Here is a 128,886-nt window from a genome sequence, read left to right as displayed (position 1 = left end):
AGGTTCCTGTCAGTGCCCATCCCGAGGGTTCAAAATAATTAGTGTGTAAAAGTTGTTTTCCAGCTGGTTTGATGGGTTTTCACAGCAGCTGCTCTTTGATAACTGATTTCACAGTTTGGCATTTGGTTAAAAGTTTCTTCCCTTTTCTCTGCTGACTAATTTAAGATGTGTCATAACTAAGTCGTGATGTCTTGTTAATCTTTCAAACTAGCTCTCAGTGGCCTGAGTGTGCTCGGTCCCCATCCATTATATCAACCACACATAATCTAATTTACACACACTCTCACAGTGCAGAGAAGGGACTAACAACAGACAGCAAGTAAATTTTACGCTCGAATTGGATCTGTCTGTGTCAAGAGTGTGCCTGCCGCAGAGAAGCGCATTTTCAGAGGCAGTGAAACAAGTTTTATGGCGGGAACGGATCAATCTGTCTTAAGTTACAGGGATCTATCTCATGTCCTTCATTTAAAAATGCCTGGCAGAAAAAAAAATGTGTAGAGCTGGCAAATGTCAACAAGCGTTCAGTGTGTGCTGGTGCGGGTGTTAGTGGGTGTACTTCTACTGTAGTGAGGACCGACTGTGTGACTGAGTGTGCGTCTTTCCCTGTGTGTATGTGCATGCAAGTGTGGGTGTGTGTGAGAAATATGAATTTGTTGGTAAATGTCAAGAAGTTGGCAGTCTAATGGCTCGGCTGACAGATGATCCATAAAGCTACAAAGTGATTGGTTTGGAGATTCTCATTCATTCTAATGCAACTGCCACAGTGTGTGTTTGTGCGTGTGTGTGACATCGAGTGTAAAGTGAAGCACTACAGAAGTTTTAGTTGCGGTTTAATTACATCCATCCTGTTGCATTCACCTTGTTTTTTCCAGCTCTTCACAGTAGTTTCTATTCAGGTGCCTCAAGAAAATAATGCTATGTGCCTCCAAATCGACCCTTTCAAACTTCCCTACAGCACAGCCTTGTTTCAGAAAGAATGAATTGATTTCTACAGTGCACATGGATATGTGTAATGTCAAACCACATGGGGTATACTGAGCCCTTTATCGGATTCATGCCAGTGTTAAGATGACATTGTGTTGTGAACGAACATCCGATTTTCCACTGTTATTTTTTTGAAAGTACTGCCTACTGCAATGTACCTCCTGAGGCACAATAAACACTGCATCCAAATCATTATGTTAGTTTCTACCTCTCAGCTGTAAAAGGCTGATGAGATATTGTTGTCACCCCGCCAGGTGGGCGGGCAGTCAGGCGGCACAGAAACCCAAGTTTGAGAATATGATAACTCGAGAACAAGGTGACGTAGGATTTTTAAATTCATAACATGGGTGCATCTACTAAAAATCTTGGGTGAATATGAATCCCAGCGACCCCAACCTCAAGGTCAGAGGTCAAGTTTTTTGAAGATCTTTTGAACACTATAATTCATGAGCAAGGCGACACAGGATTTTCAAATTCATGCCATAAATGCAGCGAGTAAAATTCTCAGACAAGTTTGAATCTCAGTGATCTTGACCACAAGGTCAAGTTCAGAGGCCAAATTTATTATAGCTATGAATAAACCAAGGTGAAGTTTTTAAAGACCAAGCGCCACCATGAAATTTGAACTCATTGGGCATTTTATTACATATGCCTCTTTCAAATGCACGATTATCCATTCTGCCAGTCACATGTAAAATCTGTGCAATTTGGCATGTTGATGTGGTCAAGATGCCGTGATGAACGGTGCAAAACAGAGAAAATATCCAGTGATTTGCAGTTTTCTTGGTGGAAAGGCCTTGTTGATGCCAGATGTCAGAGGAGAATGGCCAGACTGCTTTGAGCTGATAGGAAAGTAGCAGGAACTCAGATAACCACTTGTTCCAACAAGGCATACAGAAAAGCATCTCTGAATCCACAACAGGTTGAATCGTTAGACAGATGTCCTACAGCAGCAGAAAACATCAGGTGCTACTCTAATTTGTTAAGAATTTCACCAACAGTTGTACAACAGAAGACTGGAAAGACATCGCCTGGTCTTAAGAGCCTCAATTTCTGCTGCCACGTTTGAAATGTCGGGTTGGAATTTGGCATGAACAATATGAAAGCACGACTCCATTCCATCTGGTATCAATAATTCAAGGCCTCTGATGTATATTTTTATTGGACCTGACTTTTAACTGATTTAAACTCCACAGCCTATATGAGTATTGTTGTTGACCATCCCCATCCCTTTATAACCACAGTGTACCCATCTTCTGCTGGCTACTTCATGCAGAAAAATGTATCATATCGCAAGGCTAAATCTTCTCAAACTTGTTTGTCGAACATTACAGTAAATTCACTCTATTCGAATGGCCTCCACAGTCACCAGATCTCAATCCAATTGAGCACCTTTGGGATGTGGTGGAATGGGAAATTTCTATCCTGGATGTGGAGCTGATAAATCTGCTACAACTGTGTGATGCTATCACGTTATGGTAATATGGACAATAATGTTTCAGCATGTTGCTGAATCCATTCATTCATTTCTTCTCTTCTGCTTATCTTTCTTAAGGTCACGGGGGGCTTGAGCCTATCCCAGCTGTTGTAGGGCGAGAGGCAGGGTACACCCTGGACAGGTCATCAGTCTGCCGCAGGGCTAACACATAGAGACAGACAACCATTCAAACAGTCACTCACACCTATGGGCAATTTAGAGTTACCAGTTAACCTAACCCCACTAACTGTTGTTGAATCTATGTCATGAATAATTAAGACAGTTCCGCTGGCAAAAGGTGGGGCAAGATGTATCTAATAAAGTGGCTGGTAAAAAGACAAATCAACAGGAAGCAAGAATATTCACTGCATGGTCACCAAGCAGAAGGTTGTAGTCTGTTACAGGTGGCCCAGAAAAGCCTTTGGATGCTTCAGTGCTTCCAGTTTCACCACTTTACTGGAAGCAGTACTTTATAAACTACATTCAGCTCGACCAGGAGTAAATAATGTGTTTTCCGAGACAGCAGCGATGCCTGGTCCTAAATCTAATCTCTTGGTTCAGTAACTGTCCTACACTAGCCATGTAGCTGCATGACACCAGGGTTCTTTGAACCTCGTCCTCTTTTCTTAACTACAACAGGGCAAGCCAAATAAACACTGCTGCAAGGGCAGATTTGAAGCTCCAGTTTTTGGTGTCAGTTCTGTCAACAAAACAGACAGAAGATGGCGGATGATAAAAGGACATTACACCACCTCGAGACAGGAAGGTGGCTGAGATAAGATCTATCAAAGACTGGTGTTTTTACAAGCAGCAGGCTGGTCACCGAGAGGAAAGATACTAAATATTCCTCCTGTGGGAAAAAAAAGTTGCTGTTCTCATTGTAGGGTTATGTGTGTATGTGTGTGAGCGAGAGCGAATGATCCAAAGCCTTAAGCTCATATCCATGACCACAGATTATGTTATAAATAAGTGTCCGAGCATGTGCACATCTATGTTTGATTGCGCTGTCACAACTTTGGACGTGACGTTACTTAAAATCCCGTTTTAGTCTCATCCCACTGCAGATCCTCTCAGAGTTGGAATTGACTATCAGCTTAAGTTTTCTCCATATGCTTCTGTTTAACAGCTACTTCAGAATCAAAACTGACAAAATGTCCTTGTGTTACACACACAGACAGTTAATTCCCCATTTCATTCCTCCCACTACAGAGGGGGTTGGATCTACAGTATAAGACCATTTATAAACATATCTCCTCCTACAGGGCTTCTATATGTCTTATATTTACTGTCAAAATAAACACAAACATATTTAAACAATAGTTGTGTAATATGTAAGTGTTTTGTAATGAGACCAAAGCAGCCCTGCATTTATGTAACACAAGAGGCTGTGTAGGTGAGGGCATGTTGTTTCAATGAAATACAATCCAGGAAATCCAGTTTATATACAAGTTTATATACATATCCATTAATGTGAAGGCTGGTTAGACACTCAAACTTTGGGTATATTATGTAAAAATCTTATGATGAAAATAATTTTATAATGATGGAATTTTTTAAAATCTTTTGTCAATGTGATAACAAAATTAAAATCCAACAAAAAACACTGATGCTGCAGCCAATCTGCTTCGAGATGGTGTGTGTTCAGAGATGCTCTTCTGGATACTTGGTTTGTAAGAAGTGGTTATCTGAGTTCCTGCTGCCTTCCAAACAGCTCAAAGCAGTCTGGCCATTCGTCTCCAACCTCTGACATCAGCAAGGCATTTCCACCCAAAGAACTGCCGCTCACTGGATATTTTCCTTTTTTCAGACCATTCTCTGTAAACCCCAGAGATGGTTGTTTAGGAAAATTCTCGTAGATCAGCAATTTTTGAAATAATCAGACAAGCACATCTGGCACCAAAAACCATGCAACGTTCAAAGTCACTTAAATCGCGTTTCTTCCCATTCTGATGCACAGTCTGAAATTCAACAGGTTGTCTTGATGATGTCTACACACTCAAATGTATTGGATTGCTGCCATGTGATTGGCTGATTAGAGATTTGCATCAATGAGCTGACCAGGTGTACCCAACAAAGTGGCCAATGAGTGTATTCTAAAGACGAGATATTTACACTTTTGCATAGTGAACTTTAAGGGTTTGTTGAATTGGAATAAACAATGGAAACACAAATTGAGGGACCCAGATAAATAAAACATTAAAGGCAATATTTGTGTGCAAAAGCTACAATCTGTACTTATAAAAGGATTTGTATTTTTTTCAAATGCCATGGTAGGATTTCCTGTGATATCATTTTTATTCACTCATGTTCCCACATGCTCACCTCCTCTGTTTCATTCCTTTTCACCTCTATATCAGCTTGTCCCCTCTGACCCATTTTCATCCATGCATTACTAAATTATAACATGAAATAAGCCAGCATTCATTTAGCATTGTCTGTTATTTGATTCCAACATGCTTGTTTACTAGGAAAACAATAAAGATATCAGTAAGCTGATGTGGACTCCTGAAAGGAAGCAGGTCCGATTACATGTGACCTCCACTCCGCTCAGGCTTCCCCTGCCGGCTGCCTCACATTTGACATTCATTCACCTGATACAGAGGGCCCGGGATTCATTTGGTTTTAGTTTAGTCTGAGGAATCAGCAAACAGTGCGGAGAGATCAATTCACTCTGAGTGTAATGACTATTGATTCTGTAGGAGCAGAGACACAGAGAGGGCGCTGAATGTATTTAGATAAAATAATGCTTTGCTCTCTGATGCTACAATGTTTGGTGAACTGGCAGAGGGCTGGATGTGCATCTCAAGTACAGACACACAGCCACAGCTGCTTCTGAGCAAAACCTGCAGGTGTGCAAACATAAGAGCACAGGGACATACACCACTACATTACAATATGCAACTGGTGTCGGCTGTACAGGTAGATGCCCACAAAGGTTGTCACACTGAGGTAAATGTATGTGTTTTATGCACATTTGTAATGTGTTCATAAACCTGGAAACACTATAAACAAACTGGCATACTTGCATGAATTTGCAGGACGATCAGGTCAACTGGCAAAAGGCCTCAGATGGAGATTCCTAGTTCAGCGAGCTGTGGTGCCAGGTTGCAACTTCTCTTCCTGTAAAAATCATCATCATTTTTTAAAGCAGCAAGACCTGACACATTTTGACTCTATTTATTCAGGTTTCCTGAATCCACTGTGGAGTTGGGAGCGCACAGTTAGCATGACTTGTGGGCCTTCATTAGAAGCTTAAATAAAAAACATCAGGTCGAAATGAAACAGAATTATGCTTTATTGCCTCAGTAGAGTGTATTTGTATCAGCTTGTATTAATTTGCAATGTGAAATTACCTCAACGGTTAAACTGAAAGGTTTTTTGCCAGGGAATTTCTTCAGTTTTCTTTGCTACCACCGCTGGACAAATGCTACAGATCTCAGTGGAGTCATAATCAATCAGTATTAGGCCTGCTTCCAGAGACAACAGCCAACTGTGGTCACAAGATGGCAGTAATTTAAAGGAGAGCTGGAAACAAGCAAGACTTTTGAAAGAACACAGTTTGAAATGCAAGGAGAGAGATTTAAATTAGTTTTTAGGCTTTTATTGATGTTGCCTTTTAGACTTGTAGCCCACCATGCTTGTCCTGAGGGAATGCCATGACCTACTTCTCAGACTCTACAGGGCTCAGTTAGCATGTTAAATGTTAAAATTCATGGCAGTAGAATTAGAAAAAGACAAGTATAATTTAAATGAATTTATAGAAAGTCTCTTTTTTCTAAAAAGAACATGGCAGCACCGCTTAGGTTTCCAAAGCTGCATCTAAACAAACTGCAAGACTTATGGAGCAATGCCCTTTGAACAGATGAGATTAAAATGGGGATGTCTGGCCATGGTGCACAGCACCATGCTTGGAGAAAACTAAACATAGGATATCAGCGCAAACACCTCAAACCAACTGTCAAGCACAGTGGTGGAGTGGTGACGATTTTGTCTTTTTTTGTGCATGTACAGGACCTGGAGACTCATCTGTATACCAAAGTATTCTAGAGTCAAATGTGAGGCCATCTGTCTGACAGCTAAAGCCAAATTTGTTCACACAATAGGACAATGATCCCAAGCACAGCAGCAAAAAAAGATAAAAAGATAAGAATCAAGCAGTTTCAACAGCCCAGTCGAAATCCAGACCTTCAGGCCTAACTCCCTGTTGTATTTGTGCTAGAATTAAAATTTGGTTTTGGAAAGAAAAGAAGATGAGTTTTACGGGGATATTTGGTGTATCAAGGTAGGACAAAGCATTCACAAGGTACTGCTGTCTGAACACACACAGAATAATCAGCTCCGCCCAGATTTCACTTTTACCACAACTCCCCAAACATTTTAGGCTAGAGAGAAAATTCAAATGGTTCCTAAAAGATCAACATTATTTTATAATTTTACAGTCAAAATTAAGAAATTACACCTGGTGTCCTGTATGATACTTGGTTAAAAGAGCTGTGCATAAATGAATCCCTTTATTAGTCTTTGTGCTGAAGATAAGATGAAGAAAACGCAACATGGTTTTAAAGGTTCTTTGGTACATGCCAACCCCAAGTTTGCATGATGCTGTTGATTTTATTTATCATCCTCTGGGAAACTGCAGGAAAATTAACGTGGGATTTCCCATATGTGACCTGATGAAAGTGCACCACGGAGTCGTGATTTGAAAGGTGAGTCAGTCTTTTTCTGCTGCTGTGCTTCCTCCACCTCTCCTCTCCTTTCCTCTCCTCTGTTTATTCCTTCTGATGTGTCATCACAGCCAAGAAATCCCTCATGTATTAAATGGCTCAAAGACCTTTCTGCTTCACGAACCAGTTCCTTTTCCTCTGTGTCTCTTCCTTCTTATCTTCCTCCTACTTTTTTTCTTTACACAGGTTGGTCTCTCCACCTCTTTTTCTTTCACTCTCAACATTTGCTCCTTCTTACATTTTCTTTAAAACCTTTCCCTCCATTTGTCTCTCCCTAAGAGCAAAATCTGCAGACTCACCTAGTCTCAAAATTTAAAGTGAGTGTTTATGTGTATGTATGTGAGTGTGTGTGGCCCTGACAGGCTTTGTTGGGTCATGAATCTTTTACCCTCACCAGTCAGCACAAATCCCCCCTCTGACAGGCACACACACATACAACTGGCAAGAAAAACAGCTCCCGGTGGTGTATTTCACTTTGGTGATTCCCTATATGTTAACTCGTAAAAAAGACAAATAGAGAATGAGGAAACTAGAAAAATAAAATATCAGAAAAGGGGAGGGAAAAGAAAGAGATTGGACAAGAGAGTGAAAAATTAAACATAAAATGCTGAGGAAAGAGAGAGAGAGGGCAACAAATCTATAGGCTAGGGAAAAGAGGAGGAAGTATGAACGAGGGAAGGTGGAGGAGAACGGGAGAGCTGGACGGGAGAGAGAGGTGGGAGCTTATCTCACTGGCCAGGCTTCAGTGAGATCACTCTGCAGCCTGACTGAGGATGGAGGGTGTACAGAGGAAGGAGGTAAAGTCACTCCAGAGTGACGCAGAGGAGAGAGTTATTTGCAGAGTTTAAAAAACACACACTCATCCCTTTACCTGAAGGGGTAAATGATGTAAACATCTCATGATAGACCTTCACACTTTGCACTACAAAGCTGCGACGTGTTAGGTTGAATGCTAATTGGCAGCCTGAAAACTTTTTGAAATTTTAAACCGACCTGAGAAATCAAACTCCTCCCAAGTTTACTAAAGTTCCTCTTGCAGAACAATCTCATATACCTGCAACTCTGCAAGTAATTATGTGTATTCAACATTTGGTCACAATTGCAATGCTGTGACATTACCAGCAACTATTTCTTCCATCAACTTTGTATTATTTTACTTGCTGAACATCCCATTTTCAGACTAGAGCACAGAATACGGATGTTCACAAGAGTTCCTTCGGTGTCAAAGTCACCATAAAGACGTAGGAACTTCAGTCATAAACATATACTTTTTAGCAACCTTTTATTGCTTTGGTTTAATTTGCACCAAAATTGGTTAGATTAAGGAAAAAATGATGGTGCTTGGTTAGAATAGGCCCCTTCACAACATTGACCCTGCAAGTCAATGTTGAAAAACACTTAAGGACACCCAGTTTATTAAAAGTTGCTGACTGACCAAGCACCAATACTGTATTTGAAGATTTTGCAGGGAGGCCAGTTTGTAGCACTGACACCTAAGGACACCTTGCGTGTATCATTGAGATGCCAGCTCACTTGACAAAATACTGGCACTGAAAGCTCTCAAAGCTCTGAGAATGTTATTCTTCAGGAGAAGAATAGTTCACTTAAGTCACATGCTCACCTCTACTAGCTAAGGTAAGGTAGGTAAGGGTGCTAACAAGGTAGAGCATCACATGATGCAGACTCTCAAACTCTCCCATGGATGCCATTTATGCACAGTCTCTTTCTTATTGTTGAATCATGAACTCTGACTTTGACTGAGACATATAAAGCCTGCGGTTCTTTAATGTGGTTTTGGGGTCTTTTGTGACCTCCTGGATGAGTCATCCATGTGCTGTTGGAGTATTTTTGGTTGGCCAGTCACTCCTAGGAAGCTTCACCGCTGTTTGTGTATAATGGCTTTCACTCTGATTCAATGGAGTCCCAAAGCCTTAGAAATGGCTATGTAACCCTTTCCAGACTGATAAGTCAGTGACTTTGTTTCTCACGTGTTTCTTTAGATCGTGGCATGATCTGTTGCTTTTTGTATTGTTTTAGCCTGCTTCACTTTGTCAGACAAGTTCTATTTAAGCGATTTCTTGATTCAACAGGTCTGCCAGTATTTGGGCCTGAGTGTGTTTAGTGAAACTGAACTCAGCTTTCCCAAAAAATGTGGTTAATCACAGTTAATCCGTGATTTAACAAGAGGGGCAATTGCTTTTCCACACAGGATCAGGTAGGTTTGGATAATTTTTCTTGCTTGATCAGTGAAAACATCATTGAAAAACTGCATTTTGTATTTACTCAGCTTATCTTTATCTAATGTTAAAAACTGTTTGATGATTGAAAAAAATTCAAGTGTGACAAATATGCAAAAGACTAGGAAATCAGGAAGGGGGAACACACTTTTTCACACACTGTAAATCAGACTGAGATGCTTTACGTGACCTTAAACAAGCTGTTCATGCTGTAAAACCCTCTAATGTGGCTGAATTAAAACAATTCCACAAAGAAGAGTGGGCCAAAATTCCTCCACAGAGATGTGAAAGATGTATTGCCAGCTACCACAAATGCTTGATTGCAGTTCTTGCTGCCAAGGGTGGCACCACCAGTTAATAGGTTTAAGGGGCAATTACTTCTTCACACAGGACCAGGTTGGCATGGTCCATGCAAGTGTCTCGTATTTTTCCACTGTTGCTTTGCCATCCTGGTCTTGCCCTCATGGTGGAGTTTCTGTTCATCATCTGCTGTGGCAAGTCATCAAGCAGCAATCCGCTGACCGGTATTTGAGAGCAACGCTGACTTCCACTCTCTGCCAGAACATCTTCTACCCCATGGTGGTAACTTGGCTCACATGTTCTTGTTTCTTTGAGTTTTTCTTTGGGCTAATCCTGTGTCTCCCTGTCCTATCTGCTGCCTTAACTTAGGACACTTACTCACCTTACTGGCAGTAGCCTAATGAATGCTGGACTTTTTGCACAATTCATCTGAAAAGACTCTGCTGGCTCTCTCCTCTCGAAATGCTCACGGAACTTCTCACCTCCCTGTCCTTCCTGTCCACCACTCACCTACAGATCACGGCTGAATTATCTTCCTCTCTCTTTCCTGGATACTCTGTTGTCTATTTCTCTTAAAAACATTCACCTCTGTTGGTAGCTCCTGCTGCTATTGTCTTTCACTCTCCTTTTGACCCTCCATGCAAGCTCATGCAAATGGGGGGATCCCGACTCACTCCTGAGGACTAGGAGAGACATTTTTGGGCTCATGAGTGTTTTCATTGTGGGAGCATCGGCCATTTTCTAGCTGCGTGTCTGATACGGTCACAAGAGTCCATACGCTGGTAATGTTGGGGATATGAGTGGGTGGCTCCTCAACCATGTCCAAGCTCTGTTTGTTATTGCCAGTCACCCTTTGTTTGAAACCCGCTTCTCATTCAGTCCATGCACTTATAGATTCAGAAGCAGAACAAAATCTAATCAATATAAAATTAGCCAAACATCTAACTCTCCCTTTGATTCTGTATCTCCCCATTCCTGCCACTGTGCTAAACTGTGAAGTTTTTGTTCATATTAATCACTAAACCACATCTGTCAGTTTAATGACTTCTGAAAATCATTGGGAGTCTATTTCTTTCTTCACCGTTGTCTCACCAGACATCCCGTTAATCCTCGGCTAAGCTTGGTTGGAGAAACACAATATGCATATTGACTGGGCTACCAATAAAGCTGGAGGTAGGAGGTATAACGAAGAAAGTTAAGGGGCTGGTCAGTTCCGCAAGACTGGGCACGAACCGGTGGTAGTAACTAGCCAGCCCCAAGATCCGCCTCAACTCTTTTTTGGCTTTGGGACTCAGAGTACGAGAATACGAAGGCTGTCGTTTTATCCATCTGCGGGCACACCTGCCCACTTCCCAAGTGGTACCCCAGATACTGTACCTCCCTCTGTCCAACCGCAAACTTCTTGGGGTTGGCTGTGAGCCCTGCCTGCCTCAGGGACTCCAGGACTGTGGCCACTGCGCATGCTCCGCTCAGGTATCACTGTGAATGATAACATCCAAGTGGGGCGTGTGGACACAGCACCCTGCCCATAAGGCAATGGATGGTGGCTGAGGGCTCTGAACAAGCTGAGCAAAAGTGTGACAAATAGGTACAAATCGAGTGAAGAAGGCTGTTTTTCCTTAGAATCTGTAGTCAAGGGAATCTGCCAGTGGCCGTCGGTTAAATCCACTGTAGTAAAAAAGCGATCAGTGCCTAACTGGTCCAGGAGCTTATCGACCTAGTGCATGGCATAGGTATCAAACTGTGACACCTCATTCACCTTGCAGTAGTCGAAACAGAACCATAGAGACATAATTCTTCACCACAAGAACTATGGGGGTACACCAAGTCCTGTGTGACTCTGCATATCAGCTAATTCCCTCTGAACAACTTATGTTCACCAACCAGTCTGGGGTGGGTAGATGCTGGGATGAACAGATTTAATTCCCAGTAATTCGTAAATTCTTTTAATGTGCACAACATGAATGGTGTATCTCAATCAGTCAGTGTCTGTTTCATCATGCCAACTCAGGAGATGACCTATAACAGTGCCTGCGCCACACTTTTTGCAGAAATTGTGCATAGCAGCACTGCTTCGGGATATTGCGTTGCATATTCCACCAGAACTAATACAAAGCAATATCCACGTGCACGCGTGCATGCCATTGCGCTCCATTAATAGGATTGGGTGCAAAGGTGTTTTTGGAACGGCCAGCTGGTTCAGCCTTCAATCGCCACTGTTCTCGGCAATTGAAACAGACCTTGACATGTCCTCCATCCAACCCCACCTTCAGCAGAGCAAGCGGGTCTGGACTCAAACTCGAGCAGCATTACTGTGAACAGCTGCCCATAATCACCATTATGCAAACCATCATTGGACACCTGCCCCCAGTTATGAACCTGGGCAAAAGTTATGGTTGGCAGCTAAAGATATTCCTTTAAAGTCCATGGCATGAAAACTGGCTCCCCGCTTCACTGGGACCTATGAGGTTGAGACAGTCATCAGCCCTTCAGCTGTTAGACTTAAGTTGCCATCATCTATGCGAATCCACCCTACTTTTCATGTTTCCTAGGTTAAGCCTGTCTGCTCCAGTCCATTGGTTGGATTATCTTCCTCTCTTTTTCATGGACACTCACTTGGCCACCCTCCCCAGACCTGTGGTTCCCTCAATCCGACAAGTAAGCATTCCCTCAATCATTACTCGTCACCCGGCAGTTATTCTCTGTTCCTCCACTAACCTCCGTCTCCCTGTGTTCCAGTGGCTGCGATGCCTGAGGCTCTCTCCCCAGTCCACTTCCCCAGTTCCATCCCCAAAACAAATAAAGCTCTTGTTGATGTTGCAACCTGTTTGTATATTGAGTCTGTTTCTGGGTTGCATCCATGCTTATTTTCTTGATAAATGAAATCATTGTAAAAACATGCATTTTGTTTTATCTTGTCTAATATTAAGTTTTTTGATGTGTGACAAATGCATAAAAGTAATAAATAAGGAAGAGGGCAAAAACCTTTTCACTCCAGTGCCGAAAAAAGGTTTAAATGCTAACACTTGAATGCCTACTTATCCAAAAAACACATGTAAAAACAGAATCATCTTTTCTGTTCTATTAGAAATTCCTCTTCTGGTGAGCCTGCTCTCTCTGTTAAACAGCCTCGTCCACCTCTAACTCAGTCAGTAATTTCCTGGATTTCCCCAAAGACACTGAATAAAAGCCACAGAACTCTGTGTGTGTGTTAGTGGAGGGAATAACGAACAAGCAAGAGTGATGAAATAGTGATGCCATGTGCTGCCCCTGTTGCCCAAATTACCTTCCAAAAATGTCAACCCTTAGTGTTGTTTTTCACATGTTACAGAAATGACAGATCTATAAAGAGACAGGTTGTTGATGTGCTGTAGTCTTGTCTGTTTAGGCAAAATGTTGGTGGAGAAAGTGTTGTTTCTGCTGGTTCTGCAACAGATTTCTCCCGGTAATTGGTGAATGCTGGTAAAAGTCTTGAATCCAGAAAGAGGTCTTTGTTCTTTTATTTAGAGGAACTGACACAAATCTGATGTTTACTGATGAATCAGGAGAAAGGGAAAATGTTTTGACCATTAAAACCATTGTAACGGTGCTGCAGTGTGTCAGTATTATGTCACATCATCACTTTTCAGCTGAAAAACACACCTCTAGGAAACAAAATGGACTATGAAATGCAAAACTAATTACTAGGAGCTGCCTGTTTTCTTTTGTGAAATACTTGAAGATTGATGCAACGCGACTATCAGTCTTGTGCCACTTAATAATCTCTTTTTTTCCAAACTGTTCTTATGTCAGAGGTTTTCAGGGTATGAAGGTGTGTTAAAGTCTATATGCAATATTTTCAAACATGAAATGATGAGTTATTCTATATACCAGTGTACAGTTGTCAACTCCACTTTTAAGTACAGATAAGATATATTATCAGAAATTTGCTGTTGGGACACAGAGCACCCAGACTACTATTACCAGACACACACATATAGTTTCTCTGACTCCAGAGAGCTTTTTTTGCCTCTTTAAGCTTGTTTTTTGAGTTTACATGCAATTATTCTCTTTTGCCTTATTCTCACTGCTCTCATCTGTGTTGTTTTTGGCTGCAGATAGAAAAATCCACACAATTCAATGATAAATAACTCAATTTACCAGACTGGTATTTCCCTTTCTGCAAAAATAGGCATCTAACAACATTTCTCTGAACAAATGCTAATGCTTCTGTGTTGGATGTATAAATTTGAAACTATATATGAAATAGGAATGTTCAGTTCAACTTTATTTATACACTGCTAAATCACAACAACCTCAAGCTGCTTTATACTGCAAGATACAAATCCTACAATATTAAAGAGAAAGCTCCACTATCAGATGATCGCCTACGAGAATGCACTTTGCAGCAGAGGAATGGAAAAACTTTTAACAAGAAGAAACCTTTGTCAGAACTAGAATCAGGGACGGGCAGCCATCTGTTGTGAACGTTTGGTGGTGAGGGGACAGAGAAAATAAAAAAGAGTGCAGGGGGAGACAGAACCCAATATTTAAACACCTGAGGAATGAAAACAGGTGAAGAAACAGTGCATCATGGGAAGTCCTCCAGCAATCTGAGCTCATACCAGCATAACTAAGTGGCGGTTTATTGTGACTTTATCCAACCCTAACTATATGCTTTATCAGAAAGGAAATGTTTAGGTCTAATCTTAAATGTATACAGGGTGTCTGTCTCCTGAATCCAAACTGGGAGCAAAATTAAGGCTCTGCCTCCCATTCTCCTTTTAAATCCTTTAATAACCACAAGTAAGCCAGCGGTTTGAGAGTGCTCTGTTAGGATACTATGAGGTCTTTAAGAGATGGTGCGATCTGCTCATTCAAGACTCTTATATGAGGAGAAGGATTTTAAATTTGATTTTGGGAGCTAACAGGGAGCTAGTGAAGAGAAGCCAAAATGGGAGAAATATGCTCTCTCTTTCTAGTCCCAGTCAAAAGTTCACACTGCAGCATTTTGGATCAGCTGAAGGCTTTTCACAGATCTTTTAGAACAACAATTTATAATTAATTGAACTGCCTTTTTTATGCATTCCTCTGATATAGGATGCACACTGAAGGACATAGCCTCATCAAAAATCATCCCAAGATTCCTCACTGTACTGCTGGAGACCAAGGTAATACCATCTAGTTTATCTGGTTAGACACCATGTTTTTGAGGTTTTTCTTCTCCTAAATTTGATTTTGTCTGAATTTGTTTTCTATATTATCTAAGAGACGCATGTATAATGTAAAAACCATTGGTCCCAGCACAGAACTCTGTGGAATTTCATAACTAATTCTTCAATTCATGGACATTTTTGAAGACTTAAGATTAACAATTCTGAGTTGTATTAAGCTGTTTGTACCACACAGATGGGCATATTATTTGTCACATAATCACATTAAAAAATCCTTACTCTCACTAAAACTCAAACAAAAAGTGCAGTTCAGTTAGTTCTGTTAAAAGAGATCAAGCTGAGCAGACAGCTAGCACCTATAGCTACAACACACCTACAATTTTCAAGCCTTATTACATTTTTCTGTAACTTATATAAGAGTTCATCCTCCACAACTGTGTCATAAACTAAAGAATCAGCTACACACAACTGAGAACAGGAAGGCAGCACAGAGGGTAATTAACACCGCCTAAAAAATCATTGGCTCCACTCTGCCAGCCCTGGAGGCCATTGCCAGCTCCTTCTGTCTCAGGAGAACCAGGGCAATCACAGGTGACCCCTTGCTTCCCACCCACCACCTGTTTGACCCGCTGCCCTCTGGCAAGCACCTCGGGAAAGTCAGGTCCCACACCTCCAGACTCACAAACAGCTTCTTCCCCGCTCCCACCCACCCACCAACCATGGTCTGAGTAACCCTCATCATTCAGGCCACTCACACCTGGAGTCTATCCTCAGACCAAGTCCATTGCACTACTTTCAAGCACTCTGCAACTCTGTCCTCTAATATGTGCCTTTGTATTGTGTGTTTTCCTCCTGTTTTGCATTTATTCCTCCTCTTTGTATATACTGCTCTTTTCTGTTATTTATTCTTGTTGTCCTACTATTTATATTTTATTCCTCCACATTTCTGCACCCACATTGTCGTTGTACATTTACAATAACAATAAAAGGCTATTCTATTGTATTCTATTCTATTTTCAGGCACTCCTAAAGAATTATATGACAATTCTGTTGAGTAAACATGGAATTAGCAGCTTAGTTAAAAAAATAGCAAAACATAAGGACAGGGAGGTGTGGCAGCAGATGGTATGTCAATAACATGCTTACCACAGTAGCAGAAAAAAATTGTCATGTTATTAATAACTGTGTTGTGAGTCTGAATGGATGTTACCAACTATGTATGATCCATTCATCCTGCAAACAGCTGGTCCCAATCAGCCAATGTTCCGCCTGAACAAACAATGCTTCATCTCACGGTTTCATTAATTAAATCATCTAACTAATTTACTAATTTGCAAATCTTATCTGGGACTTCCAGTTTAGGCATGTTTTTACCACATGTTTGATGAAGTTCAGGCGTCTCAGTTGAGCTTGCTTGATTTAATTCACATTCTTCATCTGTTGTGGATTGCTGTAACGATTTCTGTATGCCATCTCCAGCCTTTTACTCATCTTCCCTGTGCCTGCTCCCTGTCAAACACCAAGGAAATACTGCAAACACTAACAACTCCTCTTCCGCTCTTCCTAAATAAAGCAGAAAAAGATTACAACCCTCCAAATCATCCTAATGCTTAATGGTTTTTCCCTCAGAATAAAAACATGGCAAAAAAAACCCTCTGACAGCTTCACATGGGGGAGTCCTGAGTAAACAAACACGGATCCAAAAAGCGCTGATCCAGCCTTTCCTGGGCTCCCTGGATGCAATCGCTCCCCTCCTCTCTTCATCTGTTCATTAAGGTCAACCTGATTTTTTTGGCGAGAGTAGGGGGAGACAGTGAGGAAGAGGAGGAAGATGAACTGAGCGAAAGATGTAAGAGGATTTGGAGCTAATTAGGGAAGTAGGAGGTGAGAGAAGAAACAGATGATAGAGGGAGAAAGAAAGGAAGAGAGGAAGGCAGATGAAGAAGGAAAAGGAGGGAGATCGGCTGAATAAAAAAAGAGTGGGCAGGTGAATTTGCTCAGTTAGCTCCCTGGTGTTTAATATCACTCTCCCACTCTTTCGCTCCCCACTCTCTCGCCCTTTCTTTCCCCTCATTGTGCATTTATACCCCTCTTCAACTCTCTTTAATATCCCCTCTTTCTTCCCACTGCTTCTTCCCCTTCATACCTCTGCTCCTTTCTTACCGTCCCTCATTCCCTCACTCGACTGATTTTTCTCTGTTTCACACCTCTGCTAACAGAGGGGACTGGCCAGATGGATGCAGGTGTGTGTGTGTATATGTGTGTGTGTGTGAGGCAGGAAGTAGGCACTGCTGCAGAGGCAGAAGACCATGACTAATCCTCAGGACACACACGCACAGATTAACACACACACGCTAAAGTTGGCAATCGCATGAACACCATTTTCCCGGCCTTGTGCTGACCTGCCAGTGTACTTACCTCCTGCCCAGGTAATTTTTCATTCAAATTGACCAGGTGCATGAAGATGGCAGCCTCTTGAAAAGGCAGTTTCAGTCCATCTCCGTGATGCAATTCCAGCATTTTGCCTAAATGTGCAAAGCAGATGTGAATGCTGGCACATTGCGATATTCCAGTTTCTGGTTGTCAGGAAAAACTAAAGATGAGCTGCCAGTTTACTAATAACCAGCCTGTCATGCTTTTCTTTTTGTTGACTCATTCTTTCTCTTCCACCTAGTTCATTTAAAATTAAATCCATCTCAGAGGAAATATCTGTCCAAAATCAGGAATAACTTCTCTCTGTCAGTTTCTGTATCCTGAGTGGAGTCAGTCCATACAAGTGGGAGAGACAGGAACTTGCATAGACACAAGCTAGCAACACAGCGTCTCATACAAGGCTGCCAAATATCCCAGTTTTCTGTACCATTTCTCTGTGTTATCCTTCAGCAAGCTAATGTAAAAAAACAACTACAAAGGAGCAGATGTCTGCTGATGCTACACAAAAACTAAATATCGAGCAGTTATCCATCACAGCTGTCAGTCTTTATGACATAGGCTCTTTTTACACCATCACACAACAGTAAAACATGAACAAAATGCAAATGTACTGACTTTTAACTGATTAAAATGAAATTAAACAATTGTGAAAAAAACTTTTAACCTCCTGGGCTGAAAAATAAAGCCAAAGTGGAAGTGCCAAAAACCTGGGATGGCTCCATGTTAAAATGTGAATTTGAATTGATTTCAATTATGCTCTTAATTTGATTGTTTTCTTATAGGAACACTGGGTCAATAGGAAGCGTTGCTAAGAAAAGTTGTACTACTAAATTTTGAATGATACCCATCCCTACTGGAGCTCTTGATGAAGATTGTTTGACCAATAATATGACTTGCTTTGCAGTTAATTGCACAAACAGACCATCCATGAAGTCGGTTCTCCAATTTTGATCATTTAAATTCTGGCATTTTGCTTGTGAATTACTTCACACTTATTAGTGTCTATACCATACACCCATACAGTGTATAGATGCAGCTTGGTAACCAAGCTTGTTGGCTTTTCTACAATACAACCCAGTATTGTGGCAAAATGTGTAATAGGCACGCCGGTCCACTGTGCCCATTTCACATTTTGCCTCTGCAAAACGTGAAATGCACACGCATGCAGAAATTGCATTAACAGCAGGGGGAGATAATATATTTAAAGCCACGAAGTTGTAAGCAAAAATCTAGGCCGCATATATGTGTATACTTATAAATGTATTAAAAATATCTGTTTAAAAGCTTTCCTGAAATTACTTTCATGTTGGCTTGTAATAAAATATCTCCCTCTGCTGTTACTGCAACTTAATGCAACTTCTGCATGCATGTATATTTCAGGTTTTGGAGAGGCAAACCATCAAGTGGACCTGGGTGTCTATTACACGCTTTGTTGTGATATTGGGTCGGCAGATAACTCAGCACAGCCTGATCTTGTTTATATAAGATCACTTTTGGCTTCATAAAAATTAAAGGCTAAAATCAAAGCTTCAAAACTCCACACACCAATGATGTCACAGTGGCTACCTCCATCTTTTGTATACAGTCTATAGTCTGTAGCACCAGCCACCAGCAGATGATCAAGATGTCCTAGTTCTGGGGAGCTGTCATGTCGCTTGCAGTCTATGAATATGACATAGAACAAGTGCAGCCATGTTAGAATAATGAACTTCCCCCGGGCAAGTCAGCAGAATCAGCTCTCTCAAAGGCAACAATGTAATGTGGATAATGCCACAGGACGGCAGGCAACAAAAATGAATATATTAAAATGAGGGACAAAATCTGCACTTAAGGCAGTCTCTGAATTTTCACTGTGACTCTTTGGACACTGTGACAGTAGCAATAGGGGGAAGGACCAGGACCCTGAGCTGAATGACAGGTTAAGAACGTGGATGGAGGTAAACAAATACAAAAAGGCAACATAATCTAATCATTTATGGTAGTTTAGTTTATTTCTGCCACTTAGCTGACTCAGTACAGCTTGGTTCAGTTCAGTTCAGTTTGGCTCAGTGTCGTTCTGTCCGTGAGTGTGTGAATCAGTGTTGTTGATGTTGCTAAACTCATCTAGTTGTGAAGTGTAGCAGAATCAATTACACGGCTAGATGCTCCCAATTAGACTAGGCTGATCAATGTCAGCCAAGATCACTGCATAATCTCTCTCTTTCACACTAATAAACACACACACCCACATCACACACACACACACGCACAGGCTGCATAGATGATTTGATAATTAAATCAATCTGAACAACTAGAGCTTCACTAATGAAGCAATGATCTCAGATGAAATTCATCTGAGATCATTGAGGGAAAGAAAGCCAGGGTGTGTGTGTGTGTGTGTGTGTGTGTGTGATACACAGATTGTTGTTTTGATTTTAATCAGCAGTTTTGATATTATGGCACTTTTTTTCATCCATTCCCACCTTTCGCGGAGCATCGTGGGAGACAGTTACACTGGTTCAGAGCGAGTGAGACAGAGTAAGATGGAAAGAAAGGACAGATAAAATGTGGGAGAGATGAAATACTGCATGGCTTGTACATTTTTTTTTTCATAGTGAACTGGACAGAATGCACTCATTGGTTCATTTTTCTCACATTGTTTGACTCTGTCCGAGGATTGAGATGTTAAAGCTTTCTCACTTGCTCACATTATCAAGTCACTAATGAAAATATCATCCCAGGTAAAGTCCAGTGCGGTTCCTCTAATGGCCACTGGAGGGTCGACGAGTCAGTTTCTATAGACGTTTTTTTTAACTTGTCCTCTGGATGAGTAGAGCTTAAAGTTAGTAGCATTCTTACTTTGATTTACTGCTGACACAGGCAGCTGTATATAGCTGATTACTCTGCTTGGCTTCATTTCTGCTAATTGTTGTCACTGAACTGCATCTCTTGACTGTGTTTGTGTTGTGTTTTCCTTTTGCACCACTTTTAATCGAGTTATTTGACAAATAATGTCCAGTAGAACAGGCAGACCAAGAATACTGTGCTCCTCTTTTGGTAAGTGTAACTGTAGTATTTTATTAATATATTATTACTAATTGATAGTATCTGTGACAGTTCATGGATGCAGCTTGCTAACCAAGGTGGGAGCTTTAGCCTCCAACCATCTCTTCCTATGATTACTTCTGACTCCAGAAAGCCCGCATGCCCAAAGAGTTATGGCACGGTAGCTACATCCATCTTTTACACACAGTGTATGTGGTCTCTGGTTAAAGCATGTTTTTACACTTTGGTAACATGTCTAGTTAACTAATAGAAAATCTTAACAATATTTAAATGTGATTTTTTGTTATTTTTAAATTGATAGAGTGGTAATTTCCCAGAGAAGTGTATGTCTCAGGTAAGATCCTGCTTGTTGAGAGAATATACTTCATAATGTTTCACATTAGTGTAATGCAGGGTTGCGATGTCTGTATAGCAGAGAATTTGAACACAAATTTTGCCATGCTGTAATTTCCAGCATGTGACTTCCATCTACTGTTTGAGCTTCCTGTCACATGGACTGCAGTTAGCAAGTTCAGCCAGCGATGCTTTCTTGAGTCATTTGTTTTTGGGCCACATATCGCCAGCTGCTTCTATTTTCTCCCCTGTAGACTGGTTGTCCTTGTCCTTGAACTTTTGCCACAAGTGATGAGACATGTTTGTTGATGTTGTTTATGTTTATTGTTTATCATCATTGTAGACTGACACATGGCTCTGGCTCTCAGACATGCCTGGACTTGTCTCATAGTTGGACACAACCAGGGAATGTAAACACACAGCGTTGTTATAACAATCATATTGTGATGTTAAACACACACAAACAAATGCACACACACACACGCACACACACACACACACACACACATGCGTGGCTATATATAGATACTTTTAATTCTGTCTGTATGTTGGATAATTTGTCTTATCTTTGTCTAATATTTTATTTTATTTAATGATCGGAAACATATGACAGTCAATGAAAAACATTAAGAAATTAGGAAGGGGGAAAACAAGTCAAGATAATCTTAAGTTGATCAGTTATTAGGATAAAGACCCCAGAGCCCCATCTTCTGTAATATAAGGAAGATATTCTATAACTCTTGACTTATTTTACTTAGTAGGTATATCAACATCCTCTGCCAGTATCAGATGTCTGTAAAGGAAAGCAAAAGCAAGTTGTTGCCTCAGGATTTATTCATTTGCACTGTGGTCCAGAAAATACATTTTTCTTACAGCGCACCTCAGTTACTGTTTCTACTTCTTAATCCAGACCTATAAATCGACCTCTAGACAGCTTGATTAGAATGGGTTTTAGAGGTCTGAAACACTAAAGCATGGTGTTTAACAAGAGCAAATGTCCACAAATAAATCTCACCTCAGTAATTATCTTGTGGCCTCTTTAATTTCTCTGTGGACCTCTTTCCAGGGTCCTGGCCACAAAGTTGGAGATTAATGCCACAATGAAATCTTTTAACAAACACTGCACTCAAAGTAAAACCCTGAAAGACTGAGAGTCAAACAGTCTGATTTTGTAATAAAATGGTTCTTCCTTTAATTACTGCTGTTTATTCCTAGTTATTCCTGGGGTTGCTTTTTCAGTTATGCCATCAGTGTGTCTTTCTGTGGTGTGTATGTGTCTAGTACTGATGTCTGTGGATGTGTGTGTCAGCTGAGATCCCCGCCGTTCGATTAATCCGACAGCGATGAAGTCACTCTGCCGCCTGGCTACGCTCCAGCTCTGCAGGGTGCCTCCAGCATATGTGTGTGTGTGTGTGTGTGATTGTGAAATTGTGTTAATTGCTAATCATCAACGTGTGGGTTTGCTTTAGCCCAAAGAAAAAAAAAATCCTGATTAATGACACGATCCATCACCCCAGCGATATGATGATTAACGACATGATTCATCTCCATGGCGATTTGATGGAAATAAAGCCATTAATTCTACTGATCAGATGACAGAGGGGTGGTGATGGGGGTGAAAGAGACAGACGGGGTCTCACAAAGGGAAATGTAAAAAGAGAGGAGGTGGGACACAGGTCGAAACAAAATCAAGGGGAAATAAAAACAGAATGAAATGATGATTGCAGAATCTGTGATAGAAGGAAGAATGAAATTGAAACAATGGAACACAAAGAAGTAGGGGACTAGAGACTTCTAATTGGGACTGTCAGTCTCTACCCAGACTGAGGGTAGGATGTCACGTTGCCATCTTTGGCATGAAGGGAGAAAGAATGAAGCACAGAACCAGGAGCAGTGGAAATGTCACCAACCTTCTCTCTCAGACAGGAAATCCTCTCACAAAAGCCAATTTAAGTCTGCGCTGGGAGCTCAATTGGCCAATAACTCAGATTTTAAAGGGATAAAGAAATACAAAAGTAATTGTCGCCATGTTTGGAGTGAACACTATCACGGTGATAGCTATATATCCAGTAGGATTTACCACAGAATAAAAGCAAGTGTTTGGTTATTTTCTTACTTTTAAGGGTTACTTATGTGACTCTAAAACACCTCAAATCAATCTAAATATGTAGGGAGCCTCAGTGACAACAATTCTTTTAAAACAAGTTTATTCTGCACTTGTTCGACCATTCAGACCAATCAGCATTCAGTAAAGAATTAGATGTGTTTGATTTCTTCCTTTTGGTTGGCAGATTGCACTCTGAGCTTTATTACAGGAACTTGTAGAAGATCCTACTACACAGGTCATAAGCAGGCAGCATGTGGGTAGTAGTATTAAAAAGGAAAAACCATTATGGCATCTCGGCAGGCTCTAATAATGTTTGCAAGCAAACAGGCTGCAAGCGTTTTCTCTTTATTCCCACATACTGTATAAAAAAAGATTGTCATTGAAAACTGTGACATAAACCACTGAACTGTGAAGTCGTGTTTATGGCTCAGGCACATTAGAATACACAGAGGATGGCAACTTCCCTGCAACCGAGGAGAAACTGGTACTTGCTCAGTGATTGCATTGAATCTTTGGGTTGTCGGAGACCTGTTGTAAGTACATCAGTCAGCCAGCTGGTTGATTAAAAGTGGTTAACGGGGATTAAGAGTGGAGTTTCACAGGTCACCTGGCAGGAGGGAGCCTGTCTCCAAATATTGGCGATGTTACTCGGGCTGACTGCAATCACTCTCAGGCAGATTTTCAAATAATTGCAGTCTAAATCTGGTCTTTAGACGCGGACAGATTCCAAACATTGCAGTCAATTTAAGTCACTCTGCACTGATCAGAGCATCTCTTCTGTGCACATTATCTCTTTGCAGTAGGAGACTCGACTCAGCTAGTTGCCAAGTTGCAATCGGGTTATATTATCTTGTATAAAAACAAGGTTGCTTAGCATCTTTTTCATTTTGTAGTTAAACTGCCATCCTGCAGCTCCTATGTTGCTATTAGTTGAGGAATTTCTCTCTCAGACATGTGACGTTGTGCCTGGACTCTGAATGTAAGTGCATCAAATGTTTGTATATGTAGACAGCAACAGGTTGGCGAAGAATAGCAACAGAATTGCAATTTCTGCCCACTGATCACAGTTAATGTCTGTTTTATCCAAATCAGTTTGCATGTAAGTTGAGCCCGCTGAGTCACAAATTAATAACAGACAAATACAGTAGTAAACTGATAACTAATTATTTCTGTTTTATCAACCTGTTGATGTCCCTTTAAAGATGACAACTGACTGTGACTGGTTGCAGACCTGTTCCCCGTCTTTAAAACAAACATTTCCGAGGCAACAAGATTGCAAATTAATTGCACAAAGTCACAAAACCTTTGGTTTTGCCATGGCTTCCAGCCACTGGTTTCCAAAGTGTTAATGTAGCATTAGGAGCCTCGACCCAATTTTGGCCGTCAATTTCTTGTTGAGATACCAGAAATCTCAACCAAAGGGAGGGATCTGATAAAATGTGGTTATTGTATGGTAGTATTGTATGTGTTTATGGAAATATTAAATCAGAGTTCTATTTATTGCAACCAGAGGAAAGAATGCAGAACTTCACATTGATCTATGATTGGTCTTCAAGAGCGTCATCAGAAGTGCAGTTTTTGTGTTTGCTCCACAGTAAATGATGAGCTCAATGATGTTTATGGCAAAATTTCACAAGATGACTTTAAAATATTTAAAAAAAAAATGTGGGATGGTGACAAAAATTAACTATTTTTACATTCAGAGACACAAAGGTTTACATGGAAAAGCATTTTTGTATTTGATGGAACTTTTCCTGCAAGACCAAAAAGCAAATCGGCTACATTATTTAGATGGACGTGCATAACCTGCATTTAAAAAATTCTGACACTGACACCATAATAAATAAATGTATTGGGCTGTAGCGTCTGTGGCTTACTGCGTGCGGCTGTTCAGCTTCCCTCCTGCCTGAGGATTTTTTCATTATTGGAATCAATGCGTAGATGTTTTATGACACTCACTAAATACATGCATTATAAAACATGGACGAGTTTCAAGGAGTTTCATCAGTGCTGTTTTCAATTGAAACTTTCTCTCCATCTAAATGGGGAATCACAGCTTTTCATTACTGAAGGTTTTAGTGGGATTTTATGACCTAAATGATTCCACGAAATGGTTATTGGGTAAAATTGTGTGTAGGTCCGCTGCGGGAAGGAAACACCAGTGTGGGTTCACTTGGTGGCTGATATGAAACCAGATTGTTTTTGTGTCTGTTGACAGGTGGCTCAGGAAGGACAAGGGACTTGACTTTCATGCTGCTTTGTGTCTGTGTGTGTAGGATAAAATGTGTTCATCTCTGGTGTCTCGTGTGTATTTACAAGCGCCTTTTTGCGGGTGTATGACACCATGTGTGCACGGTGTGCGTGTGGTGTCATCACACCTGCCTCCACGTCGCCTAATTATGTCTTTCACAATGGGTTCTGGCGTATTATGTTGTCTCCTCCTGGACCTCAGGGACTTACAGTGACTTTTTCAGGAACACACACTTTTTGATCGCCATACAATTGTGTGTGTGTTTTTAGTTCTTTTAAGATGACGCAACACTAGTTTTTATGGTCCAATAAACACTCTTAGGGTGCTAAAGCTTTAGTAGGCATCTTTGTGATCTAATTAAGAGCTGGACACACAGCACTGAAACTGCCATCAGCCTTTTTTGTTACACAATGGTAAGTTAATCAAGACCCTCATTTGGCAAAAAGAAAAAAATATATCTGTGTTTGCCTTTGAATGCACTTTTGCATTCTTATCAACTTTTGTGTGTAGTTCATCTTCTCTTGTTCTCTTGCTTTTCTCTTCTCTCCTCTCCTTTCCTGCCCTACTTTGTTTTCTTTAACATCCCCTATAGAATCTGGTTTCACTCCCTTGTTTTATATATGTGCTCATTTTTCAACATGCAGGGCTAAAGTTGTAAACGAGTGTATTTAACCCTTTCCTTTCCTTTCCTTTCCTTTCCTTTCCTTTCCTTTCCTTTCCTTTCCTTTCCTTTCCTTTCCTTTCACTCTCACACCTTAATTTTTACTTCCCTCTTTGTATCTTTCTCCCTTACTGCCTCTTTTTTGCTTCTTTCCTTTCCTTTCCTTTCCTTTCCTTTCCTTTCCTTTCCTTTCCTTTCCTCTTTAGTGCTGCTGTCGTTTCTTTGCAGTATTATGTAGAAGTCTGCTGCTTGCATACTTTTCATCATCAGGCCTTAAGTGCTGGAACAGCTGGAGCACAGCAAATATTGCCAGACGCAGAAGAAACGCTCTCATTGGGGCATTGCTCAGTGTTCACACATACATGTGTGCTCATAAGCGAGTGAAAGAAAGAGAGGGGGACTTATTAAGAGATAACATATGAGTGCAAGAGTGTGAATGTCCCCAGATCCCTCTGTGTGTTTGCATTAGTTTGTGTGTGTGTGTGTGTGTGTGTCGGTGTTTGTGCATGCACCTGCTCGTGTGTGTGTGTGTGTGTGTGCTGACCCACTTTGTCTGCCATGCAGCAGTGGCAGCAGCTTGTGCAACAGAGCAGGATGTGCATTTTTTAACAGCAACAGTCTCCTGTGCTCTGCACCGAACACACACCACAGAGAGAAAGTGTGTGTATGTGTATGTCTATGTGTGTGTATGTGTGTGTATGCGTGTGTATGGATGATCAAGACCTCCAACACTACAGCAGCACACAGCTCCGCTCAGAGAAAACCTAAAATGCTGAGAGAAATAAACCTGCATTTTTCAATAAAGGACTGCTTATTCCTCATCATGTTTGTCAAGGATATCACAGACATATTTCGAGTTTGCTTTTTCTGCCCTCACCATAAATATAGGCGAGCAGCTACAGTATGCAGCAAGTTAAACACTTTCAATAAAGGTTGAAGGCAGCAGCTGGCCTTTAAAGCTTTATTAAAGGGAACTGCGAAAGTCTGAGAACAGTATCGGGCAGCAAATTCAATTACAGAGATTACAAATCAGGAAACAGCAGAGCGCTATAAACAAGAATTACACTGAGTATATTGTAAAGATAAATTATTGAAGTAACAACTGGATCCTTAATACTGACAAGCTGATAAATAAGTCAGTTTTTTTCCCCTCGTGCCTGCAGGAAGCACAGTCACCAAGAAAGAAAATGAAGCCACAAAAAGTACAACACAGTAATTAATCTAATATCTAGACATTAATTAATCACGTCTGGACATTATGTGTACATACCCCTGACATAATGAGCGACACAAATATCTTGGATTTAATGTACAGTGTACATGAACATTTTACTGTTTATCCATAAAACATCACTGACATTTTATTTACATGCACAAATTTCTGATATTGCACGGTTAAGAACTCGAGCACACTTTATTGTTGGAGCAACAGCTTTTTGATTTGTCCTCTTCATCAGTAACACTAGAGAAAACAATAGGCAATGAACTTATGATCATGTTGCCTTTGAAATGGTTGCTTTAAACATGGAGACTGGGACTGCACCCACTTGCAATCAGCTGCCATCAAAGCAACTTTGGTGCATCCAAAGTTTGTGATAAAACAAATAAATAGTGATGAAGTTGCTGCAGGACACCAACTTAACTAAAAAGAACTTGGTGCTCAGCAACCTTAGTGTTATATAGGAATATATACCAGAATGCAACCAGTTGAGTTTAATTTCCTATAATGCAAAGTGAGGTGTCATTGCACTCATTGGTGCAGCGTGACTCAGACTGATTATAAACTTTTAAAAATTTAGCTGCATTTATAAATTAAAGGGCAATTATTTGCAAACCTTCGCCAGTGTGTCTGCGAGTGATTACAGCCAGCAGACATGTCGTCTCGCCCCAGTTGTCTTTAGACAAATGTAATCGCTGCGACTACTTGCAAGTAGTTTCCAAATGTAAAAAAAATCCAATGCAATCACTGAGCAACCTTCAACTTTCCTTGTCACAAAGAAGTTGTCGTCTTGTTTTTACTCTAGTATAATTATAATCCTAATTTTTCTTCGACACACCACCTCAACATCTCTTCAAACTGAAAAGTGTTATTTTATCTTTTCCAACAACATATTTATTTAATTATCACCTTTAACACAGTCACATTAAGAGATGCGTGTTGCTAAATCTCCACAGACAGCTGTTTAAATCACAAATATAGAACTTGATATGGTTAATCATGCTCTGATATTCCTGTGAGCTCTTTGGTTTCACTTAGGACAGAAGACTCAATAAAACCAACGAATTCATGCATTAAATCACTGATAATAACTTCACGTTGAAATTAGATGAAACTGCTTTCAGCTTTTCAGCTCCTTTGTGCTGCTGACAAACAGCCTCTAACAGAGAATGTGGATATAATAAAACTCATGGAGTGAAAGCTTAAATCAAGCGATTGGTTGTTGGATGCGGCACACTTTTGCAGATTGACGATGAGGAAAGCATGATCGCTCATTAATGCTGAAGGCACAGCGTCAGCTTGTAAACAGCAGTCACAAAAAAGGTATGTTTGTTTTCCTTGTCAGAGAGGTGAGAGGTAAACAAAAGAATAACAGGTTGAAGTGGCAGGTGTTAACCTCATTGCTGTTTTTGAAAAAAAAAAAGTGTTTTTGAGGGGAGAAATAAGTGCCATGCCTCTTGGATGGCTGTGAGTTAGTTCTCGGAGAATAAAACCACCTTGTGGCTTGTTTACTTGTTTTGGACAGAGCTAAAATAGTAGCTAAATTAGATTCTTGTAATAAATCTGTTTTTAATTTCATTCTTCATCCATAATTTTTGACCAGACGACCAGTTTTTCTGATGTCAGCGCCTGTTGTGACAGAGGTGAGATGAGCAGATTTGCCTAAAAGTGTTTACGGTAAAAAGCTTACAGTGTCTTTATGCTACAGGAGGAAATAGGATAAAATGCAAGGGCAGACTTGGATATGTTTTTGCTGTCTGTGAACTAATTCTTTCTGCAAAGAAGTATTGGAAAAATGCTGTGCATTAAACTAAAAGCTCACTAAGTGCAGAAGTTTCCAGCCTGGTGTTGTTCTCATGTCGTGTTGCAGATCAACTTGTTACAGAGCTGGTGAGGTTGGCTTTTGTAGCAGGCAAAAGGTGTGACACATCAGTGTTTTTAATTGAAAAACTGGATGACTTTTCTTTTTTTCTTTTTAAAAAAATCACTGTTACAGTGTGAAAATAAGTGCTTCAACACTCAGAGTGCCATCTTGTAGAGATGTGATCACACATCTCTCTAGCCTCCAGTTGGGCCCAGTTTTCTCAGTTCACTGGGTGTTTTATTGGCATGGCAAGTGTGATGGTGAAGTGCTTAACAATTAACATCATGGACTGTGGAATAATAACATTTGAGAGAAAATTATGGGATGCAAACTTATTCCCCAAAAAGTTTTGCTTCTTTGTTAAATGTAAATAGATACTGTGTAACCATTTGTAAATCATTTAAATCGCATAACTTAAAGATCACATCATTGTCACAATCACAGGGATCCAGAGAGAACCTAAATGGAGAACTCACAGTCTTTAGTCTACAAAGTAGGTTTTACCACCATTTAGGAACTTAGAAGAATAGTTACAGCAGTTTTTAATTGTGTGACGCTTGCTCATTGTAGACTTTGAGTTTAGCCACTCAACAATTCGGAGTCTCTTTTGTGTAAATGGAGGACAGGTGTGGACTGCAGACAGGCCAGTTCAGCATCCAGATTCCCTCATTACGAAGCTACACTGTTGAAATATGTGCAAAATAAGGTCCTTCCTTACACGGCGGCACATATTACTCCAAAGCCTGTATATACACTTCACTGTTAAGGAGCCTTCATAAATCTGCAGTTAGCTATGTTGTACGCTCTAATGCACACATACACTACACCATCATGAATGCTTTAAATAAGATGGTTTGTCCCTTTCCTCTTTAGCTCAGAGGATGTAGCAGCCACTATTTCAGTTCAATGGAAAAAAGAATAGAGCACATGCAGGTATGCATATGTAAGTGAATGGATGTGTGCATCGTTATGCTCTGTAAATAGACATGCATACAGATGCTTACATGGTGTTTTAAACCCTGTAGCTGTTCCTCTTTCTCAAACACACACATATACACTCTCTTGGAAATGAGCTAATCACACACTGAGTCATCAAATGAGGACTTTTCTCTTCTCTTCTCTTTTCTTCTCTTCTCTTCTCTTCTCTTCTCTTCTCTTCTCTTCTCTTCTCTTCTCTTCTCTAAATGGTACCATCATGTATATTCGATGAGTTATAAAAGCAGAGGGGAGTAACAATAGGCCAGTTGGAACTGCATCGTGTGTGTGTGTGTGTGTGTGTGTGTGTGTGTGTGAAAGAGAGAGAGAGAGAGAGAGAAACATAGAGGGAGTGAATGCATGGAGTCAAGCAGACGGCTAATGGTTTTCCTTTAATAAACCACCATACCACTCTCGGATGACTCGCCTTCACACGCACACAGGCAGCCCTGACTAAGATTAGCCTATTTAACACAACAATAAACAGAGGCCAGGAGATGAGAAGAAGAAAGAAAGGAAAGGAAAGGAAAGGAAAGGAAAGGAAAGGAAAGGAAAAGGAAAGGAAAACCATCAGATACCAGGATCTTTCATTTCAAATCCTTGCATCATTCATCTGTCCTGTCCAGGGAACGGCCTGTGTGCGGATTCCTTTATGAGTTACTCACATGTAAGAGTATTTAAATGCATGACTCTCCGTGCATACATGTGTGAGTGTGCGTTTATATCCTTTATGGCTGACAGTGTGTGCACACCTGTTTCTCCTGAATCCAGGCCACCATCTCGATCATTCTCTCTCAAACCCCATCATTATTTTCTACTTGGTTTCTATCTCATCCCGCCAAGCATCACTCCTCCTAAAAAATGTAAAACAGAGGTTTGTGTTTTCTGTTGTGAGCAAAGACTACAATATGAGCTGCAGGTGTTGCACACGTGGTCTGTCTCCATGAGAAGCCTCAGACAGGCTCTTGTAAATACTTTCATCATATGCAGAACAAAGTTCTTGAATCAGGAGAAAATTGTGCAGATTTCTTGCTAAAACTTTTTACGCACAAAGGCAGACGTTTGCATCAGCATTCTTTGTGTTAGATTTACATACAAAACTAATTTTTATGCATCTCAATCAGTGTGAGAGTTCCACTCCCATCTTTATCTTCATTTAACCATTTGTAAATAGTGTAGAAGTGGAGAAACGAACATGTGTTTTCGATAGTTTCACTTCTGGAATCACAGATATCAAGAACTATCAAAGGAGTAAAGAAACAGAGGGTTCCTGCTCTGTAAGTTCAGACCAAAGGATCCTGTGAGAGGAGGGGAAAACACTTAGGACTATTGGGTGGGGTATTACAGGCCTTCTTCCTGTGCTTGTTGGGTAAATTACTGATTCCAAATTGGCCATAGGTGTATTTGTTTTTGTCTGGTCTGTTAGCTATGACACGTACTGGTGGTCAATTTAATAGATAAACCTACACTTTTTTCCTTTTGCGTTACACAAAAGATTAACAGACTCACAATGACTGTATGTTTTTCTCTCCCATTCATTCCTTGTCTTAACTTCCAGAGCCATGATGTCTACAGGCTAACACTTACTAGGTTAATAATTATCAATGAAGAGGAGTGATAACTGTGCATGATAAAAGAAAGGGTGCATTTGATTAGAGGCTGTAGGCAAAACAGCTGTCCAGAAACATTAAATTAAATGGGAAACAATTAGCTGGATTCAGTATTTGGAACATCCATGTGTGGTCTCTCCCTGACTTCTGTTGTCATGCTGGTAAAGTTGTTTGAGAACTTAACTTTACAAAGAAGCTCTTGAACCTAAATAAACAAGTGTGTAACTCAGCTCAGTCTGCAGTAAGATCACAAGCACAACAGGATACCTGACCTCTGATCACCTGTTATAAAAATGACCTAAAAGATTTTTAACTGTTGTTGTGAATCATCTGCAAGATCGACTAAAACTGTCCTCTCATCTTTTATGATAGTTTTGCACTTATTAGCATTATTGTACATCTCTAATTATCTCTGTAGTTAGAGGTGGAGGTATGCACTGGAGAGAAGAGCAATCAAAAAGAGTAGAAGGAAGACAGAATACATTTGTGTGAATGAGAGAGGGGTGCAAAGAGCAGACGCAGTGGAGGCAGATGAGTTTTAAATAGATTAGATAGACCATCCAAAGCGATGGTCGGTGAAGAAGAGAGTGTAGGCAGGGTGGAGCGGGTGAAGACAAGAATCAGAGATGATTTATGACAGAAGGATAAGCTAAGATAAGACCTGCTATGATGCATCGTTTGAAGATAGTGGCGCTAATAAAACAAAAATAAAATTAAGGCCGAGCTGGTGGTGGCAAAGCTAAATCTGCTCATATTTGATCAGAATGGACAGGATTAGAAAACAGAACATCAGAGGTACAGCTCAGGTTGAGGAGCAATAAAAGTAGAGGAGCAATGCTCAGATAGTTTGAACATGTGTATAGTGGAAATGCTGGACAAAGGATCTAGAAAAGAAGAAACCACAGAGAAGGTTTTTGGATGTAGGGAAGAAGGATATGCTCGCAGATTATTTATTATAATCCCTGAAGGGAGCAACCAAAAGACAAACAAGAAGAAGAGTAGATGATGAAGACATCTCATATGAACCCCAAGTTTTTCTTTTGCTAGGCTAGTGATCCATTAATGCATGCTTTCGGGTTACTCCCTTCTTGGTAGTCTGCAGCTCTTCTGTGAAATTATTTTGATTGAGGTACATCACTGGATTAGTTCTTGTTTGCATTGTTTCTAAATCATCAGTGGTGGTTTATACTGGTAATTGTCATTTTTGTACTGGTTTTCAACAATTAGTGTGGTGGCATTTCTTGACATTGCATATAGTGTAGCAGTCAAAGTCAGCAATCCATACTTGTGTCCAAACTTTTGACTGATGCTGTGGATGTCGGTGTCAGTGCTGGATGGTTCAGTCTGCTATGATGGCGAGAACAATATGACAGAATGAACTGTGGATGCTTTATCCGCACACCTGTCACACCCGCAGGCCACACAAAATGTTTCCCACACTGAGATACCTGGATTTATTGCAATTCTTAAGCCAGAGGTTTGAACTCTTAAAGTTTTTATAAAGGTACTTTATTAGAAGGTAAGACATAGTTGTTGTTTTTTTCTTTTTTCTTTTTTTTATTGAGGGGATCCTGGAAACAATCACACCACACAAAATCTAAAAAGAGAGGATGAAGATGAACCTAAAACAGGCATTTTACTCACTGCTGAGACGATGGTGTGTTTTTTGTAGTTTTCAGATTAAACATAATCTAAATTTTTACTGTCATTATCTCAATAACCTGGACTTTTTTGTAATCACAACTTAATGAGGAAAAGATTTTGAATTGCAACTTTGTGATTAGTTTTCTATTCATTATCCCATTAGCCTAGAATAACAATGTGCTGTCTCATACTTTGTCTCACTCAGTGTGTGTGTGTGTGTGTGTGTGTGTGTGTGTGTGTGCGCGCGTGCGCTCAGGAAATGATCCACTTCTGAATTTTGCTGTAGAGGTAAATTACACAACACTTTCTCATATCTGTTCTCCTGAGAGAGCTGCAATATTGTCACAACAGCCTTGCTAGCTTATTACAGGTATAGCTTTATTGATCCACACACACAGACAGACACACATTCATACACACATGACATGCACCTGTACTCTTACATATGCTCTTACATACGTTCATGTAAAGCAGTTACAGAGGAACAAACAGAAACACAGGAAAACTGTGTGCAGGTAAAATGCAGATATAAAAAACAGTTCACACACACATACACACACATACACACACATACACACCTTGGGTCATTAAGGACTCCAGTGTGTCCTGTAAGCAGTTTAGTTCCCTGGTGGAACAGTAATATGCTGCTGTGTTTGTGTGTTTCTGTGTATGTGTGTGTTGACGTGTCAGCTGTTTTGCGCCTGTTAAGCCAGAGTTACAGTTTTTTAGTTGGCTTGGGAACAGTTTGTTAGTTAGCTTAGGGATGAAGATGTGCTGAAAAGTCATTACACAGAAAATTGGTTAAAGGGACGGCTCAGGCTCACTTTAGGCTCTGTCCTACCTTGATCGTATTCTGTGACAGTAACCACTAATTCAGTTCAGTACAGTTTTATTTATACAGCTCCAAATCACAACAACAGTTGTTATAAAGTTACTTTACATTGTAAGGTAAAGACCCTACAATAATACAAAGAAAAGAGAGAAAATCCCAACAATGACCCCTATGAGTAAGTGCTTTGGCAAGAGTGGGAAGGAAAAACTCTCTTTTAACAGGAAAAAACCTCCAGCAGGACCAGGCTCAGGGAGGGGCGTCCAGGTGGTAAGAAAGGAAAACAGGCATGAGACATATGGAAAAGAGCCAGTGATTAATAATAAGTAATGATTAAATGCAGAGAAGTGTATAGACACATAGTGAGTAAGAACGGTGACTGAAGAAGAAACAGTGCATCATGGGAATCCCCCAGCAGCCTACACCTATTGCAACGTAAGGATTCAGGGTCACCTAATCCAGCTCTAATTATATGCTTTAGCAAAAAGGAAAGTTTTAAGACTAATCTTAAACGTAGAGATAGCGTCTGCATTCTGAAAATTGGAATCTGATTCCACAGAAGAGGGGCCTGAAAGTTGAAGGCTCTCACTCCCATTCTACTTTTTCAATACTTTAGGAACCACAAGTAAGATCACAGTCTGAGGGCGCTCAGACTGCGGGATGGAAGAAAGCGGTCCCACGTATTTCTTTAATATGTGCATAGAAGGACATATCCTGGTCAAAAATGACTCCAAGATTTCTCACAGTGTTACTGGAGGCCAAAGTATTGCCATCCAGAGTAAGTATTTGGTTAGATAACATATTTTTAAAAAGTTTTAGAGCCGAGTACAATAACCTCAGAAGCAAAAGATTAGAGGTCATCTAGGTCTTTAAATCTTTAAGAAATTCCTGCAGTTTAACTAATTGATGTGTGTGTTAGCTGGCTTCATGGATAGATAAAGTTGGGTGTCATCGGCATAGCAGTGAGAATGTATGCTATGCCTAAACCATCTCTGGATCAGTTTGAAAGAAAAAAAACCAAACTATTTTGCCACAGTGGTTTTGTTCAAATGTTTCTGCAAGTGAAAGGTCACATATTCGATTTTTAAACTGAAATCAATTGAATCAGTGAATTCATAAAGTGCCCAGCTCTAAGAAACATTTTTATTGTGTTGGCCAGTCTGGCCAAGATGTAAAATTCACACTTTCACCCAATCATGTCTTGCAAATCGCAAAATATGAAAGTTGTGCCCTGGGCAGTCTGAATTGGTGCAATATGTAACACTAATCCAGTTTTTCCTGCTGTGTTTGCTAGTTAATGAAGAAATCGGAAGGAAATATGCAGTGCTCTGCAAACACACATGGAAATGCTTTGTGTGAAACAAAAACAGATACTTGGTATGGCCGCCTTTGTCTTTCAACACAGCCTGAACTGACAGGATTTCAAAATACCTTTGGCAGGCTAACTCAAGGTATGAACACGACACTTATTCATCCCTTGAGTTCGGTGCTTTTTGTATACTTTAATAATTTTTAGGTGAGTGTAAAATGGGTTAACAAAAAACAAATAGATAAAACAATTTTTTTCTGACACAAGGACTGAAACGCAGTGAAAAAGCAGCCAATGTCCAAAGGAACACTTTTTAACCTAAAGCCAAGTGCATCATATTTGAGTTTTTGTGACTTTTTGAGACTTCTGCATCACCAGTGTGATCTTTCCCCCCCAAAAAACATAAACAACATATTAAACCAAATAAATTACACAATACATTTTTAAGGAATAAATTGTAAAAAAAACAAAAAACAAAAACGACATGCCTAAGGCAGTAAATATGATACAAATTACAGCTCATAGATCCAAATTAATATTTGATTAACTTCTTAAAACATTTTGTTTGAAGGGTAAATAATGCTTTTAAAAAAGAAAAAAATTCTGGCAATTATTTATGTTTCAGCCTTTAAACAGTTAAAGACCTTCAGAAAGTCTGGAGAACTTTTATGCTCTTATGAAGCTTGTTGGAAGCCAGCGCACTGTTAGCAAGAAGCCTTGGAAGACATTTCCAAGCCTTCTTTTGTGTGTCTTCCTTATGGATTGGAAACACTGGGCCTAAATGTAGTTTTCCTGAGGCCTGGATGTGACTGGCGCCTTGTTCAATACACATGATCACAATAAACCGGCTTCCTGATGTGTTGTTGCTTTCCAGATCAATGGCTAAACACCACCTGAGGAATTGGATAAAATGTTCTATATGAAGTAGTATATTGTTTTACTCTTATTGCTGCTTCTTTCAAATGAAGAAGAAAGATGAAGAGAGATAAAGAAGATGGGAGGGAGAAATAAACTGTAAGAGGATGGAAGAGAGGAGGAGAGAGAAGCTCTGCAGCATCTGGAATTGATTTCTCAGGGAGCGACCGAGAGAAGCAGGAAACTGCTGCTACATCCCCTCGAGCCTCTTCTGACACACACACACACACACACACACACCTGTGAGAACACACCTGCACATACGCTGCTGATTCTGCGCATCACACCCACACACATTCCCATGCACACACACACACACACACACACACACACACACACACACACACACACACACACACACACACACACAGAAACACACCTCTGCCTCTCCAACTCGTTCCTTTTAACCTTGCTGAAGCTCAGGCTCAAATCAGTAGCGATCTCCCTCTAAAATGTTCTTTGTCGGGTTTTTCTTCCCATCAGTGTGGCTAAATTAGCCCTCAACTAGACTCTGTTACACTTCAAAGAGCAACACAGAGCAGAAATAATGAAAAATACCTGTGTGTGTGTTTGAGTACAATTCATTACAGTGATATTGATCTGCTCTGAGGAAAAAGCTCTGAGGTTACTGCAGCCGCAGCTGTTACATTATGGAGGCTAGAGCAGCGTTTTGATTTATGATGACTCATCAGGATTTTTCAGGAAAATTTAAAGGCTTTCTGTGTTTAAGCTGCATCTCTGCGAACCTGAACATGTTTCTTCACACAAACTCTTAAAGAAGGGGTAAAAGAAAGATATTGTAAATCAGCTAACTCACTGGTGATCTGAATAATTGGCTTAATAACACGAAGGGTTAGAGCTCCTGATTTTGCTTGGGTGTTTAAAGTTTTATTTCTTTAAGTCACATAACTACTGTGGTCCTTCTGTAAACACCTAATTCCTTTACATGAAACCTCATGAACACAAATGTATACATAAACCGTAAAAAGTAAGGTTTTTCCAAAAATTGAGCTTTGCAACATGTGATTCTTACTGCAAGAGAGGGCAATTTTAAACCAAACAATTATATTCAGAGACTCAAAGAACTGTGAAAAAAACATAAACTAAACAGCAAGTCACCAGAAAAATTATAAGAAGGTTTATAACATGTAAATGTGTCAGTGAGCGAGAGGCCAGTGGAAGGATGGACCCAAAAGCAGACTCTGTACACGAGGAACTCAAACTTCAACTGATTTAATTAAACTAATTTAATTAATTTAATTATTCGATGGCAGAGAAGGGCATTGAGGAAACTTCATAGGGACAGGATCCACTGCAGCGGGAAGAGGGAGGTATTATTTCCAGTACTGATGGCTATAGGTGAGTTTTATGATTGAATAACAACAAACATGAGCATCCCACATATTTGGAACCTTTATTGTGAAAATAATCTGCTTTAGACTGTGTAAAGTAGACTAAGACTAAATATCTGTGAGGCTGGATTTTGTAGGAATGTGAAGCAGGGCCAGTTCAGTGGCAGGGGGCTACAATTGTTTCAAAGAAAACAATTAGTAATGCACTCAGCCGCCATGGCCTGTATGCACACTCACCAAGACTCCATTGCTCATGAAAAACCATGCTCATGTTCAGTTTACTAAACAACATTTAGACAGCCTGTGAAATACTGGGAGAATACAGTCTGGTCAGATGAAACCAAAACAACTCTTTGGATGCCACAATACACACTTCATTTGGAGGTCAAAAGGCACTGCACGTCACTCCAAAAACACCATATCAACAGTAAAATTTGGAAGTGGGAACATCGTGGTGTAGGGCTGTGTCATTCCTCATTATTACACATAATTTAATTTATGGGCTTGTATGGTTGATTTCTTTGTACTTGGTGATTTGATGGGTTGTTACCAACATCTGGTAAGAATTTAATGTCAAATGCACCTTTAGAAATATAATTACTTAGAAAATTAGTGATGTGTTATTTTACCCACTGTATATATTATCGATATTTGGATCAATTCACAGGGTTTACAGGCAGTTTATGTGAAATTCTGAGATGGCACAGAGAGTGACAGAGTGAAACAGTTGGTAAAGAAAAACCTTTCCCGAGTAAAAGTCCATTTCCTCCAGCACCTACTGTTTTGGACTGCAGTGCTGTGTTGATGCTACAGTTAATGTGAGCAATGACCGATATATCAGGCATAACCACAGCATTACTCCAGCACAGCCGTCTCCTCTTGCAATTAAGCGCATGCTCACAAACAGACAGTTATCGGGATAATCATGGTTCTAAGGTCCACAGGTCACTGCATGGGTCGGCCCTTTCAACGATGAGATATTCAAAGACAATACAAGAAATTAACCACCCATTCTACTCTCACATGCAGTAAGAGCCTGTTAAACAGTGGGAAACTGTATAGCAAATTTGCTGCCCTACACAATCAGAGACGATAAATACAGCTGTGCATCCACTGGGTCTTCCACTGCTGCCCACTTGTGTAACAATCAGTCACTGGGTGCAGTGTATTTATTGGCTCTGATTGCATAGAGCAGAAAATTTCCTGTGCTATTTTCCAAACAGCTCACACACACAGTCCAGATGTATTGATCTTCATTCATAGAACCAGGGTTACATTTTAGACTTTCCGGAGGAGAAATAAACTGTTGCATGTCTGGGTTGTTTTTTACTGGTAATGCATGTGAATAATCTCTGCTAAAAATGACTGCCCAAAGAGCACAAAGGCAAGAAGCGACCTCTCCAAAGCCAGCCTCAGTCATGCCTTTATCCATACCTCATCCCGTGTGGACAAGTGGCAATTAAGAGAAACAGAGAAAGACTCTTGGAGTGCCACTGCAAGGCGAGTAAGGGCTGCAGAGAGGTGCAACATGTAGTTTCAGATATGGAGCATGCATGTGATGCACAGTAGAAACATATACCTCACTCACAGACTCACGCAGCCACGGGAAAACCCTTTAACTACATATTTATGCAAAAGAGACTGGTGGGTGCTCCCTTTTAAAAATGAGAAAATGACTGATCCTTCAAAGTGCATCAGCAGTTGTAGAGAGGTCTCTGTAAAAACAAATGGAAATATGAATATGGATTGAAGTATACTGCCTGTTCTGCCCCATCAGCTTTTCTCTTTTTTAAGAAACATTGCAGCACTACAGACCTACTTTTCCTCTTTACACTGCTGCATAGTGCACCACTCTGTCTTTTAAACCCATGTAAAATTGCTCTGAGCAGAGAAAAAACAGATTATTGGAAAACGGATATTTGTGCCGCTGATCATTTCTCTTTTATGCGCACTACTCTAATAAATACACTGTCATTTTAATTAAAAAGGCAAAAAAAGAGAGAAAGAAGCAAAGACAGAAAATATGCAAGAAGAAATGCAAGAAAAAAACTCTGCTGTGTTATGATGTTCATAAAGCAGAGAAAATGGTTTTAAAATGACATTTATTTTCTAGATTAAGCTTTTTCTCACTTGGCTTCAGGGTTTGCAGTGTATCAGTCATGAAAAAGCTGCAGAAGCCATTCCTGGAAGAAACCATCAATGGTGTCCTGTCTCAACTAAGTCGGATGTTTTGTGACCCATCAATCCATCCGAACCTCCTCCTGTCTGCACATTTTCTGGCTATGCAATGTCACATCATTTCTGATTGAGGTCACTTCACTGTAAACTTGGTTTTCAGCACTTCCCGATTTTCTGGACAAGCCAACTCTGCTTAAGGCTCAACTTACAGGAAGTCTCCCTTTTTCAAAAATATGAATCGAAGTGTCACCGAATTTAGACTTGTCGTGCCTTAAACTTTTATTAACGCCTGACTTTAAGTGACTTTATTTTCTTTCAAATGTGGGTCTGCGTGTTTGACAATAATTCTGTTTCATTTTGACTTTGCTGCAGAGACACAAAGAGTCAAGGCTGCCCGCAGGCTGTTCTTCACACAAAGGTCAAGAGTCGCAAGAGCTTTCTTGTTCCCAGATTTTAGTGACAGGCAGCAAGGTTTGGACAAAAAAAGTGAGGAAAAAAACTGTGTGGAAACTGTGTATAGATAGCAATAACTGGTATGTCTCTTTTAACCGCATTTCGAAGCAACAGTAGCCCAGCAAGGTGATAAGGAAAACAGTAATCCGGCGATAATTTATGAATCAGCAGGATGTTGTAATGACACATAGATGCACAGACATGACACGGGTGATAGAGCAATGGAGGCTTTACCAACTGAATAAATTGTGACTGACAAATGTAATTTTTTTCCCACTCGCATTTATCAAGCTATTTCATAGGCACTTTAGAGCCCAATGAAGTCCGTTCTCCCGGAGTACACACACACACACACACACTCACACACACCCAGTGATCTGTATTGGCAGCATACATCTTCATTAGTGTCATATCTCTGTTCCTCTCACACTCTGTGGCTCCAGTTTCTTTTGTTTTTTCCTCATGAATGTTAAAATCTCTGAGCATTAACACTCTGTCACATTTAAGCGTAATGACTGAGAGAACCTCGGAGGATTGTTTAGTCAAAATTCCAGTTAATCGTGGATACGCTTGCTTAAACTCACGCGGGAAAACATTCTTAAGAGAGCGAAAAGGAGAGAGACACAAATGATGAATATGGCTCTATTTCCATTTTATTGCAATAACTAAAATTTATGGCAACAATTCTTTTTTGACCGATGTTGCGTTTGAAGGCAGATAGCTCAGGCACAAAACAGCAGATTACGTCTATAGATATGATCTTTCAAATGATTTGCTAAGAGGACAAAAAACTTTCTCTTTTTTTCGCCTTTGAAAGAAAGAGCTTCGAGTGGTTTCACGAGGGACAGGAGGCAACGGATAAGCCTCTTGACAGACTAACATTGTCCAGCTCCGTGTTTCATTAAAAACGGAATATTTCTGCAGCTTTCACAACCAAATAGCTTTCCACAGAAACTGCCAATTATCATGTCAGACATTAGAATAAGACTTCAAATAGACAGGACACACATCAGTGCTCACGCGGCACAAAATCAGACCAGAAAATATGGCACGAAATTGGCAGATAAAAAAAATAACTAATAGGTAAATGACCAGTATAGTGATTTTTTTTCTTGTTTTACACAGGACTCTGTGTTCGTATTGAAGTCAATCTGGAAGTCCATGCCATGAATAGCTCTGGCTTAACACTGTGTACAGTGTTACATCCGCTTGACTGATAAATGTACAATCTTTCCTTTTTCCACTGATAGCAAAAAACCAGTTGCTTTATATCTGAGTTTGCAGCATTTAGAAAATATGCTGTGCCATAATCGCTTTTTCTTTTTTTTTGTATTCTTGTAGGATTTTTTTTTCTTCAGGGTTAGATGTGGTAGTCATAAAAACACTACCAATATAATACTATCATGAGAATATATTACTGTATCACGATATAGAAATCCAGCCTGAGATAAATATAAATCTATGTTATTATACATAACCCTAAAAGGTAGACAGAAGGAATTTATTGACTGTTTATTTGCTGACTGTATGTTGATATTAGTGTTTATGTGTGTGTGTGTGTTATTATTATTATTCAGTTTTATGTGTGCTGAGCGCTAAATTAATATTAGAGGCTTCCAGGGGTTCACACAGGTGGTTCTACTCCTTTAGATAGAGGGCTCTGGGTCGGGTCGGGATGGGTCTTTTTGTACATGGTTTATGCACTGCCTGCCTCGTATTATTATTCTAAAATATCGTAGAGAGTAGAAGGTACTGCTGTAGACCTCTGGTGCTGAAACATGGACGAAACGCAAACCCTGAACAGTTAAAACTGTGGCCACTCTTCTGCCTTGGTATCATATTGGAATTGTTTAGGATGTGAAACAACAGCTGTGCTGCTGAACCGGCTTCTCTTTGATCCTCACTAGTCCTTGAACACAGCCAGAGTTTCTTCCTATAAGTTGGTCACAATTATTGTGCTCTCTTCTCAGTATGTCTTTTTTTTTTTATCCAATCAGAAGATCAGTTTTGCTCGAGGGCTTTACATGAAAACACAAAACTCCATTTGAAGACTCAAAGGCTCTTCCTGATATCAGGTTGTTTTCCTTTTCATCATCTCTGGCTGTTGTGAATTTAATGTGGCAGTTCTCGATGTGATTCAGACTTTTGTTGAGAATGAAGAGGAGACATTTGGTCAATATTTCAGCACCAGAGTGCATCGCCGATCACTTAGATTCTACTATGAACTACTGTAGCCTACTATAGCCACAAGCTAGTTTATCTATTCTTATATAAAAGCACTTCCTCTTATGAATTATAACCTAAAACCTTTTCTTTCAAAGATAGTAGCACAATGAAAGAGTTTAGATTCAGGTAGACGATGCCTTGTATGTAGAAATAACCTCTTCCTCATTTTTCTACTACGATGATTCAAAGAAACGACAAAACAACAAATAATGCTGATGTAACACAGGCTGCTGTCCTACACCACAAAATACTGTTAAAATGACACTTTCAGTGTGTGCTGTGTCATTTTTCTTAATATATTTGTGAACGCATCTACACCACACCTTTTTTAGAGTAAATAAAAACCTAAATTTACATAAGCACCGATGTGACTTTGGAGTCTCATTTCTACAAGTGATGATGATGATGATGGTGATTGGGGGTGCTCATTGTCTTTTTTTGCTTTTTGTTATCATCCTTATCATCCTCTCTCCTCTGGTTTATTCTCAAAGCTGATTATTTGCTGAAGGTTTTCTGCAAAACTTTAAACCCAGAGAAGCTGAAGCATGTGTAGCAGATTTCAAACGGTTGACTGCGTTGTGACGACAGACACAGACTGGCTGGAAACTGGATTTATTTCAGTGTGGAGTCCATGCAGCTCTAAAACACAAAGTGGAGCAGCAAAATCAGTGTCACACAGCAACAGCACACCTCTGCTCATCCCAGTGTGGAGTCCATGCAGCTCTGCTTACAATATATAAAAGAAAATACAATCTATCAAAACGGTGTGGTTTTTCTCAACAGCCACATTTAAATCAAACGTTATAGTGGGGTAAAACAGAGACAAATATGAAGCAAGGTGCAGTCAAAAACAAGCCACTTATAATAACTTATAATATTCAAATTCCCACTAAGATGGATCAATCACACAATATATATTCAAACAACTTTAACTTTTACCAACATGGCTGAAAATACTATTCAGTGTGCAGCCTCAGATCATGAACTCATTATACACAGAAAACAAAAAATATACATTTACACATACCTAAAACACAAAGTGGAGCAGCAAAATCAGTGTCACACAGCAACAGCACACCTCTGCTCATCCCTGTTTAGCACAAGTAAGGAACACATAAACGGATGGTGTAACGGATAAAAGGCAGTTCCAATTACTATTTTCCTCGTTCAAAGTAATCAAAAACACTTTGGGAGCTTTTAGCCAAAAGAACTAATACTTATTAAGGAAAAATACACCAAATTTAAGCGTATAATGTAATACAGGGAGAGGAGCTACAGAAAGTCTGCCTTACCAGTGTGGAGTCCATGCAGCTCTGGCTGGGAACCCCCACACATGCAGCATGTTTACAAGTGGTGTCACACTGATTAACGCCCCACTTCAACAGTGACATGTGGAACCTCAGTTTTACAAAAATTACATTTACACAATAAAAAAATAAACTATATACAATACAGTTTTGAGAATGTTCACACTCAGTATATTATATCTCAGCTACACATGGCAGACTGCAACTGGCATCTTGGTCCTTTTCTCCTCCAACCTGATCTCCATCAGCAGCTGCTTTATTTCTTCATTGCTGCTATAGCTTTGTTCATTGTTAGTACTTTTCTGAGTTTTGATTACTATTGGTTTGGTTTTTCAGGACTAGTTTAGATGAAAAACCTGAATCCGAAATCCCATTATGCAGCTGATTGGTGTTCGTCTTCCTCTTCTTTGTTTTAGCTAGGGCTTCTGTCTCTTTTGTTCTCTTTGTTCTGTTATTTGAGTAACTGTATTTCTATTGACAAAAGGTGGTTGAAGGGCAGCAGTGTTTTAGCATCTCATATGTTTCTGTGGAACCAGCTCCTGGTTTGGATTCAGGAGACAGACACCCTCTCTAATTTTTAGATTAGGGTTAAAAGCAGTTAGGGCTGAATCAGGTGAGCCTGAATCCTCCTTTTGTTATGCTGACATAGGCTTAGGCTGTTCGGGACTTCCCCAACAGATTGCGGCAGATTGCCATCCCTCCCTGAGCCTGGTTGTGCCTGAAGTTTCTCCCTTTTAAAAGGGAGTTTTTCCTACCCACCATCCCCTTTGAGTGCTTGCTTTTTTGGGACCTGAAATGGCCTGTTAGGAACAATATAATGAACAAAGATAACACTGGGCATTTTGTTTCACTTTCTAAGAGGGTTGGTCAAAACCTGGTGTAAACATTATGAAAGCACAGATCCGTCATGTTTGTACGTTATGTGTTTGGTCACTGTTCTCTACCCTTTTGCGTGCAAATGGTGCAGTGAGGAAATTCATCAGAAATCTTTCAGTCATGCGTATTGATGAGGCACCATATCAGCCGCATGCAGTTATTTATAGCCACATTTTTTGCTTTTGGGCCTGTAAAAAAAAAAGTATTCCCCCTTTAAATATTCGTCTCACGCTGTGTGTCTGAATGTTTTGACATCTCACTCTGAGTTGTTTTGCCTTCGAGACAGATTAGTGGGCCAGTGATTTGAAAACAAGCACAGTGACCCCAGTAAATAAGTTCAAGTAGTTTTGATGAAATCTGTTTGATTACAGTCATTCTTCTATGCTGTCTGTTTGTTTTTCTTTATGAATACCTCCTCAGACACTGTCGTATCAGACACAGCTTTGTTTGGCAGAAATTCATCAGGACAATGCCCTCTCCTACTGTTCACAGCCGCGAACGTTTCCTCTTTATCACAGCAAAATGTCACGAACTGAGATCTCAGATTTATTTCGGATGGGGTCTTTACTCAGTCAACCAAAGACTAACTAGCTAATTAGATCTCAGGCTACCTGCTGTGTTTGCCTTTGAGGAAGGCAGTAGTATAATAACATGGAGTGGGCACAGATTTTGGGGGTGATAAAGCTTGAGCAAGTGTGCAGCTGGATATCTGAATGCCTCCCTGTAATGATGCGTGTACATGTGAGGTTGGGAGAATGTATTAGACATTCTGTGTGTGAGCTTTAAAAAAAAAAAAAATAAATTAATGGATGTTTTTTAAATGAGTTTGTGTGTGAGAAATAAAACCAAAAGCAAAATGTGGTTTGTGTTGAATGTGTTTGCAATAAGATGCTTTATTACCTACTCAGGTGTTCAATCACAGCTGATAGGTTTAAGGGAAGAGAGACCCGTTCCCATTGTTTTCTGTCATACAGTGAAAGCTTGACGGAGCTACAATGGGCTAATTTTCTGCTTAACTATGTAAATTATAACAAGTTCCGCTTTAGTGCTATACCAGTCAGAAAAACAAACAAAAACAAAACAAGGCTTATGTTGCAAATGCAATAAATTTCCAGTCTTTCTTTTAAATACATTTCTTAGTACATCATTTTAATCTTGTAGAGAACCCAAACATATTCTGCGAGCAGTCTTTGGTTCAAGTTGATTGATTTTAGTCAGTGGTGGGATCGGGGTTTCTTTGCCAAGCCCAAATAAACTCACTTGTACAGCTCAGAATAGGTTCAAGTTAATGCATTCTAGTTCGTGCACACTCATATTCAGACTCCTCAGACTGCAGAAGCCAGTGATCAAGCCACTGACCTGCTAATTCGTTGACCACCAGATGTACCTCGTAAGCCACTGCCATCCTGCACACATGTGGCACAGTGGTGCAGTGATTAGCAAACAAATACACATATGAGGCTAAACTGGGAATTCTTAATTAGTCATAGGTGTGAGTGCGAATGTCTTTCTGTCTCCCTGTGACAGACTGGCAACCGGTCAGGATGCACAGACGGGTGCTGCATTCTCAAGGCACGAGTCTCAACATTAGAAGCAGGTGCATGCCTCATACTGCCATCACTGCCACCCTGCTGCAACTGACTGAAGCATCCTGATGTCAGGCTGAGCATGCATGAGGTGCTTTTTCTGATTCCTTGCATGACCATCTGACTGTTCTTGGTGGAAGTGACTTGACAGAGGTATCGAGATGAAGTGCTCTAACCTGTACAACAACCCGGCCTGTGGCAGTTTGACCGTCGCCTCCACATTGCCAGAGATCACCAGCATATCCAGACACTTCCTTGGCCAGCATTTAGTGCTGATATCTCTCCCACTGAATATGCCTGGGTAATTTTGGGCTGGCATGTTCATTAGAGGCAACCAGAACCCATTGCAGCTGGATGCTGCATTTATCTGGGAATGGAAAGCAATTGCTCAACAACAGATCTGGACATCCGTGCAGTCTGTGCTCAGATAGGTGACTGCTTGCACCTGTCTGAGGTAACACTGTCAAGCACCGTCATTATAACAGTCTTGTACTATACATGCAGTGTATATATTTTAGAGTTGGTCTGTAAAATCTGTTTAGAACACAAACCTGTGTTTGGTTTGTTTGTTTGTTTCTTACTACTATTGTACATCAGTAAAGTGCAGGACCCCATTTTTCCAACTAGATAAAAGTCTAATACAGAAAACAGCTTAGCCATGAATCATAATATCAGTGTTTGGCACTGTCATGTATTTTTAGACTCATATGTTTAATAACAAATATTTTGGCTTGTGTAGTAAGGAAAGTACAGGGGGTATAATGAAGTGTCCACAAAGAATTGTGCCAGTGACCTAGCATGCATGAAAGCAGGACCATCACTAATACACAATAGTTTGACTCTGTGCATGTTACAGTGTTTTGTATTAAAATGTTAGTAAAAACTGGTGGTTACAAATGTTTATTTGTGTGTTTGTAGTTAGCTGGGGATAAACTGGATTGCATCTTTGTTGTAAACTGGTATTGCAACATAACAGAGTCCAGTACAGCACGCCCCCAACAACTGGAACCTCAATAATAACTGAGCCAACACACGAAACAATAAAATGCATACTACTCAGAAAAATCAGAAAAAACTGCCTATTAAGGTTGAATATGAGCTAAATATGATATTGTAGTCCATTCGAAAGAGTGATTTGAAGTGCTTATGTTACAGGTTGACCTCTGTGAAGCAAACATACAAAATGCTAGGTGATATCTGTGAGGCTCATATGCAATACATTAAATCCAAATCAAATCAAAACAAAAGTTTTTATGCAATGAAAGGTTCATTAAAACAATGTAAATATACATTTCAAAACAATTCTATGGGGCAACTGTTGCCAAGTCATGATGATGTCATAGGCTCAATTCCCAAAATTCCACAGTTAGGTTTGACTTTGTGATCTGAACACTTCAAGACAAACTTCAGACAAAAAAACTAAGAAAAACAGTCACAAAACTCAAGATGAGTGGAGAAAGCCAGCCGCCATACAAGTCGAGCTCAGTGTATAATGAACTCCGTTTGGAGGGACAATTTTGTGATGCAATCATCAAAGTGGAGGATGTTGAATTTCCGGTCCACAAGATCATCCTGTGTAACTGCACCCCGTACTTCAGGTGAGTTGCTTACCTGATAATGTGAAGGAAGGTTGACTGATTTATACCTGTGAAAAATGTAATTCATGGTCTTAGTCTGTGAAACAGTGCCAACAAAAAGGAACATGTTGAATCATGGAGCTTTTCTGATAGAAAGACTTTGTCACGGTCAACTGACAGATAGACCCAAAACACAATGCAAACATTTGCAGATTTCATCTTTACCTTCACAGAGCTCCAGATTCCACTTCAGTAAATGTGCCATTTAAAAAGCACTGTGAATCACTTGGTGATTGTATGAACTAAATCCAGACTGTGTTGAGCCGAAGTCTAATTTACGTGTTTTAAGTTACATTAATATCTTCTCAACTGTTATTCACACAGTAAAACACACCAGACTTACTGATACTAAAAAGGTTGAAAGTTATACGCTGAGCAAAAGTTTATAGATGAGTTTTTGTTCATTTGTTTATTTGTTTGTTAAGCTATTTAACGCTGATAAATGAATCATTTAAGCATGAAAAGGACACCTACTATAACTTGAAGGATGAACCAGTATTGTTTCTACACATAACACACAACTTAGCGAAGAAACAATTTTAAAGACAAAACAAGGAGTGGCAGGCATAAAAGAAGTAATGATCTACAGCAGATGAACAGTATCTGAAAGTCATGTCCTTAAGAAAAACGAAAGAATCCAGCAAATTCCAGACACAAGACCATTTAGTCCATCTACTTTTCATGAAACCTCATCAGAAATGGTTATGGAAGGGAAACAGAGAGTGTAATTGAGCAAAATGCACTGGAACTTCCATAAGGAAAGGAAACAGACTGAGGTATGCCAAATTACATATAACTAGAGTGAAGATCAGTAGAAACTGGCCTTATGGAGTTGATTTTAATATTTGTCATAGAGGTACAACAGTGAGTGTCTAGAGTTAACTTTAAAACACGGTGGAGGCTCTGTCATGGTGTGGGACTGCATTTTGTTTTGCATGCTGCCAATGTAATAAAGGCATTGAAAACCCAACAATCAAGCACACTAAACATGTACAAACTCTGTTTTGGAGTTATATACTCTAATGGCAATATGGACTAGACATTACAAGACGATCACAGTAATCACATAGTAACACATGTGTGGTTTGAATGAGACATGACGGGTCCAGGGATCATAGTTTTTAGTAATTCTATTTAAATCACATCACACCACAACACACTCGGTGGGTGTGATTAAGGATGCCGTGCAGGTGCGTCTGCCCTCCCTGCACTGCACTGCAGACCACGGCCACCACAACATGTAATTAGGTGATCATGTCCATTCCAGTCAATTGGTTTTATATATTTATCCTACTTGTGCATGATGTAGTTTACAATCTTGTTGCCTCCACACCTTTTAATATTTTGTACTCTGTCTCCATCTCTACCCTCAGGGCTCTTTTCACCCGCTGGAGCAACCCAGACAAACAGGTCTTCAACATACCTGGCTTGTCTCCTGAGATGATGGCACTCATCATTGACTTTGCATACACTGGCTCTGTTTCCATAACAGAGGAAAATGCAGTGGAACTTCTCATGGCAGCTGATCAACTCAATGCAATGGACATTGTGAAACTCTGCTGTGACTTCCTCGGGGAGCAACTGTGCCCAGAGAACTGTGTTGGCATTTGGCAGTTCACAAAAGTATGCTTATTACCCGAACTACGCGCCAAGGCCTACCACTACATCATCAATAACTTTGAGCAGGTTGTTCTTGAGGAGGAGTTCCTGCAGCTAACTGTGGAAGAAGTTGCTGATATCCTTGATAGAGAGGACCTCAATGTGCAGTTGGAGACCACCGTGTATGAAGCGCTTATAAAGTGGATTAGCCATGTACCTGCAGAACGGGAACAACACCTCACCGCTCTGTTGTCCAAGGTGTATAAACTTTCATTACTACATTTAGTTTGGACTGAAATCTTCAGCATTTAAGTGATAGATTGAGTCGATCCATCTGGGTATAAGGATGCTTTAATCTCTTGAGATGTTGCTCTTTTCAGCTGTAGCCAAACCACATTTAAGAAATTCTCTTCAAGAGCATTAAAACTGTATCAGATCGCTACACACATATTATAGAATAAATTATTTTTATTAAGTATAGTTGCTAGGGCTATGACTAAAAACTGTCCCTAACAAGTACAACCATTCTCCCCTGTTTGTGTTCCCCAGCTTTATTTTATTTTATTTATTTTTGTATAAAGTTATACTTAAGACTTTAGATTTAAAATTGATCTTCATTACAACTGTACAAAAGACTTTTGTCCCTGTTGACAAAAAGGCTAATGGTGTCTGACTTTGGTCGCTCTCTTGCTAGCAGTAAGAAAATTAAACAACATTAGGAGCATTATCCTAAAGAAGCTTGAGTTTACTAAAACTGATGTAGTTGATATTCAGTGTTTTTTCTATTTTCTATTTTTAAGTCATATTCTGTCTGTCATCTCTCTGTAGGTCCGACTGGGACTGATGACTTTAGACTACCTAACGGACAATGTGCTGTCCAGTGAGCTGGTGGGGACCAATTCTGAGTGCCAGTCCATGATAACTAATGCCATCTTAGACATACATGATCTAGGAAACAGACCCTTCATGTCTGGCTTCTGTCACCCTCTTGCTCGTCCCCGCCTGCCTCATTCCATCCTGCTGGCCATTGGGGGGTGGAGTGGTGGTGATCCAACTAACGGCATAGAGGCCTACGATTACCGGGCTAACCGCTGGGTCAACGTAACGAACAACCTCGAGTGTCGTCGTGCTTATCATGGAGCCGCCTTCCTCAACGGGTACGTCTACTCCGTTGGTGGCTTCGACAGGGTGGAGCATTTCAACAGCGTCCGTAGGTTTGACCTGACCACTCGCACCTGGAATGAGGTGGCACCCATGCACTCCCGCCGCTGCTATGTGAGCGTGACTGTGTTGAACGGGTTCATCTATGCCCTGGGAGGCTACGACGGGCATGTACGACTCAGCAGTGCAGAGCGCTATCAACCTGAAATCAACCAGTGGAGTCTTATTGCACCGATGCACGAACAGAGGAGCGACGCCAGCTGCACAACACTTTACAGCCGGGTGGGTGAAGTAAAAGAGTAGCAGAGAAAGAGAGCACACAGGCCTAGAGACCTGTCAGCAACCTTTTGGTAACAACCAGTTGCTAGGGAAAAATGTGTATTCCTCAGCTGGTTAGGCAGTGGTTGTATGAAAGACTACAGATTTCTACAGCAAATAGTTTGTGAGTGTTTGCAGACAAGTCAGAGTACTCCATGCAAACCTCTGGTGTGCTCAACAGTCTGCTAACAACCAAAGCAAACACAAGGAGGCTTGTGGTGCAACACCTTCTTGGTTACAATTTCAGACTAGTGACAGCCATCAGCCTCCAGCAACCACTTGCCAACCAGTCAGGGAATACACATTTTTTACAGTGAAGCGAGGTGCAAGATAGGTCACAAACTGGTTTCTATGTTCATGTTTTCAAATTTAAAAAGTATATTTTAAAAAGTTGAAAAATATACTGATATATATCTATTTTGTTTCTAACTGATCACAAGTGCATCTTTGCATTTATGTACAGTACTTTAGTAGAATTGACCTGTCAACTCAAATATAACAGATATTTAAAAAATTGTAAAACACATCATTTTTTTTTATTAAGATCCCAAATTACAGTTATTTATTTGCATTCCTGAAGAGAAAAATTAGCCTTATTGATTGAATGTTATGTTTGATTCATTTCTGACTTTCTGACTCAAAGATGTCCCACGTACTCAGGTAAAATTTGGGTACATAAACATGTTTTTATGACAGGAAATTGTAACACACACACACATTTGTTAATTGCTGTATTTTTCAGTTGGACACTTGGGTACCGAGTATCGGTCTAACTTCACAAATGATGTGGAAACATTTCACTTACATGTAACATTGTTTCCATCTGAAACCTAAGAAAAGTAAAAATACTTCATGTCCCTTTTTTTGTCTTCAGATTTACATTTGTGGTGGATTCAATGGCAACGAGTGTCTGCAGACAGCTGAATATTTCAACCCAGAGACCAACCAGTGGACGATGATCAGCCCCATGAACAGCCGCCGCAGTGGGATAGGTGTCATTGCATATGCGGATCATGTCTTTGCAGTAAGACCACAAAGTAGTGCTGACACTCACGTAACATACAAATCAAATCTGTAATGTGCTTTGATCAGCAAGGTTTAACACAGATTTGGCTGACACAGAATTTTGCTAACTTTGTTTTGTATTTATCAATGAACAGATTCCTATCCTGACCACAGGTTCAGAGAAGGCATTCTTACTCATTCTATGTATTAATTTAACTGATTAGTGATGTTTCTGCCTCATTAGTCTTTTTCATTTCATGTGCCCCATTCCCAAAATGTTGTGTCTTTGATGATTTCACTCATGATTTCACATTTCACTCAGTACAACAGAAATACTTATTCAAAACCAACATTGTCATCCTCATCGTTCCACTAGGGGACATATGTTAGAGACAATTTCAAAGTTATCCTGCAACACCTTTAGAAAAATGAGGGAATAAGCCAAGTGATTAGAACTCATCCTCTGGGGACAGGAGGCATTTTAGCTGTAAATTTATCTTGCTATTTGCCTTAAAACCACTTATTTAGTTGATTTGCAGCTGCACCCTTTGGTAAAAAGCAAAGATTGTAGTCTCACTTTTTGAGACACACTTCTTTATTTAGCTAGCTACCGTTTAGTATTTATTTTCTATTCAGACTAAGTCTAGCAGGTGCATGTTCTTACAGGGGTGCTGTGAAGCTGGTTACACTTACATTCAATCATTTGACCCATGCATTAATTTTTAGGTTGGTGGCTTTGATGGAAACAACCGTCTGCGCACCGCTGAGGCTTACAGCCCACATTCCAATACGTGGAACCTCGTGTCCTCTATGCTGACCCCCCGCAGCAACTTTGGCATTGAGGTAATCGACGATCGCCTCTTTGCCGTCGGGGGTTTCAACGGCTTCACCACCACTTTCAACGTCGAGTACTACGACGCTTTAACCAACGAGTGGTATGAGGCGTGCGACATGGAGATTTTCCGCAGCGCCTTGAGCTGCTGTGTGGTGTCCGGACTTTCCAACCTGACTGAGTACACCTTACCTCGTGACATCCTGCCACTTGCAAATGTGCCAGAAGAAGAAATGGAGTCAGCGGAGTCCATGTAACATCTTTATAGTGCAGTACTGCCATGTGTCAACATCTGAGACTCCAACATGAAGGACTGAAATAAATCTTTAGAGCATTAAACAGCTGGTGAACTGGACATTTTTTTGTAGATATTTCAAAACTTTCAGTATGTGTGTGAGGAGACCCTGTACTGTAGATATTGGGTTTCATCAAGATTACGCCTTTGCAACAATAAGAAATTTAAAAGATTTTTTCATTCCCTGTAATGTATGGCTGCTGAGTAGCCATAACAGACATGCACACAGGGTGATCACATCACAATGAGCCGCATGTGGGACTTTTCCAACTCTTGCTAGGTAAACACAATAAGAATAAAGGGAAGCTTTCACTCTCCCTTGTTATTTCAGCTGCGCGTCTGTCTGGTAACAGTATATAGGTTTGAGTAAGGATGTATCCACAGGTCTTTTTGGAGCGATATGTGACAACCTATGAATCTTTAGCCAAATATCACACAAATATACTGTGTCGCTTCACACCATTTTTTCTGTTGTGTGAAACCAAAAAATAACTCTATCTATATCTATATCTTTCATCTGCTTTGTGGTATTTTTCACTATATTGCATAGAATGATATATTTGTTTATGATAAAAGTATGACCTTTATATGTACTAAGGGAAATCCAGTGTTTAAAAAGGTGGATCTCCTCCAGAGCCTGTAAAATGTGGGATATTGGATCAAGATGTGGGAGACGGGGGAACAGCATAAAAATGCTGTGTAGTCCCCCTTAAAGAGGGACATCTGATCCCCTACCTGCACAACATGAAGGTTGAAGCAACACCAGTAAAACAACACCTTATGGTGGCAAACCACCGTGTACACAGTGAACTGCAAAGCTGTTCATAGGAACATCCTCCATCCATGGTGGTGTTATCTTTATTCTGATACCGAATTGATTGATTTATGAATTTACTGCAAACATTTCTTACATTTTTCTTATTGCAAGCAGAACTGATGGTTAAAAATGTTTATTTGTGTGTTTGTTGTTTGCTGGGGAGATAAACTTTATTGCATTTTTGTTGTAAACTGTTATTTCAAGATAACGGAGTCCAGTACAGCACGTCCCCAACAACTGGAAACTCAGTAATAACAGAGCCAACACACAAAACAATAAAATCTATACTAGTCAGAAAAATCAGAAAAAACTGCGTATTAAGTTTGAATATGAACTAAATATGATATTGTAGTCCATATTTAAATAGGACTACAATTTAATCTAAGTTGTTTCAGAAGTGTTATGTTACCGGTTGACCTCTGTGAAGCAAACATACAAAATGCTAGGTGATATCTGTGAGGCTCATATGCAATACATTAAAACCAAATCAAATCAAAACAAAAGTTTTTATGTAATGAAAGGTTCATTAAAACAATGTAAATATACATTTCAAAACAATTCTATGGGGCAACTGTTGCCAGGTCATCATGATGTCATAGGCTCAATTCCCAAAATTCCACAGTTAGGTTTGACTTTGTGATCTGGACACTTCAAGACAAACTTCAGACAAAAAAACTAAGAAAAACAGTCACAAACTCAAGATGAGTGAAGAAAGCCAGCCGCCATACAAGTCGAGCTCAGTGTATAATGAACTCCGTTTGGAGGGACAATTTTGTGATGCAATCATCAAAGTGGAGGATGTTGAATTTCCGGTCCACAAGATCATCCTGTGTAACTGCACCCCGTACTTCAGGTGAGTTGCTTACCTGATAATGTGAAGGAAGGTTGACTGATTTATACTTGTGAAAAATGTAATTCATGGTCTTAGTCTGTGAAACAGTGCCAACAAAAAGGAACATGTTGAATCATGGAGCTTTTCTGATAGAAAGACTTTGTCACGGTCAACTGACAGATAGACCCAAAACACAATGCAAACATTTGCAGATTTCATCTTTACCTTCACAGAGCTCCAGATTCCACTTCAGTAAATGTGCCATTTAAAAAGCACTGTGAATCACTTGGTGATTGTATGAACTAAATTCAGACTGTGTTGAGCCGAAGTCTAATTTATGTGTTTTAAGTTACATTAATATCTTCTCAACTGTTATTCACACAGTAAAACACACCAGACTTACTGATACTAAAAGGTTGAAAGTTATACGCTGAGCAAAAGTTTATAGATGAGTTTTGTTCATTTGTTTATTTGTTTGTTAAGCTATTTAACGCTGATAAATGAATCATTTAAGCATGAAAAGGACACCTACTATAACTTGAAGGATGAACCAGTATTGTTTCTACACATAACACACAACTTAGCGAAGAAACAATTTTGAAGACAAAACAAGGAGTGGCAGGCATAAAAGAAGTAATGATCAACAGCACATGAACAGTATCTGAAAGTCATGTCCTTAAGAAAAACGAAAGAATCCAGCAAATTCCAGACACAAGACCATTTAGTCCATCTACTTTTCATGAAACCTCATCAGAAATGGTTATGGAAGGGAAACAGAGAGTGTAATTGAGCAAAATGCACTGGAACTTCCATAAGGAAAGGAAACAGACTGAGGTATGCCAAATTACATATAACTAGAGTGAAGATCAGTAGAAACTGGCCTTATGGAGTTGATTTCAGTATTTGTCATAGAGGTACAACAGTGAGTGTCTAGAGTTAACTTTAAAACATGGTGGAGGCTCTGTCATGGTGTGGGACTGCATTTTGTTTTGCATACTGCCAATGTAATAAAGGCATTGAAAACCCAACAATCAAGCACACTAAACATGTACAAACTCTGTTTTGGAGTTATATACTCTAATGGCAATATGGACTAGACATTACAAGACGATCACAATAATCACATAGTAACACATGTAATTAGGTGATCATATCCATTCCAGTCAATTGGTTTTATATATTTATCCTACTTGTGCATGATGTAGTTTACGATCTTGTTTCCTCCACACCTTTTAATATTTTGTACTCTGTCTCCATCTCTACCCTCAGGGCTCTTTTCACCCACTGCAGCGACCCAGACAAACAGGTCTTCAACATACCTGGCTTGTCTCCTCAGATGATGGCACTCATCATTGACTTTGCATACACTGGCTCTGTTTCCATAACAGAGAAAATGCAGTGGAACTTCTCATGGCAGCTGATCAACTCAATGCAATGGACATTGTGAAACTCTGCTGTGACTTCCTCGGGGAGCAACTGTGCCCAGAGAACTGTGTTGGCATTTGGCAGTTCACAAAAGTATGCTTATTACCCGAACTACGCGCCAAGGCCTACCACTACATCATCAATAACTTTGAGCAGGTTGTTCTTGAGGAGGAGTTCCTGCAGCTAACTGTGGAGGAAGTTGCTGATATCCTTGATAGAGAAGACCTCAATGTGCAGTTGGAGACCACCGTGTATGAAGCGCTTATAAAGTGGATTAGCCATGTACCTGCAGAACGGGAACAACACCTCACCGCTCTGTTGTCCAAGGTGTATAAACTTTCATTACTACATTTAGTTTGGGCTGAAATCTTCAGCATTTAAGTGATAGATTGAGTCGATCCATCTGGGTATAAGGATGCTTTAATATCTTGAGATGTTGCTCTTTTCAGCTGTAGCCAAACCACATTTAAGAAATTCTCTTCAAGAGCATTAAAACTGTATCAGATCGCTACACACATATTATAGAATAAATTATTTTTATTAAGTATAGTTGCTAGGGCTATGACTAAAAACTGTCCCTAACAAGTACAACCATTCTCCCCTGTTTGTGTTCCCCAGCTTTATTTTATTTTATTTATTTTTGTATAAAGTTATACTTAAGACTTTAGATTTAAAATTGATCTTCATTACAACTGTACAAAAGACTTTTGTCCCTGTTGACAAAAAGGCTAATGGTGTCTGACTTTGGTCGCTCTCTTGCTAGCAGTAAGAAAATTAAACAACATGAGGAGCATTATCCTAAAGAAGCTTGAGTTTACTAAAACTGATGTAGTTGATATTCAGTGTTTTTTCTATTTTCTAAGTCATATTCTGTCTGTCATCTCTCTGTAGGTCCGACTGGGACTGATGACTTTAGACTACCTAACGGACAATGTGCTGTCCAGTGAGCTGGTGGGGACCAATTCTGAGTGCCAGTCCATGATAACTAATGCCATCTTAGACATACATGGTCTAGGAAACAGACCCTTCATGTCTGGCTTCTGTCACCCTCTTGCTCGTCCCCGCCTGCCTCATTCCATCCTGCTGGCCATTGGGGGTGGAGTGGTGGTGATCCAACTAACGACATTGAGGCCTACGATTACCGGGCTAACTGCTGGGTCAACGTAACAGACAACTTCGAGCGTCCTCGTGCGTATCATGGAGTCGCCTTCCTCAACGGGTACGTCTACTCCGTTGGTGGCTTCGACAGGGTGGAGCATTTCAACAGCGTCCGTAGGTTTGACCTGACCACTCGCACCTGGAATGAGGTGGCACCCATGCACTCCCGCCGCTGCTATGTGAGCGTGACTGTGTTGAACGGGTTCATCTATGCCCTGGGAGGCTACGACGGGCATGTACAACTCAGCAGTGCAGAGCGCTATCAACCTGAAATCAACCAGTGGAGTCTTATTGCACCGATGCACGAACAGAGGAGCGACGCCAGCTGCACAACACTTTACAGCCGGGTGGGTGAAGTAAAAGAGTAGCAGAGAAAGAGAGCACACAGGCCTAGAGACCTGTCAGCAACCTTTTGGTAACAACCAGTTGCTAGGGAAAAATGTGTATTCCTCAGCTGGTTAGGCAGTGGTTGTATGAAAGACTACAGATTTCTACAGCAAATAGTTTGTGAGTGTTTGCAGACAAGTCAGAGTACTCCATGCAAACCTCTGGTGTGCTCAACAGTCTGCTAACAACCAAAGCAAACACAAGGAGGCTTGTGGTGCAACACCTTCTTGGTTACAATTTCAGACTAGTGACAGCCATCAGCCTCCAGCAACCACTTGCCAACCAGTCAGGGAATACACATTTTTTACAGTGAAGCGAGGTGCAAGATAGGTCACAAACTGGTTTCTATGTTCATGTTTTGTCAAATTTAAAAGTATATTTTAAAAAGTTGAAAAATATACTGATATATATCTATTTTGTTTCTAACTGATCACAAGTGCATCTTTGCATTTATGTACAGTACTTTAGTAGAATTGACTTGTCAACTAAAATATAAAACATATTAAAAAATTGTAAAACACATCATTATTTTATTTTATTAAGATCCCAAATTACAGTTATTTATTTGCATTGCTGAAGAGAAAAATTAGCCTTATTGATTGAATGTTATGTTTGATTCATTTCTGACTTCTCAAAGAAGTCCCACGTACTCCGGTCAAATTTGGGTACATAAACATGTTTTTATGACAGGAAATTGTAACACACACACACACATCTGTTAATTGCTGTATTTTTCAGTTGGACACTTGGGTACCGAGTATCGGTCTAACTTCACAAATGATGTGGAAACATTTCACTTACATGTAACATTGTTTCCATCTGAAACCTAAGAAAAGTAAAAATACTTCATGTCCCTTTTTTTGTCTTCAGATTTACATTTGTGGTGGATTCAATGGCAACGAGTGTCTGCAGACAGCTGAATATTTCAACCCAGAGACCAACCAGTGGACGATGATCAGCCCCATGAACAGCCGCCGCAGTGGGATAGGTGTCATTGCATATGCGGATCATGTCTTTGCAGTAAGACCACAAAGTAGTGCTGACACTCACGTAACATACAAATCAAATCTGTAATGTGCTTTGATCAGCAAGGTTTAACACAGATTTGGCTGACACAGAATTTTGCTAACTTTGTTTTGTATTTATCAATGAACAGATTCCTATCCTGACCACAGGTTCAGAGAAGGCATTCTTACTCATTCTATGTATTAATTTAACTGATTAGTGATGTTTCTGCCTCATTAGTCTTTTTCATTTCATGTGCCCCATTCCCAAAATGTTGTGTCTTTGATGATTTCACTCATGATTTCACATTTCACTCAGTACAACAGAAATACTTATTCAAAACCAACATTGTCATCCTCATCGTTCCACTAGGGGACATATGTTAGAGACAATTTCAAAGTTATCCTGCAACACCTTTAGAAAAATGAGGGAATAAGCCAAGTGATTAGAACTCATCCTCTGGGGACAGGAGGCATTTTAGCTGTAAATTTATCTTGCTATTTGCCTTAAAACCACTTATTTAGTTGATTTGCAGCTGCACCCTTTGGTAAAAAGCAAAGATTGTAGTCTCACTTTTTGAGACACACTTCTTTATTTAGCTAGCTACCGTTTAGTATTTATTTTCTATTCAGACTAAGTCTAGCAGGTGCATGTTCTTACAGGGGTGCTGTGAAGCTGGTTACACTTACATTCAATCATTTGACCCATGCATTAATTTTTAGGTTGGTGGCTTTGATGGAAACAACCGTCTGCGCACCGCTGAGGCTTACAGCCCACATTCCAATACGTGGAACCTCGTGTCCTCTATGCTGACCCCCCGCAGCAACTTTGGCATTGAGGTAATCGACGATCGCCTCTTTGCTGTCGGGGGTTTCAACGGCTTCACCACCACTTTCAACGTCGAGTACTACGACGCTTTAACCAACGAGTGGTATGAGGCGTGCGACATGGAGATTTTCCGCAGCGCCTTGAGCTGCTGTGTGGTGTCCGGACTTTCCAACCTGACTGAGTACACCTTACCTCGTGACATCCTGCCACTTGCAAATGTGCCAGAAGAAGAAATGGAGTCAGCGGAGTCCATGTAACATCTTTATAGTGCAGTACTGCCATGTGTCAACATCTGAGACTCCAACATGAAGGACTGAAATAAATCTTTAGAGCATTAAACAGCTGGTGAACTGGACATTTTTTTGTAGATATTTCAAAACTTTCAGTATGTGTGTGAGGAGACCCTGTACTGTAGATATTGGGTTTCATCAAGATTACGCCTTTGCAACAATAAGAAATTTAAAAGATTTCTTCATTCCCTGTAATGTATGGCTGCTGAGTAGCCATAACAGACATGCACACAGGGTGATCAGATCACAATGAGCCGCATGTGGGACTTTTCCAACTCTTGCTAGGTAAACACAATAAGAATAAAGGGAAGCTTTCACTCTCCCTTGTTATTTCAGCTGCGCGTCTGTCTGGTAACAGTATATAGGTTTGAGTAAGGATGTATCCACAGGTCTTTTTGGAGCGATATGTGACAATCTATGAATCTTTAGCCAAATATCACACAAATATACTGTGTCGCTTCACACCATTTTTTCTGTTGTGTGAAACCAAAAAATAACTCTATCTATATCTATATCTTTCATCTGCTTTGTGGTATTTTTCACTATATTGCATAGAATGATATATTTGTTTATGATAAAAAGTATGACCTTTATATGTACTAAGGGAAATCCAGTGTTTAAAAAGGTGGATCTCCTCCAGAGCCTGTAAAATGTGGGACATTGGATCAAGATGTGGGAGACGGGGGAACAGCATAAAAATGCTGTGCAGTCCCCCTTAAAGAGGGACATCTGGTCCCCCTACCTGCACAACATGAAGGTTGAAGCAACACCGGTAAAACAACACCTTATGGTGGCAAACCAACGTGTACACAGCGATCTGCAAAGCTGTTCATAGGAACATACTCCATCCATGGTGGTGTAATCTTTATTCTGATACTGAATTGATTGATTTATGAATTTACTGCAAACATTTCTTACATTTTTCTTATTGCAAGCAGAACTGATGGTTAAAAATGTTTATTTGTGTGTTTGTTGTTTGCTGGGGAGATAAACTGGATTGCATTTTTGTTGTAAACTGTTATTTCAAGATAACGGAGTCCAGTACAGCACGTCCCCAACAACTGGAAACTCAGTAATAAAAGAGCCAACACACAAAACAATAAAATTTATACTAGTCAGAAAAATCAGAAAAAACGGCCTATTAAGTTTGAATATGAACTAAATATGATATTGTGGTCCATATTTAAATAGGACTACAATTTAATCTAAGTTGTTTCAGAAGTGTTATGTTACAGGTTGACCTCTGTAAAGCAAACATGCAAAATGCTAGGTGATATCTGTTGTAATGTTTGCATGCCTCCAACATTAATGATGACACCTTCAGTATTTCTCAGTTCCGTTCTTTAATTATCGGGCTTGCAGCGGCAACACAATCTGCAGCGGTAACTTGTTTATTTCCTGTTTCCTCTCCCTTACATTCGACCTTTCAAAATAAAATCTCTGTAAACATCACAATCACCTCCTTTTTTTTTCTTTAACAAACTTAGGTACTCAGCGGGGTGAATTACTAATCTGAACCTATGACAACGGGACGTAATAAAATTACTGAACATCCTTATTACTCGAGTTTCTCCACACCGAAACATCAATTAAACAGCACTGCATTTTCGCAGATCTCTGACTAAACACTATCAACATTCAACAATAGAATACAGGTTACAGTGTTAGATTCAGGAACATCAAACATGTTACACACAGCGACCTTTAACTGGTTACTCAGATATTCAAGTCTTAGATCTGATGTAATCAGACAGATGCATAGGTACGCGTCTGTTTGATCTGACTGGGTATGTGGGCTTGTCTGTTAAGGCGGGGTCGACATGCCGTACAGGTGGGGCATCTTCAAGTCCATGTCTGATTTTCTTGAAGAATGATGCATTCCTGACAATCGAGTGTCCATCCCTTGTAGCTGTAATTTCAGAACCCTTAACCTTGGTCACGTTGTAGGGTTTTGCATTGTATGGTGTGGATAATTTGTTGTGCTTGGGTTGGCGATGCAGCACTGTGTCACCTAGACTTAGTGAGTGTGGTCTGGCGTGACGGGTTGCATCTGCGATCGCCTTCATCTTGATCTTTGCACTATCATCCCTCGCTCTCACTTCAGCATCTGAACACTTCTGTGGAGTGGTGTTAAAGAAAGGGAGCTTGGTGTATAGCTGGCGTTGAAACAATATTTCAGCTGGTGAGCTCGCCGTTGTGCTATGAGGTGTAGATCTGTACTCACGAAGAAAGATGTTTAGTTGCTGTTTCCATGGTGTGCCCTGTGTCTCGGCAACTCTCAGTGCTTTGCCTAGGGTTCTCATAAACCTCTCAGCAATAGCATTCGCCTGAGGCCAACAAGGTGTGATTTTGCGATGATGAAATCCCAGGTAGTCTGCAAACTGTGAGAACGCCTCACTGTTGAAAGGAGGACCATTGTCAGTTTTTACTGTCCTTGGGATTCCAAACATGGAGAACACTTTGTCAATGACTGGGATAACAGAAGATGCTGATGTTGAGCGTACACTTTCAACGACTGGATAGCGAGAATACTCGTCTGTGACAACGAGCAGGTATTCCCCCGTAGGGAGCGGTCCATAAAAATCTGCACTGACACTGTGCCAGGGCGTTTCGGGTAATGGTGACATCTGCAGAGGATCAGTGTGTGTGACAGGTGTGCTGGCTTGGCATGGCAGACAGTTTTGAACTGCAGATTCTGCTTTCCGATCGATCTCTGGGAACCATACTTTGGTACGTAGCAGCGCTTTGGTCTTGACGATACCCTGGTGCCCTTCGTGTGCCAGTTGTATTGCTCTTTCTTGCAGGACAGGTGGAATAACTATCCTTGTGCCTCTGAGTATGAAGTCAGATGAGTCCGCTACTGTTAGTTCACTTTGAACATGTTTGAATGATTTCAAAATGTCAGCATGCTGGGATTTATCTGTTAGATGCCACGTGTTGTTTCTGATGTGACCGATGACTTCCTGCAGAACCTGGTCTTTCAGAGTCTCTGTTTTTATCTCCTGAAGTGTCATGGCTTTTGGGGTGGAGTGATAAGAGAAGAAATTGACATACTCTTCTGCAACCTTACATGCACGAGCACTTTCATTCTCCTGTGTTGGCACTGGATGACGTGACATAAAGTCAGCTGGATTATCAGCACCTTTTCTGTATTCCACTCTGAAGTTATATGGCTGAAGTCTCAGTCCCCATCTTTCTATTCTGGCAGGTGGTTTTGATCTTGGGTTATTCCAGATGATTTCGAGTGCCTTGTGATCGGTCACCAGTGTGAATGGATGTCCATAAACATACAAGTGGAAATGTTCGCAACTCCACACAATGGCGAGCGCTTCTTTCTCAGTTTGCGAGTATCTCGTTTCCACATCACTCAGTGCTCTGCTTGCATATGCAATAATGTGCTTCATCCCCTTTTCATCTTGTTGACAGAGAATGGCACCCAGTCCTACTGGACTAGCATCAACAATCAGTTCAGTCAGTCTGCTGGGATAGAAGTAGGACATCGTCGTGTCGCTTGTGAGACTGACCTTGAGTGCCTGCAACGCAGTTTCTTGGTCCTGACCCCAGGTCCATGGGGTGTCCTTGTGTGTGAGCCTGCGCAGTGGCTCAGAGATCGATGAGAAGTCCCTGATGAACCTCGAGCAGTAATTGGCCATGCCAAGGAGACTTTTGATGTCAGCAGGTGTTTTCGGGCTGGGAGCGTGTTGAACTGCTGCAACCTTTTTAGGATCTGCTGAAACGCCACCTGCAGAGAAGATGAAACCAAAAAACTCAAGTTTTGTTTTATTAAATTCACACTTCTCTCGATTCAGAGTAAGACCTGACTCTGATAGTCGCTTAAAGAGAGCTGTAAGATTGTTGTCATGGTCAGCCTGGTCCCTGCCAAAAACTATAATGTCATCACTGAGATTTTTGACTCCGTTCAGTCCTTGCAGCGTCTGATGAATAGCATTTTGGAACACTTCAGCTGCAGAAGAGACTCCAAAGCTCAGTCTTTTATATCTCCGAAGTCCCAGATGAGTAGTGAATGTCGTAATGTAGCGGCTGTCAGGGTGTAGTTCAAGTTGGTGGTATCCTGCCCTGAGATCAAGTTTTGAGAACACCGTAGATCCATTCAGCTCATGGATTACATCATCAATCGTGGGTGTGACATGTCGTTCACGTTCGATTGCAGTGTTTGCTTGTCTCATGTCCACACATATCCGTACTTCGTCTGGATTCTTTGGTTCTGGCAGTGTTACAATGGGTGAAACCCATGGTGTTGGTCCCGTAACTTTTTCAATAATGTCATCAGCTTCCAATTTCTGAAGTTCGTCCTCCACTTTTTGACGTAAGTGAAAAGGAACACGTCTGTGTGGTTGACAGGTTGATTTTACATCTGTGTTTATGTGCAGTTTCACTTGAAAATCTTTGAGTTTTCCAATTCCCTGGAAAAGTTCTGGGTGTTGTTCCACTAGTTTGGCTGCAACAGAACGTTGAGACTGAGAAGTGACTGCAGTGACAATATGAAGGAGTCCCAAGTCTTTTGAGGTTTCAAAACTCAAAATATTGAAACCTCCTCCTTTAATGACAAAGAAGGAACACCTAACTGTTTTGTCTTGTTTTTCCACACTGCACCTGAACGCACCACACACAGGGAGAGACGTAGATGAGTGGTATGGGTAGATTTTGATGTCTGTAGAAGTTAACATAGGACGTGGTGTCAGTTTGTTGTAGGTGGCTTCAGTTAAGCAGTTAGCAGTGGCCCCAGAGTCGATTAGCACCGGTATCTGGGTGCCCATTACTCTGACTTCAGTGTGTGGGAGTTTAGGATGTTGAGCTGTGTTCACCACATATACATAAGCGTCATCACTGCTGGATGTGTGCCCTGTCTCCACATGTGCAGCGCTGTCTGTTACTTGATGAACAGTTTGCGGTGGCAGGTTTCTCTTATACTTCTTTCCATAATGTGTCTCTTTTCTCTTTGAGCGACATTGCTTTGCAAAATGATTGAATTTGCCACAAGCATTACAGATTTTGTCTTTGGCTGGGCAGCCTTGCTCATGAGGATATCTGCCTCCACAGTTTCGACAGCGGTTATTCGGCTGCCATGAGGGTGTCCATTTGTTTCTAGTCGTGGCGTCACGGCCTGTTTTGTGCTGTACTTTATTAACTGCAGCTGTCTTGTCAGCTTCCATCCCTGTAGCTTGCAATTCTGACAACTCACATGCACGGCCATGATTCAATAGATCATCCAACGTTAAATCAGGTTCTCTGAGTGCTTTTCTACGCAGCTGTGATGATGTACAGCTTTGGATAATTTGTGTTTTAATCTCTGCAGCCATGTCTGCAAACTCACAGTTTTTGGCTAGAATCCTCAGCCTGGTGTGATAGTTGTCCAACGTTTCACCTGATTCCTGCACCGCTTTCCTGAACAGATAAATCTGATACTGCACATGTTTCTTGGGCGCAAAGTATGCTGACAGTTTCTGTTTTGTATCTGCGTACTTGTCGCCATCCGTTGCTAACGTGTCGTAAACGTCATGCACTTTTTCGCCAGACACATGCAGCAGTAATGCTCTTAATCTCGCATCTCCAGTAATATTCATTGCCGTGGTATAGTTTTCAAACCTCTGAAGCCATTTCGTCCAGCGAGGTCCGACGGAACCGAGGTCGGTCTCCGTGTCGAAGGGTGGAAGTGGAGTAGCGTGTGCAGCCATGTTCTTGTCTCTTAAGCTCCGGGTAGGGAAACTTCCTTTGTCTTGCTTTGGTTGTAGCCTTTACTCTCGTCGCCAATGTAATGTTTGCATGCCTCCAACATTAATGATGACACCTTCAGTATTTCTCAGTTCCGTTCTTTAATTATCGGGCTTGCAGCGGCAACGCAATCTGCAGCGGTAACTTGTTTATTTCCTGTTTCCTCTCCCTTACATTCGACCTTTCAAAATAAAATCTCTGTAAACATCACATCTGTGAGGCTCATATGCAATACATTAAAACCAAATCATATCAAAACAAAAGTTTTTATCCAATGAAAGGTTCATTAAAACAATGTAAATATACATTTCAAAACAATTCTATGGGGCAACTGTTGCCAGGTTAGGTTTGACTTTGTGATCAAATTCAAACCTAAACGACAGTTAGGTTTGACTTTGTGATCTGAACACTTCAAGACAAACTTCAGACAAAAAAACTAAGAAAAACAGTCACAAAACTCAAGATGAGTGAAGAAAGCCAGCCGCCATACAAGTCGAGCTCAGTGTATAATGAACTCCGTTTGGAGGGACAATTTTGTGATGCAATCATCAAAGTGGAGGATGTTGAATTTCCGGTCCACAAGATCATCCTGTGTAACTGCACCCCGTACTTCAGGTGAGTTGCTTACCTGATAATGTGAAGGAAGGTTGACTGATTTATACTTGTGAAAAATGTAATTCATGGTCTTAGTCTGTGAAACAGTGCCAACAAAAAGGAACATGTTGAATCATGGAGCTTTTCTGATAGAAAGACTTTGTCACGGTCAACTGACAGATAGACCCAAAACACAATGCAAACATTTGCAGATTTCATCTTTACCTTCACAGAGCTCCAGATTCCACTTCAGTAAATGTGCCATTTAAAAAGCACTGTGAATCACTTGGTGATTGTATGAACTAAATTCAGACTGTGTTGAGCCGAAGTCTAATTTATGTGTTTTAAGTTACATTAATATCTTCTCAACTGTTATTCACACAGTAAAACACACCAGACTTACTGATACTTAAAAGGTTGAAAGTTATACGCTGAGCAAAAGTTTATAGATGAGTTTTTGTTCATTTGTTTATTTGTTTGTTAAGCTATTTAACGCTGATAAATGAATCATTTAAGCATGAAAAGGACACCTACTATAACTTGAAGGATGAACCAGTATTGTTTCTACACATAACACACAACTTAGCGAAGAAACAATTTTAAAGACAAAACAAGGAGTGGCAGGCATAAAAGAAGTAATGATCTACAGCAGATGAACAGTATCTGAAAGTCATGTCCTTAAGAAAAATGAAAGAATCCAGCAAATTCCAGACACAAGACCATTTAGTCCATCTACTTTTCATGAAACCTCATCAGAAATGGTTATGGAAGGGAAACAGAGAGTGTAATTGAGCAAAATGCACTGGAACTTCCATAAGGAAAGGAAACAGACTGAGGTATGCCAAATTACATATAACTAGAGTGAAGATCAGTAGAAACTGGCCTTATGGAGTTGATTTCAGTATTTGTCATAGAGGTACAACAGTGAGTGTCTAGAGTTAACTTTAAAACACGGTGGAGGCTCTGTCATGGTGTGGGACTGCATTTTGTTTTGCATACTGCCAATGTAATAAAGGCATTGAAAACCCAATAATCAAGCACACTAAACATGTACAAACTCTGTTTTGGAGTTATATACTCTAATGGCAATATGGACTAGACATTACAAGACGATCACAATAATCACATAGTAACACATGTAATTAGGTGATCATTTCCATTCCAGTCAATTGGTTTTATATATTTATCCTACTTGTGCATGATGTAGTTTACGATCTTGATGCCTCCACACCTTTTAATATTTTGTACTCTGTCTCCATCTCTACCCTCAGGGCTCTTTTCACCCAATGCAGCGACCCAGACAAACAGGTCTTCAACATACCTGGCTTGTCTCCTCAGATGATGCCACTCATCATTGACTTTGCATACACTGGCTCTGTTTCCATAACAGAGAAAAATGCAGTGGAACTTCTCATGGCAGCTCATCAACTCAATGCAATGGACATTGTGAAACTCTGCTGTGACTTCCTCGGGGAGCAACTGTGCCCAGAGAACTGTGTTGGCATTTGGCAGTTCACAAAAGTATGCTTATTACCCGAACTACGCGCCAAGGCCTACCACTACATCATCAATAACTTTGAGCAGGTTGTTCTTGAGGAGGAGTTCCTGCAGCTAACTGTGGAGGAAGTTGCTGATATCCTTGATAGAGAGGACCTCAATGTGCAGTTGGAGATCACCGTGTATGAAGCGCTTATAAAGTGGATTAGCCATGTACCTGCAGAACGGGAACAACACCTCACCGCTCTGTTGTCCAAGGTGTATAAACTTTCATTACTACATTTAGTTTGGACTGAAATCTTCAGCATTTAAGTGATAGATTGAGTCGATCCATCTCGGTATAAGGATGCTTTAATCTCTTGAGATGTTGCTCTTTTCAGCTATAGCCAAACCACATTTAAGAAATTCTCTTCAAGAGCATTAAAACTGTATCAGATCGCTACACACATATTATAGAATAAATTATTTTTATTAAGTATAGTTGCTAGGGCTATGACTAAAAACTGTCCCTAACAAGTACAACCATTCTCCCCTGTTTGTGTTCCCCAGCTTTATTTTATTTTATTTATTTTTGTATAAAGTTATACTTAAGACTTTAGATTTAAAATTGATCTTCATTACAACTGTACAAAAGACTTTTGTCCCTGCTGACAAAAAGGCTAATGGTGTCTGACTTTGGTCGCTCTCTTGCTAGCAGTAAGAAAATTAAACAACATTAGGAGCATTATCCTAAAGAAGCTTGAGTTTACTAAAACTGATGTAGTTGATATTCAGTGTTTTTTCCATTTTCTAAGTCATATTCTGTCTGTCATCTCTCTGTAGGTCCGACTGGGACTGATGACTTTAGACTACCTAACGGACAATGTGCTGTCCAGTGAGCTGGTGGGGACCAATTCTGAGTGCCAGTCCATGATACGTAATGCCATCGCAGACATACATGGTCTAGGAAACAGACCCTTCATGTCTGGCTTGTGTCACCCTCTTGCTCGTCCCCGCCTGCCTAATTCCATCCTGCTGGCCATTGGGGGGTGGAGTGGTGGTGATCCAACTAACGGCATCGAGGCCTACGATTACCGGGCTAACTGCTGGGTCAACGTAACGAACAACCTTGAGCGTCCTCGTGCTTATCATGGAGCCGCCTTCCTCAATGGGTACGTCTACTCCGTTGGTGGCTTCGACAGGGTGGAGCATTTCAACAGCGTCCGTAGGTTTGACCTGACCACTCGCACCTGGAATGAGGTGGCACCCATGCACTCCCGCCGCTGCTATGTGAGCGTGACTGTGTTGAACGGGTTCATCTATGCCCTGGGAGGCTACGACGGGCATGTACGACTCAGCAGTGCAGAGCGCTATCAACCTGAAATCAACCAGTGGAGTCTTATTGCACCGATGCACGAACAGAGGAGCGACGCCAGCTGCACAACACTTTACAGCCGGGTGGGTGAAGTAAAAGAGTAGCAGAGAAAGAGAGCACACAGGCCTACAGACCTGTCAGCAACCTTTTGGTAACAACCAGTTGCTAGGGAAAAATGTGTACTCCTCAGCTGGTTAGGCAGTGGTTGTATGAAAGACTACAGATTTCTACAGCAAATAGTTTGTGAGTGTTTGCAGACAAGTCAGAGTACTCCATGCAAACCTCTGGTGTGCTCAACAGTCTGCTAACAACCAAAGCAAACACAAGGAGGCTTGTGGTGCAACACCTTCTTGGTTACAATTTCAGACTAGCGACAGCCATCAGCCTCCAGCAACCACTTGCCAACCAGTCAGGGAATACACATTTTTTACAGTGAAGCGAGGTGCAAGATCGGTCACAAACTGGTTTCTATGTTCATGTTTTGTCAAATTTAAAAGTATATTTTAAAAAGTTGAAAAATATACTAATATATATCTATTTTGTTTCTAACTGATCACAAGTGCATCTTTGCATTTATGTACAGTACTTTAGTAGAATTGACCTGTCAACTCAAATATAACAGATATTTAAAAAATTGTAAAACACATCATTTTATTATATCAAGATCCCAAATTACAGTTATTTATTTGCATTCCTGAAGAGAAAAATTAGCCTTATTGATTGAATGTTATGTTTGATTCATTTCTGACTTTCTGACTCAAAGATGTCCCACGTACTCAGGTCAAATTTGGGTACATAAACATGTTTTTATGACAGGAAATTGTAAAACACACACACATTTGTTAATTGCTGTATTTTTCAGTTGGACACTTGGGTACTGAGTATCGGTCTAACTTCACAAATGATGTAGAAACATTTCACTTACAGGTAACATTGTTTCCATCTGAAACCTATTAAAAGTAAAAATACTTCATGTCCCTTTTTTGTTTTAAGATTTACATTTGTGGTGGATTCAATGGCAACGAGTGTCTGCAGACAGCTGAATATTTCAACCCAGAGACCAACCAGTGGACGATGATCAGCCCCATGAACAGCCGCCGCAGCGGGATAGGTGTCATTGCATATGCGGATCATGTCTTTGCAGTAAGACCACAAAGAAGTGCTGACACTCACGTAACATACAAATCAAATCTGTAATGTGCTTTGATCAGCAAGGTTTAACACAGATTTGGCTGACACAGAATTTTGCTAACTTTGTTTTGTATTTATCAATGAACAGATTCCTATCCTGACCACAGGTTCAGAGAAGGCATTCTTACTCATTCTATGTATTAATTTAACTGATTAGTGATGTTTCTGCCTCATTAATTTTTTTCATTTCATGTGCCCCATTCCCAAAATGTTGTGTCTTTGATGATTTCACTCATGATTTCACATTTCACTCAGTACAACAGAAATACTTATTCAAAACCAACATTGTCATCCTCATCGATCCACTAGGGGACATATGTTAGAGACAATTTCAAAGTTATCCTGCAACACCTTTAGAAAAATGAGGGAATAAGCCAAGTGATTAGAACTCATCCTCTGGGGACAGGAGGCATTTTAGCTGTAAATTTATCTTGCTATTTGCCTTAAAACCACTTATTTAGTTGATTTGCAGCTGCACCCTTTGGTAAAAAGCAAAGATTGTAGTCTCACCTTCTGAGACACACTTCTTTATTTAGCTAGCTACCGTTTAGTATTTATTTTCTATTCAGACTAAGTCTAGCAGGTGCATGTTCTTACAGGGGTGCTGTGAAGCTGGTTACACTTACATTCAATCATTTGACCCATGCATTAATTTTTAGGTTGGTGGCTTCGATGGAAACAACCGTCTGCGCACCGCTGAGGCTTACAACCCACATTCCAATACGTGGAACCTCGTGTCCTCTATGCTGACCCCCCGCAGTAACTTTGGCATTGAGGTAATCGACGATCGCCTCTTTGCCGTCGGGGGTTTCAACGGCTTCACCACCACTTTCAACGTCGAGTACTACGACGCTTTAACCAACGAGTGGTATGAGGCGTGCGACATGGAGATTTTCCGCAGCGCCTTGAGCTGCTGTGTGGTGTCCGGACTTTCCAACCTGACTGAGTACACCTTACCTCGTGACATCCTGCCACTTGCAAATGTGCCAGAAGAAGAAATGGAGTCAGCGGAGTCCATGTAACATCTTTATAGTGCAGTACTGCCATGTGTCAACATCTGAGACTCCAACATGAAGGACTGAAATAAATCTTTAGAGCATTAAACAGCTGGTGAACTGGACATTTTTTTGTAGATATTTCGAAACTTTCAGTATGTGTGTGAGGAGACCCTGTACTGTAGATATTGGGTTTCATCAAGATTACGCCTTTGCAACAATAAGAAATTTAAAAGATTTTTTCATTCCCTGTAATGTATGGCTGCTGAGTAGCCATAACAGACATGCACACAGGGTGATCACATCACAATGAGCCGCATGTGGGACTTTTCCAACTCTTGCTAGGTAAACACAACAAGAATAAAGGGAAGCTTTCACTCTCCCTTGTTATTTCAGCTGCGCGTCTGTCTGGTAACAGTATATAGGTTTGAGTAAGGATGTATCCACAGGTCTTTTTGGAGCGATATGTGACAACCTATGAATCTTTAGCCAAATATCACACAAATACACTGTGTCGCTTCACACCATTTTTTCTCTTGTGTGAAACCAAAAAATAACTCTATCTATATATATATCTTTCATCTGCTTTGTGGTATTTTTCACTATATTGCATAGAATGATATATTTGTTTATGATAAAAAGTATGACCTTTATATGTACTAAGGGAAATCCAGTGTTTAAAAAGGTGGATCTCCTCCAGAGCCTGTAAAATGTGGGATATTGGATCAAGATGTGGAGACGGGGGAACAGCATAAAAATGCTGTGCAGTCCCCCTTAAAGAGGGACATCTGATCCCCCTACCTGCACAACATGAAGGTTGAAGCAACACCAGTAAAACAACACCTTATGGTGGCAAACCACCGTGTACACAGTGAACTGCAAAGCTGTTCATAGGAACATCCTCCATCCATGGTGGTGTTATCTTTATTCTGATACCGAATTGATTGATTTATGAATTTACTGCAAACATTTCTTACATTTTTCTTATTGCAAGCAGAACTGATGGTTAAAAATGTTTATTTGTGTGTTTGTTGTTTGCTGGGGAGATAAACTGGATTGCATTTTTGTTGTAAACTGTTATTTCAAGATAACGGAGTCCAGTACAGCACGTCCCCAACAACTGGAAACTCAGTAATAACAGAGCCAACACACAAAACAATAAAATCTATACTAGTCAGAAAAATCAGAAAAAAACGGCCTATTAAGTTTGAATATGAACTAAATATGATATTGTAGTCCATATTTAAATAGGACTACAATTTAATCTAAGTTCTTTCAGAAGTGTTATGTTACAGGTTGACCTCTGTGAAGCAAACATACAAAATGCTAGGTGATATCTGTGAGGCTCATATACAATACATTAAAACCAAATCAAATCAAAACAAAAGTTTTTATGCAATGAAAGGTTCATTAAAACAATGTAAATATACATTTCAAAACAATTCTATGGGGCAACTGTTGCCAAGTCATCATGATGTCATAAGCCTCCATTCCACAATTCCACAGTTAGGTTTGACTTTGTGATCTGAACACTTCAAGACAAACTTCAGACAAAAAAACTAAGAAAAACAGTCACAAAACTCAAGATGAGTGGAGAAAGCCAGCCGCCATACAAGTCGAGCTCAGTGTATAATGAACTCCGTTTGGAGGGACAATTTTGTGATGCAATCATCAAAGTGGAGGATGTTGAATTTCCGGTCCACAAGATCATCCTGTGTAACTGCACCCCGTACTTCAGGTGAGTTGCTTACCTGATAATGTGAAGGAAGGTTGACTGATTTATACCTGTGAAAAATGTAATTCATGGTCTTAGTCTGTGAAACAGTGCCAACAAAAAGGAACATGTTGAATCATGGAGCTTTTCTGATAGAAAGACTTTGTCACGGTCAACTGACAGATAGACCCAAAACACAATGCAAACATTTGCAGATTTCATCTTTACCTTCACAGAGCTCCAGATTCCACTTCAGTAAATGTGCCATTTAAAAAGCACTGTGAATCACTTGGTGATTGTATGAACTAAATCCAGACTGTGTTGAGCCGAAGTCTAATTTATGTGTTTTAAGTTACATTAATATCTTCTCAACTGTTATTCACACAGTAAAACACACCAGACTTACTGATACTAAAAAGGTTGAAAGTTATACGCTGAGCAAAGGTTTATAGATGAGTTTTTGTTCATTTGTTTATTTGTTTGTTAAGCTATTTAACGCTGATAAATGAATCATTTAAGCATGAAAAGGACACCTACTATAACTTGAAGGATGAACCAGTATTGTTTCTACACATAACACACAACTTAGCGAAGAAACAATTTTAAAGACAAAACAAGGAGTGGCAGGCATAAAAGAAGTAATGATCTACAGCAGATGAACAGTATCTGAAAGTCATGTCCTTAAGAAAAACGAAAGAATCCAGCAAATTACAGACACAAGACCATTTAGTCCATCTACTTTTCATGAAACCTCATCAGAAATGGTTATGGAAGGGAAACAGAGAGTGTAATTGAGCAAAATGCACTGGAACTTCCATAAGGAAAGGAAACAGACTGAGGTATGCAAAATTACGCAATCACTAGACTAAAGATCAGGGCAAACTGGCCTTATGGAGTTGATTTCAGTATTTGTCATAGAGGTACAACAGTGAGTGTCTAGAGTTAACTTTAAAACACGGTGGAGGCTCTGTCATGGTGTGGGACTGCATTTTGTTTTGCATACTGCCAATGTAATAAAGGCATTGAAAACCCAATAATCAAGCACACTAAACATGTACAAACTCTGTTTTGGAGTTATATACTCTAATGGCAATATGTACTAGACATTACAAGACGATCACAATAATCACATAGTAACACATGTAATTAGGTGATCATTTCCATTCCAGTCAATTGGTTTTATATATTTATCCTACTTCTGCATGACATAGTTTACAATCTTGTTTCCTCCACACCTTTTAATATTTTGTACTCTGTCTCCATCTCTACCCTCAGGGCTCTTTTCACCCACTGCAGCGACCCAGACAAACAGGTCTTCAACATACCTGGCTTGTCTCCTCAGATGATGGCACTCATCATTGACTTTGCATACACTGGCTCTGTTTCCATAACAGAGAAAAATGCAGTGGAACTTCTCATGGCAGCTGATCAACTCAATGCAATGGACATTGTGAAACTCTGCTGTGACTTCCTCGGGGAGCAACTGTGCCCAGAGAACTGTGTTGGCATTTGGCAGTTCACAAAAGTATGCTTATTACCCGAACTACGCGCCAAGGCCTACCACTACATCATCAATAACTTTGAGCAGGTTGTTCTTGAGGAGGAGTTCCTGCAGCTAACTGTGGAAGAAGTTGCTGATATCCTTGATAGAGAGGACCTCAATGTGCAGTTGGAGACCACCGTGTATGAAGCGCTTATAAAGTGGATTAGCCATGTACCTGCAGAACGGGAACAACACCTCACCGCTCTGTTGTCCAAGGTGTATAAACTTTCATTACTACATTTAGTTTGGACTGAAATCTTCAGCATTTAAGTGATAGATTGAGTCGATCCATCTGGGTATAAGGACGCTTTAATATCTCGAGATGTTGCTCTTTTCAGCTGTAGCCAAACCACATTTAAGAAATTCTCTTCAAGAGCATTAAAACTGTATCAGATCGCTACACAAATATTATAGAATAAATTATTTTTATTAAGTATAGTTGCTAGGGCTATGACTAAAAACTGTCCCTAACAAGTACAACCATTCTCCCCTGTTTGTGTTCCCCAGCTTTATTTTATTTTATTTATTTTTGTATAAAGTTATACTTAAGACTTTAGATTTAAAATTGATCTTCATTACAACTGTACAAAAGAGTTTTGTCCCTGCTGACAAAAAGGCTAATGGTGTCTGACTTTGGTCGCTCTCTTGCTAGCAGTAAGAAAATTAAACAACATGAGGAGCATTATCCTAAAGAAGCTTGAGTTTACTAAAACTGATGTAGTTGATATTCAGTGTTTTTTCTATTTTCTAAGTCATATTCTGTCTGTCATCTCTCTGTAGGTCCGACTGGGACTGATGACTTTAGACTACCTAACGGACAATGTGCTGTCCAGTGAGCTGGTGGGGACCAATTCTGAGTGCCAGTCCATGATAACTAATGCCATCTTAGACATACATGGTCTAGGAAGCAGACCCTTCATGTCTGGCTTCTGTCACCCTCTTGCTCGTCCCCGCCTGCCTCATTCCATCCTGCTGGCCATTGGGGGGTGGAGTGGTGGTGATCCAACTAACGACATTGAGGCCTACGATTACCGGGCTAACTGCTGGGTCAACGTAACAGACAACTTCGAGCGTCCTCGTGCGTATCATGGAGTCGCCTTCCTCAACGGGTACGTCTACTCCGTTGGTGGCTTCGACAGGGTGGAGTATTTCAACAGCGTCTGTAGGTTTGACCTGACCACTCGCACCTGGAATGAGGTGGCACCCATGCACTCCCGCCGCTGCTATGTGAGCGTGACTGTGTTGAACGGGTTCATCTATGCCCTGGGAGGCTACGACGGGCATGTACAACTCAGCAGTGCAGAGCGCTATCAACCTGAAATCAACCAGTGGAGTCTTATTGCACCGATGCACGAACAGAGGAGCGACGCCAGCTGCACAACACTTTACAGCCGGGTGGGTGAAGTAAAAGAGTAGCAGAGAAAGAGAGCACACAGGCCTAGAGACCTGTCAGCAACCTTTTGGTAACAACCAGTTGCTAGGGAAAAATCTGTACTCCTCAGCTGGTTAGGCAGTGGTTGTATGAAAGACTACAGATTTCTACAGCAAATAGTTTGTGAGTGTTTGCAGACAAGTCAGAGTATTCCATGCAAACCTCTGGTGTGCTCAACAGTCTGCTAACAACCAAAGCAAACACAAGGAGGCTTGTGGTGCAACACCTTCTTGGTTACAATTTCAGACTAGTGACAGCCATCAGCCTCCAGCAACCACTTGCCAACCAGTCAGGGAATACACATTTTTTACAGTGAAGCGAGGTGCAAGATAGGTCACAAACTGGTTTCTATGTTCATGTTTTCAAATTTAAAAAGTATATTTTAAAAAGTTGAAAAATATACTAATATATATCTATTTTGTTTCTAACTGATCACAAGTGCATCTTTGCATTTATGTACAGTACTTTAGTAGAATTGACTTGTCAACTAAAATATAAAACATATTAAAAAATAGTAAAACACATCATTATTTTATTTTATTAAGATCCCAAATTACAGTTATTTATTTGCATTGCTGAACAGAAAAATTAGCCTTATTGATTGAATGTTATGTTTGATTCATTTCTGACTTCTCAAAGAAGTCCCACGTACTCAGGTCAAATTTGGGTACATAAACATGTTTTTATGACAGGTAACTGTAAAACACACACATTTGTTAATTGCTGTATTTTTCAGTTGGACACCTAGTTACTGAGTATCGGTCTAACTTCACAAATGATGTGGAAACATTTCACTTACAGGTAACTTTGTTTCCATCTGAAACCTAAGAAAAGTAAAAATACTTCATTGTTTTGTCTTCAGATTTACATTTGTGGTGGATTCAATGGCAACGAGTGTCTGCAGACAGCTGAATATTACAACCCAGAGACCAACCAGTGGACGATGATCAGCCCCATGAACAGCCGCCGCAGTGGGATAGGTGTCATTGCATATGCGGATCATGTCTTTGCAGTAAGACCACAAAATAGTGCTGACACTCACGTAACATACAAATCAAATCTGTAATGTGCTTTGATCAGCAAGGTTTAACACAGATTTGGCTGACACAGAATTTTGCTAACTTTGTTTTGTATTTATCAATGAACAGATTCCTATCCTGACCACAGGTTCAGAGAAGGCATTCTTACTCATTCTATGTATTAATTTAACTGATTAGTGATGTTTCTGCTGCATTAGTTTTTTTTTTCATTTCATGTGCCCCATTCCCAAAATGTTGTGTCTTTGATGATTTCACTCATGATTTCACATTTCACTCAGTACAACAGAAATACTTATTCAAAACCAACATTGTCATCGTCATCGTTCCACTAGGGGACATATGTTAGAGACAGTTTCAAAGTTATCCTGCAACACCTTTAGAAAAATGAGGGAATAAGCCAAGTGATTAGAACTCATCCTCTGGGGACAGGAGGCATTTTAGCTGTAAATTTATCTTGCTATTTGCCTTAAAACCACTTATTTAGTTGATTTACAGCTGCACCCTTTGGTAAAAAGCAAAGATTGTAGTCTCACCTTCTGAGACACACTTCTTTATTTAGCTAGCTACCGTTTAGTATTTATTTTCTATTCAGACTAAGTCTCTATTCAAAAAAAGGAAAAGTTATTATCAGCAGAATGCAGTGACCTTACCCTGGTGCTGACCTCGGGGTCTTTGATCAGGCTTTTAGGCCCCAAAGCCTGTCAGGGCTACTTTAATCTGTTATAGGAAGAAAGGACTGGAACTCAATGTTCCTTTTTGGACTAAAGGCAAAAGAGCTGTGAAGACATTTATACTGAAAACATAAATACTTTTTGTCGAGGGTTATTCATCTTTGGTCATAATTGCGTGACGTAATAGACAACAGTGCTTTAATAGCTGTAGTTGAGGCTATTGAGGCTCATAAAGACTTCTTCAACAGCTGGCTTCTACTTTATTTTACTTTTTCCTTTTAATTGGCCTGTGACAATGCAAATAATGGGACGTTAATGGGCCTTTTTTAAAACAACTTTTATGTGTAAACTCCATATAACAGCATGAGAATATGTCGGGTAACTGTTCGCTTTATCCAGGTTAAACCCTAAACCAATCAGAGTATTTCCAGTAGTCAGACCACACCTAAAGCAAACAATGTCCTTGTATCTGCAACATATTAAGGGCAACTGGACAATATTGCAACTTAATTCTTCAGTCACTTTCTGCAGTATCTGTGCAAAAACAGGTAAAGACGTATAGCAGGTGCATGTTCTTACAGGGGTGCTGTGAAGCTGGTTACACTCACATTCAATCATTTGACCCATGCATTTACTTTTAGGTTGGTGGCTTCGATGGAAACAACCATCTGTGCACCGCTGAGGCTTACAACCCACATTCCAATACGTGGAACCTCGTGTCCTCTATGCTGACCCCCCGCAGCAACTTTGGCATTGAGGTAATCGACGATTGCCTCTTTGCCGTCGGGGGTTTCAATGGCTTCACCACCACTTTCAACGTCGAGTACTACGACGCTTTAACCAACGAGTGGTATGAGGCGTGCAACATGGAGATTTTCCGCAGCGCCGTGAGCTGCTGTGTGGTGTCCGGACTTTCCAACCTGACTGAGTACACCTTACCTCGTGACATCCTGCCACTTGCAAATGTGCCAGAAGAAGAAATGGAGTCAGCGGAGTCCATGTAACATCTTTATAGTGCAGTACTGCCATGTGTCAACATCTGAGACTCCAACATGAAGGACTGAAATAAATCTTTAGAGCATTAAACAGCTGGTGAACTGGACATTTTTTTGTAGATATTTCAAAACTTTCAGTATGTGTGTGAGGAGACCCTGTACTGTAGATATTGGGTTTCATCAAGATTACGCCTTTGCAACAATAAGAAATTTAAAAGATTTTTTCATTCCCTGTAATGTATGGCTGCTGAGTAGCCATAACACCCATGCACACAAGGTGACCACATCACAATGAGCCGCATGTGAGACTTTTCCAACTCTTGCTAGGTAAACACAATAAGAATAAAGGGAAGCTTTCACTCTCCCTTGTTATTTCAGCTGCACGTCTGTCTGGTAACAGTATATAGGTTTGAGTAAGGATGTATCCACAGGTCTTTTTTGAGCGATATGTGACAATCTATGAATCTTTAGCCAAATATCACACAAATACACTGTGTCGCTTCACACCATTTTTTCTCTTGTGTGAAACCAAAAAATAACTCTATCTATATCTATATCTTTCATCTGCTTTGTGGTATTTTTCACTATATTGCATAGAATGATATATTTGTTTATGATAAAAAGTATGACCTTTATATGTACTAAGGGAAATCCAGTGTTTAAAAAGGTGGATCTCCTCCAGAGCCTGTAAAATGTGGGACATTGGATCAAGATGTGGGAGACGGGGGAACAGCATAAAAATGCTGTACAGTCCCCCTTAAAGAGGGACATCTGGTCCCCCTACCTGCACAACATGAAGGTTGAAGCAACACCAGTAAAACAACACCTTATGGTGGCAAACCAACGTGTACACAGTGAACTGCAAAGCTGTTCATAGGAACATCCTCCATCCATGGTGGTGTTATCTTTATTCTGATACCGAATTGATTGATTTATGAATTTACTGCAAACATTTCTTACATTTTTCTTATTACAAACAGAACTGACGGTTAAAAATGTTTATTTATGTGTTTGTTGTTTGCTGGGGAGATAAACTGGATTGCATTTTTGTTGTAAACTGTTATTTCAAGATAACGGAGTCCGGTACAGCACGTCCCCAACAACTGGAAACTCAGTAATAAAAGAGCCAACACACAAAACAATAAAAAGTATACTAGTCAGAAAAATCAGAAAAAAACGGCCTATTAAGGTTGAATATCAACTAAATATGATATTGTAGTCCATATTTAAAGAGGACTACAATTTAATCTAAGTTCTTTCAGAATTGTTATGTTACAGGTTGACCTCTGTGAAGCAAACATACAAAATGCTAGGTGATATCTGTGAGGCTCATATACAATACATTAAAACCAAATCAAATCAAAACAAAAGTTTTTATCCAATGAAAGGTTCATTAAAACAATGTAAATATACATTTCAAAACAATTCTATGGGGCAACTGTTGCCAGGTTAGGTTTGATTTTGATCACAAAGTCAAACCTAAACCACAGTTAGGTTTGACTTTGTGATCTGAACACTTCAAGACAAACTTCAGACAAAAAAACTAAGAAAAACAGTCACAAAACTCAAGATGAGTGGAGAAAGCCAGCCGCCATACAAGTCGAGCTCAGTGTATAATGAACTCCGTTTGGATGGACAATTTTGTGATGCAATCATCAAAGTGGAGGATGTTGAATTTCCGGTCCACAAGATCATCCTGTGTAACTGCACCCCGTACTTCAGGTGAGTTGCTTACCTGATAATGTGAAGGAAGGTTGACTGATTTATACTTGTGAAAAATGTAATTCATGGTCTTAGTCTGTGAAACAGTGCCAACAAAAAGGAACATGTTGAATCATGGAGCTTTTCTGATAGAAAGACTTTGTTATGGTCAACTGACAGATAGACCCAAAACACAATGCAAACATTTGCAGATTTCATCTTTACCTTCACAGAGCTCCAGATTCCACTTCAGTAAATGTGCCATTTAAAAAGCACTGTGAATCACTTGGTGATTGTATGAACTAAATCCAGACTGTGTTGAGCCGAAGTCTAATTTATGTGTTTTAAGTTACATTAATATCTTCTCCACTGTTATTCACACAGTAAAACACACCAGACTTACTGATACTAAAAAGGTTGAAAATTATACGCTGAGCAAAAGTTTATAGATGAGTTTTTGTTCATTTGTTTATTTGTTTGTTAAGCTATTTAACGCTGATAAATGAATCATTTAAGCATGAAAAGGACACCTACTATAACTTGAAGGATGAACCAGTATTGTTCTACACATAACACACAACTTAGCGAAGAAACAATTTTAAAGACAAAACAAGGAGTGGCAGGCATAAAAGAAGTAATGATCTACAGCACATGAACAGTATCTGAAAGTCATGTCCTTAAGAAAAACAAAAGAATCCAGCAAATTCCAGACACAAGACCATTTAGTCCATCTACTTTTCATGAAACCTCATCAGAAATGGTTATGGAAGGGAAACAGAGAGTGTAATTGAGCAAAATGCACTGGAACTTCCATAAGGAAAGGAAACAGACTGAGGTATGCCAAATTACGCAATCACTAGACTAAAGATCAGGGCAAACTTGCCTTATGGAGTTGATTTCAATATTTGTCATAGAGGTACAACAGTGAGTGTCTAGAGTTAACTTTAAAACACGGTGGAGGCTCTGTCATGGTGTGGGACTGCATTTTGTTTTGCATACTGCCAATGTAATAAAGGCATTGAAAACCCAATAATCAAGCACACTAAACATGTACAAACTCTGTTTTGGAGTTATATACTCTAATGGAAATATGGACTAGACATTACAAGACGATCACAATAATCACATAGTAACACATGTAATTAGGTGATCATATCCATTCCAGTCAATTGGTTTTATATATTTATCCTACTTGTGCATGATGTAGTTTATGATCTTGTTGCCTCCACACCTTTTAATATTTTCTACTCTGTCTCTATCTCTACCCTCAGGGCTCTTTTCACCCAATGCAGCGACCCAGACAAACAGGTCTTCAACATACCTGGCTTGTCTCCTCAGATGATGCCACTCATCATTGACTTTGCATACACTGGCTCTGTTTCCATAACAGAGAAAATGCAATGGAACTTCTCATGGCAGCTCATCAACTCAATGTAATGGACATTGTGAAACTCTGCTGTGACTTCCTCGGGGAGCAACTGTGCCCAGAGAACTGTGTTGGCATTTGGCAGTTCACAAAAGTATGCTTATTACCCGAACTACGCGCCAAGGCCTACCACTACATCATCAATAACTTTGAGCAGGTTGTTCTTGAGGAGGAGTTCCTGCAGCTAACTGTGGAAGAAGTTGCTGATATCCTTGATAGAGAGGACCTCAATGTGCAGTTGGAGACCACCGTGTATGAAGCGCTTATAAAGTGGATTAGCCATGTACCTGCAGAACGGGAACAACACCTAAACGCTCTGTTGTCCAAGGTGTATAAACTTTCATTACTACATTTAGTTTGGACTGAAATCTTCAGCATTTAAGTGATAGATTGAGTCGATCCATCTGGGTATAAGGATGCTTTAATATCTCGAGATGTTGCTCTTTTCAGCTGTAGCCAAACCACATTTAAGAAATTCTCTTCAAGAGCATTAAAACTGTATCAGATCGCTACACACATATTATAGAATAAATTATATTTATTAAGTATAGTTGCTAGAGCTATGACTAAAAACTGTCCCTAACAAGTACAACCATTCTCCCCTGTTTGTGTTCCCCAGCTTTATTTTATTTTATTTATTTTTGTATAAAGTTATACTTAAGACTTTAGATTTAAAATTGATCTTCAGTACAACTGTACAAAAGACTTTTGTCCCTGTTGACAAAAAGGCTAATGGTGTCTGACTTTGGTGCTCTCTTGCTAGCAGTAAGAAAATTAAACAACATTAGGAGCATTATCCTAAAGAAGCTTGAGTTTACTAAAACTGATGTAGTTGATATTCAGTGTTTTTTCCATTTTCTAAGTCATATTCTGTCTGTCATCTCTCTGTAGGTCCGACTGGGACTGATGACTTTAGACTACCTAACGGACAATGTGCTGTCCAGTGAGCTGGTGGCGACCAATTCTGAGTGCCAGTCCATGATAACTAATGCCATCTTAGACATACATGATCTAGGAAACAGACCCTTCATGTCTGGCTTCTGTCACCCTCTTGCTCGTCCCCGCCTGCCTCATTCCATCCTGCTGGCCATTGGGGGGTGGAGTGATGGTGATCCAACTAACGGCATCGAGGCCTACGATTACCGGGCTAACTGCTGGGTCAACGTAACGAACAACCTTGAGCGTCCTCGTGCTTATCATGGAGTCGCCTTCCTCAACGGGTACGTCTACTCCGTTGGTGGCTTCGACAGGGTGGAGCATTTCAACAGCGTCCGTAGGTTTGACCTGACCACTCGCACCTGGAATGAGGTGGCACCCATGCACTCCCACCGCTGCTATGTGAGCGTGACTGTGTTGAACGGGTTCATCTATGCCCTGGGAGGCTACGACGGGCATGTACGACTCAGCAGTGCAGAGCGCTATCAACCTGAAATCAACCAGTGGAGTCTTATTGCACCGATGCACGAACAGAGGAGCGACGCCAGCTGCACAACACTTTACAGCCGGGTGGGTGAAGTAAAAGAGTAGCAGAGAAAGAGAGCACACAGGCCTACAGACCTGTCAGCAACCTTTTGGTAACAACCAGTTGCTAGGTAAAAATGTGTACTCCTCACCTGATTAGGCAGTGGTTGTATGAAAGACTCCAGATTTCTACAGCAAATAGTTTGTGAGTGTTTGCAGACAAGTCAGAGTATTCCATGCAAACCTCTGGTGTGCTCAACAGTCTGCTAACAACCAAAGCAAACACAAGGAGGCTTGTGGTGCAACACCTTCTTGGTTACAATTTCAGACTAGTGACAGCCATCAGCCTCCAGCAACCACTTGCCAACCAGTCAGGGAATACACATTTTTTACAGTGAAGCGAGGTGCAAGATAGGTCACAAACTGGTTTCTATGTTCATGTTTTGTCAAATTTAAAAGTATATTTTAAAAAGTTGAAAAATATACTAATATATATCTATTTTGTTTCTAACTGATCACAAGTGCATCTTTGCATGTATGTAGAGTACTTTAGTTGAATTGACCTGTCAACTAAAATATAACAGATATTTAAAAAATTGTAAAACACATCATTTTATTATATAAGATCCCAAATTACAGTTATTTATTTGCATTCCTGAAGAGAAAATTAGCCTTATTGATTGAATGTTATGTTTGATTCATTTCTGACTTTCTGACTCAAAGAGTCCCACGTACTCAGGTCAAATTTGGGTACATAAACATGTTTTTATGACAGGAAATTGTAAAACACACATATTTGTTAATTGCTGTATTTTTCAGTTGGACGCTCTGGTACTGAGTATCGGTCTAACTTTACAAATGATGTGGAAACATTTCACTTACAGGTAACATTGTTTCCATCTGAAACCTAAGAAAAGTAAAAATACTTCATGTCCCTTTTTTGTTTTAAGATTTACATTTGTGGTGGATTCAATGGCAACGAGTGTCTGCAGACAGCTGAATATTCAACCCAGAGACCAACCAGTGGACGATGATCAGCCCATGAACAGCCGCCGCAGGGGATAGGTGTCATTGCATATGCGGATCATGTCTTTGCAGTAAGACCACAAAGTAGTGCTGACACTCACGTAACATACAAATCAAATCTGTAATGTGCTTTGATCAGCAAGGCTTAACACAGATTTGGCTGACACAGAATTTTGCTAACTTTGTTTTGTATTTATCAATGAACAGATTCCTATCCTGACCACAGGTTCAGAGAAGGCATTCTTACTCATTCTATGTATTAATTTAACTGATTAGTGATGTTTCTGCCTCATTAATTTTTTTCATTTCATGTGCCCCATTCCCAAAATGTTGTGTCTTTGATGATTTCACTCATGATTTCACATTTCACTCAGTACAACAGAAATACTTATTCAAAACCAACATTGTCATCCTCATCGTTCCACTAGGGGACATATGTTAGAGACATTTCAAAGTTATCCTGCAACACCTTTAGAAAAATGAGGGAATAAGCCAAGTGATTAGAACTCATCCTCTGGGGACAGGAGGCATTTTAGCTGTAAATTTATCTTGCTATTTGCCATAAAACCACTTATTTAGTTGATTTGCAGCTGCACCCTTTGGTAAAAAGCAAAGATTGTAGTCTCACCTTCTGAGACACACTTCTTTATTTAGCTAGCTACCGTTTAGTATTTATTTTCTATTCAGACTAAGTCTAGCAGGTGCATGTTCTTACAGGGGTGCTGTGAAGCTGGCTACACTTACATTCAATCATTTGACCCATGCATTAATTTTTAGGTTGGTGGCTTGATGGAACAACGTCTGCGCACCGCTGAGGCTTACAACCCGCATTCCAATACGTGGAACCTCGTGTCTCTATGCTGACCCCCCGCAGCAACTTTGGCATTGAGGTAATCGACGATGCCTCTTTGCCGTCGGGGGTTTCAAGGCTTCCACCACTTTCAACGTCGAGTACTACGACGCTTTAACCAACGAGTGGTATGAGGCGTGCGACATGGAGATTTTCCGCAGCGCTGTGAGCTGCTGTGTGGTGTCCGGACTTTCCAATCTGACTGAGTACACCTTACCTCGTGACATCCTGCCACTTGCAAATGTGCCAGAAGAAGAAATGGAGTCAGCGGAGTCCATGTAACATCTTTATAGTGCAGTACTGCCATGTGTCAACATCTGAGACTCCAACATGAAGGACTGAAATAAATCTTTAGAGCATTAAACAGCTGGTGAACTGGACATTTTTTTGTAGATATTTCAAAACTTTCAGTATGTGTGTGAGGAGACCCTGTACTGTAGATATTGGGTTTCATCAAGATTACGCCTTTGCAACAATAAGAAATTTAAAAGATTTTTTCATTCCCTGTAATGTATGGCTGCTGAGTAGCCATAACACCATGCACACAGGTGACAGATCACAATGAGCCGCATGTGGGACTTTCCAACTCTTGCTAGGTAAACACAATAAGAATAAAGGGAAGCTTTCACTCTCCCTTGTTATTTCAGCTGCGCGTCTGTCTGGTAACAGTATATAGGTTTGAGTAAGGATGTATCCATAGGTCTTTTTTGGGCGCTAGCTGACAATTTATGAATCTTTAGCCAAATATCACACAAATATACTGTGTCGCTTCACAACATTTTTTGTCTTGTGTGAAACTGAAAAATAACTGTATTTCTCAGTATATCTGCTTTGTGGTATTTTACACTATATTGCATAGAATGATATATTTGTTCATGATAATAAGCATGACCTTAATATCTACTAAGGAAAATCCATTGTTTAGAAAGGTGGATATCCTGCAGAGCCTGTAAAATGTGGGGTATTGGTTCAAGATGTGGAGACGGGGGAACAGCATAAAAATGCTGTGTAGTCCCCCTTAAAGGGGGACAACTGGTCCCCCTACCTGCATAACATGAAGGTTGAAGCAACACCAGTAACACAACCCGTTATGGTGGCAAACCAACGTGTAGACAGTTATGTGCAAAGCTGTTCATAGGAACATCCTCCATCCATGGTGGTGTAATCTTTATGCTGATGCTGAATGGATTGATTTATGAATTTACTGTAAACATTTCTTACATTTTTCTTTTTGCAAGCAGAAACCTGTCCTGGGATTGTTCCCGCTGCTCCCCTTTGTTTTATAAACATTCTAAATCAAACTCATGCCATTATAATTTTTTTAATTTTAGGACGATGTTTTCATACAATCCTCTACATCTGCATCAAACCAGGCTTGTCATATACAACCTGCTTTTAGTCGTATATATTATATCTTTAAGAAATTGCTCAGCAACAGATCTGGACATCCGTGCAGTCAGTGCTCAGACAGGTGACTGCTTGAACCTGTCTGAGGTAACACTATCAAGCACCGTCATTATAACAGTCTTGTACTATACATGCAGTGCGTATATCATATTGTTGGTCTATAAAATCTATTTAGATCACAAAACTGTGTTTTGTTTGTTTGTTTGTTTCTTACTACTATTGTACATCAGTAAAGTGCAGGACCCCATTTTTCCAACTAGATAAAAGTCTAATACAACCCAAGAAAACAGCTTAGCCATGAATCATAATATCAGTGTTTGGCACTGTCATGTATTTTTAGACTCATATGTTTAATAACAAATATTTTGGCTTGTGTAGTAAGGAAAGTACAGGGGGTATAATGAAGTGTCCACAAAGAATTGTGCCAGTGACTTAGCATGCATATAAGCAGGACCATCACTAATACACAATGGTTTGACTCTGTGCATGTTACAGTGTTTTTTTATTAAAATGTGGGTAAAAACTGGTGGTTACAAATGTTTATTTGTGTCTTTGTAGTTTGCTGGAGATAAACTGGATTGCATTTTTGTTGGGAACTGTTATTTTAACATAACGGAGTCCAGTACAGCACGCCCCCAACAACTGGAACCTCAATATTAACTGAGCCAACACACGAAACAATAAAATGCATACTACTCAGAAAAATCAGAAAAAACTGCCTATTAAGGTTGAATATGAGCTAAATATGATATTGTAGTCCATATTTAAATAGGACTACAATTTAATCTAAGTTGTTTCAGAAGTGTTATGTTACCGGTTGACCTCTGTGAAGCAAACATACAAAATGCTAGGTGATATCTGTGAGGCTCATATGCAATACATTAAAACCAAATCAAATCAAAACAAAGTTTTATGCACTGAAAGGTTCATTAAAACAATGTAAATATACATTTCAAAACAATTCTATGGGGCAACTGTTGCCAAGTCATCATGATGTCATAAGCCTCCATTCCACAATTCCACAGTTAGGTTTGACTTTGTGATCTGAACACTTCAAGACAAACTTCAGACAAAAAACTAAGAAAAACAGTCACAAAACTCAAGATGAGTGAAGAAAGCCAGCCGCCATACAAGTCGAGCTCAGTGTATAATGAACTCCGTTTGGAGGGACAATTTTGTGATGCAATCATCAAAGTGGAGGATGTTGAATTTCCGGTCCACAAGATCATCCTGTGTAACTGCACCCCGTACTTCAGGTGAGTTGCTTACCTGATAATGTGAAGGAAGGTTGACTGATTTATACTTGTGAAAAATGTAATTCATGGTCTTAGTCTGTGAAACAGTGCCAACAAAAAGGAACATGTTGAATCATGGAGCTTTTCTGATAGAAAGACTTTGTCACGGTCAACTGACAGATAGACCCAAAACACAATGCAAACATTTGCAGATTTCATCTTTACCTTCACAGAGCTCCAGATTCCACTTCAGTAAATGTGCCATTTAAAAAGCACTGTGAATCACTTGGTGATTGTATGAACTAAATCCAGACTGTGTTGAGCCGAAGTCTAATTTACGTGTTTTAAGTTACATTAATATCTTCTCAACTGTTATTCACACAGTAAAACACACCAGACTTACTGATACTAAAAAGGTTGAAAGTTATACGCTGAGCAAAAGTTTATAGATGAGTTTTTGTTCATTTGTTTATTTGTTTGTTAAGCTATTTAACGCTGATAAATGAATCATTTAAGCATGAAAAGGACACCTACTATAACTTGAAGGATGAACCAGTATTGTTTCTACACATAACACACAACTTAGCGAAGAAACAATTTTAAAGACAAAACAAGGAGTGGCAGGCATAAAAGAAGTAATGATCAACAGCACATGAACAGTATCTGAAAGTCATGTCCTTAAGAAAAACGAAAGAATCCAGCAAATTCCTGACACAAGACCATTTAGTCCATCTACTTAACATGAAACCTCATCAGAAATGGTTATGGAAGGGAAACAGAGAGTGTAATTGAGCAAAATGCACTGGAACTTCCATAAGGAAAGGAAACAGACTGAGGTATGCCAAATTACGCAATCACTAGACTAAACATCAGGGCAAACTGTCCTTATGGAGTTGATTTCAATATTTGTCATAGAGGTACAACAGTGAGTGTCTAGAGTTAACTTTAAAACACGGTGGAGGCTCTTTCATAGTGTGGGACTGCATTTTGTTTTGCATACTGCCAATGTAATAAAGACATTGAAAACCCAATAATCAAGCACACTAAACATGTACAAACTCTGTTTTGGAGTTATATACTCTAATGGCAATATGGACTAGACATTACAAGACGATCACAGTAATCACATAGTAACACATGTAATTAGGTGATCATTTCCATTCCAGTCAACTGATTTTATATATTTATCCTACTTGTGCATGATGTAGTTTACAATCTTGTTGCCTCCACACCTTTTAATATTTTCTACTCTGTCTCCATCTCTACCCTCAGGGCTCTTTTCATCCGCTGGAGCGACCCAGACAAACAGGTCTTCAACATACCTGGCTTGTCTCCTCAGATGATGGCACTCATCATTGACTTTGCATACACTGGCTCTGTTTCCATAACAGAGGAAAATGCAGTGGAACTTCTCATGGCAGCTGATCAACTCAATGCAATGGACATTGTGAAACTCTGCTGTGACTTCCTCGGGGAGCAACTGTGCCCAGAGAACTGTGTTGGCATTTGGCAGTTCACAAAAGTATGCTTATTACCCGAACTACGCGCCAAGGCCTACCACTACATCATCAATAACTTTGAGCAGGTTGTTCTTGAGGAGGAGTTCCTGCAGCTAACTGTGGAGGAAGTTGCTGATATCCTTGATAGAGAAGACCTCAATGTGCAGTTGGAGATCACCGTGTATGAAGCGCTTATAAAGTGGATTAGCCATGTACCTGCAGAACGGGAACAACACCTCACCGCTCTGTTGTCCAAGGTGTATAAACTTTCATTACTACATTTAGTTTGGGCTGAAATCTTCAGCATTTAAGTGATAGATTGAGTCGATCCATCTGGGTATAAGGATGCTTTAATCTCTTGAGATGTTGCTCTTTTCAGCTGTAGCCAAACCACATTTAAGAAATTCTCTTCAAGAGCATTAAAACTGTATCAGATCGCTACACACATATTATAGAATAAATTATTTTTATTAAGTATAGTTGCTAGGGCTATGACTAAAAACTGTCCCTAACAAGTACAACCATTCTCCCCTGTTTGTGTTCCCCAGCTTTATTTTATTTTATTTTATTTATTTTTGTATAAAGTTATACTTAAGACTTTAGATTTAAAATTGATCTTCATTACAACTGTACAAAAGACTTTTGTCCCTGCTGACAAAAAGGCTAATGGTGTCTGACTTTGGTCGCTCTCTTGCTAGCAGTAAGAAAATTAAACAACATTAGGAGCATTATCCTAAAGAAGCTTGAGTTTACTAAAACTGATGTAGTTGATATTCAGTGTTTTTTCTATTTTCTAAGTCATATTCTGTCTGTCATCTCTCTGTAGGTCCGACTGGGACTGATGACTTTAGACTACCTAACGGACAATGTGCTGTCCAGTGAGCTGGTGGGGACCAATTCTGAGTGCCAGTCCATGATAACTAATGCCATCTTAGACATACATGGTCTAGGAAACAGACCCTTCATGTCTGGCTTGTGTCACCCTCTTGCTCGTCCCCGCCTGCCTCATTCCATCCTGCTGGCCATTGGGGGGTGGAGTGGTGGTGATCCAACTAACGGCATCGAGGCCTACGATTACTGGGCTAACCGCTGGGTCAACGTAACGAACAACCTCGAGCGTCCTCGTGCTTATCATGGAGTCGCCTTCCTCAATGGGTACGTCTACTCCGTTGGTGGCTTCGACAGGGTGGAGCATTTCAACAGCGTCCGTAGGTTTGACCTGACCACTCGCACCTGGAATGAGGTGGCACCCATGCACTCCCGCCGCTGCTATGTGAGCGTGACTGTGTTGAACGGGTTCATCTATGCCCTGGGAGGCTACGACGGGCATGTACGACTCAGCAGTGCAGAGCGCTATCAACCTGAAATCAACCAGTGGAGTCTTATTGCACCGATGCACGAACAGAGGAGCGACGCCAGCTGCACAACACTTTACAGCCGGGTGGGTGAAGTAAAAGAGTAGCAGAGAAAGAGAGCACACAGGCCTAGAGACCTGTCAGCAACCTTTTGGTAACAACCAGTTGCTAGGGAAAAATGTGTATTCCTCAGCTGGTTAGGCAGTGGTTGTATGAAAGACTACAGATTTCTACAGCAAATAGTTTGTGAGTGTTTGCAGACAAGTCAGAGTACTCCATGCAAACCTCTGGTGTGCTCAACAGTCTGCTAACAACCAAAGCAAACACAAGGAGGCTTGTGGTGCAACACCTTCTTGGTTACAATTTCAGACTAGTGACAGCCATCAGCCTCCAGCAACCACTTGCCAACCAGTCAGGGAATACACATTTTTTACAGTGAAGCGAGGTGCAAGATCGGTCACAAACTGGTTTCTATGTTCATGTTTTGTCAAATTTAAAAAGTATATTTTAAAAAGTTGAAAAATATACTAATATATATCTATTTTGTTTCTAACTGATCACAAGTGCATCTTTGCATTTATGTACAGTACTTTAGTAGAATTGACCTGTCAACTCAAATATAACAGATATTTAAAAAATTGTAAAACACATCATTTCATTATATCAAGATCCCAAATTACAGTTATTTATTTGCATTCCTGAAGAGAAAAATTAGCCTTATTGATTGAATGTTATGTTTGATTCATTTCTGACTTTCTGACTCAAAGATGTCCCACGTACTCAGGTCAAATTTGGGTACATAAACATGTTTTTATGACAGGAAATTGTAACACACACACACATTTGTTAATTGCTGTATTTTTCAGTTGGACACTTGGGTACTGAGTATCGGTCTAACTTCACAAATGATGTAGAAACATTTCACTTACATGTAACATTGTTTCCATCTGAAACCTATTAAAAGTAAAAATACTTCATGTCCCTTTTTTGTTTTAAGATTTACATTTGTGGTGGATTCAATGGCAACGAGTGTCTGCAGACAGCTGAATATTTCAACCCAGAGACCAACCAGTGGACGATGATCAGCCCCATGAACAGCCGCCGCAGCGGGATAGGTGTCATTGCATATGCGGATCATGTCTTTGCAGTAAGACCACAAAGTAGTGCTGACACTCACGTAACATACAAATCAAATCTGTAATGTGCTTTGATCAGCAAGGCTTAACACAGATTTGGCTGACACAGAATTTTGCTAACTTTGTTTTGTATTTATCAATGAACAGATTCCTATCCTGACCACAGGTTCAGAGAAGGCATTCTTACTCATTCTATGTATTAATTTAACTGATTAGTGATGTTTCTGCCTCATTAATTTTTTTCATTTCATGTGCCCCATTCCCAAAATGTTGTGTCTTTGATGATTTCACTCATGATTTCACATTTCACTCAGTACAACAGAAATACTTATTCAAAACCAACATTGTCATCCTCATTGTTCCACTAGGGGACATATGTTAGAGACAATTTCAAAGTTATCCTGCAACACCTTTAGAAAAATGAGGGAATAAGCCAAGTGATTAGAACTCATCCTCTGGGGACAGGAGGCATTTTAGCTGTAAATTTATCTTGCTATTTGCCATAAAACCACTTATTTAGTTGATTTGCAGCTGCACCCTTTGGTAAAAAGCAAAGATTGTAGTCTCACTTTTTGAGACACACTTCTTTATTTAGCTAGCTACCGTTTAGTATTTATTTTCTATTCAGACTAAGTCTAGCAGGTGCATGTTCTTACAGGGGTGCTGTGAAGCTGGTTACACTTACATTCAATCATTTGACCCATGCATTAATTTTTAGGTTGGTGGCTTCGATGGAAACAATCGTCTGCGCACCGCTGAGGCTTACAACCCGCATTCCAATACGTGGAACCTCGTGTACTCTATGCTGACCCCCCGCAGCAACTTTGGCATTGAGGTAATCGACGATCGCATCTTTGCCGTCGGGGGTTTCAACGGCTTCACCACCACTTTCAACGTCGAGTACTACGACGCTTTAACCAACGAGTGGTATGAGGCGTGCAACATGGAGATTTTCCGCAGCGCCGTGAGCTGCTGTGTGGTGTCCGGACTTTCCAACCTGACTGAGTACACGTTACCTCGTGACATCCTGCCACTTGCAAATGTGCCAGAAGAAGCAATGGAGTCAGCGGAGTCCATGTAACATCTTTATAGTGCAGTACTGCCATGTGTCAACATCTGAGACTCCAACATGAAGGACTGAAATAAATCTTTAGAGCATTAAACAGCTGGTGAACTGGACATTTTTTTGTAGATATTTCAAAAACTTTCAGTATGTGTGTGAGGAGACCCTGTACTGTAGATATTGGGTTTCATCAAGATTACGCCTTTGCAACAATAACAAAATTAAAAGATTTTTTCATTCCCTGTAATGTATGGCTGCTGAGTAGCCATAACAGACATGCACACAGGGTGATCAGATCACAATGAGCCGCATGTGGGACTTTTCCAACTCTTGCTAGGTAAACACAATAAGAATAAAGGGAAGCTTTCACTCTCCCTTGTTATTTCAGCTGCGCGTCTGTCTGGTAACAGTATATAGGTTTGAGTAAGGATGTATCCACAGGTCTTTTTGGAGCGATATGTGACAATCTATGAATCTTTAGCCAAATATCACAGAAATATACTGTCGCTTCACAACATTTTTTTCTCTTGTGTGAAACTGAAAAATAACTGTATTTCTCAGTATATCTGCTTTGTGGTATTTTTCACTATATTGCATAGAATGATATATTTGTTTATGATAAAAAGCATCAACTTTATATGTACTAAGGAAAATCCAGTGTTTAGGAATTTGGATGTCCTGTAAAGCCTGTAAAATGTGGGACATTGGTTCAAGATGTGGGAGACGGGGGAACAGCATAAAAATGTTGTGCAGTCCCCTTGAAAGAGGGACATTTGATCCCCCTACCTGCACAACATGAAGGTTGCAGCAACACCTGTAACACAACCCCTTATGGAGGCAAACCAACGTGTAGACAGTGATGTGCAAAGCTGTTCATAGGAACATCCTCCATCCATGGTGGTGTAATCTTTATGCTGATGCTGAATGGATTGATTTGTGAATTTATTCTAAACATTTCTTACATTTTTCTTATTGCAAGCAGAAACCTGTCCCGGGATTGTTCCCGCTGCTCCATTTTATAAACACTCTAAATCAAAGTCATTCAATTATAATTTTTTTTAAATTTTATGATGATGTTTTCATTAAATATTCTACTTCTACATCAAACCAGGCTTGTCACATACAACCTGCTATTAGTCCTCTATATTATTTATTTTAGGACTTCCTGTGACCTCTGTGTTGGTCTATGATAACGTTACGTGTATTGATGCATATACTTGTGATGCTTAGAGGCATTGTAAACTTTAATAAATGGTGCATTAAAGTTTATACCGGAACTGCAGTACTTGCTCACACATTGCTCATTGCAATTCCTGTTTTCATAGCCATTGCTATGAAAAAGTAGAATGGGAGGCAGAGCCTTCAGTTTTCAGGCCCCTCTTCTGTGGAACAAGCTTCCAGTTTGGATTCGGGAGACAGACACTATTTCTACTTTTAAGATTAGGCTTAAAACTTTCCTTTTTGGTAAAGCATATAGTTAGGGCTGGATCAGGTGACCCTGAATTCTCCCTTAGTTATGCTGCAATAGGCATAGGCTGCTGGGGGACTCCCATGATGCATTGAATTTTTCCTTTTCAGTCACCTTTTTCACTCACTATGTGTTAATAGACCTCTCTGCATTGAATCATACTTGTTATTAATCTCTGTCTCTCTTCCACAGCATGTGTTCTATCCTGTCTTCCTTCTCTCACCCCAACCGGTCGCAGCAGATGGCCCCGCCCCTCCCTGAGCCTGGTTCTGCCAGAGGTTTCTTCCTGTTAAAAGGGAGTTTTTCCTTTGCACTGTCGCCAAAGTGCTTGCTCATAGGGGGTCATATGATTGTTGGGTTTTTCTCTGTATGTATTATTGTAGGGTCTACCTTACAATATAAAGCACCCTGAGGTGCCTGTTGTTGTGATTTGGCGCTATATAAATAAAATTGAATTGAATTGAATTGAATTGCTCATCTTCCTCCAGATCTACACACTTCAATTACAAGAACTTACTATTTTTGCCCTTATGGTTCTCCTTCTGCACTTAAAGCCCCGACAGAGCTGAGGAAAAGGGTGCTTAATTCCCTCTGACATTTCCATCCATCCATCTGTCCATTTCCTTTGGCAGTGAGACTTTTTGTGATTAAATAAATCTTGAGAGAATTGAAACTAGAGAGACTGAGAAAGAGAGAAAAATGCAAACATGCTCAAGAAAAAAAAATGTCAGGCAGCGATTCAGTCTCAGTAGAAGTTGATGCTTTTACATGACTTTCTGGCTGATGTCAAGGACTGGATGTTCCACAATCTCCTCCAACTAAATTTGGACAAAACTGGGATTATTCAGGGGGAAGAAAAGCTTGAATGACTTCAGTCCGTCCTCTGTTTTGCCGCATGCACTCCCCTCTCTCTGCCTCTCCCTTTCTCTCATTCACTCTCTCTTAATCTCTCTCTTCTTCTCTTTCCCTCCTCTGCACTTTCTCTCTTTTTGTCTTCTTCTTTATCTCACAGACAAAGCACTGGTTGCTCGTTTTTGGTCAGAGTCACCTTGAGGCAAACAGAGCTTTGTGTGCATTCGGGAGCATCTGCATAGGAATTTATATATATACACTGTGTGTACATATAGGTCACGTCCGATTACTCATAAATACTGATACATAGAGAAATACATTTTAGGCTGGGAGAGGGGTGTATCGTTGTTCCTTTAAATACACTTAGACCATGAAATCACTGAAATGAAGGTGTAGTGAGTTGTTTCAGTGCAGGACATTATTTGTTAAAGTTTTACATTTGGTTGCTGTTGTTTAGTGACTGATTTTCACACTCTGTGAGTTTATTCATGAGCGAAGCATTTGTACTGTACACTGAGCCCTACATCTGTTCCTTCATCTGCACGCTGCATTTATCACTGAAAACATCTCAACACTTAAGGCCGCAGCAAGGGAATGCAGTGGAGATGTCTTTGTGGTCTGACCATGACTTAGCAGTATCCACACCGATGGCAAAAACACAACCACAGATACTGGAAGAATACCTTAAGAGTTGGGTTATATTATGTGCTGTCATTTTCTATGTTAGTGCTGTGGTTATATTGGGAATAAATGAAGATTAGGGTATGTTAGGAGTAAAGCTACCACTACAGACTTTGGTTAATAACAGGCAAACATTAAAGCTAAACTCAAAAATCCTCAGTATGTTCCAGTCCATGTTGTCAGGTGTTAGAAACCTGTGAAGAGGAGCTTGCCTGTTTTTTCAGATCAGTATAGAGGGCAAAAATGTTCATGCAGGAAGTGCAATAGTGTGCAAAGCTTTTTCAGCCACATCTCATTTATTCATATTCTGCTTATAAAATGAGAAATAGGAGCAGATTTTTTTTATCTCTGCAAATGTACATGGCAAAACAGAGGCTTTACAATTCTAATGAGATTGAAAGTCAATATTTGTTATGACCACCAAACTAGTAGTCTATGGGAGGTCATGGACCGCCATCGTGGGTGATAAACTACCAGTCTGTGACCTATACTGGTGACCTGTGCAGGGTGCACCCTGCCTCTCGCCCTGTGAGAGCTTGCAACGGCTCCAGTCAAACCACAACCCTGAATTGGATAAACACGAGAAAATACATGGATGCATCTTTATTCTTCAACACAGCCTGAACTCATGATTAGTTCTCCAGGATTCTTAAAAGAAGCTTCAAAGCTTTTCTTTGGATGTTGGCTGTCTTTTGTTCTGTTCTCTGTGTGATTGCACTCTACTTCAGTAATGTTGATATGCGTTTACTACGCTGTCAGTGTTTTTGGGATCATTTTCATGCTGAAAAATGTGGTCATTGCCAATGAGATGTTTTCCTGATGATGTTACAATGTGAATAAAAATCTGACGACACTTTTCTGTGCTAGTATTTTGACAAGATCCAACACCACTGGCTGATATGCAGCTCCAAACTATGAAAGAGCCCCAACAGTGTTTTACAGATGACTGTAGGCACTCCCTGTTGTATCAATAACTCTTCCTTAAGAATGGCTTCTTTGCAGTCACCCTTCTACTGACATGATTTCTGATGAGACATCAGCAGAAATTATGTGTTCTTGCAACTGACTGTTGTGTGTCGTCACAAAACTGGTTCATCCCTTTAATTAGATGCCACAATGTTCAGCGGCTTAACAAACAAACAGCAAACAAACAAACATCCTCAACCGACTGAAAATGAAAAAGCAGACAAAAACTGGAAAAACTGTATTGTATAAAGAAATCAGACTTTTGCACAAGAATGGTGCAAGCAGGGGACTTTCATTTGGGAGAGCAAACTCTGACTGTGCTGATTTATCTTTAGCCTGTATGACGTAAATGCATATGCTTCTGCTCTCCTGTTAGCAGGGACTCAGAACAGAGAGGAAGGAGTGCTAAAATTCTGGAATTTTAATCTATTTTATTTTATTCATGTTTTTATTTGCTTGGCTGTCTTCTTTCAGGTATGGGACACAAGTTAAAGTCCAAGTTGTGTGAGCTTAAAGAAGCCTCTTCAATAATTTCCATCACTCTAGATTGATTTACTCAACTACTGCATGTAATAGTACTTAAAACTGATGTGGGCCAACACAGTGGTCAGCAACTTCTCCAATTAGTGTAACATATAGTGAAGTAACTTTAATGAGCTTCTTGGACTTAATGAGAACAACATTTCATAAAACACATTGCTTGGGAAATTAACTACTTCATCATGTACCACTGTAGTGACAACAGGGGAAAATAGCTGATTATGTAAATTAGGTTCTCAACATTATACTTGCCCATGTGCCTCAGGCTTCACAGAGAGGCCCTGCTACTTTGAGGCCACGGTGTTAGCTTCACTTTTAACCTCTCTCCATGAAGCTCTCGCTGCTTCCTCCATTAGCACCGGATTCCGGCACTGGATATAAATTGTGAAGCGTAAAATCACCCAGTATGAACACAGTTGCTGGGAACAGTGGGTTACTGAAGGTATGTGTTGTAAGTGAGCAAAGTGCCAAATTTTTTTTTACGGTATTCACATGTGGTCTAGCATTTACAGTTTGCAATAAATGTCTAAAATGGCTTGTATATATGCACATGCCCTTACACGATGTAACGAAAGACTCGTGCAAATACATACTGACGATCCAAACCACCCAAACACACACTAACAGGGATATACACACACACACACACACACACACACACACGTTGGGAAGCCCTGACATGCACAAAGCACAGAGGTTTTGAAAAAATTATTAGCTAAAGTTACTCGGCTGATGGCTGATGCTCTAAAAGCTCTGTGCAATACAACTTTAATAGCACTGGCAACAGGGTACACACACACATCCACGCACACACATATACACAGAGCCATTTTCTCTCCCCTTATTTGCAATGTCTGGTTTGTCTGTCTCCTCCACTTTCTGTCTCTGTTTCTCTTTTGTATGTCTGCCCACTCTGTAGCCGAGGGCTTACAGTAAAATACAGCTACTCGCTCATAAAACCAGTTAAAAAGACACAAACAGTGATTGTTCTGTGTGAGCAACTGTCAGCAAACTGACAAACGACACAGAATTAGTGCTTTACGGACACTTACATCATGGCATCAGCTGTGTAAAGACTACTTATGCACACAAGTAGGTGTATGTTTAAGACTGTGTGTGTGTGTGTGTGTGTGTGTGTGTGTGTGTCCTACATATTGTGTAATCTGTTACCATTAAGCCAAACGTACATTACTATGTGTCCCGTGCATTTATGTGTGTGTGTGAATGTCTACAGTGTGTGTGTGTGTGTGTGTGTGTGTGTGTGTGAGGTACAGAGAGGCGGCAGAGAGTGTGTATGTGCAGCGCCTGAGGGCTTTGTTCTGTACTGGTGCAATAAAAGACACATTAGAGAAAGAGAGAGATTACAGAAAAAAATATTATCAACCATAAAATGGTCTTTTTTTTTTTTTGCTCACACAGAAAAAAAAACAACCAAAAAAACACAATAAATCTGTGTGGGTGTGAGAAGCAACAGAGCAGGGTTCACATGATGCATCTGCCTGTGAGTCCTGTAAATGCAACCAGTCTGCAGCAACAGAGAGGAGTCTGACATTCATTGATATTTGGTGTAAGGTACTGAGGCAAACACACATTTTGGAGCCTTAAGTGTAACGACGAGTGCCCTTTAAGAGCTGTGACACCGCTAGAGGGAAGAAATATCAGAAGAAAAGTCTGCAAAGGAGAATCTGGAGGATGAAGAAAGGGACTAGAAGGGGAGCGAGAAGAGGGTGGTGGCTTAAAGATAAGGGAGGAAGGACAGAGTAGAGGAGGAGAAGGTTCGTGGTGTGTTTTGAGTAAAAGGGTGGAATCAATTTCCCTGTCGTGCTTAACACCTGTTTCAGCCTCGCAGCATGTGTGAGGCAGGTGTGTTTGTGTTTGTGTGTGTTTTAGAGGTGATGAGCAGACAATAGATTCTCAGTTAGAAAGGATTCGATTTATTCCCAATCCATCCTCTTTCTGTCCCTCTGTCTCTCTCTCACGCACAGACACGCTATAAAATAGCTCTTACACTCCCTCCTGAAGCAAAACTGGCAACGCCGATCGTCTCTGGCCCAGTTTATGTCGGAGGGTTAGGTCTTTTCCCCAGTGCATTGTGGAATATTGCACACCAAGCTGAGATGATTACTGAGGAGTTTCCCAATAAAGTAAAGCCACAGTGTGATGATGAACATCACAGGCAGCGAACAGAGATGGTCAAAGAAGTGTTAGGATGAGTGGTTTTGACATGCCCTCTTACTGGTAATAATATTGCTGAGATCTGGAAACTATTTAACTCCCCCAAAGCCAAAAGACCGAGACACTCGAACAGTAAGACAATCAGAAAGGTTTTAAATAAACCTGCAGGCTAGATAAATGGAGGAAATGACCAAAACATTTCCCAAACTGTCCATCATATTACTAAACTGTACCCTCCATACTCAGTCATTCCAATGTAAATGCTGTTTTGTGTCTGAGTAGCTTCTGTTGTTCAACTCACTGCACGTTTCCCTCTCTGAGCCAGCTAGATTAGTGACAGTCAGTGACACTGAAGAAATGATAAATTGCAGTATCTAGGTTTTAAAAATATTAAACATTTATGGTTTTAAAATCCATGATTGTAAGAGTAATGACTATTTTTTGTTTGCTCAAATTGTCCTTTTGACATTTGGACAGGTACATCTTTCCCCCCATCTTTTGGAAACATGGTTGGGTTGCTTGGAAAACAGGATGATCAGATTACAGACCTGCTCTCGAGGTTAACTTAGGCATGCATTCCTCTGCCACTTGATTAGTTACACCTTGCCACTTCCTTCTGCTTTCAGAACAGAAGAAACAAGGTGCTGGAAACGTTCCTCAGAGATTTCGGTCCATTCTTACATGACATCATCACATAGTTGGTGCAGATTTGTTGGCTGCAAATCTGTGATGCACATCCCAGAGTTGAGGAGGCCATTTGGGTGCAGTGAACAGACTGTCAAGCTCATCAAGCCGGTTTTAGATGATCCGAGCTTTAAGAAATGGCACATTTATCACAAAGTGTGCCAAGAATCCCCATCATTACATCAACAACCTCAACCGTTAATACAACGTAGAATGGATCCATGCTTTCATGCTCAGTTTGAAGTTCATCGGGTCGTCTTGACGATCTCTACATGACTAAATGCATTTAGTTGCAACCATATGATTGGCTAATTAGATATTTTCCCTGAAGAGCAGTTAAACAAGGGCATTTTCTTGCTGTATTTGTGCTGACATTTTGTTTCTGCACAGTCAGGGATTATTGCTAAAGGGGTTTAAATTTGTAATCTTTCTCTTTTAACTTAAACTGGACTTCCTCTCAGCATCTGACAGCTCATTTCTCCTTTTACCACTGCTGTTCTGTCTACTCTGTGCACTTGACTCTTTGCATGCTAGCCTGTTAGTTAAAAGAAAAAAAAGATTCAAGCTCAAATAATCAGTTTATCGCTCTTGGAGTTAGTAATTATGCAAGTGAAGCTACCCAGTGGCATTCATATTGCACTTTATGTGCCTGGTAGAATGGGTGGCTGCTGGACCTCCTATTCTTCCAGTTTTCAGCACACTTGTATCCAGGGAAAGATTCTTCTATTCAGGCCGTCTGTGCAACAGCCTCCCCTGACAACCCGTGAGGTCAAAGTGCTGTCACTCACATTGATATGGAGAGAAAGAAAGACAGAAGAAGCGAAAGAGAGAGAGAAAGAGAGAGAGAGAAAGGAAAGTGAATATACGGGCGGAGGTGCGTAGAGAAAGAGGAAGAGTGAAAAGAAAGGGCACACACAGAAGGGAAGAGGAAAGAGGAGAGATGAGAATCCAAATGAATCTTCCTCACCCAACGGACAGACTGTCAAGCCGTGTGTGCATGTGTGTGTGTGTTTGTGAGTATGTGTCTGTCTTACCTACTAATTGAAATGCGATGAGGTGTGAAACACCCCTTTAAAAGACCTATCACTGTGTGTGAAGCTAAATGTGTGTTTGGGGGGGTGGGTGTGCATTCATGTGTGTGCGTGTGCAGTGCATATCAACTCCTTTTGACCACAGATACAATGTGGAGTGTGTGTGTGTGTGTAAAGAGTGTGTTAATGCAAATGTGCGCATGGCATACTCAAGTCAGGATACACCATACATCCTAAAAATGTACATAAGGATATGTGTTTGCGTGCAACACGCTTGTAACGCATGTGAATGCACGACGGCAATATGAGCACATGTGTACTGCACAGCACAAACAAGTGAGTCTGCATGTTTGTCCACATGTACACAACAATAAAGTGGGGAAGCTTTTTATTTCCAGTGCATGTCTGTGTGTGTGATTGAATGTGCCTCTGTGTGTGCATGTGTGGGTATAATTTCATTTTGCTGTCTCAGCCTCTTGTTAAGGAGCCATTTAGAGCTCAGGTTGAGTTTCTTCAGCGTTTCCTGACACTTCTTTCCCCCTCACTGCCTCTCTGACTTTCACCATCTTTTCTCCATCTCTGTCTCATTATCTCTGTCTATTCCTCTGTCTTCTCTTCTCCTCTGTTCTTTCGGTCTCATCCTGCAAGGTTAGCGCACCACATAATCTTGTACCTGTTAATCAGCAAGTCATCCCAGCGGTAATTATTAGACTCCATTCGTTCCCTACAGCTGGAGAGCAATCCTGACATGTGTACTGTTTGCTATTTGACCTAAATTATACTGGCTGAGCATGTTAAATAAAACAGAAATTTCAGCAGTCGGAGCAGATTTTCATTATGCAGCATTAGGTTTTCACCACAGAGTGTATATAAAGCATGGATGTGGGTTCCAGGTGTGAAACGTGAAGGCAGTGCTTTCTAATGGCCAGGGTGGGTGTGGCGTCTCCTCTCTGTAAATAAGTTTAGATCTCTTATGTTGAATACAATGTGATGTTCATTTTGTAAATTATGGTTCCAGTTGGAGTAAAAAGGACAATAAAACAGGGTATGATTTATGGCGGACCTAGCTTGTGAGTGATAAGTCAATGCTCATCATATATCATGCAGGATTCCCTTTTTCTTCACCACATCCACACCTTGCTCATCATATCCTGTTTCAGACTACTAAGACAAAGATGGCCAAAGTACTGGTTGAGTCTTCAGGACGGCACTTCAAAAACCTGTTGGTATGCCTTCATCTATCTTTTATATACAGTCTGTCTTTTAGCTTCTCAATGCAAATATTTTGGGCTAATTTCTAGAACAGTGACGGATGGCATTCAGTCTAGGAGTATGTACTTCAAGTGTTCGCTGTGCTTGATGATGATGCTAAATAAATGTTTTTTTGCCGCATGTAAAGGTGACTGCACTGATTAAATGTTTGTGTTTGCAAGTGTAGGAGTGTATGTATGCATACAACCTTTATGATGCAGGTGTTTCCATATAGATGTGCATGCATGTATATGTGCATATAAAAAGACTAGTATATGTTCCCTATCAGACTAGTGAACCGTGAGATTACACAGTAAGCTTTTATACACACGGTAACACATAAACATGCAGACAGTGAACGTAACTTGCCCTCAGAACCACTATTAAAACCACACTTTGATATCATCAGAAATAAATATCCACATGTTAGAAGAAATGGCACTTGTGTCAGCACAAATTGCTATCGGCCCAGCTAAAAGAAAGTGCTGATCACGCTGACTGTGTTTAAAACTGTGCAATTATTTGAGGTTTAACATTAAGATGTTAAATTAGTATTTTAAAGTAGTTTAAATATTAAATCTGTACTGTGCTTTGATATCTTTGTTATTTCAAGTAGGCACCCTCTGTAGGAAGCTAAGCTCACAGATTCTATTATAAAATCACAAGACGAGGCTCTGCTTTGTAGCCAACGTAGAGTTTTATAATCCAAGTCCTGCATATTACACACTACGCGGTCCAGCCACAAGCAAAGCACTCAGTTTACTTGTGTATGACTTAAAATTAGTGCTGATGATGAAGTTCACACAGGTTTTGGTTGTTATCATTGAATATAAGTAGTAATATAATAGTTTAACTGATATATCAGTGCAAATACCATCCAAATAACAATGTTACACTTTAGCATTTCCTCTAATACCAGGTTTTAAATGCTGCATGTTTAACGCTTTCTCATATGTTGAAAAAAGGTAAATAAAACATAATAATGATGGTTCTACTTCTTTGCCAGACTGAAGTGTGACAAACAAGGGATTTTTACCCACTCTGCAGCCGTTTCTCAAACATTCACACAATATAGATTTTATATTGCAGTTTTCCTTATACCCAGAGTACCTTTTTATAACAATATTATTTAGAGCAGATATGTATGAGGAAAATTTGAGTAGAATAATTTTTCTTCATTTGATGTGAGAAGTTGTTGCTTTGCCTGAAAAACTGTGCAGTGTCCGTAACAGTATATACCTTAAGTGATGCATGTTTTGTGCACCATGTTGCAGGCTTTACTGTCTAACAGTAAATAATATACATCATAGGGCTTATATGGAATGCATTAGTATGTGAAAATGAGCAACATTTTGATATGCTTTACTCAATGATACCTCAGTAATGACAGTACTGATATTCCATAATCGTTCACTTATTAGTATGCACTTGTTTTCAAAGAAAAGTTATGCATTTGATGTGGAGCATGATCATCCTCTCCTTTATCCCAAGTCCAAACTGATGCTCTGTTAGTTAAGCAGCATTTATGGTTCCATAAATGTGTCCGTCTGTGTAAATGTTTACATTCTGACAAAGCAGGGAGAGGAGTTTTCACCCACCTCATATATGCTCCTGTGCAGTCCTCCACAGAAGTAGATGACATAAGCATCTGCTGACTGTGGAATGGTTGACAAGTGGGCTGGAAGAGAAAAGGAAGCAACAGCAGAGTTCACCAGGAATGGGAGAATGATGAAAAAACACTTCCAAAAATCATAAAATATAGTATGGAAACCACAGGGGGAGGCAGCGGTGGACAGTTTTCATTGTTTTTAACACATTGTTTCACTTGAGCTGTTTGTATGGTATAACTTCGCTCTTCTCCGGGGCTGGCTAATGGACCAACAATGGTACAAGCAAGAGTGACCCACGGACTGGTTGTACTACATAATTTGTACACTGCCTACATCCAACAACAAGCCTCTCTTCAGGCAGCGAATGCACCACTCATGCTGGAGCGTAAATCCCGCTTCACCATTTACTGGTGTATAAAAATAAAGAAATACGCCAAATTTCCATAAACAGTCCCCTTCAAAGTTGCAAATCTTTTTTCTTAATTATAAAGATATTGCAAAATTTCACACCCTATTTCACATTGATAAAGTTACAGAAATAATCATAGAAACTAGGGATGCAACGATACCAATTTTTTCAAACCGATCCGATACCGATACTTGGATCTGAGTACTTGCCGATACCGAGTACAAAAACCGATACTTCTACCACACACAAGTTAAACTTAACCGGTAGTAAAGAAACGACCCCAGACAACTCTTTAACACAAACGAAACGTTTACTGAACGTAAGGGCAGAGACAAATACTGTACAACACATCCCTTTTTTAAACTCAAATGATATTCCAATTCCTTAACCAAATGAAATACACTGTATAAATGAAATAATTCCCTTTCAAATTATATTAAACAACCCAACTTATGTTATCACCTTTTGGTAAGTGACTCACTAATATACACTCCAAAACACGTTATATAAATCCACTAAACATACAAAATTCACACATGGGCCCCACACACACTCACATTCACACTCACACTTGTTGCAGGCCTGTTTGCTGCTCACGCCGGACGATGGAGAAAAATCCTCTTCTCCCCAGTAAGAGCACAAAAGTCTGACTTACAGTTCCGTTGCTCGGTAGGTCGCCATTCACCAGTCCCACACTAAATCCACTCCCTGCGGACCCGATGCTGTCTCTGCTACAGCGCGTTAGCCAGTCACTGTCCAGCTCTCCGACAGTCGCCTCCGTGGCGCAGCCAAGCAGTCCGGGCTAGCCTTTAGCCTCGGTGGTCATGGCTGGAAACACAGTTTTCCACGGACGGTGGTGCGACCGTTGAAACAAAAAGTCACTTCACCCACACTCTGTTGCGAAGCTCTCACACAGTTAGCTTTCTAGTCACACACTCTTTTGTGCAAGTTAACCTCAGTAAAACTAGCCGAGTCTCTCACTTTGGTTCAGCTAACCTCGTGCATCTCTCCATGCCGTTCTCTTCTGTGAACTGTGAACACCTTATGTGGCGTTCAAGTCCATGGGAATTATGAGTATCTACTACCAAATTCCCATCTGGGCTACATTAGTATCGGTTCATGGTATCGGTTGACTTTTACGAGTACGAGTACGCACACATTTTACAGTATCGGCACCGATACCCGATACCAGTATCGGGATCGGTGCATCCCTAATAGAAACTAGTATATAACAAATCTATTTTTTTCCCATATTGCACAGCTTTTGGCTGTTTGATTGGGGCTGACCCAAAGAGCTTTTTCTTTTAGGATAACAAAACCTTTTTAGTGTCATCTTAAACTATTAGAAGTCATGACCCGTGAGACAGAACCAACTAATGCTGATTATTGGTACATTAAGAAACCAGACGTAAAGAGGGTCGTCCAGTGTCAAGCTCCCTCTGTGGTATTTGTGGCTCTGTAATAAGGACACTGTGACTTCCTCCCCCACGCTCAGTGGGAATTCTTACTGCCATTAGAGAGTTTTGTTATTTAAGCATCAATATTTGTCATTTGGGGCATGTGCTAAAACAACCTGCGCTGCTCTTTTTCTTGCAGCTGCACTCACAAAGTGTCTGGAGGCAAGATTTTAAAACTCATGCCAGTTAATAGGATGCTTTAGGCTTTTTCCAGAATTTTCTTTTTTTTTAGACTAAAGCCCTTTGGCTCCTACACTGTAAAATGTAATTCTAGATGTTTGTTATTTCAACATATTATTCTATATCAGTTTGACGATAGATGACTGAAGTTGTTGTTATAACATAGAATTACAAGTTAAAAACGTCCCAATTACACCAAAAAAAGCTAACTTGAAAACTCATGTCCAGCTAAATCAGAAACTTATGTGAACTTGACAATGTGGGTAAGTTGAGCACAGCAGGATTCAAAACTGCCTCACGTGACTCCTACCGAGGTGCATCATGGGGAATTGGCGGTTAACGACATGCTCACTTTACTTGGACGTTTTCTAATCGTCTTCTTTGGAATCTGCTTTCAAGGTGAGTAACATTGGTTATAACTATAAGGAAAGAGAGCTACAAAAGTTGGAACATGTTTTGAATTTATGGCATGATGTGTGTTTTTCTCTTTTACCGAAATGTTTGCTTTAGCTAATGTAGCTTTAGCCGACAAGGTCCAGCTTGTGTGTCATGACCAAACTTGACCTAATAAACTGACACATGGCCTTTTTTATGGGTTTAATGTGGCACTGACCAAATCACAAGTATTGTGCCGCTAGCTTTAAGGTTGTGCACTCAACCACTGTTGCGATATTAGCAAGCTAACTCAGCTAATTAATAAAGGTTATTTCATATTGTCTTTGTACTTGTAAATTTCTTTCAAGTTCACAGGCTGTTGTATTTTGGTGGAAGTTCATTTTGGCAATATTTCCAATAACTGACTGGGTTCAAAAAGAACTTTTTGGCAGGACTCGGATGCTTGTTGTCATCTGTTTACCCCTATGTAATCACTTAAGTTGTTATTAACTGCTGCATGCTAAGCTGCAAGAGTGCACTGAGGACTGAGACAAAATATGGTCTACAAACCAGCATTATATTAGTTTTTATCAGATAGTCCTCCAGTGTGTTTATTTTTTGCTTTAATTCTATTGTGCAGTTATTTGTTACCCTGAAATGCTTGATGCTTAACAACAGCTCACTATTTTAACTTATTTTTGAACTCTTGTGACTAGTATGACTAGATTGTGTGAGTTTCCATACTAAAAGAGCTGTAGTGATAAAATAATTGGCATCAGAGACACTGATTTTTGGCATGGTATACTGCAGAAGTTTTTGTTTTTTTGTTTTTTTGCATAATTTACCTTTTAATTAAACTGCATTCCCTGTATTGTAACAAAACTAATATTGTTTATATGTCAGAAAATTAGCAAACATGAATAAATGGCGAAAACAATATAATTATAACATATATTTTTATTTTACTTATTTTAGGTCTGTGAAGCCAAACTTGATGCTGGGGATTTATTTTTGTCAGTGGAGTCAAATGGTAAGTTGCAATTTGTGCATTTTGTCATACTGGAAACACCACAGATTATATTGTAACTTAATAGCTCTGTAGAACAAATGATATAAAGATTGTAGTGTCAGGGTACTTCTTAAGAAGTAATATGGCACTATTGATGATCACATGCAGGTGGCATAAACTAAATATTCAGACGTGCTACCAACAAATGATTCATTAACAAAAGCAATGGAGCAGACTGTTTAGGTTCTTGTGGCTGTAATAACATCCATAACTGCAAGTTTGTCATTAATTTATTTTCACAGGTCTAGATGATCACGTCTGACTTTGTCATTTAAATGAGGTGGACTTGCAAACTTTGCACTTTTTGGGGGTAAATTGCTGTCCACTACATATACACAGAATGTGCACAGTATTTCAGATCTAAAAAGGGAGTATGTAATGGACTTGCTGGCTTTAATGTAAAAAGCCTGTTGTGTAACTTTAATGAGACAGTTGGACTAAAACAGTATTGCTCACAAGGTAAACATCTGAGGAATAAGGAAATTGTTACTTGTCCTTTTACTCAGTGTTCTTTTAATCGCACGTTTACTAAAGTTTTACATCACATAAGTCATTTTCACAATCATTCTACTTTAAAAGATTTCGAGACAGAGCTTATTGTTCTCTGAACTTCCTTGTTTGCTGAACGGCAGGTAAAGTGCATCTTTTTGTTTGTTTGCTTTTGTGTGTTTGTGTTTTCTCTAATGGGCCTCAGATGACTGTTTGCTTAAATTTGGGTCTCAAAGAATCTCTTTTTTATTCTGCCTGTACTCTCCACCCCTCTTCTTCTATTGCTCAGGTTGAAGCAGAATTTGCCCGTCTTACATCTGTTGACCTGAAAGGGTTCCTTTTTGCTGTGCTTGACCATTATGGAGAGGTTCGTGGAGCTGTACAAAATCAAGAGCGGCATAGGAGGGCTAACTAGGCTCATAAGATGCTTCGGTGATGATGTAAGTGTTCAACTGCGAAATCTAATCCTTTGTTTAAGTTTTAGGTTATCCAGTTCAACTGATGAACTCATTGAAAGAAAGCTGATAAGTAAAGTCTGTGATCATATTTCACAACCGGACATTTAGTGTGGTAACTTTTACAGAATCTGTGTATATTGGTGGTAGGTTGGATATCATATTCTACTTGAATGTCCTGATAAGCCTGATTCAAAATCTCCAATGATAATCATATATTGATGGAATTATGTATCAAAAAGCTGTGAATTTGGAGCTGTCTACATGCTTCATAAACACTGTTTAAAAAGTGTTTTTGTTTTCTTTTTGACTTCTTTGACCAGAGCCCTACACAAAGGAAGAGGACAGAGGACCTCATTTTCTAAAGGAAGAGCCCTCACACACTTTCAAGACTGTGAAGGTTAGCATTGTTTCTTTTAGTAAATTTAATAATGACAGCACCACAGTGGATTTTAAATGAAACATATGGCATCTATGAAACAATAGATGCCACATGATAACATGTGTACTTTTTCCTCACCAAATGTATTATTACAAGATCTTTGACACTGGATTTGGTCTGGGTTTCAGAGTAACTAACTGGCAAGCTAGCATTGAGATTATTAGTGTCTTGTGTTTATTCATGTCTTCACCAGGGTCTTTGACATTTCGCTGCTGTACTGTTCACTTCAGCTTTACGTTTGATTTCTCACATTGTATATTGTAATGGCAGAGATATTAGGATATTTAAGGGGCTGCAGTGGCTGCTACAGCTGTGGGGGGCAATACTTTGGTGAAATGTCTTGGACCCTGGAAAAGAGACTGTGTAGACTGGGTAAGCAATTAAAGGTTACTGGCCGAGAGTCATTGGGCAGCTGGGTAAAGGTGGATGTTGATATTCAGTGCCAGTTATGCAACCTGTTCAGCCACGTCTATATGCTCTTTTTTCATGCTGTTAATATAGGGGGAAAAAATAAACTTTAATCAATAAACTGATTAAAGAAGCGTTGTCTATGGAGCCACAATCTGATCCTGTAGTGTAGCTGCAGTTTGCACATTTCATGTATTCTCAGCCAGATTTGGTTTAGAGCACAGCCAATATTTAGCATAAGTAGATTTAAATTCACACACTGGTGATGGCAAGCTACATTGTAGCCACAGCCGCCCTGGGGCGCACTGACAGAGGCGAGGCTGCCGGACACTGGCACTACCGGGCCCTCTGACCACCACCAGTAGGCAACAGGTGAAGTGTCTTGCCCAAGGACACAACGACTGAAACTGTCGGAGCCGGGGCTCGAACCGGCAACCTTCCAATTATAAGACGAACTGTCAACTCTTGAGTCACGATTCAGTCATCCACCCATGTGTGTGAATGACTGAATGTGTAAAGCACTTTGGAGTCCTTAGGGGACTAGTAAAGCGCTATACAAATACAGGCCATTTACCATTTAAATTGAAAATTTTGTTTGAATTCTGCAATTGAAGACATGCTCAGTTATTTATGAACATGGTCTTTGTTTAAAGCAAGAAATGGATTTGTAACATGGGGGTGCATATCTCATTCTGAAAAAACTTTAACAACTAATAAGTGTTACCCAAAGCCAATCACCATCATCCAAAGCATCAGTATGGCTCTTCTTTGGAAAGACATGAATTGTTAAGCACAAGGGATATTGTGTAATTGTAATTGTGTAATTTTTTTTTTTTTTTTTTGTCTTTGAACCCTTTTATAGCCGACAGGTATTGAAGACACGTTTTCTAAGAGGATGAAAGTTGGCATTGCGTTGGTGAAAGAAGAAGACATCATCGATGTGTTGGTTGTCCTTGAGGCGGCAGTAATCCTGTCTAATCTGAGGGATGTCTCAAGTGCCATTTCCATGCTGATGGGCCTTCTTTTTGCCCTCAACATAGACTATCCAAAGGAACTTAAGGACATCTTTGAAGTCATTCAGAACATCCTAATGAACATTGGTGGAAGGCAGTGCATCTCACTAGTGCATGGTCTAAGAAACAGACTCTTGCAGAAAGCCATGCAGAACTGTAATTGTATGATCCTTAGTGTTAAGGACAGTTTTTATTTTACTGTTTGTTTTTTTATTCTTGCAAGTTCTCATTCTCACTTTTGTATGTCACTAAATGACTACACTTTACATTCCAGATTAGACAATTACTCATTTGTTCATGGTTTAAGAAACTTATGTGAACAACAATATAATGGTGGACTCTGCAGATGCTTATCTCATGCAAGTCAGTAGTTTTTCCTTTGTTTTGCAATTGAGCAGACTCAAACTGATGTTTCTGAAATATCCATATTATCAAATGTTTCAGAAGCATGCACTCATTTTCAGAGATATTGGTTCTGTGGAATTTGTTGCAATTGTAAACGAAGACAAATACAAGAGTTTGATGTCTTACTTGTTATAAACTGATCTTTACTGTCACTTATCAAAGGTTTTGTACTATTTTAATATTTCAAGTTTTATGCTAACAGGTGTGACTGAGCACAATGAAGTTTAAAAATTTTGCAAATGTAAAGAATAACTTTTCTAAAATAGCAAGTGTCCCGTTGATACATTACATTAATGCAGACTTTATGTTGTTACTTCACAAGAATCACTACTGCTCCTAGAGTATTGGTCAGAATTTAATCTTCACCCAAACTGGGCTCAAGACCAAGTTCAAATTTATTGTTTCACAGGGAGCAGCCTTTGAGTTTTGATGGATTGTGAGAAAGATGAGCTACGTCACTGATTTTTCTGTTTCTCAGATGACTAAGATGGCACAATAAATGGTGAATGTTGGGCGCTCATGAGTAATTGTCTTGTCATGTTCTTAAAACAAACTTATGTACTATACTTGTATGAAATGATCAGATAGACTTTAATGGAATCTGTGGGTTTTTATTTTTTTTTCTGTAAACAACAGAAAATTTATTTAAAGGAATGTAGGTATTTAAACCTGAGATCTAAGATAAACCTAACAGGTAGTTTTGCTGAAATGGATGTTAGAAAGCTAAAAAAACAAAACAAAACTTAAGATGTTTAATACACATTTTTCTTTACATCCAGTCAATCAACTCTGATAATTAAAATGAAACTGATTTACAAGTTCACTCAGCTACCTTAAGGAGCTCAGTTAATTAATACACTTAAATCAACTTAGCTAACAAATTATGTTAGTTAAGCTAAAATAGATTCCTAAGTTAAAAGAACTACTAAAGTATTTGAATTAACTAAAAAACCCAAGTCAACTGAACTAGGACAAGAGTTTAAACAATAGATTATTTTAATTTAGCTGAAAGGGTTTTCCCAAGTAAAGATGACAATTAAAGGAGTTGAACTGACTAACAAATCTCAGTCAGCTAAACTAAGACGAAAGTTTAGACAACATGTAATTTTTCATTAAGATAACAATTGGTTGTGTTATAAGAACAAACTCTATTTCTTGACTTAACTTAAAATTTTAAGGCAGCCCTTTACCTCATATTTTTAAGTTGAAACAACAAGTTATATTTTACAGTGTACAGAGCAGTGTCGAGCAGGGCAATATATATGGTAACAATGCTGCTGATGACTATAAGCCTCGCAGCACACACTACTTTATAACAACAGGAAGCTAAAATATATATATTTAAATAATGCAGAATTTTATTGACATAAGTGTCTAGGATTGCATTAAAGTGATGCTTGTATGTTAAAGCAGCAGCTAAGGTGCAGACTCTGGGATTGTACTCGATGCCTCCACTTGCATCATGGACGACTGGGCAGATCATGTAGCATGTGGCCTATTCCCATTCCTTTACATCTTAGATATGAATAAATATGAGACAAATCACCCAGCAGCATCTGAAGCCCACTTCACTGTGGGGTGAGCTTTCAGCTGTTAACCACAAGGGATGTTACAGGTGTGCAGGCAAATTTTAGCCTGCGTGATACTAAAATCAAAGATTGCTTTAGGAAAATATATGAGCTCATAAAGTGAAGGGAAGAAAATTCATCTACTTTTATATTGAAAACTGAACAAGCTGGAAATATAAGACTGTCCTGTTTATAGGGTCCACTGAGTTTCACTGTATTTTTGATTTATGAATGATTAAAAATGAGAAGTACACAGGGTCAGGGTATGAACTATTTAAACCACCACCTGCTGAAGGCTGTAAGGTCAGCCACCACAGGAAACAGGAATTAACATTTTTAAACACTTTGGGGCATTAAATAAAATATTCTCTCTATGTGGGTTTTCTTCATTTTTATGTCTCTTTCAGTCCTTATGAATACAGATTAAGTGCAGTTGGAAATATCTTCTACCAAATATAATGGATATATCTAATATTTTATTCAAAACTCACAAATATGAACCTTATGGTATTATTTTTTGTGCCTCTGAGTATGTTTATAGTTCTTGGTTCTTGTCTTGTAATGTTAGTCCTTCTGTCTCACTCTGTCGCTCTCCCTCTGTGATTGTTTACCCTTTTCTTGTGTTTCATTGTGTGTCTTAAGTCTGCGTTTCGCTGTCTGTGTGTTTGCTTTTCTTGTTTTATTTTGATAATCCCTCGTTTTGTGTGTGGTGTGTTCTGCTTTGCCTTCCTTGGTTAATTACTGGATTCTCTTCACATGTGTTTCCAGGTGTTTCCACTCAACCCTTACCTCATGTGTGTATTTAAGTCTTCAGTTTCCCTTGTCATGTTGTCGTCCTTTCCGCAGCTGTGTATGTGCACGCTCCTTAAGTAGTAGTAGTTCTGTCCATGCTTAAATTAATTGTTCCCTGAGTTCTGGAGTTTTGGCAATAAAGCGGCTATTTGAGTTTAGCCTTGTCTCTGAATCCTGCATTTGGATCCTAACTCTGCAATCACACAGCACTTCCCATGACAGTTCCGGACAGGTCTGCTATAACTATTTCAGAAACTGATGATCTACTGGGATTCCCACACACAACCACCTAGCCACCCAGTACAAGTAGGTGTGCAGAAGACCGCTCCTGTCAACTAAGAAAAGGAAACCGAGGCTACAGCTCACACAGGCTAAATAGTTGGACAATAGAGGGTTGGAAAAATGTTGCCTGATCTGATGAGTCTTGATTTCAGATCCAGTTTTCACAATTTGGTCGCCTTAGAACAAACTGAGCACAATTAAAACACCACAGCCTACCTGAGTATTTTGTTTTTTCATTTAAGCCAAAGTGTTTGTGGCACTTAAACCTGAGAGAGCTGCGCACTTCGTTTTCCCACCATTTACCGCAGCACCTTAAAGCTGACTCTAATTTAGTCCATTAATTTAATCTATAGAAGACTGGGTTGGAAATTTCAGTCCAAAGTAGTGGAAGAAAAGACTGACTGACCAACCAACAAACCAAAACCCATTTCCAGAAGCATGCTGCTAATGGTGCTGTTAGTGTGGCTAAAAGCAAGGAAAAATAGCTCTTCTAAAGCACCAGTGCACTGTAGCATCTGTTAACATTTGTTATGTCAAGCTGAGCCTTGAGCACACATGGACCAGAAGTAATTGCTGTTGTGTGCTCATATTCATAAATCATACACTCCTTTTCAACTCATTTGTTTGAAACATGACATAAAAGATAAAAGCATCTGTATTCTTGCTAAAAAAAAAAATGTCTCGTACAATTATTTTTATGACAAGGCAGTTTATTACTTAGGTATTCATTCACCTACTTATTGTGATTTACTGTAGATAATAATGCACTATAGCCTATGTTATAGTACTGGCCTCCATTTATTGTCACTTTGAGGAAATCTGACTGTGATGCTCCGTCTCTAGCAGATCAAACTGTTGTGCAATGTGCAAATAAAACAGTTCTCATATGGATTTCATAAATGTGAAGTAGACACACATTGACAGTAGCTATTATAGCGAGGAAGCATTCTTTAAGGTCCACTGGATTTTAGAATTAGTACAATAAATGAAACAAAGCTAGTATAACAAAAATCAATACCTTTAGTAGCAATAGGAGAAAATCAATCACCTTTAATAAAAGCTCATTTGTCTTCACAGTTAAAATACTGACGGCAGATGGTAGCCAGATGCAGTCAATGGAAGCTTCCATATGGCAGATAATGGTCTAAGTTTCACTGTTAAGGAGTTTATTGGATTCCAGTAAAAGCATCTGAGAGTTAGTCGTGCTAAATTTAGACTACAGCTAAAAATAATGTGGTGCTGGAGCTTGGGTGGATTATAGTTAGTAAATGATGCATTATGGATTTTAGATTTAGCAGCAAATCTGGCAAAGGAAGATAGGATTTAAACCCATATTAGAAGTTACCTTGATAACACCTACATAGTACACATTACTAATGTGCCAGTTTGCATAATTAGGACAACTACATGAGCATATGCCAAGCTCATGTTTGCCATATGCTCATGTGATGTCTTGCGTACACTACGTAGTATTGGGTGGCACAAATCTCAGTGTTTGACTATAATTGTTGTGTTAGCTGTCACATCCTATTTGCAGAAAATAGTGTGCTGGTACCTTCACTTTCATGTACCCAAAATGGTGCCCACTAAGGGAAAGTGTGCAGCATTGCACACACAACCTTTGGACCATTGGGAGTAAACCTTCTACCTACAATGAACCGCATAAAGTCACACTTCTCAATTTCAGCCACGTCTGAATGTGAATAGTGAGTGCAAGTAAATAAGCATCTGATTTAAGACACTGGTGCAGATCAGTTAAACATCAGCATGGTATAAGTGTCTCTGTGAACATGCTGGGATAGTAGTTCATATCAGAGTCCTAATGGCTCAGTCATATTACAGTAAAAATAGGATGACTAACTCATTGCAACTAGGAGAAAATGTTGTTTGCCCACTGATTACATTTCAATAAGGGGAGATCATTTGGAAGAATTGAAGATGATTTATTGTGATAGAGAAATCAATTAATGTATTTGGCAATTAGACTCTGATGACCCATCATAGCAGAATGAAATCCCAGCGATTATAGGATTTAGGACTGGACCCCGAGGATTCTAGATACTGGTGGTGGTGAAGATGAAAACTGAGGGTTGGATGAAGCCCTGAGTAACTCAGGTGAGGTGGAGATGGAACCTGGTGGGTTACACAAATAAGAGTCTGAAAGGGAGAATGACGGAGAGCACAGTTTTAAACCACCAAGTGGAGGCTGACTGGCTCAAAAAAAAGCAGACAAGAATATGACTGGACTAGAGTAATGATGTCAGCACTGAGATTGACTGAGTGGCAAAGCAATACTTATGTAAAGAACAGGCTTGCAGCTGAATACCCAGGAAAAGGAGGCATAAGTTTCATTTAATTTTTGTTTATTTATTTTGCTGTACTTGCAGCAAACAACTAGTCACAGAGAGGTTTAGCATGCAACACCCTCAAACTCTGTGTTGAGGCAAATGTTTGCAAACAACTGCCATTTATAAATAACAGCAACAATTAGTAGCAATTAGTCAAAATCACTCTCTTAGCACAACTAATTGCCAACTGGTTGTCAGTTGGTTGCCAGCCTGTTAAATTTCTATATAAAAGCAAGGTTGCTGAGAGCTTATACCATTTTGCAGACAAATGACCATCCTGCAGCAACAAATATGTCAGTATTTGTTGAGGAATTTCTGAAATTTTCTTTCAACTCTATGATGGTTAGAAAAATTTGAATTTCCGTGTATGTAGACAGAAGCAAAGTTCTGATTTTCACAGATTTCTCAGTTAACCTCTATATTATCACAAGCAGATTGTATGCAGTCTCCAACTTGGCAACAAATTACAGAATATGAGGATATGCCTCAGAATGACTGCAGTCTTTTAGGTACACACATGTTTATGTGTACGCATGCTTAATTCAGGCAAAGGTTCTTCTTAATCAATTTATGTCCATGGTGGCAGCACCTCATTACAATTCACTGTACATTTACTCTGACTTTAAGTGCTTACAGGCTACACAATACAAGCCCTGTGTTTGTGGCTATGGTAAAAGAAATGTTATTGCATCATGAATTTTTACAAAGAGTATTTTGTAATGAATTTCCAAGGTTTTTTGTTGCTATTTAAATTATTTCAGACAACACAACTAGCAGAGCAACAAATAGTAGTGCATCCATTACAGTATGTGTTTGTTACTTTGATAATATAACTGCTGTTAAACCCTGTTACTGTCAGAATCCTTCTAAGGTTAAAAATGCTTTTTAAATCCTTGAGGCAAATTACAAATCCTCTGCTTTTGCTTTTTGTTTGTTTTGTTTTTTGAGCAAAGACATTCACAAGCATTTTGGACACATGCACAAATTCTGCATCCTTGTTGTCAAGGTTAAAGACATTGCACTGACACCAGCTTCTGTGATTGGGAGTGAGACCCAGTTTGAACAGTAAAAAAAATTACACACATATACAAACAGAGCTGAGATTTTGACCTCTGCAGAGACGCCATGGGGTTAAAAAAAAAAAAAAAAAGCAAGAGGGCTTTGTAGACAATAATCAGCTGCAGTTTTTAAAACTGCAGGCAAATCAAATTGATTAATGTTTTATAAAAACTAATTAACTGTTTACTTGGTAATGAATGCACAGGGGCCAAAGACAATATTTATTAAACTTTTACTATATTTTTTTAGCAAACATGTTCTCACTGGGCTCAAGCTGTTTCTTTACATGACTGATGATTTGTTAATTTGCTAATGACTAATGCATACCGCACAGCTTGCTGAACTGAGGAATAGGGTTTTTTTATACAGCTACATGAGTGTGCTCTTTAAAGGGTCATTGCAACTCGTTTATAGATAAAGCGCAGTGTGCACGTTTTGAGAAACAGCATTCAACCCTCTTAAGGATACATAAGCTTTGCTGATATCCTTTCATCTTATCATTGGCTCAGAGACTACTGAAAACAGTGTTACAAACGTCGGTAATAATCTCTGAAGGGCATGGGGATTTACCTATAAGGAATATATAAAAAAAAGAAACTATGAGCAAGTTACAGCTTCCTAAGTTGGACCCCTTTTGCCTTCTGAAATGCTTTAATTCTTCATGACACAGATTCAACAAGTGGCTGGAAACAACATGATAGCACAGTTGCTGCAGATTTGATGAAAATCAACAGTGTAAATTTGCTGTTCCCAAAGGTGCTCAACTGGATTGAGCTCTGGTGACTGTGCTGGCCATTTGAGCACAGTGAACTCATTGTTACCTTCAAGAAGCCAGCTTGAGATCATTTGAGCTATGTGGCATGAGGCACTGTCCTGCCCATCAGAAGATGGGTACACTGTAGTCATAAAGGGATGGACATGTTCTGTAATAATAGGCTGCAGTGTTTAAACAATTCTCAGTTGGTACTAAGACAGACTATTCTGCACCATTACACCACCGCCATATTGAACTAACAATATAAAGCAGGATGGATCCATGCTTTCGTTTCTTCACCAAATTCTGACCCTACCATGTGACTCTCACAGCAGGAATCAAGACTCATTACAAAAGGCAATGTTTTTCTAATCTTCCAGTTCTGGTGAGCCTGTGTGAACTGTAGCCTTATTTTACTGTTCTTAGTTGACAGAAGGGGAATCTGCTGCTGTAGCCGGAAATACTGTACTGCCAGAAAAAAATAGAATATTTATTTAAAAATTCTATATGGAAATAGAAATTTTCTATAATTGAATACAGAAAATTTCTGTAAAATAAACACCAAAATCCACATTTTTAAGTTAAATCCATTTGTCATCCTTTACCTGGTTTTATGTAGTTGCTGCTGGCTATGTTTCATTCATAACTGTAAAGGTGTTTAATACATGTTGTTTAAACTCTTAAGATATCTGAAGACTAAAATAAAATATGTATTTCTATTGTTATTCTTTTCTGTAATTTTACCAATTTGATCAGTAATTTTAAAGAATATACAACTAATAAAAAATCTGCCGTTGGTGAAATTAATTATAATTACTTCAGTTTACTAATACTTCAAGATGACATATACTCATTAAAAATTATACAATTTTTAAAACTTTTTGGGGGGTAAAAACTTCTATAATTACATAACAATGGACAATCATATCTATATAAATTACAGAAACTTCTCTACTCTGTTTAAAATGTTTAAATATTTGTATTTACAGCATAAAAAATTGGATATTTCTGAAATTAGATTCAATTTTGTCTTTTTGTAAGGAAAAAAAAAAATTTTGTATTAAAAAAAAGTAAGTAAATTAGAATAAATTTCATGTTTATTTACAGTTATGGGGCATTTAACACTGGACATGTTGATTAAGAACCATTTTTTGGGATTTTTTTATGATCTGTATCAAAACTTTGTAAAAATCTTTCACATTACTTTTTTTTTTAACAGCACACAGAACTGTTGCTCATTGGATGTTTTTCCTTTTTATGCTATTCTCTTTAAACTGGTGTGTGGGAAAGTCCCGGTAAATCAGAAGTTTGTGAAATACTCATATGATACCAAAAACAAAGTCACTTAAATTACATTTATTACCCATAGTTGTCTTGACATGCCTAAATGCACTGAGTTGTTGTCATGTGATTGGCTAATTAGATATTTGTGTTAAACAGTTGAGCAGGTGTACCTAATGAAGTTTCAGTGTTTTTTTATGTTTGATACAGCCTAATGGCATAATGACTAAAGGCTATCATAATAATCATTACCTAACATTTACACCTGTGTTGAGCGGGAAAAAAAGGAGAAAACAATCAAAATTGTTTTTAAAGTATTTTTTTATTTAGGAAGTGAAACAAAATGCCCAGTGTTGTCTTTGTGCTTTACATGGTTTCAAACCGGCCATTTGAGGTCTCCAAAAAAAACCTCAGAGGAAGAACTCAAAACAAAGCAGGAAGCTCCAAAAGAATTCATCATTCTCCCCTTCATCATTATCATCATCACTGCCAACATCATCATCATCGTCATCATCATCACTCGTTACAGTTCTGTAGAAATAATCAGACTCCAAAGTCACATCAGTGCTTATTTACAAGGCCTCTTGCTGCAAAATATTTAGGTTTTTATTTACTCTAAAAAAGGTGTGGTGTAGATGCGTTCACAAATATATTAAGAAAAATGACACAGCACATACTGAAAGTGTCATTTTTAACAGTATTTTGTGGTGTAGGACAACAGCCTGTGTTACATCAGCATTATTTGTTGTTTTGTCATTTCTATCTTTGAATCATCGTAGTAGAAAAATGAGAAAGAGGTTATTTCTACATACAAGGCATCGTCTACCTGAATCTAAACTCTTTCATTGTGCTACTATCTTTGAAAGAAAAGGTTTTAGGTTATAATTCATAAGAGGAAGTGCTTTTATATAAGAATAGATAAACTAGCTTGTGGCTATAGTAGGCTACAGTAGTTCATAGTAGAATCTAAGTGATCGGCGATGCACTCTGGTGCTGAAATATTGACCAAATGTCTCCTCTTCGTTCTCAACAAAAGTCTGAATCACATCGAGAACTGCCACATTAAATTCACAACAGCCAGAGATGATGAAAAGGAAAACAACCTGATATCAGGAAGAGCCTTTGAGTCTTCAAATGGAGTTTTGTGTTTTCATGTAAAGCCCTCGAGCAAAACTGATCTTCTGATTGGATAAAAAAAAAATACTGAGAAGAGAGCACAATAATTGTGACCAACTTATAGGAAGAAACTCTGGCTGTGTTCAAGGACTAGTGAGGATCAAAGAGAAGCCGGTTCAGCAGCACAGCTGTTGTTTCACATCTTAAACAATTCCAATATGATACCAAGGCAGAAGAGTGGCCACAGTTTTAACTGTTCAGGGTTTGCGTTTCGTCCATGTTTCAGCACCAGAGGTCTACAGCAGTACCTTCTACTCTCTACGATATTTTAGAATAATAATACGAGGCAGGCAGTGCATAAACCATGTACAAAAAGACCCATCCCGACCCGACCCAGAGCCCTCTATCTAAAGGAGTAGAACCACCTGTGTGAACCCCTGGAAGCCCCAGCAGCTGCTAATACTCATACAGACACAACTGTCTATAAGATTATAATGATGCCAATATAAAATTGTAACTAGGAGGCAACGTTTTCCACACTGCATACCAAAGCAGCTGAGTTTGAAAAACAGACTCCATGCTCACTCCAATTTGATCTTTCTGACTGGCTGTCACAGCGGCATCACAGTCCCTGTAAATTTAGAGCTCTAAACCCAACCCGCCATTATTTAACACTAACTTGGTTCACTAACTCCCTGAAATGTCATTTCTCGTAACTACATAGAATAGTGGCATTTGAAAAAAAAAAATCAAGATGTTACAAGCAGTTATGACTCACGTGTCTTCAAAAATATCATGCATTATTGCTCTATCGGATATCAACGAAATATTGCCCAAGACAGAAATTTGTTCAGTTTTGCCTGTTATCTAAGAGGTTTGGAAAAATATCCGAAAAAGATTCATAAAATTGGCATAGATTCCATTATTAGGCTATTATTTTTTTTCCTCTCTTTTTTTGCATGCATTAGTTTAAATAATTAAAGTGGCTGACAAAAGTAAAAAGATATTCATTAATTAGAAAGTGTCAAATGCTTTGGCATATTTGTAACAAAAGCAAAAAAAACAAACAAGTAAAGTGCAAATCAATACAAATGTAAATGCATATGTAAATAAATAAATAAATACATAAATACATAAATCATAAATAGACACATTTTTTTAAAAAAAGATAAAAACCTCAAAGATGAATGCTGTGCTTCTTGATCCAAATAAACTATTATACAACACTGGAAAAAGGTTTGACCTTTTGAGGAAATCCAGGACATTTTTAATGTCTCAATCCCCATCCAACACTGACAAATTAAAAAATAATAATAATATTAATAATAACATCAGATTTAGGTTATAGCAAAACTGTTAAGGAATACCCTGGTGGCTCAGTGGGAGTTTTTAGCCATCTGATCCTGAACTGGAACTCATAACGGTCCACTGTTTGCAGTTAAGTAAGCACATATCCCAACATTACTTAGAAGTAAAGAAAAGAGCTCTTTTGTCCACAGTTTTAAAAATACGTCATTTCTCACCACACAGGTGTACTGCCTGTACTACCACATTGTGACAGGTGCGTCTTTTCTTCACAGTTCATTGTGGTAATGTCAGAAGCCACGTATACAGACACTGTATACTGCAGGTGTCCGGTTGTATAAATAAATATCATTACAAGTATCTTGTTTACTTGCACAGGAGAAACACTGCGTGCTTTCCTTGTTTTGATGCTTTATCTTTGTAAGCTCAGTCCAAGGTCGGTCTCAGTAAAAGCAGGACACCACATGTATCCTTAGATTATGAAGGTCTGTTTTTAGAAACGCATAAAACTTGAAAGCTCATTGAATCTCACTGGAAGAAAACCGATGATGTGATTCATGCTTGGAGATTGGAGATGAGTTGTGCTTTAGTGTCATTTCCTCGTGGATTGGGAAAACAACAACAAAAAAAAAAACAGAATGATGAGGGTAGATATGGACATAAATAGATCTAGGTATCTTCAAAAATGATGAGCTAGATGTGCTGTGCTTTATTTATCTTCACAGATATTTCAAAAAGCCTCAACGGGAAGTAACTTATCGACGCAGGTGACAGTCTAAATTAGGCCTTGAAAACTTTTCACTCCACTCGCGGATGAGGGAAGATAAAACAAAGGAGAGATTGGAGGGTTCTTGATAGGAACGGATGCCTTCAATCTATTTTTGTCATATACCTCGTGATTCTTGCAGAGAAAACACTCCTGCCTTGTAACACTCAGATTCTGCTTTTTGGGGGAAAGAAATAAAAGTAGGGAATGAGGCCAGGAAAATTGCATGTAAATAAATTAAAACCACCCCAGTCATTCTCCCAGGGAGCTCAGAGGGGAGAACGCCCCCTTGAAGCACGCCGACTCATAGTGCTTGTTCAGGTAACTCTTGAGAGCAAACGTCTTGTTACATCGTTTGCACTTATAGTGCTTGAAGGCTGAGTGTGTCTGCATGTGAGCGCGCAGGTTAGACCGGTCAGCAAACGCTTTGCCACAGTGCGCACACCCAAACGGCTTCTCCCCCGTGTGCGAGCGCATGTGGCCCTGCAGCAGCCACGGCCGGCTGAACGCTTTGCCGCACACGTCGCACTTGTGCTTGAGGTCGTGGGTCAGGAGGTGCATAGCCATGGCTGGCATGGAGACGTACACTTTCCCACATGTGGGGCACTTCTTAGCCATCTTGCTGTCTATGCTCCTGTGCGTCTGCTTGTGCCGGCTCAGATTGGAGGACGTGGCGTAGGTTTTACCGCACTCACTGCAGGTGTGCCTCTGGGCAGCTCCCCTCAGGGTTCCCGTGGTTTTCCTTCGTGATCGTCCGTCCATGATGAAAAACGCATCCACGCTGTATCCTTCACTCACAGCTGTGTCGCCGTTGATGTATCCACCGGCTGATGACGAAACCTCGGACCGGGGACTGTCAGGCTGGTCCGAATCGCCATGGATATCACCATGGATGCCAGAATATGTGTTGTTGATGCGGCCATAGATGACTGATGAGTGGCTCGGGGAGGGTACTTTAGAGATGACTGATGAATCGCTTCCAACCACATCGTCGTACGGATTAGGACTCAAATAATCACTGACGTAACCTGAAGAGACAAAAAAGAGGTAAGTCATCGTGGCAGGAGGATTGATTGGAAATTAGAAACTGATTGGCTTGGAAATCTACACAAGTGACTGCTACAAAACTAAAAACAGTCAAAAGGGACATTTGAGTGCTGGCAAACCTGTCTCCAACAAAAACCTAAAGGGGCAGTTCACCACAAAATTAAAATTAAGTTTGTTCTGCACTTTAGTGTTGCTTATCCACACAAATGGTTTGAGTGTGAGTTTTCCAGTTTGAGACACTGACTGTAAAACTGTCTGCTTCCTCTTGGATATGATGGATTCTTGTTATCCTCAATTCCTCTTATAACATTGTACATGTATGTATTAGAGCTTTTTTGTATTATTAGGGCTATTTTGTAAGATATTTTATTTTAACGTGTTTGTTACTGTTCTCACTGTCTTGGAGCAACTATGACCACATAACTTCCTTTGGGATTAATAAAGTATTCTGATTCTGATGATGATTAATGATTCTTTCCAGAACCTGACTCATCAAAACACTAATAAACATTGGTTTGGATTACATGTAGGAACTGTTTTCCTCCTTCTACCGTTTGCATCCACCAACCAGAAGAAGAAGCCAGCTAGCATTTCTTCTTTTTTTCCAGAATGACACATCTGAGATTGGTAAAATAGTTCTCTTTTTTGAGTAACTGGATGATATTTTCTCATACAAAACTTTTTCCCAAATGTATGACTGCGTATTATGTTGCTTCAAATGTTAATCATTCTGCACCTTTTAGGTCCAAAGTGCAGAACACAAAAACGGAAGAGATTTATATTAAGTGCCAAGTTCGTCCAACTATCCACCATGTTGTTGCAATGAGTTATAAAAAGAAAGCACCTGAGTGCTAGAAATACAAGATATGGATCTAGTATCTATTATAGCACTCGTTACTGTACTACTCAAGACCCTGAGGGCTCTGTAGAACCTATAACTACTTAGAAAATTGTTTTTTTATATAATTGTATTGTACAACGGCAGGCCTCAATCACACTCGTTCATCAAAGTTCATTCATTATTAACATTTTGTCTCCAGACTACATTACATTACTGATCACACCCTGGCATCTCTGGTTTCTAAATATCAATTGTACCACAATAAGGATCACATGAACCACATTCGCCATGTGTTATGCATTCCCATTAAGCCTAGTATCCATAAAAGACCAAAAAGGTTTCCGAGTCGATTCGAAAGAAATACCTTCACATCGGTTTTTGGAGGTGATGCAAAGCAAATGAAGGGAAAGAGAAGGAGACAGTTGTGGTATTCATAGTGGCAGTAAAATGCCTCTCAGTCCTTACAAGCAAGGAGGAGACACTTTCCCCTCAGTGGGAAATCTTTATTTTTCATTGGAGGGCTCAGTGAGCACACTTGCTCCTCATCAGCTGCACCTTTTCTGACAGGTCTGAAGCTGCACACAGTCACACCTCAGGGCTGTCAAAACCTCAACTGCTGTACAAAGAGCATCTCTATTACAGCAGCTGGGTGGGGGTGAGGGGGAGGGGGGGGTCCAGTGCATTACTCAGTGGGCGCAGTGACACTGACAGTCTCCGTCTTGAGGGAAAACGGGAAGTACACTCCACCGAGACTCACAAATTCCAAAGCAACCTGCATATTTGTGCACACCCCCTGACAAATCTGGTGAATTATTTGATGCCGCGTTATGATGCCAGCTGCTTCATTATTTCTATTATTGGCACTCAACAGGCTAAACTGTAACAGACACAAGGAGAGACTGGTAGCTAATAACCCATGGCCGCAACTCCTGTGGATTTATGCCGATCAATAGCTCTCCATTTCAATTAGCACTCTGTGAGCATTAAGACACAGACAGCAGAGGAGATACTATTGCTGGTAATATAATTTCATGATGCAGTTCTGAGAAAGGCTCAGATGTTGGTCGATAATGTGATGAGAACAACAGACAGAGGGTAGAAGGGTAGAGAAAGGGGAGTCATATTAAGGTGAGGGAGAGAGGGAGGGAGGAAGAAAGAAAGAAAGAAAAACCTAGCAGTGAGAAAGTAATGCTACGTTAAATGTGGTGATGGTGGTTGGGTGGTTTGGCAGTCCTGTACACAGCGTTCATGCTAATTTAACATTTTCGAATTTAATTAAGACCAAGTAATAGAGAGAGAAAATAGAGGGAAAGCGGGGGGGGGGGGGGGGGTGAAGAGGTGTGGAGTGGAGAGAGGAAATCATGAATCATAAATATTCAATCATTGCACTCTGGAAGGAAGTACTGTGTTTGTGCGTGTGCCAATGTGTGTGTGTGTGTGTGTGCCTTGTTTTATAGAGCATGAGTAAAGTTTTGAAACATGACCAAGTGCTCAGTTTGGACCCTTATAACCAGGTATGTTGACTAAGAGCAGCTGGAGTCTTGGAGATGTTGTAGAGAGTCATAATCACTCAAACTGACAGTTTCCAGTCCTGCTACAGTCCTGGACTATAGTGGATACTCAGCAGCTGCACTGGAGGTGGTATAGCCTTGCAAGCTGCTGCAGATAAACCACCTACATCTGCTTCCCTCCGTTCTCTAACCTTGCCCTGACTCACCAGTGGCACATGCCACACCGGTGGGCACGGAGCCACTGCAAGTGGGGAAAAGTGCAATATGTGAAACTAAAGTAAATTAAGGTCCACTTCTTCAAAAGAATCTTCAAAAGAAGATTGATATCTCCATCTGTAGTAATTTATATTTGGCAGCACAGCTCTGTTCAGGGACCTCACCGCACTTCCATGTGCAAATGTGGAAAGATGGAGGTGGGGATAGCAGCAGCAAGACAGCAGCACACAGAACAGAGCAAGTGCCAGTGACAACAGATGTGATAAGAATTAAATTAGAAGGTGGGTTTCAAAGTGGCTTGCAGATGTGCCACAACTGAGGTCTAAATCATCATCGGCAAGGACCTTGAAGAAGACGTTCTCCCAAGTGTTGGCAATCAGGGAACACAGTAAATAATCAATATAGCTGATGCGCATTAGAAACACATTACATATTTTTCCAGAAGGTCAGTTTTGCCTTGGGCTTGGGATCCTTGCTGACGATGACTTGGACCTCAGAGGGTTAAATAACGACCTATGTGGGATAACCAGCTGGATGTGTAGTAGGGAGTTTTGTCATCAGTTAATGTGTGCTGGCACTGAGATCAGCTGTTTTGCCGGGACTGACTTCACAGCCTGCTAAGTTTTGTTGATGCTATAGTGCTGACCTTTATTCCACTAAAATTTACACTTTCAGTTGTTAATGATTGCTTTAAGAAGGGTTTGTGGGGTTTTTACACAGACTTCTTCTTCTGATAGGGGCCGTGGCAGAAGAAGTTTGAGAAGCACTGCTCTGATCGACGTTGCGTTAGCAAAGATGGCACCAAATTCCAAACTCTTACTGCATGAAATGCTGTCTAAGATTTAGTGAAAAATAATGATACCGTCAGATTTTCTGAAACAGCATACTAATACGTGGTCGTGACCTGCTGGATAAGCAAGACACGGAAAGCCAATTTAGAGTCTATGATGAAAAGGGTTCATCTTTCTGGGGACAAAAAGATGGTGTTCAGTAATTGTTATCTCAATGCATCGTATAACTAATTATTTCTTGGCCACCATAGAGGGTAAATTGTCCTGCTGGTGATGTAGGGAACTATATGATCTATGACTAATTAGCAGAAATCTTTGGTCCTGCGTCCAAGGAAAGAAAGTTAGGGAGGGAGACAGACTAAAAAAGAAGTCTTTTCAAGTGAGCAAAATAACCCTATCCATTATCTACATTATCTTTGACTATTCTGTGTGTACCATATCACCTCTCCTTCACCTGTACTAACAGCCAGACTGAGCCGTGCATATGTGACTGACAGGCAGAAACAAAAACAAGCTCGCTGTCTGGTTTTAGGATACTTTTTTCTCACACGGAACCTTTTTGCACAATCCCTGCCAATTAAACATGACCATTCCCTTTCATCCCTTTTCATTTAAAGCACTCTTACTGTGACTGTTGCTGTTGCTGCGCATCTCGGCATCAGTGTACTGTCTCTATTTGTTTTTTTGTCTCTCTCTGTCTGAGTATCTGTCTCGCTGTGTCAACTCCGTATTCATTTCAAAGTACTTTAGCAGCATTAGAGCTGATAGCTGTTCTAAATGCTTATTAAAGATTAAATACTCTGCCAAACTAGAGCCATCCCACTTTCATGTGTCTTTGAAATACCGAGAATTAGGAATGGAAAGAAAAAGAAATGGAGAGAGAGAAAGGCTGCAAGCTACAATTTAATTTTTGATCCAAACCAGCAGTAACTGACGCACACTTGTGTGCTTTGGACACTTGTAGGTCACCGACTGCTTCCTGTCTGTGTGTGTGTGTGTGTGTGTGTATGTGTGTGGGTAATGCTGTGCACTCAGCTGTGCAAGCTGCCTGGGAAATGTGCCGAGTTGACAGAAACAGCAATGTGTGCGTGCGTGTGTGTGTGTGTGTGTGTGTGTGTGTGTGTGTGTGTGCAACAAGCTGCATTTGCTTCAGTCAAACTGTTGTTATATTTATAACAAGGGATAGCTTCCCTAGTCTTTACATGCTTGCCACAACGCTACTGCTGCTGCCTCTGCTGCATGTTTCTGGTTTCAGATCAGTCATCAGAACGCCTGGGATCTCTTCATCTTACATTTGACCTTGGCACAATGTGAAAACCAGCAGGCTGCACTAACTCCATTACACGCTTGTCCCCGTGCAGTGACGGTGAATTTCTCTTTTAGCTCTTTAAAGCTGTAGTCATTCTTTTTTGGCCACTAGAGGGCAGAATCAAGCAGACACACAATCCAGGCAAATTATTGACCTATAAGGGTGCTATGTGTTTTTCTAGCAAAACCTGCCACTTTATTTGCTTTACATTACTGGATGCTGAACAATGACTCTCAAAACATAAATCAAAACAATAAGCTACAGGGGGGCAAAGGGGGACAAATGAAGCAAAAAACCATAGCTATTTTTCTCTGGGGATTTGTGACCCATTTACATAGCATATAGTAATTTTATTCAGTATCGTGTCTTTAATGTAAAGGGCATATTGACATAAATAAAAGCTCCTATCTCTGTTAAAGTGCATATGGCATGTTTTCTGTGGTTTTGCTTCCGAGATCATCAGACCAGAGCAAATGCATGACTTCTGAGTAGAAATGCTAGGTAAGTATTCCTTTTGTAAAAGATTTCCACACTTTTCCACTGAATATTTGACCCAAATACTGCCCTTTTCATTGACTCTGTATCGTATTTTCCCCGTGTACCCCAGATTATACAGTGCGTGGGAACCATTGGCAGCCAGTGTAGCTGGGCATGATTGCAGAAATCTTTGAAAGTGACTCACAGGTGCTGGAGAGAAGGCTGATTTGAATAATATAATTGGCAACAGAACAACGGTGTATCCCAATGTATGTGTGCTGCTGACATAATGCATTAACATAATCATTTAGCATGGTTTTCTGCAATGATCCTGCGCTCTCTGGCTCCCTGTTGCTTCCGCCACAGTCTTTGTATGCTCCTTCGGTAAAAATGTATTTTTCTGCCTAACATGTTAATGTCAGCAACTGTTCAGAGCTGGATGTGTGTGTTATAATGCTTTGTGTAAGAGTAAAGGCAGGGGGGAACGCAAAATGCTACAGGTACATTTAAAAACTATAACAGGTTGTTGAGGGAGTGCAAAGCAAACCTGAAATTCAATTAAGCATTCTCTCCTGTTTTCTTTAAATTATTTTTTATTCCAGATGTGACTTCCTTTCCTTGAGCATTAAAAACCATAAATAATACAGAGTATTTCCCCCTCATGAAGTGCCTATATAAAAAGCTCTTAACCTCCGACCTGACTGCAGTCAGATCCAATATGCATCGCACACTTTCTCCCTTATATTACCTATTTTGTATTATTATTAAACCGTCTCTTTTATTGCCCCAAGACTCGAGAGGTTCTTATCAGACTGAGAGTGTAGGTTTCCTCTCATTTGTTTCTCTACATAAGTCTATTTCATGGAACCAGAGCATTTCACCGAGTATAATTACAGTGTTGGAAATGG

The 128,886-nt window shown here is 39.9% G+C and overlaps 5 protein-coding genes, 1 long non-coding RNA gene and 2 pseudogenes across 7 annotated transcripts in view; 7 read left to right on the top strand and 1 right to left on the bottom strand.

Annotated features, from left to right (window-relative positions):
* The first annotated feature begins 7,084 nt into the window (after window positions 1-7,084).
* Window positions 7,085-12,740, top strand: LOC112843618 (uncharacterized). The gene is made up of 3 exons (XR_003216093.1): window positions 7,085-7,167; window positions 12,275-12,380; window positions 12,462-12,740. It is a non-coding gene; the product is annotated as an uncharacterized LOC112843618 (long non-coding RNA).
* A 34,674-nt stretch (window positions 12,741-47,414) lies between these two features.
* LOC102077220 (kelch-like protein 10) lies at window positions 47,415-52,955 on the top strand. The gene is made up of 5 exons (XM_019350304.1): window positions 47,415-47,646; window positions 49,059-49,542; window positions 50,113-50,727; window positions 51,638-51,787; window positions 52,495-52,955. Exons 1-5 carry the CDS (start codon window positions 47,495-47,497, stop codon window positions 52,855-52,857), a joined length of 1,764 nt encoding a protein of 587 aa, XP_019205849.1. The 5' UTR covers window positions 47,415-47,494; the 3' UTR covers window positions 52,858-52,955.
* A 1,454-nt stretch (window positions 52,956-54,409) lies between these two features.
* LOC109196329 (kelch-like protein 10) lies at window positions 54,410-59,702 on the top strand (annotated as a pseudogene).
* Window positions 59,703-65,722: 6,020 nt separating this feature from the next.
* LOC109196674 (kelch-like protein 10) lies at window positions 65,723-71,126 on the top strand. The gene is made up of 5 exons (XM_019351093.2): window positions 65,723-65,985; window positions 67,236-67,719; window positions 68,284-68,898; window positions 69,809-69,958; window positions 70,666-71,126. Exons 1-5 carry the CDS (start codon window positions 65,834-65,836, stop codon window positions 71,026-71,028), a joined length of 1,764 nt encoding a protein of 587 aa, XP_019206638.1. The 5' UTR covers window positions 65,723-65,833; the 3' UTR covers window positions 71,029-71,126.
* LOC109196675 (kelch-like protein 10) lies at window positions 65,734-78,503 on the top strand. Its single transcript, XM_019351094.2, has 6 exons — window positions 65,734-65,757; window positions 72,512-72,739; window positions 73,991-74,474; window positions 75,039-75,653; window positions 76,553-76,702; window positions 78,043-78,503. The coding sequence occupies exons 2-6, from the start codon at window positions 72,588-72,590 to the stop codon at window positions 78,403-78,405; spliced, it is 1,764 nt and encodes a 587-aa protein (XP_019206639.1). The 5' UTR covers window positions 65,734-65,757; window positions 72,512-72,587; the 3' UTR covers window positions 78,406-78,503.
* Window positions 78,504-79,863: 1,360 nt separating this feature from the next.
* Window positions 79,864-84,029, top strand: LOC109196349 (kelch-like protein 10; annotated as a pseudogene).
* Window positions 84,030-87,308: 3,279 nt separating this feature from the next.
* LOC109196330 (kelch-like protein 10) lies at window positions 87,309-92,807 on the top strand. 2 transcript variants are annotated; one of them, XM_019350309.2, is made up of 6 exons: window positions 87,309-87,523; window positions 88,775-89,258; window positions 89,828-90,442; window positions 91,354-91,503; window positions 92,211-92,597; window positions 92,679-92,807. In XM_019350309.2, exons 1-5 carry the CDS (start codon window positions 87,372-87,374, stop codon window positions 92,571-92,573), a joined length of 1,764 nt encoding a protein of 587 aa, XP_019205854.1. In that variant the 5' UTR covers window positions 87,309-87,371; the 3' UTR covers window positions 92,574-92,597; window positions 92,679-92,807. The 2 variants fall into 2 exon arrangements, with proteins under 2 accessions (XP_019205854.1, XP_019205853.1); XM_019350308.1 differs by lacking the exon at window positions 92,679-92,807 and having other exon boundaries at window positions 92,211-92,671.
* A 27,858-nt stretch (window positions 92,808-120,665) lies between these two features.
* Window positions 120,666-128,886, bottom strand: part of LOC100692824 (transcriptional repressor scratch 1) — a 9,720-nt gene continuing 1,499 nt past the window's right edge. Inside the window, exon 2 of the mRNA XM_003452512.5 lies at window positions 120,666-122,814. Within this exon, the coding sequence (XP_003452560.1) occupies window positions 122,039-122,814 (776 nt within the window). The 3' untranslated portion in view covers window positions 120,666-122,038. The remainder of the gene's footprint in view (window positions 122,815-128,886) is intronic.

The sequence above is a fragment of the Oreochromis niloticus genome, linkage group LG22, assembly GCF_001858045.2.
Source record: "Oreochromis niloticus isolate F11D_XX linkage group LG22, O_niloticus_UMD_NMBU, whole genome shotgun sequence".
NCBI classification, from domain to species: Eukaryota; Metazoa; Chordata; class Actinopteri; order Cichliformes; family Cichlidae; genus Oreochromis; species Oreochromis niloticus.
Note: the sequence above shows the minus strand (reverse complement) of the source record. Positions and strands in the feature narration are given on the sequence as shown.

Excerpts from the sequence above, each read along its gene's own strand:
- LOC102077220 (XM_019350304.1), top strand. The coding sequence starts at position 47,495 with ATGAGTGGAGAAAGCCAGCCGCCATACAAGTCGAGCTCAGTGTATAAT. Across the intron at positions 50,728-51,637 it reads GCACAACACTTTACAGCCGG|ATTTACATTTGTGGTGGATT; the intron begins GTGGGTGAAGTA and ends TTTTGTCTTCAG. Across the intron at positions 51,788-52,494 it reads ATGCGGATCATGTCTTTGCA|GTTGGTGGCTTTGATGGAAA; the intron begins GTAAGACCACAA and ends ATTAATTTTTAG.
- LOC109196674 (XM_019351093.2), top strand. The coding sequence starts at position 65,834 with ATGAGTGAAGAAAGCCAGCCGCCATACAAGTCGAGCTCAGTGTATAAT. Across the intron at positions 67,720-68,283 it reads TCACCGCTCTGTTGTCCAAG|GTCCGACTGGGACTGATGAC; the intron begins GTGTATAAACTT and ends ATCTCTCTGTAG. Across the intron at positions 69,959-70,665 it reads ATGCGGATCATGTCTTTGCA|GTTGGTGGCTTCGATGGAAA; the intron begins GTAAGACCACAA and ends ATTAATTTTTAG.
- LOC109196675 (XM_019351094.2), top strand. The coding sequence starts at position 72,588 with ATGAGTGGAGAAAGCCAGCCGCCATACAAGTCGAGCTCAGTGTATAAT. Across the intron at positions 72,740-73,990 it reads AACTGCACCCCGTACTTCAG|GGCTCTTTTCACCCACTGCA; the intron begins GTGAGTTGCTTA and ends CTCTACCCTCAG. Across the intron at positions 76,703-78,042 it reads ATGCGGATCATGTCTTTGCA|GTTGGTGGCTTCGATGGAAA; the intron begins GTAAGACCACAA and ends ATTTACTTTTAG.
- LOC109196330 (XM_019350309.2), top strand. The coding sequence starts at position 87,372 with ATGAGTGAAGAAAGCCAGCCGCCATACAAGTCGAGCTCAGTGTATAAT. Across the intron at positions 87,524-88,774 it reads AACTGCACCCCGTACTTCAG|GGCTCTTTTCATCCGCTGGA; the intron begins GTGAGTTGCTTA and ends CTCTACCCTCAG. Across the intron at positions 91,504-92,210 it reads ATGCGGATCATGTCTTTGCA|GTTGGTGGCTTCGATGGAAA; the intron begins GTAAGACCACAA and ends ATTAATTTTTAG.